The sequence below is a fragment of the Tuber melanosporum genome (assembly GCF_000151645.1).
Source record: "Tuber melanosporum whole genome shotgun sequence assembly, scaffold_36, strain Mel28".
Classification (NCBI taxonomy): Eukaryota; Fungi; Ascomycota; class Pezizomycetes; order Pezizales; family Tuberaceae; genus Tuber; species Tuber melanosporum.
The window spans coordinates 674,991-785,297 of record NW_003299041.1 but is presented as its reverse complement, the minus strand read 5'-3'; the positions used below and the strand labels follow the sequence as shown (position 1 = coordinate 785,297).

The 110,307-nt window shown below is 46.7% G+C and overlaps 21 protein-coding genes; 9 read left to right on the top strand and 12 right to left on the bottom strand.

The window, feature by feature from the left end:
- Positions 1-3,057: 3,057 nt before the first annotated feature.
- Positions 3,058-4,519, top strand: GSTUM_00007534001 (uncharacterized protein). XM_002839496.2 has 5 exons: positions 3,058-3,428; positions 3,495-3,598; positions 3,662-3,813; positions 3,871-3,999; positions 4,059-4,519. Exons 1-5 carry the CDS (start codon positions 3,174-3,176, stop codon positions 4,127-4,129), a joined length of 711 nt encoding a protein of 236 aa, XP_002839542.1. The 5' UTR covers positions 3,058-3,173; the 3' UTR covers positions 4,130-4,519.
- A 1,017-nt stretch (positions 4,520-5,536) lies between these two features.
- On the bottom strand, positions 5,537-8,934 carry GSTUM_00007533001 (uncharacterized protein; the record flags this gene model as incomplete). The annotated part of the gene is made up of 4 exons (XM_002839495.1): positions 5,537-5,997; positions 6,064-6,442; positions 6,492-7,299; positions 7,346-8,934. 4 exons carry the CDS (start codon positions 8,932-8,934, stop codon positions 5,537-5,539), a joined length of 3,237 nt encoding a protein of 1,078 aa, XP_002839541.1.
- Positions 8,935-9,432: 498 nt separating this feature from the next.
- Positions 9,433-12,409, top strand: GSTUM_00007532001 (uncharacterized protein). XM_002839494.2 has 3 exons: positions 9,433-10,222; positions 10,280-10,389; positions 10,458-12,409. Exons 1-3 carry the CDS (start codon positions 9,739-9,741, stop codon positions 11,691-11,693), a joined length of 1,830 nt encoding a protein of 609 aa, XP_002839540.1. The 5' UTR covers positions 9,433-9,738; the 3' UTR covers positions 11,694-12,409.
- Positions 12,410-12,496: 87 nt separating this feature from the next.
- Positions 12,497-13,917, bottom strand: GSTUM_00007531001 (uncharacterized protein). XM_002839493.2 has 4 exons: positions 13,684-13,917; positions 13,548-13,624; positions 13,190-13,490; positions 12,497-13,123 (listed from the first exon to the last, which is right to left on the bottom strand). The coding sequence occupies exons 1-4, from the start codon at positions 13,730-13,732 to the stop codon at positions 12,930-12,932; spliced, it is 621 nt and encodes a 206-aa protein (XP_002839539.1). The 5' UTR covers positions 13,733-13,917; the 3' UTR covers positions 12,497-12,929.
- A 949-nt stretch (positions 13,918-14,866) lies between these two features.
- Positions 14,867-16,164, bottom strand: GSTUM_00007530001 (uncharacterized protein). XM_002839492.2 has 3 exons: positions 15,942-16,164; positions 15,500-15,846; positions 14,867-15,426 (listed from the first exon to the last, which is right to left on the bottom strand). Exons 2-3 carry the CDS (start codon positions 15,817-15,819, stop codon positions 15,015-15,017), a joined length of 732 nt encoding a protein of 243 aa, XP_002839538.1. The 5' UTR covers positions 15,820-15,846; positions 15,942-16,164; the 3' UTR covers positions 14,867-15,014.
- Positions 16,165-16,912: 748 nt separating this feature from the next.
- On the bottom strand, positions 16,913-18,724 carry GSTUM_00007529001 (uncharacterized protein). XM_002839491.2 has 3 exons: positions 18,323-18,724; positions 17,865-18,256; positions 16,913-17,803 (listed from the first exon to the last, which is right to left on the bottom strand). Exons 1-3 carry the CDS (start codon positions 18,687-18,689, stop codon positions 17,186-17,188), a joined length of 1,377 nt encoding a protein of 458 aa, XP_002839537.1. The 5' UTR covers positions 18,690-18,724; the 3' UTR covers positions 16,913-17,185.
- Positions 18,725-19,566: 842 nt separating this feature from the next.
- Positions 19,567-22,632, bottom strand: GSTUM_00007528001 (uncharacterized protein). XM_002839490.2 has 6 exons: positions 22,339-22,632; positions 22,185-22,269; positions 21,902-22,134; positions 21,191-21,842; positions 20,254-21,138; positions 19,567-20,191 (listed from the first exon to the last, which is right to left on the bottom strand). Exons 1-6 carry the CDS (start codon positions 22,366-22,368, stop codon positions 20,022-20,024), a joined length of 2,055 nt encoding a protein of 684 aa, XP_002839536.1. The 5' UTR covers positions 22,369-22,632; the 3' UTR covers positions 19,567-20,021.
- Positions 22,633-27,597: 4,965 nt separating this feature from the next.
- On the bottom strand, positions 27,598-28,764 carry GSTUM_00007527001 (uncharacterized protein). XM_002839489.2 has 2 exons: positions 28,412-28,764; positions 27,598-28,350 (listed from the first exon to the last, which is right to left on the bottom strand). Exons 1-2 carry the CDS (start codon positions 28,509-28,511, stop codon positions 28,247-28,249), a joined length of 204 nt encoding a protein of 67 aa, XP_002839535.1. The 5' UTR covers positions 28,512-28,764; the 3' UTR covers positions 27,598-28,246.
- Positions 28,765-31,489: 2,725 nt separating this feature from the next.
- On the bottom strand, positions 31,490-34,205 carry GSTUM_00007526001 (uncharacterized protein; the record flags this gene model as incomplete). XM_002839488.2 has 9 exons in its annotated part: positions 33,978-34,205; positions 33,671-33,930; positions 33,301-33,610; positions 33,187-33,236; positions 33,025-33,137; positions 32,697-32,964; positions 32,056-32,624; positions 31,745-31,989; positions 31,490-31,648 (listed from the first exon to the last, which is right to left on the bottom strand). Exons 3-9 carry the CDS (start codon positions 33,583-33,585, stop codon positions 31,490-31,492), a joined length of 1,689 nt encoding a protein of 562 aa, XP_002839534.1. The 5' UTR covers positions 33,586-33,610; positions 33,671-33,930; positions 33,978-34,205.
- A 961-nt stretch (positions 34,206-35,166) lies between these two features.
- On the top strand, positions 35,167-36,528 carry GSTUM_00007524001 (uncharacterized protein; the record flags this gene model as incomplete). XM_002839487.2 has 3 exons in its annotated part: positions 35,167-35,327; positions 35,555-36,051; positions 36,140-36,528. 3 exons carry the CDS (start codon positions 35,167-35,169, stop codon positions 36,181-36,183), a joined length of 702 nt encoding a protein of 233 aa, XP_002839533.1. The 3' UTR covers positions 36,184-36,528.
- A 14,224-nt stretch (positions 36,529-50,752) lies between these two features.
- On the top strand, positions 50,753-51,713 carry GSTUM_00007523001 (uncharacterized protein). XM_002839486.2 has 3 exons: positions 50,753-51,271; positions 51,351-51,427; positions 51,487-51,713. The coding sequence occupies exons 1-3, from the start codon at positions 50,843-50,845 to the stop codon at positions 51,602-51,604; spliced, it is 624 nt and encodes a 207-aa protein (XP_002839532.1). The 5' UTR covers positions 50,753-50,842; the 3' UTR covers positions 51,605-51,713.
- Positions 51,714-52,593: 880 nt separating this feature from the next.
- Positions 52,594-54,334, bottom strand: GSTUM_00007522001 (uncharacterized protein; the record flags this gene model as incomplete). XM_002839485.2 has 1 exon in its annotated part: positions 52,594-54,334. One exon carries the CDS (start codon positions 54,332-54,334, stop codon positions 52,799-52,801), a length of 1,536 nt encoding a protein of 511 aa, XP_002839531.1. The 3' UTR covers positions 52,594-52,798.
- A 606-nt stretch (positions 54,335-54,940) lies between these two features.
- Positions 54,941-56,367, bottom strand: GSTUM_00007521001 (uncharacterized protein). XM_002839484.2 has 3 exons: positions 56,175-56,367; positions 56,001-56,118; positions 54,941-55,917 (listed from the first exon to the last, which is right to left on the bottom strand). The coding sequence occupies exons 1-3, from the start codon at positions 56,266-56,268 to the stop codon at positions 55,086-55,088; spliced, it is 1,044 nt and encodes a 347-aa protein (XP_002839530.1). The 5' UTR covers positions 56,269-56,367; the 3' UTR covers positions 54,941-55,085.
- Positions 56,368-56,779: 412 nt separating this feature from the next.
- GSTUM_00007520001 (uncharacterized protein) lies at positions 56,780-57,640 on the top strand. XM_002839483.2 has 2 exons: positions 56,780-57,042; positions 57,098-57,640. The coding sequence occupies exons 1-2, from the start codon at positions 56,812-56,814 to the stop codon at positions 57,515-57,517; spliced, it is 651 nt and encodes a 216-aa protein (XP_002839529.1). The 5' UTR covers positions 56,780-56,811; the 3' UTR covers positions 57,518-57,640.
- Positions 57,641-58,625: 985 nt separating this feature from the next.
- Positions 58,626-60,172, top strand: GSTUM_00007519001 (uncharacterized protein). XM_002839482.2 has 4 exons: positions 58,626-58,979; positions 59,041-59,080; positions 59,150-59,458; positions 59,511-60,172. The coding sequence occupies exons 1-4, from the start codon at positions 58,871-58,873 to the stop codon at positions 59,902-59,904; spliced, it is 852 nt and encodes a 283-aa protein (XP_002839528.1). The 5' UTR covers positions 58,626-58,870; the 3' UTR covers positions 59,905-60,172.
- Positions 60,173-60,650: 478 nt separating this feature from the next.
- Positions 60,651-64,171, top strand: GSTUM_00007518001 (uncharacterized protein; the record flags this gene model as incomplete). XM_002839481.2 has 7 exons in its annotated part: positions 60,651-60,737; positions 60,811-62,619; positions 62,669-62,888; positions 62,938-63,425; positions 63,492-63,600; positions 63,655-63,936; positions 64,004-64,171. 7 exons carry the CDS (start codon positions 60,651-60,653, stop codon positions 64,024-64,026), a joined length of 3,018 nt encoding a protein of 1,005 aa, XP_002839527.1. The 3' UTR covers positions 64,027-64,171.
- Positions 64,172-64,767: 596 nt separating this feature from the next.
- On the top strand, positions 64,768-66,024 carry GSTUM_00007517001 (uncharacterized protein). XM_002839480.2 has 3 exons: positions 64,768-64,977; positions 65,042-65,186; positions 65,257-66,024. The coding sequence occupies exons 1-3, from the start codon at positions 64,848-64,850 to the stop codon at positions 65,807-65,809; spliced, it is 828 nt and encodes a 275-aa protein (XP_002839526.1). The 5' UTR covers positions 64,768-64,847; the 3' UTR covers positions 65,810-66,024.
- A 1,302-nt stretch (positions 66,025-67,326) lies between these two features.
- Positions 67,327-70,944, bottom strand: GSTUM_00007516001 (uncharacterized protein). XM_002839479.2 has 5 exons: positions 70,708-70,944; positions 70,310-70,616; positions 70,118-70,230; positions 69,378-70,040; positions 67,327-69,298 (listed from the first exon to the last, which is right to left on the bottom strand). The coding sequence occupies exons 1-5, from the start codon at positions 70,819-70,821 to the stop codon at positions 67,733-67,735; spliced, it is 2,763 nt and encodes a 920-aa protein (XP_002839525.1). The 5' UTR covers positions 70,822-70,944; the 3' UTR covers positions 67,327-67,732.
- A 10,374-nt stretch (positions 70,945-81,318) lies between these two features.
- On the bottom strand, positions 81,319-84,168 carry GSTUM_00007515001 (uncharacterized protein). XM_002839478.2 has 8 exons: positions 83,943-84,168; positions 83,758-83,845; positions 83,581-83,656; positions 83,231-83,524; positions 82,859-83,131; positions 82,393-82,789; positions 81,865-82,337; positions 81,319-81,746 (listed from the first exon to the last, which is right to left on the bottom strand). The coding sequence occupies exons 1-8, from the start codon at positions 84,010-84,012 to the stop codon at positions 81,543-81,545; spliced, it is 1,875 nt and encodes a 624-aa protein (XP_002839524.1). The 5' UTR covers positions 84,013-84,168; the 3' UTR covers positions 81,319-81,542.
- A 1,083-nt stretch (positions 84,169-85,251) lies between these two features.
- On the top strand, positions 85,252-87,651 carry GSTUM_00007514001 (uncharacterized protein). XM_002839477.2 has 6 exons: positions 85,252-85,460; positions 85,521-85,599; positions 85,667-85,943; positions 86,012-86,375; positions 86,436-87,276; positions 87,360-87,651. The coding sequence occupies exons 3-6, from the start codon at positions 85,702-85,704 to the stop codon at positions 87,476-87,478; spliced, it is 1,566 nt and encodes a 521-aa protein (XP_002839523.1). The 5' UTR covers positions 85,252-85,460; positions 85,521-85,599; positions 85,667-85,701; the 3' UTR covers positions 87,479-87,651.
- A 31-nt stretch (positions 87,652-87,682) lies between these two features.
- On the bottom strand, positions 87,683-90,883 carry GSTUM_00007513001 (uncharacterized protein). XM_002839476.2 has 9 exons: positions 90,245-90,883; positions 90,064-90,166; positions 89,931-89,994; positions 89,469-89,855; positions 89,374-89,418; positions 89,233-89,308; positions 88,867-89,184; positions 88,627-88,796; positions 87,683-88,333 (listed from the first exon to the last, which is right to left on the bottom strand). The coding sequence occupies exons 1-9, from the start codon at positions 90,301-90,303 to the stop codon at positions 88,308-88,310; spliced, it is 1,248 nt and encodes a 415-aa protein (XP_002839522.1). The 5' UTR covers positions 90,304-90,883; the 3' UTR covers positions 87,683-88,307.
- Positions 90,884-110,307: the final 19,424 nt, after the last annotated feature.

The window sequence follows — 110,307 nt, the reverse complement described above, 5'->3', positions numbered from 1 at the left end:
ACCAAAGAAGCCAACGAACTTTACGGAGTGTTGCAACAGGGTTTCGGAATACGTCGTAGTCATGGGGTGATTCCCAATACTGCGATAGTTACTGAAACCTACTACCCAGGGAGCAACCAAGGGTTGCCGACTGAGGGATTAATTACCAATCTGGTGGAATAGCTGCCTGCGAGTTAATAGAAAATCATTCAGAGAAAATCTATCGGTTGAGTATGGAGTTATAAAGGATCGGAGTCAGGCGACCTACGACGGTTGTAATAATGACCACCTTTGCTAATTTAGTCGTGGATAAAACTGATCATTTTATCAATGGCGAAGACAATTGAAGCCAACTCAGTTCGACTTAAGAACTAAGTCTATAAGTCTAAAGACTCTACTAATCGGGATATTACTATTGGGGGCAGTACATTTCCTCAAAAGAAATATCGTAATTATCGAAGAGGGTGTGATGGTTTTCAGGGTTCACAGGTGTTCGCACCTTGGAAGAAAACTCGACGTTGCGAATTACGATTGAAGAAGTACATAGTAGTATGTTAAATAGATGTAGTCCGTGAACACTCAGACGCGGAATATAAATATCGAAGTGCCTCCCAAGCTTTAGACATCATCAAGCAACGGAGAAGAGACTTTAACAATATAATATTGTTTTTACGATTCTACCCTACTTTACCTACTTTACTTCGCTCCTAGTAGTCATAAACGAAACAAGCCAAGTTCGAGCCTTCCTAGACAATCTCCGTCTACAAAAACGAATCTCAATTGGCCTAGATAATCTTGAAGTCTACTAAGTTGTCTCCGCCTAACATTATCCTCAATATTAGACAACAACCAAAGCCCTATTATCTAGAACAATCAGGAGGTGCCAATCAAGAAAATATCTACCAATCCAGTAGAATTGCTTCCTGTGAATTAGTTGGGGGTTATTCAGAGGATATGTGTAAATTAAATCAGGAGTCGTAGAGATTTAAAGATGGCAACTTAGGAAGGTTGCATCTATGACTTCTCCTGTAGACACAACCCGCCGATGAAACTGATCATTTCATCAATCGGAGAGACAATTGGGTTCAATACAGTTTACTTTAAGAACTAGACCATATGTCACGAATGTGAATTGGCACGGAAAAGGTTTTCACATGACTCATGATTATGAGTCATAGGTATGTTATTGTTTCATACATATGACTCATTTGGGTCATATGACTTATTATGTTATGATTTGTTATATTTTGCACATGACTTGATTATGAGTCATGAGATGTGCACTTGGCAAGTATGCCTTGTGAGTGTACCTTGCGGGTATGCCTTACACATATGATTTATGTTTTGCACATGACCTCATTATGAGGTCATAGGTTTCATGCATATGACTCAGTCAAGTCATATGACTTGTTTATTGCGTTATAATTGGTTTATGAGTTTTCGCACATGACCTTGCTATGAGGTCATAGATTTTGAGTGTGTGACTGCTTTGGTCACATGACTAGTTTGTTATGATTTGGTTTCGCACATATGACCACTTTGGGTCACATGACTACAGGCGAGAAGAACACTATATCAGGAGGCCGATGTGGCTGAGGAGAATAGGTTCTTCATGCTTTGTTCTAAGTCCTTTTCCTACTTATTACTTTAATGAATACAAAATACCTTGACAATCTTTATCTTTATTGCAACATTTATAGTTACACCAAGGAAAGCTCTTCATGGAGAAGAGTTAGAGAAAGCTTACGATAGGCATTCCCAATAGAAGATAGAGGTCTTGTACTATCGGTAACGTAAGCAGAGGCCTAGTGCTATTATAAGACTAAGGAAGGAGACAGTAGAAGAAGAGAAGTATCGTTCCCCGTCGCCAAGAACTAACTATCCGAGGAGGGATCATTACACTATAAGTCTAATAACTTCAAAGATCAGATAATTACTATTGGAGACAGTACAGTTCCCGATTGGCAAAATAGTAATTACTAAAGAGGATGTGATAGTTTTCAGGTTCTCTTAGTATTTGTACTTCAGGTGAACACCCAACATTGCAAGTTATAATTAGAGAGATACATAATTGGTATGAGAGATAGATATAGTCCACGAACACTCAGATATGGAATATAAATATTGAAGTCCATCTCAAGCTTTTAGACATCATCAAGTAACAAAGAAGAGACCTTAATAATATAATATTGTATAATATTGTTCATACAATTATATTGTACTTTACTTTACTCTTAGTAGTTATAATCGAAACAAGCAACTCTTTGATCCTTCCTAGTCAAATCTCCATCTACAAAACGAATCTCAATTGGCCTAATCAAGTCTGATTCTATACAGATTGTCTCTGCCTAACTTATAAACCTGCTAAGAAAATACCAATTCATAATATTATATAATAATCTATCATAATATAAGAAACTAATTAGGAAATAAAAATAAAAATATAATATAATATATATATTATAATATTATTATTATAAATATACATGTATTATAAGTTAAACTAAATTCTGAATATTATTAGGTAAGAAAAATAACATATATAAAGTTATATGAATCAGAATCAGATTATTTTATGTGCCATACAACTTAAATACTAGGTCATAGTTCTGACATATCATAGATGGAAGGAGCAGGTTTTTAGGATGTTTTACAAACAGGACTTACGGCACTAGGTTGATATTTCTCACTTATGATATGTTTATATCATAATATCATACTCTCACTTCACCCTTATGCGAAGCACAGCCTCTAAAAGGTACGGTGAAAATTGGGAAAACAAATACAGTAAGTCACGACATGGTATTCATGCCTTCAGCGTACTCTGCCGGGGGTATCATAGTAGGTATGATAATATATAAGAAAGGTTGGGAAAAAATGAGAACGCTGAACCCTACGCATTGAGCAATGAACTGTGCGCTCTGGCAGCCCAAAGAGTCACCTACCGGTACCCTATCATTGGGTTGGGTTTTAGTGGTGGTTGCCTTTTGGGTGAATGCCAAGAGCGCACCCTGGCAAATATTTGGTGTTGCTTGTGTCGACCCCACTATGCCCCCTCTTGCTGTGGCCTTCCTTCGTCCATCCCCCTTATTCACATCCTTTTTTTCCATCCGCCATCCTACGTCTACGTACCAGAATTTCCATCTTTTTCCTCACAAAAAAGCGCACTCTCTTGTTTTGCTCGATAGAATATCATGACACACACTACCGATACCAGTCCTGCCCCTCAGGAGGAAACACCTGTTGAAACCCCCGCGGCCGCCACCGAGCCTACAACAACCGAGGAAAAGAAAGTTGAAGGCGAGAAGGAAGGCGACAAGCAACTTATTTTCGGCTCTGATGTTTATACCTCTGCCAATGTTTTTTCTATGTTCGGCGGAGGATCTAAGCCAAAGAGAGAGGAGAAGGACGATGAAGAAGATGAGCCTAAGGAAAAAAAGGATGGCGATGTTTGTTCCCCGAAAGCCCACGGTTTGAGCTTTATGCAGATTTACTAACATATTTTAATCATTAAGGAGGAAGCACCTGAGTCCCCCGACGTCCACTTCGAACCTGTTGTTTCTCTTGAAAAAGTGGAAGTTAAAAGCAACGAGGAGTCTGAGGAGGAAGTCTTCAAGATGTATGAACTCTTGTATAATTCTCCTTTTTGAAACGGCTCTTGCTAATTTGGTGTTTGCGTAAGGCGTGCTAAACTCTTCAAGTTTGATAAAGATTCCCGCGAGTGGAAAGAGCGTGGAACTGGTGATGTCAAACTTCTTAAGCACCGGGAAAATGGCAAGACTAGGCTTGTTATGCGAAGAGACAAGACTCACAAAGTCTGCGCCAACCACTACAGTAGGCCCCCGCACTTGGCAAATTACACGTTCAATATGCTCATCCACTTCTCTCTAGTTGTCCCTGATATGAAGCTCTCCCCCAATGTCGGAAGTGATAGAAGTTGGGTATGGAACACATCTGCCGATGTTAGTGAGGGCGAACCTGAGGCCCAAACTCTTGCCATTCGCTTTGCCAATCCCGAGAGTAAGACGAACATAGTCCCTAACTTCTAAGAGAAAACTGACCCTTTCTACCCTATCTAGATGCCAATCTGTTTAAGAAGGCCTTTATGACTGCCCAACAGGAGAACGAGGCTCTCATTGGTAAGGAATAAAGGGGCCGCGCTTAATGAAATATGATTACTTTCTGCGGTGTTCTGGGGAGGGGATGGAATCCATCAATGTTTCATGTGTTGTACCTAAGCTCTAAACTCCCGTCTTTTTATTTCTCGGAACGAAGCTTAAATGTTGCATTTTCCTTGCTTCTTTTTTCTCCATAAGCTTGACCTGTTTCTGGTCATATCTTTAGTTACACCCTGTTCCCTAATCCTTTCGGGAGGGTGGGTTTTCTTCTCATGACGTGGGGAGTTGGGGGTGAGCTCACGTTTGTGGGTAGAGGCAAGCTTTGCCTTGTTTTTGTAGCGACTCTTGAATGCCTTATGATAAAGTGAGCACGCGGGTAATTGGAAATGGTTTCTCATTCGACCCATATTTGATTCTAGGCATTTTAGCTTCCTCCCTCCGACCCCATCATAAAATTAGAATGCTTGTATAGCTGATCCCAAATGCATGACTAGTCACTCGCCATAAATATTTCTTGGGCCCCGTTCGGTGCGTCACGATATAAATATATCACATAAAACCTCATATATTCCAAGATAAATATATGGCATATTTTCTCTACATAATTGTAAGGGAAATTGAAGAATACCGCAATATTTTTGTGCGCACCGAACACACCCCCAAATAAGAAGTTTGAGTTTGCAAAATTTATAGCATAAAAGCCACTTTTATGCCATTTTTTTGAACAGGTCCTAAAATAAACGAGCTCTTTCTCCCACTGACAACCTTGAAAACTAATCGCCAAAAAAATGCCTACAATAGCCCCCATCTACTCACGACAAGAAGAAACTTTTGAATGATATGCTAGCCACCAATCAATCAATCCCATATACAGTGGGGTGCAAAACGACAACGCCGAAACTAATTGCGCCTTGCAAAAGTTTCCGGAAATGTGGAGATTAGGCTTAACACCTTTTAGCTGGAGATCCTGCCCGGATTTGCGCCAAGCTAACCCCCACATTTCCGGAAACTTTTGCAACGTGCAAGTATACCAGTATGTTATACAGAGACATGCAGAGAGGATATAATGATCATTATAATGGTGATGATAGCCTGAATGGAGGTGGGGTTCAAGTATAGTGAGTAAGCGTGATGAAAGGAGTAAAAAGAAAGTGTAGAAAACAGGAAGGAAATATATATATATCATAATATAACTCTTAATTCCCTATTCCCAGTTTTATTTTTGAATGATATGATGCCCGGATCACCATCGGCCAACTGACTGGTTGAATGAATAACATCACTTGAACCGTGCTGACCTGGCATTATTCCTTTTTTAGACCTTCTGCGCTTTTGCGTTTGCGTGGAAAACTTCACTAGTCCTTGTTGAGGTGAAAAGAAAAAGTAGCAAACTCCTGAGCCGGTAAAAGGGAAGAATTATTAAGGAGAATAGGGGGGTACTAGATAGTCCTCGCTTCCTCAATAACCTCATACGTCTGAATCGTGTCACCGGGCTGGAAGTCTCCCCACCCTTTAAACCCGAGCCCGCACTCACCCCCCTTCTTCACTTCGGTGGCCTCCTTGGTGAAAATTTTCATGGACTCGAACTCCCCATCGTAGATGATTTTCCCGTCCCTTAGCACCCGGACCTTATCGTGCTTGTAGAGATTCCCGTTCTTCACCTGGGATCCTGCAACTGGTGTGGTCTTTCGCCGCCTCACGTTGATGGAGAAGATTTGGAGGATCTCTGCTTCGGCCTTGACAGAGTGCTTTATCAGTGGGGCAAGCTTTTCAGAGAGCTTCGCGGAGACTTCGTCTACTAGGCGATAGATGACGTTGTGGGTCATTATGGTCACACCTTTGTTTCGGGCGTATTGGATGATTTCAGATTCGACCGAGAGGTTGAAGCAGAGGACGTAGCCTGCTTGTTCTATCAGATTATGCGAAAGATAGACGGAGGAGGGGTGAGAGAATGTGTGAAACTCACCTTCGGCTGCAGCAGCATGATCTATGTCGAATTCAGTCACAGCTCCGAAAGAGGACCTGATGACTCGTGCCCTGACTTCTTCGTTGCCGAGCGGTGAGACGGCTTCCACCACTGCCTCTACGGACCCGGCGACATCGCCTTTCACAATGAAGTTGACAACCTCGTACTTCTTCCGGCTCTCTGCTGCAAGCTTTTCACTAGCAGCGACAGCGGCGTCGGGATCTTGGTTATTTGCTAAGGCTCGTTCCCGAATCTCTTTCTCGGCTGCTTCTTTCTCACGTTGCGCGCGGCGTTGGTTGTTGATAGCTTCTATGTCTGCGGCTTGTCGGAGGCGCTCTGCCTTTTCCATGCGAAAGTTGATAGCTGTCTTTGCTTTGTCCTGCGGATGGCATGAGTAACTGGAAGCCTGTGGGGAGATAAGGACATACCTCGGAAACTGCCTGTATTACAAAGTCACCAGCCAATGGCTGGTCTCTCCATCCATCAACTTTAACAGGGGTTCCTGGCGCAGCAAATTCAACTCCAACGCCGTGCTCGTTGATCAAGCTCCGCACTCTGGCCCAAGTCTGTCCGGCGACAATGATGTCACCTGGCCTTAATGTCCCCCGGTTTACCAAAACTGTGGCAACTCTTCCTCTCTTCTCTGTTCCTGCTTCTAACACCCATCCTTCACATGGCCCGTCTGTCTCTGCCCTCATATCCAAAACTTCGCTCAACGTGACGGTAGCCTCCTCGAGTTCCCCCATTCCTTGTCCCGTCTTTCCAGAAACAAGCACAACCTGAGTGTCACCACCAAAGTCTTCAATATCCACTCCATTCTTTGCGAGATCATGCTTGACACCATCGATATCTGAGCCCTCTTTGTCAACCTTGTTGATAGCCACGATTATGGGTACGTTCGCAGCCTTTGCGTGTTTGATTGCTTCTATAGTTTGGGGTTTGACCGAATCGTCGGCTGCGACGACAAGAATCACGATGTCGGTAACGTTGGCACCTCGCTCCCTCATAGACAGGAACGCAGAGTGACCAGGAGTGTCTAGGAAGGTAATGATCCTTCCTGAGGGCATTGTTACCGAGAAAGCGCCGATATGTTGGGTGATACCGCCATGCTCGGTGGCAACAATCGATGATTTCCGCAACCAATCAAGAAGGGTTGTTTTCCCATGATCGACGTGCCCCATAATTGTGACAATTGGAGGGCGGGGTTGGAGAACAGACCTATCCTCAGGCGGAGGGCTATAGAGTATTAGATCTGTCCAGAGAAATGGGATATCAAACATACCGTGGGAGGAGATCCTTTTCCTCGCTGATATCCGCTATTGGCTCATAACCATACTCCATGGCAATAAGCCCTGCGACTTCAGCGTTCATCACATGATCATAACTGACATCTTCAAAGCCCATATTTTGCATTTGAACTATAAACTCATCCAACCTCATCTTCACCGCCCTTGCCAAGTTTGCGACGCTGATGTACTCAGGAAGATAAAGGGGAACCATGGCCGGCGCCGCCTCAACTTGCTTTTCCCTCTTCTTTGCCTTCTTTGCCTTCTTTGCAGCTTTACCAGTCAGTGGCCCTCCGTCCTCTCCTAAGATAGCAGATTCTCCGTTACCAAACCCAGGTCTGCGAGACCTCCCACGAGCCTTGGCTGACTGCCGCCTTTCGTATTCTAGCTCAGCTGGAGTAAGCGGCTGGGTTCGGAGTTCCCTTGCCACATTGTCGGATGTAAATCCCGTTATTCCCGCCTCTCCCTCCTGAGCATTCCTTTGTTCAGCATCTTGTTCTTTAGTCTTGATTGGCACATAAGTAGCTGATATCTCCTCTATCATGCGGTTCATTTCTTGAGTACGCGAGAAACACTCCACACTTCCCGATACTTTCTGTGAGTGGTATCTGAATGTCTTGATGTCATCAGGCGCATTGGGAGTATACGTACGATAGATTGGCGATTCCCTGTCAGTCGCAGTGGATCGCCCAAGCCCACTATGGGCAGTTTTAACTGGTAGTGATTCGGATTGGCTGCCCTTACCGACTCCTGTATCAAACCTAGGCCCGACTTGACCGACCCCGCGTGTGTAGCCGATTGGTCCCTCTTGTGACCCACCCGGCCGAAATCTGTCCGATACTTCGGGCCCGCTGTGGTCTATAGTTCGGCCACCCCCAGACGCACGAATAGGTGAGATGTCGCTAGGTTGCTTCGTCCGCTGGTAAGGCCGCTGTGGTGGAGGGTCATTCCACCTTGGTCTTGAACTGAATGGACCAGATGATGGGCCTGGATTTCCACGCTCTGGCGTGTCGGGTTTCGTCCTAGAATTGGCCCATGATAGAGTAGGACCCGATGGAGGTGGAGGTCGTGTGTCGTGAGCACCACCTTCAGCAGCTGCAGGCTTGGGGGCGGGACGAGAGCTCCATGAAGGCCTTGAGCCAAATTTATGATCCGGATCACCCCCAGCTGCTGCTCGTCCAGTATTATCCCGCCGAGAAGGCGGACCATAGGAGCTCTGCTGGTTCACCCAATGCCGACCTATCGGTGCTGAGCTTGGAGCGGGCCTTGCACTATCAGAAGCCCCTCCACTTGACCATCTTGGGGATGGCCCATTTCTCATCCCGTTATCTGCTGAGCCATGCGCATTCGAGGGTGGTACGGACCATCTTGCCTCAGGTCTCCGAATTGAATAAGCACCTTGTTTCCGGAACGACTTAAAACTATCACTAGTAGTATAAGAGGGCTCCTCATCATCCTCGGCTACCGCAGTAGAACCTGACGCGTCGCTCTCTGATGCAGAATGAAGGAGTCTCGTATACAATCGGTAAGGGTTTCCAGCCGCGTACAACAAAGACAATGGCAGACTAGAAGACTTTTTCCACATTAAATTTTTCGAAATTTCATTTCATAATTAGCCTAGCTTCTTAGATAGAAATAAGATACCAATAAGGTACAATAAGGCAACTAGATGGAAGGAATTATACCACTGAGCATCGCAAGGTCCTCAGCATATTTACGGGGGGGAGACCTATCGTCCACAGCGAAGGCGAGGAGCTGTCATGCAATGAAAGATCCCAGTGTTTTCCAAAAGAATTTCGGGTGCTCGGCCTTATCTGTTAGGCCACACCGTTATCATCAAGAATCTAATCAGCAAAGTGGCTAACAATTGGATTATAAATTTAGGTCTTAGCCCCTCTCTCACCAGCTTATCAGATATTATCTAATCGATACCTGTGCCAGTACCGGTATCATATCACAACCCTATGAAAAGAAAACAAAGACATTGTTAGGGCAACCATCAAGGACCACCGCCGCTTCCAGTTGGCATTTCCCCCGCCTGTCAAGTATCAGGCAACGGTATACCGTGTGATACGAGGCTCCAATAAAATTTGCCCTGTCCGAGAGAAGCGTCGCAGACCAGAGCTCTCCTCCAGCGCGCTTTCACGAGGGAATACGAAGCACTGCTCTGCGCATACCACACCGAGTCCGTAGCTGTTTTCTCCCCGGCAAGACCGTTCTCAATTCTCCTTGCGTTCCCAGATTCACGAAGGACCACAAAGTACGCCTTCTGCGGGGAAGAATTGAGCAGGAAGCAAGCAGCAAGCACACCTCAAGGCCGCCAAAAGGGCCAGACTCACCCACACACCCCGCAATCTCAGATCTGCAGCAGCCGTGAGCAATATTCATCATGGCTGATCAAACTGCTACAGATCACCAACGAGCTATGCAACATCAACAGCAACAACAACACCAGCAAACCCGAGACTCCCTTTCTTCTTCACCATCACGACACTCTTCGACTAATTCAGCGCTTGAAAATCCTGACGCTCAGGTCCTTCCACCTCCAAACCCAAATCCTGTCCTTCATCCCCGCTCAGTCTATTTACGGGATCATGTTTCCATTGCAACTGTGCACCCGGTTATGCACACCTCACAGATTCCGGCCTCGCTGATAGCCTTCCTTTGGACTGAGGTCAATAACGAAATTGAGCGAGGCAACACCTATCCTCTAGAGGAGCCGATGTCATTAGAGAAATTTACTAGCTACTGGTTCGGTACTTTCGGGGCTGTCATGTTGCTCGGTGGGAAAGAGGAGCAAACGGATCTCCTAGTTGAGCGAGATTGGAGCACACAGTGCCTTGGGACCTTTTACGTGAAGCCTAATTATCCTGGTGAGACTGCGGAATTATCTATTAACGGAGAAATCAGAAATGCTGATTCTCACTAAGGCCGCAGCTCACACATTTGCAGTGCGGGATTTCTAACGACATTCGCAGCTCGAGGGAAAGGCTGTGGTAAACATCTTGGAGAGGCTTATCTCGATTATGCTCCGAAACTTGTGAGCAACCCCGCACCCGCACTCGAACCCGACCGACCGCCAGAGAATCAAGCTTACCTCTCATTTAGGGATATACCTACTCGATGTTCAATCTCGTTTACGAGACCAACATCGCATCCTGCAAAATCTGGGACAGCTTGGGGTTTAAACGAATTGGAAAGGTCAAGGGAGCCGGCCGTCTTCGTTCATCAAACTACTTGGTCGATGCCATTATCTTTGGACGAGATCTTAACGATGATGAAGACTATGTCTCTGATGAACGCTTTGATAAGATCAGATTCTACCTTGAAAAGGGCAAATATCCACCCACCGCAGACCGTTCCGAAAAATCTCGACTTCGATCTGCGGCAACCCATTATAAGCTCGAAAATGGCAAACTAATGCTCAAGGATAAGGAAGTAGTATCCGACGGTCAAATGCAATACGAGATTGCGAGGTCAATTCACTGCCAGTCCCACGGTGGTATTAACAAGACCACTGCTAGTATCGCGGAGAAGTTTCATTGGGTTCGGATTAAGGAAACAGTTTCTCAGGTCATTCGCAACTGCGCCGAATGTAAGGAGCATGCGAAGGCTCCTGTGGTCAAAGGAGATCGGTTCAATGGTTCTCCAGTCAATTCCACCCCACCGCAACCCCAGCAGCAGCAGCAACAACCTCAGCAACCAGGACAGCAGCACCCGCACCCGCACCCGCACCCGCACCCGCAACAGCAACAGCAACAACAACAGCAATTACCACTTTCACTCACACTACCGCAGCAGCAGCTCCAACAACCTCAATTGCAGCAAATCTCTCCAAACACCCAGGCCCTGCTCATCCAGCGTCAGCAGCAGCAACAGGCAGCAGCAGCCCGCGCCGCTGCCGCACAAATGGACATCCCCGTCGACCCCGCTATGATGGAAGATGTCCAGCACACACACCACATTCCCCAGCAATTCGCCCCAGTTGCAAACATGCGCATGGACGCCGCCCCTCCCCCACATGGTCCCGACAACACAGCCACTGCTGCGGTTACCATCAATGTCAACCAGACCATGGGTGGTACATCCGCCCAGGCTTCCCACCAACAGCGCGCCGCCGCGGTAGCCGCCGCGAGAGCTGCGCTGAGTGAAGGTGACGTATTGACGGAGGAGGATAGGACCATGCGCGACCAGCACCTGATGGATAGGCTTATGGCTGAAATGAAGAGGGAGCCCGGCCAGGATATGACTGTTCCATTCCAAGGAGCTGTCGGTGTTGGAGTCGAGGACGATGATACCGCGGTTGCTAGGCAGCTCAGAGAAGATATGGAGATCGAACGGTAAGGTGGATTCTACCGAATTATTGATCACCTCTTTTTCCCCTGATTCCCTCCCTCTACTGTTGTTTCTTTATCATCACTAGCGCTACAAACACTGCTTTTTTAACATTCTCTTTGTTTTATGATCGCTTTTACACGACGTATGCATTGGGAACCAGCCATACAGGGCGGGTGAGAATTGGCGGCTGTTATATCGGTTCTACTGACACTCCTCGCGGGGGCGGGGAGGGAAAAAAAAGACGGTATTTTGGAGAAAACTTAGAGGCAGCATTTATTTTCATCTTTCCTTTCCTTTTCCTACTCCTTTCCCCCCTCCTTTCCCTCTCATCCCCTTTTCCACCACTCTTTAGCAGAACAATAGGATAGTTTGATTTGATAGGATTGGATCCCCCGGAGTGCGTTCTTATTGTGTCTCCACTTACTCAGTTACTCATTGCTTATGTTATTCATCGGGCTGGTCGGCGGTTAAGTTGATTTCTGTTTTGTTCCGCTTGTTTTAGCGGCGGTGGTCCTGATCGATTGATAGCGGGTGTTATTGTGCATTTGCATCGTACACTACATACCGCTTTTCTTTCCCCTTTTCTTTTCTGAGGATGCCGCATTCGAGACATTATGACAGGGCCAAATGAACGGGGGATATACAGCACGACATGGTAGCATGTTATTTAGGTTAGGTTAGGTTGAGATATGGAATTGATATGATATGATATGATATGATAATATTGTACAATTTAACAGTCTGGTTAGATCAGGTGCGGGTCATTGTTTATCACTCACGGGCTACCATGGCAGAGGAATGTTTAATTTAGCGAGGTTAGGATACCGTAATAATATTATAGTAACAAGTCGGTCCGCAGCGGTATCCACTGGCGGCAGGGGGGGGTCTATAATTATGTAAGGGCGGAGACGTATTGTATTGGCCGCACCAGGAAAGTTGTTGGCGGGATTAGTGGTGGTGGCCCATCTGTGTGTTTCAAAGTACGACCCGCGAAGACGGTGGCTTTGGTAAGGTGTGATACCGCTACTCCATGATGAGAGTTATTTGATCGAGTACCGGTATCGCACTCCCCCAAGATATCTATGATGGAACACACTGGGAGTATACCGACCCCACACACTTACACGGCAGATGCAGTACCAGAAGAGTGTAATAAATAAAAAGTAACGAAAAGAAAAAGAAAGTTTGGAAAGCACAAGCCGAATGACCCCTCATCCCTATCTTCCACCCCCAAAAGTACTACTACTTCTTCCTCCCACTGGCCGCAGCCTTCGCCTCAGCAGCAGCCTTCCTCTCCTCCAACTCTGCCTTCCGCTGCCTCGCCTTCTCCTCCCTCTCCTTCCTAATAACCGCCAACCTGGCAAGGTCGGCCCTCGCCTGATCAGTCTTGCCAGCCTCCTGCAATTTCCAAAACTTCTCCTTAGCAGCGGCAGCCTCTATCGCTTCCCGCTCCCTCCTCGTCAGCCCCCTGCCCCCTCCTCCTCCCCCACCTCCACCTCCACCTCCATCGGAGCTACCGGGAGCGTTGGGATTCGCCGTTGCGATAACACTCCTCCTAGCCTTTTCAACGGCGGGGGTGGTGATCTCTTCGTCTTCATCCCCAGAAGAAGGGAGGGAGGATTGACCGACGGTACCGGTGGATTTGGCGCGAGCGGCTTCTTTACGGGCTTGTTTTGCCGCGCGGCGTTCTTCACGGGTTAGTTCGGGCTTGTCCGCGTCTTCTCCTTCTCCTTCCTCTCCTTCCTCTTCCTCCTCATCTTCGTCCTCGGAGGAGGGGATTTCGGGTTTCGGGTCGCGAGGTTCCTGTGCTCTGTTAGAGTAATGGTGGAGTATGTAGAAAAGGAAGGGAGGGGAACGTACGCCCCACATTCCCTCTGGAATACTCTCGCCATCGTCGTTATCTAGGGGTGCTAGATTTCTCGAGAAGTGCTTGCCGCCTATGGAAAAGTATCGTTAGCATAGTGGATGATTATAAGGAAGGAAGGAAAGAACAGACCACCACGAGTAGGCTTGCCGAACTTTCCACCTCTACCGCGCGGTGCCATAATATTTATGCTTGGAGAAGTTGCTGTTATGGCCGTCGCTCGGTCGTTGCTGTTGTCGAGCTTGCACGAAAATACCGTGGGAGAAGACGAAGAGCTATACGGAGGCAGGTAGGTACCGGTAGGTAAGTAGGCAGCTACTATAGCAGGCACGATATGATATGATAGGTACGTATGATACCGGTATGAAACGCACAATAACTTATACAGCCAGACCGACCAATACAAACAAGTCAACAATCAAACAAATACAAGTATGATAGTAAAAGAATAATAATAATAAACAGAAAACCTCATCAAGAAAAAAAAAGAAAAAAGAGAGAGGAGGGGTAAAAACCCCACTCAGCCCCCTGACAGAAAAGAAAAAAAAGAAAAATAATCATCCACAAGGCTATTGTGTCAATATTTCGCCAACCCCGGTACCATCTACGAAAGAAGAAAAGAATTTCCCAAACTTATAAATACCAACCATCCCCCCTGGTTACCGGTACTCTCCTTTCCTTCTTTCCACCAAAAAAACGTTACAAAATAACCAACCCTTCATATTCACTCCGACTTGCCATTTCCATTCCCAGGAAAGTTGGAGGGGAAAGTGGAGGGGAGAATGATTCACCCTGGTTTCCATCCTTTTCGGGTGTAATAGGGGGCGTCGATTTTACTCATGTTCGATAGGTTCCTGTGCGTGTGGGCTATTGGACAACGATTTGACGGGACATTTATTTATTTATTTTACGGTTGTCCGGGTACACGGCGGGGTGGGGTAGTCAGTTGTACTCGAGTACTCGTACTCGAGTGTGCTCCCGGAGAGAGCTGGCTGTGCTCGAGTATCATAGATTCCGAGGGAATGTGAGGGTTCAGTTTGCTCGATGATGGACGCTGAGTGGGCAGGTTTCAACATCATGCAGGGTCACAAAGACACGATGGATGAGATGAGCAGAGGAAAACATCGCATCGTTGCCATACCGGTACCGTACCGTGGTATCCGCCAATTGACCCAAACAAAAACGATAGTACCAGTAGAAACATTCACCACTCCTCTCATCAGCATAAAGTGCTCCAAGTATCCAGTCCTGCAAAGCCAACTGCAAAACCAACTACGATAGCTCAAAAAAAAAAAAAAAAAAAAAAGAGGCCATGCCCACCCCCCCCCAATTCCCCTCTCAAGGGAAAAAGGAAAAAAGGAAAAAAGCATATCTATGCAGCGTTCACCATCACTACATCTAGCTATAACCTCTACGAGACACAAGAAAGTATAAAATAAAATAAAAAGCAACGCATTCTAAGTCTATTCCTCCTCCCCCTCATCCAAATCATCTTCATCCTCCTCCTCCTCCCCTTCTACCGCAAGCAAACCTCTATACTCCTCCCACGTGACGCTCGCCTTAGTCCCGCGATAAGTGACAACGTCCAATTGAACCTTATTCCAATCATCCTTCTTCCCGGTCCATCCCGCCTTGCGCATAAGACTAACCAAAGTCTCCTCCTTAGTCCAACCCTGCTCCTTGGCTACGTCGGGGAGATAAGTAGCTCCCATGCGTCTGCCATGGTACACAAAGTTAATCCTAAGCCCGTGAGTGCCAATTTCCCAAGCCATGGGACCCTCGGCGGGTTCGAAGTCAGTCAGGATGGTAACTGCGCATTCGAGCTTCGGAAGCTCTTTGAGAGTGATGGGATTGAAACGGGTATCTTCCAACGCACTACTTGTTCGTAAGCGCCACATCATCAACCAACAGGAGCAGGTGCAGGGGTGAGGAGGTGAGGGGAACAAACGAAGTGAGGGCATAGGTCTTAAGTCCGTAGTCCAACAGCTGAGCTTCAAAAGTCCCAATACACCCACGAAGGTACTTGGGACCGGACTTGGGGAACCTATTCCAGGTGACAAACAGCGGGGCCGAATGAATACCGCTGGCATGGCCATTTGCATGCCCGTTCGCGTGACCATTTGTGTGCCCGTTCGTAGCAGCCGCAGCAGAGGAAGCCTTGTGTTTGTGGTAGATTTCCTCGATTTTAGCCAACGGACGAGAATGGCGTTTCTCGAAGTTCGCTGAGAGGACTTCGAAGCAGTAGAATGCGTGAGCTGGAGAGGCCATTTTTTCTTTCTTCGATTTGTTTATCGTCTGTTTTATTTGTTATTGACTTGAAGGGCTTGAGGGAGGAGTGAGGAGGGGAGGGAAGGGGGGGGGCGGAAGGCATAATACGGTAGGTGACTTACAAGTTATGATACGTGGGCAGTTTAGTGGCGGCGGTAGCAGTGGAAGTAACCGTAGCGTTGGCGGGGTAGCTACAACAGATTGCGAGTGAAGGCGAGGGGGGGCGCACAAGAGCAGAAGGAGAAGAAGAGGGAGGATATATAGAGGTGGAAGGAGGAGCGAAAGGATGAGATACTCGTCATAAGCTACCGTACTGACTCCGCTCCACCCCACTCTAGACCGCTCGTGTCTCGAGGTGAGGGGAGGGAGAGGAGGGGGGGGATTTCCCCCGTGCTAAGAGGTCAAGTTACTGTAATTGTCAGCATTCTCCTCCATCCATCCATCCACCCGCACACGGGATGTATGTCCGAGATGTGGGTTACGATACCGTAAGTCTCGACAAGATACGCCTCTGTCCCGAGCCAGCGTGATCGTTCAAAGGGAAAGCTGAAATGATATGGCACCATACCGTCATCTCGTGAAGAGCCGCCTCTTTGTTTGTTTTTCTTGGTGTAACTGGAGATTTGTTGTGTCTTGGGGGGGGGGGGAGGGGTACCATACAGTAAGTAAGGTGCATAGTTACCGGTGCTGCGAGTACTGTACTGTACTCGAGTACAAAAGAGCTTGGTTTCTTCTTCGACCTTATGATACTGGCAAGTGTGAATAAGGATCGATGGGATAAATAACAAAGGGTGGGGAATCTTTATTCCCTTCCCGCGTAAAGCTCCCCTTGTTTGTTTCGTTTACCTTATCATACCCATACATAAAAGGGATACCGGTACTGTACTGTATCATAAGACGGTGGTTGGCCGGAAAATCCCGAAACTCCCTCCATAGTGCATCATAATTATGGTATCTTAGCCATAGACTATCGTGAGTGTCGGCCCGGAGCAATACTCGAGTAGTGACCTGTGCTAAATTTATTCCTTCGCCAGCTACCGATGCATAACATCACGATCCGCGCCGATCACCCACTCACAGCACTAGCATCAAGTTTAGACAAGGAACTACCAATATCATTCATACTCCCCCAGTCCCACGCCTAGACTACACGAGAATATAATTGGTAGAATAAGCTTATTTAAGAAGAAAAAATATCTGACATCAAGAATGACTCTAATCGCCAAATTACGATAATACTACAAACCCCTACCTCTTCATTATCAACGGAGTGTAACACACTTTTGTTTTAATTACCAGGGCCCCCTTCCCCTAGAAAGGAGAGGGAGAAAAGGATGAAAGAAAAGGGAGAAAAGAGATCACGCCGTCAAGAAATAAAGCTCCTCCCAAACTTCGAAACAATCTCCGCACTCTTCCTAGTATCGATAAACAGTTCTTCGCACTCCTGTACATCCGCAACCTGAATCTTCGTTCTCCCGGCGACCTTCGCAAGGATGGACGCAGGAGTGAGTAATTGCAGGGCATAGCGAAGACTAGTATCCACGCCCCTGTGCGCAAGCTTCTCCACAGCTGCGTCCTCGAGATCCAGGGACTCCGTCTTTGTGCGGATCCTGATGATCACTCTAATGTCGTCCAAGTCGTATGGGTACGTCGGGACAATGAGCAGTCGGCCGAGGAGATCGGTGGGGATCCCATGGGCAGACATGATGTCTTCGGTTCCGCGGATCGTGCATACACCGCGGTTAGAAGCCAGGATCACGATAGGCGAAATTTTGGACTCGAGGGCACGGTTGAGGAAGGTGAAGCACTCAATGTCCAGCATGTGGACCTCGTCAATGAAGAGGACGCCTGGAACTAGCTCCGCTACGCCCTGGTCGATGTACTTTTCTACCACTTTGTTGATTTCTGTGCGGAGTTTGTCGGTGATTTCCGTCTTTTTGGGTTTCATCAGTTGACCCATCATCGACATTATGTCTTGGCCGCCCTTGAAGCCTCATCATTAGTATCCATCATCCCTTCGAGCAAAACGGAGGGGGTGAACAAACCTGTGGTTTCGCATTGGCAACATCAAGATCATGCAATGTAACATCCTGCACAATCTCCTTCTTCTTGTGAACATCTCCCTTGGGAATTGGCACATATTCTTCCGCTTCGAGATCAAACTCGGTGGCATAAGCATCACTTCTGCCAACCCTCTTGACAGCACCAGTATTCGCTTCAATGTAGATGACGTCTCCGACCGCAACACGCTCCTTCTGTATGCTCTCGTAGATACTAGGATCAAGACGCAGCTTCTTGGTACCCTTTCCAGACTTCAACCCAACAATAACATGCGAGATAGTCTTTCCATAGCCCCCCAGCGGATTCTCCGCCTCCTCGGGAGTAAGATCCGTAACCTCCCCCTCATAAACCTCCTTCGTTTCCTTAATTCTCAAACCTACACCACCACCCCCCCCCTCCGGTCAGTTTAAGCACTACAAGATGAAGAAGAAGAAAAACAAACCAATAGCCCTCCTAAAATTCTCCATCAAAGCCTCCGTCTTCTTGACCTCCGCAGAGTAGATCTCGCTACCGACGATCGGGCGGAAGGGAACCTTAGTTCCCAGCTCCTGCGAAACCGCCAGCGCGAGCGCCGTCTTCCCCGTCCCCGGTCCCCCAGCCAGCAACACGGCCCGGCCGGACATCTTCTTCGCCTTGATCAGGTCGACGACGATGCCGCAAGCTTCCCTCGCGCTCTCCTGCCCCACGAAACCCGCTGCGACTTTCTCAGCCGTTCCGTCCGCGCGGAGGCCTAGTCCCTTGATGTGTGTGTGGGCCGCTGTGCGGTTCTCCCGCGAGTTGCCGGATTTGACTTCGCTGATTGTTACCATCACTACTTCTGTTTTCGCTGCTGCTGTACAGGCTCGATCGATCGGTTGGTTGATTGATTGATTGATCGATGGATGGATGGATGGATGGATGGGGGGCAGAATAATTGGAAATTGTTTTGTTGATTTTGGGAAGGCCAAAGGCTCACGTGTGGGGTGGTATCACACTGTACAAAACGCCAAGACTTCTGGGGTTGGTGATGATTGGTTCGGGGGCGTGCATCATAGATCATCACCCGAATTAGGAGCTAGAGGTTCGTTCAGTAACTACCACCCAAACCACCCGGGTACCGTAGTGTGGAGTGTGGACCATCCTTCCCTCAAGGTATCGTGTTTCCTACCAAGACCCAGGGTTCCGTATGAGCCCTTGACGAACTCCCGAAATAAATATATAGTGTATGCCACTTCTCTTTTTCTTTTTCCAAAGCCAAGTTCCAAAATATCTATCTATGAAGATATAACGACTCGAAAACCCGTAATTCTGGTGTGTCCCAGCCTCTGTCCGGCTACCAAGCGGTCTCAATTGGGCTCCGAGGACTAATCACCTAGGTGTCCCGACTTCTCCAAAAAAAGCCCTTTCCTCCCACAAGCCTGAAACTACTCGTAGCATATACTACCGGTGCTCCCCACCTCCGCAGGAAGCTCCATCGGGCTCGCGGGAATAAGCACGGCATAAGCGTTCTCAAGACATACTTCCAGGTGCAAGAAACAGTGAACAAGTGAAATCAAGAACCTCCGCAATACGGCTCACGAGTTCACAGCTCCATCATTCGCACAACCACTACCACCACCGCTGCCGCCGCACTCAAATTGTTACAGGTGACCAAGTTCGGGGATTATCATACCCTTCCAGTGCTTGAACACAATAGAGCCATATGTTGACCACCGTACCGTTTTTTTCGGTATGTTAATAGCGCAAGACCCATGCCGTAGTTAGTTATCGCTAGCCGTGAACATCTCTGGTGCTCAAGACCTAGCACCCTCCAACACCCCACACCCATCTGGGAAAGAAACCTCCAACCAACCCATACAACAGGTCCATGAGCAATAATGTATAAGGCAGGAGTAGGCGACGTCTTAATATTCTATCTACAATAACTCAACCTAACCGTCTGCCTATCATGATGATACCCGAGGAAGAGAAGAAGAAAAAACCAGAAGGAAAACAAATAGGAGAAGCAAAAAACAAAAAACACCATTATAAGAACCGGGATCGCCGGCAAATAGACTTTTCACCTCTTTTGCTGCGCCCAAATAACACGCAATGTAAAAACTTGATACGGAAAGGGTAAGGCAAAGGTAAATTACAAACAAGAAACATGAACAGTGCTTGTTCTACTCCTCATCTGTATCCGTGTCTGTGTCTGTCTCACTCTGGTCATCCGCCTCCTCGCCATCTGTGTCGCTCTCTTCGGATGAATCGTCATCATCAGCGTTGCTACTTCGCTTCTTGGACTTCTTTACCGGGCCGCCTCTCATAGCGTTCATCTGACCTGCGAGAGAATCTAGTTCAAACAGATCCATTAGTAATCGCTTTGCGATAATATCTATAGGGAGCAATGTATACCTTCTTCTGGTTCACTGATTTCTTCATCTTCCTTGATCTGCTCAACCTTGCTAGGGTCGCTGATAACAAGAGTCACATTTTGCTTTTTATCAACTCCCAGGTAGGAGTCACTAACGCAATGCATGACAAAGGTGTATTCTCCAGGTTGCGGTGGTGCTTGGAATTGTAGCTTGAACGTTTGTACGGCAAAATTATCGGTGCTCTTTTCCCAACGAGTAATTGGCTGCGGAAGAACAATCATTTTCCCCTGTTTTTCGTCCGCCAGGAAGATGTGCCAAGTAGGAGAGTAGTCCCGGGGAAAGTAAGGTGCATGTGCAAGAGGAGTCATCGACTGGTCGCCAGCTTTTCCTTGAGACTTGCCGTCGCGGCCCAATAAAGCTTCGACATCGGTCTCATCGGGGTCCTCGTCCAAAAGATCCTTGGCATCGACTGCTGGCGGTGTAGATCCAGGGGGAACAACTCGCATTTTGACAACAAAATTAACCAGGCTAGCCGGGGTGATATATTTCTCTCCCATAACTTTGAAGAAAGCAGATTCAATACTCAATGCCGGGAGCGCTTTAGCAAAGTTGATGGCTTGTTCGTATTGTTCATCATTCAGGAGTCCCTTGCCAACACACAACTTTTTGCGCTTCTCCGCGGGGCAAGCTATAAAACGTTGGACGGTCCAGTGGTTCTTTCCACCATCCTGCTCGATAGCAGCCACGGTCTTATTTGTGAAGTGGGGGAGTTGGAGCAGAGGAGAGGCATGCGGAGGAACCGCTTGAACAAGGCATTGGTTCAAGCGCATGGAGGCCATAACTGGTTGGGTGTTGGAATAGGCGAGGGCAATTGCGTGGAAGCTCTTGTTGAGAGCAATTGCAGCAGGCGCGACATCCAATTTAGCTGGAAATTTTTAGTAATCTCAGGATCGAGCGACAGGGTTTAGGAGATATACCGTTGCTCAGCTTCTCACTTCCCAGATCCACACGGTAGATATAAGCCCAGAGTAGGCCGAGTGCCCTCCTCCTCCAGCCGTCGAGCTCCTCAATGACTTTCATTTGTTTGTCCGCAAGACCAGCAGCCTTGATCTTTCTCTCGATGGTAGCCTCCTCACTTCCGATCCATTCCTTTTCTCTAGCACCGCCGGTAATGAGCTTCATCTCTTCACCGGTAGTTAGGATTTCCACAAGTTTCTTCTCATCAATGTTCTCGTCATAGGCTCTGAAGAGACTTCCGGCGCTCTCCGTCATGACTCCTTCTTTCGTGTGCTTCTTGGTTCCATACCACCATCGACCAACATAATATGGCAACAAGATTCCAAACAACAATCCATAAACGGCAAGTACGTAATAGTTGTTTCCCTCAGAGACGATCCATGTTGGGAGGGCAATACCAATCGAGAAGGATTGCTTTCCGTCGGGGTGACCATACTGGATAAAGTTGTTACGGATATCTTCGTCGGTCAGCGCCTTGTAAGCTTTGGTAAGCTCGACAAAGTGATTGTTGAGATCTTCGAGAGTTTGGTTGGCGGTTGGGCGGATCTTATCCGGGTGGTATTTCAAGGACAATTTCTTATAATGGGACTTGATAGCTTTTTCATCCGTAGTCTGGGGGTATATATGGTCAGCGAAGTTCTAAGTGGCAATTTCTCCCAACGCAAACCTACCATGCTGATACCCAAGATTTCGTATGGATCCCAGATCTTGCCATCGGCATTTGCTGTCACAGCGATAAGGTATGCCATGTATGCGAACAGCGCCCACCCGATGACGATCGAAGTGAATCTCTTAAGCCGTCTCTCCTTCCTCTTCTGCCTGCGGCGCGCCGCCTCGATTGCCTCATTGCCAGGCGGTTTATAGTTATTTTCCTTTATTAAAGGTGTTTTCGAAATGCCCGGTTCTACGTAAGATTAGGATTCGCCAGCAAACGACGCGAGCTAGAAGTCATACGTTTACTGGGCGCAAAGGTTGAGTATGTCAAGGGGCACAAAATTAAACCAAGTATGGTCAGTACAAAGTAGGGAAAAAACTGCCCCTGTGGGTTTTTTTAAGAGAACACAGTTAGCAAAGATCCATCAACAGCTCCATTAGCGAATAATGATACCTTGTCGTCATAGTTATAGTCTGTCGACATGGTTGCAACAGCGATTCACCTGCTGCTATATGTGGTTTATAGCTCTCGTTTAATAAGCTCCCTCGGGGGGTATGATGTCGTGGAAAGGAGCGACAGGGAGAACTGCCCCAAATGCTTCTAAAAGAAAAGAGAAAAATTTGAAGGAAGTTGAAAAGAAAAAAGAAAGAAGAGAGAGAGAAGGAGGAGAGCTTTCGTCGTAGGAGAAGGGGGGGAGAAAGAGGGAGATATAGGTAGAAAAATTAATTATTTGATGTGGGATGGGGGGGGAGGTGAGTTGAGCATCGTGTCCTCTTCAACTGAACAGAAGACAGATAGAAAAATAAGAAAGAGTGGGTTCCCCTGGCATAGCTGACTAAGCTGCTCTCGGGTTGCGACAGAACCTAGTTCTTGAGGCCTCTTGGATCTCCGAGCGCAACGGCGGGCACGCAGCTGCAGCAGCCACCAGACGTTCAGCCGGACCGGTAAGTTAGAGCCACCCCTGCCACACTCGGTGGCATAATTAAAAGCCATAAATTTAAACCAAAGGTCTTCGGAAACACTCGCAACTAAGACTGGCTACCAAGTATGATATCCCGGGGACAACAATGTCATGATGTTTCTTTCCAGACAACATAATTGCCCCACCAAATAATCTCTCCTCGAGCACATTGCCACCCCCTCTACCGGTGGTTCCTAATTTTTAATAAACTCCCGAGTATAAATTATGCTTGTGCGCATACTTACACTGTACCGTACCGGTACGGTGACATCTACCGGTATCGAGGTCAAACTGTAGAGCGTGGTTGAGTGACTTCTAGGATTGGCGGCGGGTGTATTACCCCCTCATTTGTGTATATATATATACGAGTATATGCACCCGTGCATTTCTTTCCCTAAAAGCATGCTGTGTGATATTTGCTAAGATGACCCTTGGCCATTGTTCTCCCTCGATCACAACGCCTCCATCCGGCTTTCAGTATGATATGACAAGTGATCTAGGGTGGCTCAGTGGTAACTTGCTTTCTAAAATACGGGACTTAGACGCGCCATTACACCGTCCCCAATCAGAAGCAATTTACTTCCTGTCTAGAAGATATTTCCAATCGTATACCCTGGTCTCCAGATCCCTTCTTACGTTTCCACCCAACTTCGTGGTCTCAGCTGGGTGCCATGGATTTGGAAAATTTTACCTACCCCTTTCGTTGGTCGACCTTTTATGATACCTAGAGTCGTTCCTAATTTTTTTCATTCTAAGGCCTTTCATACAAGTTCTCACCCTGCGGCCAGTCGGTCCTTGCCACCCCGCCCCCCCGGGTGGCGCACGGGTCTTGCTCATATCATAAAACTGATTCTTTAGAAGTTGTTTGGGGATCCCTAGTACCGGTATGATAGCGTGTCTAAGCAGTGGTAGTCTGGACTTTTCGTCGCCATGATGTGCGAGTTTTGCTTTTTTCACTGCAGTCCTCCGTCCTATTACCGCTTCATAATACAACCCAGGGACAAGTACATGTACTATAGGTAGTTTCTAGTGGTCTTCAAATGAAGCGAATTCAATCATTCCCATCCTATCGGGTGATAATGTGTGCTCACTTGCCCGTGATCCCCTGTCCATTTGACCCCACAGATTTGGCCTCGATCAAACAATTCCCCCCTCCATTCCCCCACCTTTAGAGGGATTCTATCGACTTGCCCTCGCCAAACACAACCACTAAAGGCACCTCAATCTCCCAACCGCTTGATTAAAATACAGTATTCATGTGCCTAGGAGTATCAACCCGATAAAAGGCTTAAGTATTGTGAACAGAGGCCGACCTTTCCTCATCTAGCGTTGATAGGCCAAAATCTGAAGAGTTTGTGTGTTCTCCCGTAAGCACTAACAAATCCATCAAATAGGATGTGTTGCCTGTGGAATGTGAGAATATGCTTGAGGGAACGCTAGTCTCAGTAAAACTTTCCAGCTCGAAATCATTAGATGCGTTTGTGCTGTAATTGTTTTCTGACATAGCTTTTCTTGCCTCAAACCCTTTTCTTTTCCCATTAGCTTCCGAAGGGAGTCTATCAGGAGAATTGTATCTTGGTCCTCCGCCCAAGGGATCTGACAGTGCTTTTCTCCTTCTATCCCGACCAGATAGTGGGACGAGAGGCTTGGAGAAAGAAAGATCGTTGTTTCCCGAGTTTTGCTTCCTTCTAACAGTGCTGTCCAAACCTTTATCCCCATTCCTAGTGGCTAGCCGGATAGCGAGCCCCGCCGGAAGCTCGCTCTCTATTTCCAGTTCTTCGCTATCCAGAGACCCCCCGGAAAAGGGGCTTTGTAGTTCACTCTCGAAGACTCTTCTAGGGCTGTCGTTCCCGTTTCCCCTCCGACGCCTGTAATGGGATATATCCTTTTCGTCGAATATTGATGATCTTAACAGAGGTTTAAGGACATCTTCCATAGTAACTATCCCCAAAGGCTGTTCCCTAGACACTCTATATATCGACGAGTCTGTCCAATATTTTGGGGCATGGGTCACTGGCTGCTGGTGATCCCCCTCTTTCCGTATAAACTTTAGATTCTTGCGGATTGCCTCCCATACACCTCTCCAGTCCCAATTCGAAGCAGGGTTATTAACTGGTGTATCTTCCAGCGGTTTCGGCTCAACGCGGGTTACTTTCTCGACAACTGCTATGCTGTGATGTAATTCAATTAGGGGCTCAAGGTCCGATGTGAGGTATAAGGAAACCTACTGCGAGAGCCCCTCCTGATGATGGTCAGTATAGTATAGGAGGGGTATAAGTTATTGCGGAGATTTGTGATCAAAGTTACACGATACCTGAAATAAGTGCAGAAGATCCCAAAGTGGATAGTCTTCAGGTACTATTGGTAATGCATGGATTGGAACACTTCTTAGAGTCGTGACTTCTCCTGGGTCCGGCGACATCATATCCTGGATAGCAATTAGCAAGTGCCTTCAACGGGTAGAACCGCGAGCCCCACAAAACAATGTAAATAACCCCATATCTTAATTGGACAGTCTTGATACGGTGAACGTGCTGTCGGACCTTCTTCTACTGAGGAGTAAACCGGGATTCTACTGTACCCCCAGTTAATGACCTCTTTCCAACGGTGAATATTCATCCTGTCTTTAACGTCAAGCATCTTGACATCCGAGATGGGTTTCATGATGTCTCCCACGACTCTGTTCTCCAGGTCGAGAGCTCCCAGCATAACCCTATAGCCACCGGTAATCAATCGAATTATTAGGTTGCCAGAAACGGATCAGCAGCAGACGAGGCATTGCACACCTCACACTATCCACAGAAAGTTTCCCCGCTTTACCCTTTTGTCGAGGATGTAGATCTACCAAGGCACTCAATTGTTTCGTATTGTGAATTATCCTTCGTTCCCTAGGCCCATGGTCAACCGTATAATGAAGGATGAGAACCAATATTCCCGCTGGGATTGCATAGAGAGCCAATATTATGTAGATGAACCTATGTATTTGAGCTTAGAATCGCTAGAAATCCGGAAACCACTTACCACATCATGTTCCCAAGAATAGCCACCGGATACCTGGGAAAGATAATCTGAGGCAGAACCTCGCCGACCGATATCAAAAGGCCTGCTGATAACAAAAGGCCCCAGAGGTGGTTATCAAGTAGGCAAGCAGATATTAAAGGAAGAGAAAGATTGATAGTAACACTGCACATCAACAGACAACCTGGATCCAGGGCCGTGAGCGGGGTCATATATTTAAATGGGTGTTATACTGAATGCATACTGATAACCCAAGAAGTGTAATAAGTCTTCAACCACAAAATCTTTTCCAATAGTCTCCTATTTGAGATGAGAAAAGATCAAAAAAGTGCTGACGATCACGGGCTTACTTATTAGTCCTCGTTTCCTCCATCGTATAGATGCTTAACTCTGCACTACACCTTCTCAGCCATTACTCCAACCAAGCGAAGGGGCCAAGCTCACCTATCCAGCGCTACATCAATTGGTTAGTGCCGCTGGCAAAAAAGATTCTGGGGGCGAGAACAAACAAGTAAACGCCGCCGTACACCCTGTTATCATCCCAGATACCAAGATCAAAAACCCTAGTAGAAGTCCCAACGCCCAATCAGGAATTATCCCCAATCCTGGTAAGCAAGCAGTGGGGATTATCTCATTGCAAGCCAGCGTCCCGTCACACAACAGGTCTCCAGTGCAAGCCGGAACCCCCTCATCATTGAGCCAAGAGCCGGTGCATATCAAGGGTCCGTTACAACTTGTAGCCCCTTTGCACACAGTTTGTCCTTCACAAACATACGTTTCCTCCCCGGCTGCAGGGTCCGCAGTTATGGTGCCGTTGCACCACAAGGGCCCCTTGAGCTTGTGAGGCCTAGGCAGTCCTGCCGAGTCCTCAGGCTCGTGTGTCGGGCTAGGTTCAATGAGGTGGAGGTAGTTCCGGCTGCGGAGGTATGGGTATGCTGTTGAAGATGTAGTGGTCCATAGGAGGAAGTAGAGGAGCGGGATGGCCACTGAGAGCCATCTCGCGTATATGATTCTTCGTGGATTCATGGCGGACATTTGAGGTGAAAGGGAAGATCTATATTGAAGCAGGATAACGAGAGTTTGAGCATGCACACGCGGCCATACTAGTCGACACCTTATCACGGGCACTCACTCGGTTATGTTTTTGCCACTCTCTGGGCTTTAGCAGCTGACTAAGAGAAATTAGACAAATTTAGTAATAGTATGACGCCGACATAGAGAGCAAGCGAAAAGCTCCTCTGGTCTATCATAGATTGAGGAGGTCTTATCCTTTTTTAGGGGGACTAGTATGATAGCGGAATATTTTCCGTTAATAGAAGCCCTACAAAAACCCACTGGTATCATAGCAATTTCATATCTTTTGCTGATCGTCAATATAGTCCAGGAGCCATCGCCCAGCCAATTGATTTTGAGTTCATCACAGTGAGTCACTCGCCGGAGCCAAAACTATCCTTAACCATCCACCCTGCAGCCCATCTTTTCGCAACTTAACTTGAGCAGGTGCCTAACCTGTCCAAAACCTCTAACCATAACATCGATTCCAGATCCCACTTATCCTACCTCATCCACGTCCCAATCCCTTGATCCGGTCCAAAGTTACTCGTGATCAGCAAAAAGGGGAGCCGCAACCCCTGTGACACAACAGCAAGCCGAATTCCAACCTAAAACCAGGTTTTTCATGCAAAACAGAAAGGGTATCGCATTTGAGACACAAGCATAGACGACCCCTCGGATGAGATTACCGTATATATTTTGTATCGAGTCGATCAAGTATTTGGGTTAATTATACTAGTTTACGACCCCGACACAAAAGACCACAACACAACCCACCAAAAAAAAAATCCCAATTTAATCCCATAATTTCCGCATGACCAAGCCGAACAAAGGGATGCAAAGAAGCGAAAAAACGAGAATAAAAAAGGTAGCGAAAGTCATCAAGACCCCAAAAGAAAGAAATATTTCCCAATCCACCACTAGCAAATCCCCACACTGGTGCCTTCCTCTACTATCGAGTACTCATGCCCATGCTGAATTGCCCCGTACAACAAAGGAAAAAGAAGAAGAAAAAAGAAGCCGAAAAATCATAATCTAGAAGAGTAGAAAGAAAAGAAAACCGTGCGTCACCCGTTCTCGAAATTGGTCTTTGGAGGCGGGTTGGCAAGTTATTGGGATAAAAAGTCGTCAAAAAAAATTTACACCCGGGAAGGTAGAGGAAAGGAGGTGCAGAATTTGAATTGAGAGAGAGAAGAAATGCATGAACGATACGATTTGTTTTCAGACGAGACGAGAGATGGCGAGCAAGTTCTGGGACATGGCATGAGATGGTTGGAGAAGTGATATTGTACATTTATAGCATGTCCCGAGAGTGCGCACTGAGCCGCTTTATTGGGCCCCGGAGACACCCTTTGCGGTGCCTGGGACAACCGGGACAACTTGGCCGGAGCCGTCGGTCTTTGATGGGACGCCGTCGTCACCGTACTGGTTGGCTAGAATGAATCGTTAGTCTACCTTTTATTTTTATTTTCTTGTGGGCGTGAAATGACTTACTGCCTACGGGTGTAATCTGGCGCTCAACGACGACCGGGGCCGCGATGGCGAGGGCAGCAAAGAAGAGAGTGAAAACAGTGAGGATGCTGATGTTCTGCATATTGACTTGATTTATCTTTTTTTTTTCCTTCTTTTCTTTTCTTTTCCGATACGATTTTTCGGTTCTTAAATCCTTTTCGGGTATGGAGCAAGGATGACACGAGAGAAAAAAGGAACTTGTGTATGGGAGAGACGTAAGGTGGAAAAGGAAGGGAAAAACAGCAAGAAGAGAAAGGTCTGGTGGTCGAACCGGTCGACTTGAAAATGCGAAAGAATGGGAACAGGAGAAAGGATTAGATTAAAACGGGAGTGGGCGACACTGTGGTGGTGAGAGGAAGAAGAGGAAAACTGGGCGGAAGGGAGTAACGATATAAATATACATCCAAGGGACCGGGGGTGTTTAGCGGTGCACAAGCTACAGCTGAGCGAGTGATTCCTGATACACTGGCTGTAACGGGAACATTCTGGGAAAAAAGGCTTACCGGTTCGATAACTCTTTGGTGATGTTGCTGCTATTGACATCCCTCTCCCCCCCCTCCGTCTATAGTTAATCCCCCCACCAACAGGAGGGGCCAATTAGTGGGTTCGCGTGGGGCCCTGCAGAACCGGGTCGTCTAGCATTGAACATAAGGGGTTGGAAACATGTTCAACAGTCAGGGACTAGCGGTTAACTATTCGTAGCCAAAACGGGTTGGTAGGTGAGTGCAGGGGTTACAATGTGCGACCCAACGAAACTTTGTTGCGACGTTTGAGATCAGATGGGCTTCCCCTATGAATCCTTCCTCTCCAAAATAGCCTCTGGATTTTTCTACTCCTCTTAAGCCACTCCCAACACATCCACCAAGGTTTATAATAACTAATGCGAAGAGAAAAGAAAAAAAAATATACAATTCCACGGCGCATTATGATAGTGCTGTGCGATACGGTACAGTACTCCCCAGAATCAAAAGTCTGTCCCCGACCGTTAAACCTATGCACAGACGACCGCTCACCACAACCTGCTCTTGAGAACCGCACCCTCCTCTCATAGCCTCTCAGCACTACAAGTACTTACTGGACTACCAACAGAATTCCCCTACCGCGAAGGCTGCCAAAAGGGAGTAATTGCGGTGATGCCACCGGCGGCTAAATTTTTCTCTCGGGGACAGACTTTTGATTGGGCGAGTACAGTAATGTGCCTGCAGTCTTTCCCCCTGCGCCTTCCTGTTCTGGCCTTGCTCATCAGGGAACATTCACACAATGACATTGTAATAAGTGCTGTGAACCTATCCCAAAGCTGTTGGTACAAAGTGAGGTCTCACCGTTGGCCCCGCCCGTTGTTCGAAACATGCTCGCTCTCGTTCTCTTTCCATATCTGTTTAGTCAAAACAAATCTTGGCATTCCACTTATCTCGACCCCACAACCAAACTAGCATGGCGGTAAGAAGGGGTGTGTACTGTACTGTACGAGTACAGTACTCTACTCTACTCGTACTCTGCTCGAGTAGTCAAATCCACCGTACTCGCGCCCTATCCACCACCGCCAGGAACCTTCTCCTCCCCCTACCGGTAGAGCACGGAATGTTACATTCGCCTTCAAACCTCGTAGTGACGGGAGGACTCTATAAATCCATGCTTAACGAATACCGGTATGATAGTGCCACCGAATCCAACCAGCCCCCCTGAGGCTAGGGCTGTTCACCAACTCATTCCTCCTCGTACCGTACGTGGAGAGCCTAATCCGCCCAGTTTCATCACCAGCCCGGGCATTCCAGCCAGGAGCCGGCTGTCGAGGGGCTTGACGCGGACGTCAATACTCGAGTACCGGTATCACATGAATTTAGATACCGCAGCCCGTAACTGTCGACAACTCGTGCTGAAGCAAGGCAGGAAGTATCCGAAAATAACAGGTCGTGAGTTTGTGTGGGGCGCTCAGGTACTTTACGCACGGACCTTTACTACTATGCATTTTTGAGAATCCCCTCCCTGTGTCTTGGTGCTCCTTGCCTGTTGCGAGTACTGTATCATAACGGCACGAGTACATAATCCCCAGACTTTTTAACCTCACATAACCCTCTCTCTCTCTCCCCATCACTAGACGGCACAAGTATGACAGTACGGTACTCGAGCACTATATTACAAGTACGGTATACTTGCAAATAACTGAGTAATCACCCCGAGCCATCTCCATCCCGCCATGTTGTTATCGTTAGGGTTTGTCCACTATCGGTCAGGGGTCAGTTTTGCATCATGAAATATTTTTTTCTGCGCAATCCCGGTCTGATATAGCTAACCCTTGGCCATAAGATAAGGCTCCCTGTGGGCCACTGTATGATACACGCAAGTGAACCCCCTTCTCATACAAGTACGACAATGGGGCATTGATCTTTTGCCTGCTTGCACAGCGCAAGTACGGTAACTTGGGTACGAAGAAGCTAATCCGCATGAACCAGACCAGGGCCGGCGCTGCCCTCGAGTACTCGTATGGCAGCAAAGGAAGCTACTCGTGGCAGGCAGGGAGTATCCAGAAACATATATAGCAAAAGATCCGTGTGTGATATATAGACTCTAGAACTCGTATTATCGAATATATCTTGCCCGCTACGAGTAGTTCGGTTGGCTCGTCATGACTAAACAAGCACCCTTGCTACCAAGACTGGTGGGCCGACTAAAACATCTTGCGACTACGGTAGGAATTGCCTTGTGAAGCTACAAAACAGGGCTATGAGTACTGTTCGGGCGGTGCAATTTCGCTTGCTATGAAAGAAGTGATACATGGTTTCTGACCTATGATACTCAAGTAGGCACTCACCTTTTCTTTTTTGTTCTTGAATATTCGAGTGAGATTGTGTGGATAGAAATCCCCAAAGCTGCTATACTGTACCTGTGTGCCGTACTAGCACCACAGTTGAGTGAGCACATCGCATGCTCCAATGTGGGTTTAATAATAATTATACAGCTAGCTTCCCGGTGGGTGGATGAGCGAAGAGCTTTCTTCTTCTTCACATTCTATCTTACAAAACCAAGTCTAGCCAAAAAGTAGAGATGGCGCCATTCATCCTAAACTGCTGAATAAACAGCAGTATTTCCTTGACCACAGGAGATCCTCTGCTCAAACTCCACCGCCCTTCCCGAAATATTGGCTTTTTTCCTTGGGGTGATTTGGAATCTATGCACCTGGTCCTTTCGCGTGGACATGCCGCCCCCGACGTCATCGCCCTTTCCACCTATGATGCCGCTCTTCCTTCTCAAGTCTCCTTGAGTTGAGGAGCCTGTCATGCCGCTGGCCTTGTCCGGGGCCATATCTTCTGGAACGGGATCGAGGGGCGGAATATACACGGGCACGCACGAATTTGCGCGCTTACCTGTTCCGAGTTGATAATACTCGTTACTACCCCACCAAAGGACATCGGCGCCATAGTTGACATCATATACAGGCGAGTTCGGAGAAGAGGAAGCGTCTACTTTCGTGAGGTTATTCATTATTGCAGAGGTATGGGTTGCGCCAACCGAAAGGTATTTTGGCCTTATAGGTATAACCTTATTAACCCTTTCATCGTCTATAGATCACGGTGGGTTAATTAACAATCGGCTGTTCTAAAGGATTTGGGGATTGGGAAATTAACATTCAGAAAGTCCGCTCAACGATTTGACCTTGATTGGCGACCCTTGGACATGAGTCCACTTCCCATTTCCCAGGTTTCCGAAAATCCCAGTCCCGCAAGCGAGTAAATCTGAAGTAACTTTTGCTTTCTGAATATCCTCAACATTCACCACAAAGTAGCTGTTTGCCCCACCGGCAGCCAAGGTCTTTACGGTCACCGTCAGATTTGTCCCTGGATACTGGGACTTTAATGGTAAGGGTCTAGGAGTCGGAACAATATCGTTTTCGGTGTCATAGTCAAACCCAAGTTGGCCGTTCGTATTTTCCCCAAATGAGAGTACCTGACCCTTGTTGTCACGAACTAGAGAGTGGTAATCACCAGCTGCAATTTTCGTGATCCTGTGTCCATTGAGACCGGTAATTTCGTGACATGTGTCGTAGGGTTTGTCCTTCGGACGGGTAGCATAGGTTAACCCTGGAATGCCTGTCTGCCCCCTCACTGGAAACGAAGAAGAAGCAGCTGCCGAAAATACACGCCCCTGAGAAGTGAGGAGAAGGATATGATCAAAACCAGAAGCGATGTCCACAACGCTGGAAAACAGTCAGTATTGTGTAAACTGGAAAGTGGTGGATGCTCGAACTTGCCTCTCAAAGTATCTTAACTCCGGCTTTAGTGTCCTGTAATGGATATTGGCCTCTGAAGTTAAACCGGGAATCCAAGAGGCTTCAGAGGGTTTTGCGCCGGAGAGTTGATATTTTTTAGCCATTGGGAGACTGTAAACTGTGCCATCTTTTGAGAGGGCAAAGACCCTATCTTGCGAGAGTTGAACTCTCAGGATATTCTTTCCTTTCAAAGTGATTTCTGGTGTTCCGACGCCATCTGCATAGGCTATACCCCACTGGAGCAGATCTCCCCTTTCCGTGACGGCCACTGAGTATCACGTATTAGCCTATCAATCCATGTGAACTGGAGAAAGAATGGTTACCTTACCCCCGATGTTGCGGCCCAAATTGAGATCTCGAAGCAGCATATTATCAAAGAAGGGAAGACGGCGGGGTGACTTTATGAGAGTGTTGTCCGAATCAGGGGCTACTACTCGGCCACTTCTGCAAGTTAGCTACTTTCTGCATTTGCTGGGAGCGGGATATATACACATTGTTTCCCCATGCGTAGACGCCCGGGTTTTGCAGACTATTCTCTACCTAAATTACAGACGCCATCAGAATGCTGGTGTCTGGGATTCCCTCCAGAGATTCTTCAGCAAACCTGGATGTGCTGTACGCTTAACTCCCTTTTAAGGCCCCCGGTAGAAATTACAGGAGGGGCTTCGGCATGCACTTCCATCCCAAATGCCCATTGGCAAATAGCAAGGCCACCCAACAACCCTAAGGTAGTAGTAATAGTCTTTCGATTTCTGGTGGAGAGATTGGATGAAGTGTGATTGTAAGGGCTTGTAGATGTGTTCCGACAATAAACAAACCGGCCCCCTAGCTTTGCGTGCCTCGAAAGTAGGAACCGAAGACTCGAAGTGGTACCAATAGGCTTGAACATTGTTCTAGACGTTGATAATAGGGCGCTTTCTTGCTTCTGTCAGGAAAGAGAATATGTGTGTAATTAATAGAGATTGGAGTCTTACACAAGCGGACTTTTTCGAAAGCCTTTGCTCTTTGGGCTGGCGGAGAAAGAACCGCGTTGCCAGTAAATGTTTGCTGCTTTATGGTAAATGACATCAAGATCTTCTACAAATACCCAGTAACATACGGTATCATACTGAAACAACAACCGCCTTCTTTTGCACAAGGCGCCACAGCAGGGTAACTGAAGGGCCACCAACACCCCGCCAGCGCCCCTTCTGCGGCTGTGCGTTCGACGGTGGATACGCGCAATCTGGCTAGACTACCGTATGGTAAGTTAATGGATCTTTGGAGGAGTTGGTGGAGTACCGGTATCGTTTCCACTTCATTCAAGGCTCACAACTTATCGACAAGCTTGGGAACCTCACCAACGCCGATCAAAAAACCAGTCCTGGAGTCATCAATTGCATATTCCATGTTTGAAGATCACTGGTACCATTCCTTATCGCAGCCAGAATTCTCGAGTCTGCGCCGGCAGGAGTCGGTGAGAAGACGATCTCCCGTAAGGTCCTCTCCGATACCTCTACTTGGAAATTCCAGCAATTCGGATTAGTAGTTATGCAATGAGGTATTTGGATAACTAAAATACTGACGCACACAATCATACAGGAGCAAAAGTCTCAGAAGAAGGTCACCGAGGGGAGGAAGACACCTCCGGGACCCCCGGAAGTTAATATTCCGAGACAACCGAAATCCTACACCGATCTAAGAGCTTTGGGATGGCAGGTAAATACTTCACTTATACCCGGGGGTAACTGGGAAGTTTGGAATGGCATTTCCAAGGAGCTTCCATCAAGACCAAAGTGTCATCCGAATCTATCTAACATTTAGTCTAAGCATCTCTAATCAGAATCACAAAAACCGGTTGGGGGCAGGCAGTGAAAGGGAAGCGATTAATGGCCATCCTAGGAGATATATTGATAAAAGGCATGGAGCTGGTTATACTCGGAGTGATCAACGTTTGATAGGTGAGGTGGTGGATAGTTGAGCGGGAAGGAAAGGTTTAGGTTACAGTACGAGTGCCGCCGATTAATATATTCGTCACGTGGAGTGGATTAAACCGGCATGTTGCAACCCCTTATTGGTCTGAGGCGCTGGGAGCTGGGGGGGTATCTGGTTGTTGATCTGAGTTGTCAAGTAGCGCACAGCGATTTTCATCTTTTCTTACATTACCTTTAATGGTCTTTTTTTTTTCATTAATTTTGATCCACAGATACCTTCTCATACTATTTGTGCATTTATTCCTTTTTGTTTTATTCGATTTGGTTGAGAACTACGGTACTCGAGTAGTGGGGCTATTGCTACTTTTGTAGTTGTCCCGTTACGGTATCGTAAAGGTTGCAAGATGCTTGGTGGGGTAGTTAGGGTTAGCCCCACTTTAAACCCAGACCTTCGACATCGCTGGCGAAATTTCTCTTCCCTCCCACTCCATTATTGACTCCCATCTCCATCTCACCAAATTCTATCCAACCCACCAAAACTCACACCAATTGCCAAGATGACATTCGATACCTCCACCCGACCGGAGCATATACAGGGGATCTTGTCTAGTCTCGATCGTTACAACCCGGAAACCGTCACGATTTTTCAAGACTACGTACAGCAACAATGTGAGAACAGGACCTATGACAGCCTCGCAAATTTGGCTCTTCTGAAACTGTGAGTATTCTATATTTTAACTTTCATGTTTCCTCTTTTTTTGTTACTGTGATGAGTATATCGTCAACGTTTCCTATTACCCGAGAAGAGAATGAACCCTCTTCAACTGAGAGAAATTTGTCATTTTCTGATAAACCGCAACCTCTCCCTGCCATCGCATATTCTTCCCCCCTCCTTCATTCCGGAGTAAAAGGAAGCTAACGAGAATACCCTACAAAAAAAAAAAGCTACCAGTTCAACCCCCACCTCACCCGCGACGAGACAATTACCAACATCCTCGTTAAGGCCCTCACTGTCTTCCCATCCGCCGACTTCGGCCTCTGCCTGCATCTCCTTCCCGCCAACGCCCTGACCGAACCGCCGATCGACCCCTTTGCGGAAGCTGTGCTAAAGCTATTCTCCCTTTCCCGCCTCTTGGAAGCCTGCGAATATAGGGAATTCTGGATGACGCTCGAGTCCGATGACTTGTACGCCGACCTGATCACTGACTGTGCCGGCTTCGAGGAGCTGATCAGGCTCCGCATCGCCAGCACCACAGCCCAGTCCAATCGTGAGATTAACAGGGAGCTGTTGGAGGGCTGGTTGAATCTCACCGCTGATGGGTTCGAGAGCTTTATTAAGGGGAGCTGTGGATGGGCCATTGAGGGGGATGTAGTCAAGATTCCGCTGAACAAGGAAAATGAGGCGAAGACTACAGTTACTAGGGAGAATGTGAAGTTCGATCGTGAGCTTGCCCCTTCCTTCCTTCTTTACCCGTTTGCTGGCTGGCTGGTGGGCTGGGAAGGTGTCTAATGTTTGGTGGGAAAATGTAGAATTTCAAAGGGTTATCAAACGTGCGTATGAGCAGCCGGCTTAGGGGGTAGGGTGAGGGCTGGTGCGGGTGCCTGGAGCGATCTTCTCGAAATCGGCTTAAAACAAAAATATACCATAACCGGGTCCGGGACACTTTGAGTTTGCGGAGTCAGAAGTCTGAGAAAGTCTTTTATTTTTATTTTTATTCTACTTTATTTTTAGATTTTCCTTTCTTTAGTTCTAAATCGGTTGTTTCATTCGTTGCTAGCTCTTGCACATTTTTTCCCTTCTCTTTCCCTTACCAGGCCCGGCTCACGTTTTATGGTGGGGAATGCCGTGATCCATCAGTTTGCGGGGTCGGCACTCTCAGAATCCACAATGTGTCGCCTGGCGACTTCCGCGTCCTAAACGTGATGCAGCTACCGGTATAGCCAAATCCAGGTCAGGTGCGATATCCACAAACAAGCCAAACCATCCCAATTCACACTCCGTCAATCTTACCAACTCCTAGCCCCCTCGGCAACCCCCTTCAACCCCACCACCGCCCTTCCTGGCCTCCCCAGCCTACCAGTCTCCAAACCAACCTTCCCGGTGCCCATAGCATCAAACGGATTCCCACTAAAGCGCAAAACCCGCCGGGCTCTCCTCCCTTCCCAATTGCTTCAACAGGCATCTCTACGTCTCTGGATTAGGCTTAAACCTCTTGGCATCGTCGACACCAATGAACCTCACACCCCCCAGCACTTGCGAACTCACGATGGTAAGGGAGAGCGTGGGGTAACACCCGCCCGGGGAGTGGGGTCTTGGGCCAGTGTTGATAATGTCTTTTCCACCTCCGGGAAGGGGGGGCAAGAGTATTGTAAGTGGCTAGGGGTGAGGTTGTTGTGCTTGAGCAGGGGTAGTAGCTGTCTATATGTACCAGGAATGAATGAGAAGGAGGAGGTAACGCTTAGCCACCATGTGTATTCTAGGTGGTGGCATCGCCGGTCTGTGGTGATTTTCTGGGAGAGAGCTGCGTCTTGGAAGTCGACTTCTAGGTGATTAGCGAGGGCGCTAGAGATAGGAGTCATAGTGCTATGGTGCCACTTGTATGGTATCTGTGGGGGACTTTTGTGGTGGAAGGGGAGTCGGAGGGAATGCATCACTATCGTATGATGTTATGGATGGTGGGTGGGTTCTCGGTCGGAGTCATATTGGGGATAATCCCGATATCAATACTTTTATCGGCGCCTTGGGGCCCAGGGGCTTTATAGCTGGGACGTAGATTTCCTTACGCACACGACTGCTGGGCCCGGAGGGGACGGGGCAGGTTTCCTTACTGGTTATGTTTCCTAATGTACACGACTATTGGGCACGTAGGTGACGGGATAGGTTTCTTTTGTGGTGGGACTTTCTTCAGTACACGAACAGCGGGCAGGGGGTGCAGGGCTGCGTTTCTTTTGTGGGGGATTTATTTTATGTTTGAGGGGCGGGCTGAAGGGGGGAGGGGGAGTTTTCTTTGTGTGCGACGCCGCGCCGCGGGGGAAGGGAGGAGGTTTTTCTTTCAAAGCGGGGGGCGCTTGGCTGGGGGGAGTATCTCATGGCGGATAGCTACGGAGGTACAGTCCATAAGTTTTGTATGTTCCACAGGCAGAGAGTGCGACACTCTAGGCTTGTGGAACATACAAAAACTTATGCGCCTGTACCTCCGTAGATCCCTTTAGTTAGGTGAAATGGGCAGTGCCAGGGCTACGGTAGGTATGATAGAATGAAAATTAGGCTTTAGTACCGGTGTCAAGGGGGGGGGGTTTCTTTCCCTTTTCCTGGATGGTGGTTTGACTACGCACTGTGTCCTACCCACTAACTCACTTTACCTTCACGATATACCAGAAAGTAATTGCCTGATAATCGGAACTGGTGAGCAGTTACCAATTTCACAAATAACGCAGAGGAATTAAAGAAAGAAATGTAGACTCAGTTCAGTAGAGATGAAAAGTTCTATTTCCCGGTGGTGGGTGTGTGTGTGTTCTCATTGTTGCTAAGAGAAAAAAAACAAAAAAAGCTATAAGAAGAAAATCCTGCATGCCAAGCCCCCTCTTACACATGAAAAATATCCAGAGCCTCCTCCCCATCAAATATATGAAAGGCACCTTCAAATCAAGCAATTCTCCACAAGAGCCCCCTCCCCTCTTCTGCCTTCGCCCCTAAAGGCTAAACAAACCACAAATCTAGCTAGGTTTTAGCGAAATATCTAACTGTACTTCCTCCCCTTCCCTTCCTCGTAAACAGCTGAGTGACTAAATGTAACGATCCTTTTCTAGATAGTTAGTTCTTGGCGACGGGGAATGATACTTATCTTTCTGTCTTCTTCTTTCCTTGTCTTACGATAGCTCTAGACCTCTGCCTACGTTACCGATAGTACAAGACCTTTGTCTTCTATCGGGAACGCCTATCGTAAGCTTTCTCTAACTTGTCTTCTTGAAGGACTTTTCTGGGCGTAATAATATCGTTGTAATAAAGATAAAGATCGTAAAGATGTTTTATATTCGTTAAAGTAATAAGTAGGAAAAGTACTTAGAAGTCAATCTAATTTTATTTAAACTCGTACCACCAACACTGGCATATGACGAGCCCCCACCGGCACAGGGATACCGCTAACCGGCATACCACTAATCCTAGGCTAACTAAGTCTACGGTCCCGCACCTGCCATCCCCGAGTCATGCCCGCACGGAAACTAATTACAAGACCATCAAACAACCCAGCGCCCTTCCCAGTCCAAGTCCGTAGCCCCTCTGGTATGAAGCCAACCAGCACCAAGCGTAGCCGAAGCCGAGCAAGAGACCGACCCAACCAGGTTCCTCGTCCAATAAAATTAAAACCACTACCACCCGGTCTAAATACCGTCCCGCAACACCTCCACCACAGTAGAAAACCAACAACAAACCAAAATATAAACTACAGGCGACACAATGGCAGAGAGGAGGTGACCAACATGTCCGCCTCTCGCATCCGCATGCCAGGCCGTCGACCCTATAAACCCACTTTGCCAAGTGCCTCCGAGGAGCGTAATGGTGAGGAGGACCTGTACCCACTGCCTGTCCCCCAAAACAAACTAATAAACAAAGGAAATACATAGAGGTGGTGACAGACCAAAAAAGTCAGTGGGGCCTATTTCCCACCCTTGGTGCCTTGCCCCTGCCAGCCGTGCCTATTGCCAAACCAAAGAAACCAAACAAACTTCCACAACACCCAGCACGCAGAACCCAAACAAGTCCAACCAGGTGGTCGCAACCCACTATCCGCACAGGTGGCCATCAGTCCAGCGGTCCGCCGGGGAGCTTTACAGCACTCAGCAGCTTCGCCCAGCAGCCCAAACCGGTCCGGAAACACTTAATTAGACATCGCCCAACCTGACGCATGCCCGACCGGTGCTCGCAGGTGCCTCTCCCCCCCCAATCAGCCCCCCCCAAGCCCCACACACCAGACGCCACAGAGCCCATCCAGCCCCCCCAGCCCCCCCAGCCCCTCAGACAGATTAACCATCCGACGGCCATAGGACAGCTTATACCCAGCCCCGCCAGGCAGCCATTGATCTTGGCCACACGTTCAGAGCCCCAACCCCCAGCACCATATAGCCGAGGGGAGCCTACCAGCCACAGCCGGGAGCCACAAAGGAGGCAGCACCAACACCCGAAGGTGGCGGCACCAGCCACACCATCCAGCCCAGCCGAACTGAAATCCAACCGAGTCGGGAAAGAGTAAGCAGAGCCAGCCAAAGCCAGCCCCACAGGTCTGGCAACAGGCACGGATGCCGAACATGACAGGCAAGAGGCATCCCCAACTGACGCGACAAGAGGGGAAGGGCGAATCGAACAGAAGTAGACAAACGGAAGGTAGGCCCCACTTGCAATGGGTGAAGCCGCCAACCACAGACCACAACTGAAGCACCCAGACGCACAGACAACGCGAGTGCCTGGCAGCCAATTGTCCCACACCACCCCAGGCAGCAAAGAAAAACCACTCCAGGGGGTAAGGTTTTTCAGGGTCAAAGCCATCCCCACCGTAGCTAGGAGGTGACACCTGACTGAACCACCGTATATGCCGCAAGGACAAAACTTTCAAGGGAACGGTGATAAACAACATCGTAGGATTCCGACCGTAGAAACATAAAGTAACGAGGCAGGGAGGGGCCGGCGAGGCCCCCTCCCTTAAGGAAATGATGCGGCCGGTATGACGAGTTGATACTTGAGAAGGTCATTAGTCTAACCCAAGGGCGTTTTGTATCGCGAGAACTAAGGACTCCGTTAAAACCCAACAAAAGACATGAGCTGGCCCAAAGAACGACACGGGTGATCCCCCCAAACACAATGTTCAATCCCCCCAATCGAACGCGAAACCTGCGAGTAGACGATAGACAGGAAGCCGTAGACTTTTTACTGAAAGGGGCACGTATGCGACCGTGATGAGTGCTCGAAGTGCTAGTATCGTGAGATAACCAGTCCAACGAAACGAGACGCAAACAAGTTATCCGCCACGCAACGCCTAGCAGACCTCAACACCAAAGACCCCAGGAACTACTGAGCGAACTCAGATATCTCCCCCAGAATCAAAGGCATCAAGGCCCACCATGAGGGCGAAAGAAACGCTCGGGGCGAAGCGACGGCAAGGACCAGGAAAAGTACTTAGAACAAAGCGTGAAGAACCTATCTTCCTCGGCCGCATCGACCTCCTTATATAGTATTCTTCCCGCCTTTAGTCATGTGACCTAAAGTGGTCACATGTACGAAACCAAATCATAACAAACTAGTCATGTGACTAAAGTGATCACATGCTCAAAACCCATGACCTCATAGTGAGGTCATGTACAAAACTCATAAACTAATCATAACACAATAAACAAGTCATATGACTCGACTGAGTCATATGCGCGAAGCTCATGACCTCATAATGAGGTCATGTGCGAAACATAAATCATATGCGCAAGGCCTATCCGCAAGGCACCCTCGCAAGGCATACTCGTCAGGCGCACGTCCCATGACTCATACTTGAGCCATGTGCGAAAGCATCACAAATCCCACACATAACAAATTATATAACCTGAATTGGTCATATGCGCAAAGCAATAACATACCTGTGACTCATAACCATGTGTCACGTGAAAACCTTTTTCATGCTAAGCCACGTTCGTGACACTAAACATGATTTCCTCCAAACCTGGCTTATCCCACTCTTGGGGCATCCTCTATCCACTCCAGATATCTCTGACTTCCACCTTGCTCTGCCTTTCTATCTACCCCATAGATATCCATCACCTTCCCCAATAAACTCCTCCATTCATACTCCAATATATCTACTAATTCCACACCTGCTTCCTTCTCTCCTCTTCATAAATACACCTTAAGATCATTAAGATGCACCCACTCCTGCAATGCACCCTTCTTCACCTGAACTAACTCTCCCATATTGATATCCCAAAGTCTGCCACTCTCTCCATGCCATGCTAATTCTGACAAGATGTATAGGCCTTCCCATCTCGCTTCTAGTTTGCTCCCCTGACGTTGGTCTAAGAGAAACCTCCTTAATAGGACTAGGTCTCCTTCCTTTGGTAGTTCGTAGTATATCGGTGGTTGATTGTGTCCTTGTCTTTCCGCTTGCTGAACCATCTCTCTTGCAGCTTCCTCGTGAATGTGGTCCAACCATATGAGCCTTTCCAATTGCCTTTCTCCAAGCCCTTCCTCACTATTTCAGGGATCTCCACCTCGATCCACTACTATAGAAAGGACTGACACTGCTCGCTCAGTATCTGGTATGACGTCCTAACCAGTTCTATTTGGATTAAACCCTAACAACAACTGTGCTAGGCTAAAGCTGTAAAACATAAGAATTCTAGTATTGACAGCATGGACCACAGAATCAACTACCAAGTCCCACTGCTGTTGCGGTAGTGTTTACCCTATAATTGTAACTTTAATCCCATCGACAAGAAGCTTGACATACCACTCTGCCAGTCCGACTAACAGAGGATGTGATTTTGATACTGGTAGATTGACTACCGAAAGGCTCTTTAATACTTTTGCAAATTCTCCCGAAATGAAATGCGTACCGTTGTCGGTATATACGGCTCTCGGCCATCCATATCCTTTGACTACTTCTATCAACTGTGACACTGCTGACTTGCCGGTATTATCTGGAACTGCTTTGCCGAAGAGAAACCGAGTAAAGTAATCCATGCCAATAATGATGTATTTGTTACTGTGCGGAGTCTCAGGAAATCAGCCAACAAAATTGAAACCCATCATGTCTAGCGGTTGGAGATGGACAATTGACATTTGACTAACTGAGGGTTTCAAGGGCCCGATCATTGGGCAGCTTGGACACGATACGCAGTAGAGGCATATATCCTTTGTCTAAGTAGGCCAATAGTATCTTCCTATCGTAGTGTGCATCAAGACTCCTGAGGTAAAGTGACCATAACAATCATACAAATGGTAGAGAATCATCTCTACCTCCTCTGCCTGGACACAAAATGCTTCCTTGCCATTTCTCTCGACGAACACCAATCAATTTCCAAGCTCTGTAGTGTAATGGCAAGCCCCTGGAACTCTGCTTCCCATAACAGTCACTTTGGTACTTCTGATATCTGATGGCTGATGGTCTAACAAGCTGTAGGGTTTTGATTTCTGACGAATCATACGTCTTCGATTCTTTTAAAGGAGTTTTCCGTCTTCATTGCGATAGCTCTCTAGCTCTCCAAACAACTTATAGTGTACTACTTCCCTATACCACTCATCCTCCAACCATTCTTTCCAAGCCTCTATTTGGTGTTCTCTTTCTAAGACTAATACTACTTCCACCTCTTCTTTATCTCCTTTTTCCCTACCCTCACATACTAGTCTCAACCTGCTCAACCCATTGGCCAGTACATTTTCTTTCCCCAGGATATGAATATACTCCATATCGTATTCCGCTAATTTTACTTGCCACCACACAATTCTGCCATGGGCATCATCCTTCCGGAGTAAGCTGAATAACTGTTAGGAATACCAGAATCTGATACCTAGGAACCACTCTAAGTAGGGTAACCCCACTTGGAATCGGAATCTCTGGTCTCCAACACCCCCCTCCAGCTCCCTTACGGGGCCTGCAAGTCATCATATATATCAATCTCAGTTGCGTCCTGTGACTATATTACCACAGAATTGAAGGTGTTAGAATAACACCGTATATGTCACTGACGTCTGTCTGACTGGATCCTGTACACAAAGTATATGAGAGGGGACCTTCGGCTAGGTCTGGGAAGTAGGACGGAGTGATTCCGTCAACTACTCAGAGAGTTACTTGGCTCTAAAGACATAATACCTATGGCATGAGCTGTAAGTAACGGAACGGTTTCGCACAAAGAGATGGTATCAAATGGTAAAGGATCTCTACAGGAGACCAATACATTTACATCTACCAGAAGAATCTAGAACTCCAAAAGGACACTACCAAAGAAGCCAACGAACTTCATGGAGTATTGCAACTAGGTTTCGGAACACGTCGTAGTCATGGGGTGATTCCCAATACTACGATAGTTACTGAAACCTACTACCCAGAGAGCAACCAAGGGTGGTCAACTGAGGGATTAATTACCAATCTGGTGGATTAGCTTCCTGCGAGTTGATAGGAAGTCATCCAGAGAAAATCTATCAGTTGGATATGAAGTTACAAAGGATCGGAGTCAGGCAACCTACGATAGTTGTAATAACGACCACCTTTGCAGATATAGCCATGGATAAAACTGATCATTTTATCAATGACGAAGACAATTGGAGCCAACTCAGTTCGACTTAAGAACTAGGCCATAAGTCTAAAGACTCGGCTAATTGGTATATTACTATTGGGGATAGTACATTTCCTAAGAAGAAATATTGTAATTACCGAAGAGGGTGTGATGGTTTTCAGGGTCCACAGGTGTTCGCACCTTGGAAGAAAACCCAACGTTGTGAATTACGATTGAAGAAGTACATAGTTGTATGATAGATAGATGTAGTCCGCGAACATCCAGATGCGGAATATAAATATCGAAGTGCCTCCCAAGCTTTAGACATCATCAAGCAACTGAGAAGAGACCTTAACAATATAATATTGTTTTTACAATTCTACCCTACTTTACCTACTTTACTTTACTCCAAGTAGTCATAAACGAAACGAGCCAAGTCCGAGCCTTCCTAGACAATCTCCATCTATAAAAACGAATCTCAGTTTGCCTAGACAATCTTAAAGTCAATCAAGTTGTCTCCACCTAAGAGCAACGCTTGGTGGTCTGTATAGACCTTCGTAGGAAATGGCGATCCCAATAGTAGCCAGTGTACTTCCTCTAGACATCTTAATATTGCCAATGCTTCTCTTTCTGTTGTAGAATCATGTATCTCTACTGGTAGGAATCGCTTCGAAATGAACATCACAATTTTCATTTCCGATCTTGTTGATGCATTTAAGACTATACCTGCTGATAGGTTCAGTAACTAAAATAGAACACTGCCAAGCGCATGACTTGAGGCATCAGTCATTAGGTAGTATTGCTTGCTTTCGTCCTCTCCGAAGACTACGTTCTCAATAATAGCATTTTTGATTTGCTGGAAGGCTTCCGCTTGCTTCTCGCCCCATTCAAAGCCACAAACAACTTTTACTGATTTGCCTCGCTGAGTAGTCTGGCCGGACTTACTTCTCTCTTGCTCCGTCAAAGTTCAGTAGACAATTGCTTCCTTCAGGATATGTGTATACTCCACACGGCCGGGAATAAACTTTCGGACATCCATAGTCATATAGATGAATGCTTCTACTTCAGTCGCACAAGTGGGGTGTGGGTAGTCCCGTATGACTTGGACTTTATTCAAAGAAGGCCTCAATCCGCTCCCATCGCTTGAAAATCCCAATGGATCTATCTTATCTACAAAAAATCTGCACTTGCTTCCCTTGAGTGTAATCTGAGCCCATACCAATCGAGGAAAGTAGTAATCGTGTAAAAAGTTAAACTGCGTGCGGAAACTCGGAAATGCGCCTAAGTCATCATCGACAAAACACTCAAATGCTCCTATTAAACATTTATACAAACACTTCTCTGCATTTGGTTCCAGAATATACCCGCTGAAGATATTCTTCAATCTGCTATACGTATGTGGTACACCTCCTAGGCCTTGATCCATCCTGAGGTACTGCTATTGACCATCATGAGAGGAGAAAGCAGTCCGATACGCATGAGGCAGATACATCCGAACTGCCCAATAGCCATTGGCCGCATCTGCCTGGAAATAGCTGGTAAAACATGCCCTCATCAAATTGTTGACCACTGGCTCAATTCGCTTTATTGGGTAATTCTAGAGAATGGTGGTCTGATTTATTGGATAAAAGACGTGGACCATTCGTAGACCACCATCCTTTTTCCGTACAAATTTTATGCACTGTGACCATGGAGATTCTGATCGTGCAATAATTCCTGCCTTCTCTAGTAAGGATAGATATTTGTCTAACCAATCACGTTCTTCTCACGTATAAATCTTGCCTTGCGCACACTTCGGCTGTTGGTTAGGATAAACTGGAATTCGATGTATGATCAAATCAGTGCAGGGCATATCCTCGAGTTTACTTGTGAAGAGATCCTTCTATGTATATATCAGCCGTATTGCCTCCTCTCTTTCTTTCCTTTTCAACTTCTTCTCTAACTTTATTCCAGAGGTCTCAAACCACATGGGAATCCCAGTTGCTGAATTACTTAGTTCCCTCCGATAACTCACTGGCCTCCTTACCATTGGGAACTCCAATACATGCCCATATGCCTCCATTTCCGCCAATTCCCTCTCATCCGTAGCACTTCCCATGTCCGCCCAATTTGTCTTCCCAAATTTGTCATACTTTTCAGGAACCTCCAATCCCTCCACGATATCAACGACTTGCTCCTCCACATGATCCTCCACTTCAGCCCCTTGCTGCCTTCTACCTGCACTGCTGTCTCTGCGTAATTCCAATGTATTCACCATATATGAATCTCATCCGCTCTCTTTCCAACATCCTATTTCTCCATACAAGTAAACATTATCCCGTCCAAATCCTTCAATCTCATCTTCAATCGATTCAGTAACTTCAGAATCCGTAGTACATCTAGTGCTATCAACAGTAATCAGCTTCCCAAACAATTCACTACTATCATCATCTATCCCTATCCTATTATCATTCAAGCTATCGAAATTCAACAAATCGAAACCATTCAAATCTGCCGTATCTATTTTCTCCACAACACCAGCTAATTGGCCTGAACTATCAACTAGTGTAGCTAGTTTTCCGACTCCGCAGATAGCTCACCCACTTTACTTTCTCCCTCATCTTCCATCTGCTTCTCTGCTTGCCGCTTGATGAATCCAATCAATTCCTCAAAGAAATTTCCTCCTCTTTTCTCCTGTAATTCAAGCTCCTCTTCTACTTCCGGTGATAGGCCATGCCTACCACCTTTCTTATCTCTTAAGACAATTGGTACACGGGGTTTGCGCCTTTCCAAACTTTCTCTCCTAACATTCTTATAGCGTTCATCACCTGGTATTTGTACTCGAGCACCTTGACTGCCCATGATATAATACTTGCCAGTCGCATAATCAACCTTGGCCTTAACTGCTTGAAGACATCGCTTACTCAACAATAGCAGGTATGTTGGCTTGTATTCCTCTGAAAGAGCGTAAATACGCAGATTGCATGGGACGCTCGCAATCGTGATCCGAATATCTGCACAACCGGCAATCTTTACCAGGACATTCATCGCTGTTCAAATAACCATCCCTCCAGCTTTCTTCATCTTTGTGCCAATCAACCGTAATAGATGAATCAACATGAGGTTAACAACTAAGCCCGCATCAACTAAGATTCTAGAAATGCGATAACTGCCTTTCTCTGTCTTGATAATTCCCTTTGTGTAGAAATTCATGACATCTTCCAAGTCACGATCTGTGGCTACAGCCAGTGCTTCTTCCTCTCTAGGCAATTCTTTTGCTCCTGCTTGTAAGTTCATTATAACTTTCTTTTCCTTGACTTTGCCCTTAGCCCGCTGAAAGCCTCTCGCTCACTCTTGAACTAACAAATGACAAATATCCTTCTTGACCGAGGGTGCAAGATCAAAGAATGAACTTCAATTCAGTCCAATTATTAGAGCATCCCGAAAGGCACCAACAATGTCAAATTTCTCTGGACCTGCCATCATCCAAATTGGCCTGCGTACACCCTTTGATATAGGACCCTAAACCTTCTGTTTTCCTGTAGTCAATTCTACAACCTCATCATCTTCAGTATCTCTTTGTTGTCATTGGCTTGCAGGTCCGGCCTCCGCATCAAACTCGAGTGGTAATTTGCTAAAACGACGGACTCACTCTCCAGCCATTACCAGCGCTCCATCTTCTTCATATACATCATTATCATCATCATCCTCACTGTCTTGCACCTTGCAAAGAAATTCTGTCAAATCTGAAGGCTCTACTTCAGTTCCAGTTACATCACGAACCTTCATACTATCTAGCGCGGAGGATCGAGTAGCAACCTCTACTACACTAACTGGCTTGTCACCTTGGGCTAACGGTCTTTCCCTTAATATAGAGGAGCGATTTGGATGTTCTGATACAACAGATGCTGACCTCGGTGCAGATTGATACCCTCGTAATCTTGGATACTGCAGGCATAACTAGCCTTCTTCTTAACATTAGTAACATACCCACTGGCGAGCTGGATAGTATAACAACCCATTAGGTCCCACAATAGGCTGAGGTTCAGAACTCTCCAGAGATGCAGGTCCCGCTTGATAAGGCTCTGGCAGTTCGATTATATGTTGTGGGACAAACCCATGTCCTGGCTGTCTAATGTAATCTGAAAAGTGAAGACTATCCATTGGCCTTCCACGTCTGAGCTCTGTTGGTATACCATTGAAAAATGCCTGACCTCCTTGAGGCACTCGGCTATAGTTCTCCATCTGTGGTACTTGATTTCGTCGATTTGAATAATAGTTACCTTGACCACTTCGATAGCTGGTACTCTGAGATCCTCGCAAGTACCCTCCTCCCTGAGGGTATTGCCTATAGCCATCTGCAACAGCATAACTGTCAAGCGGAATGATTTCTGTCTCCTGCCGAGTGGCTACTGCACATTCGGTATCTGCTGCCATACCTTTCTGCAGTTTCAACAAATCCCACATCATCTCCTGTAACTCTTGAACCTTTCCTCATACAGTATCCTCCTCGTCCTCAATCCCTTTACTGCTCTTGCCATTTCTGTACTGTGTTTGGCATCCTTTCTTGCTACTTGCCTTCTTTGCCTTCACAGCTTTTTTAGGGCCTTTTCACTTCTTCGAATAATGACGATACTTGTCACGAATGTGGCTTAGCGAGGATAGGGTTTTTACATGACGCATAGTTATGAGTCACAGGTACGTTATTGTTTCACACATATGACTCATTAGGGTCATATGATTTGTTATGTGTGGGATTTGTGATGCTTTCGCACATGGCTCAAGTATGAGTCATGGGACATGCGCCTGACAAGTATGCCTTGCGAGTATGCCTTGTGGGTAAGCCTTGCGCATATGATTTATGTTTCGCACATGACCTCATTATGAGGTCATGGGTTTTGTGCATATGACTCAGTCGAGTCATATGACTTGTTTATTGCGTTATGATTGGTTTATGAGTTTTGCACATGACCTCGTTATAAGGTCATGGGTTTTGAGCATGTGATCACTTTGGTCACATAATTAGTTTGTTATGATTTGGTTTCGCACATGTGACCACTTTAGGTCACATGACTATGGGCGGGAAGAATACTATATAAGGAGGCCGATGCGGCCGAGGAAGATAGGTTCTTCACGCTTTGTTCTAAGTACTTTTCCTACTTATTACTTTAACGAATATAAAACACCTTTACGATCTTTGTCGTTATTGCAACGTTGTCATTACGCCAAGAAGTGCTCGTCACGAAGACGAGTTAGAGAAAGCTTACAATAGGCGTTTCTGATAGAAGACAAGGGTCTTGTACTATCGGTAACGTAGGCAGAGGCCTAGAGCTATCGTAAGACAAAGAAAGAAGGAGACAGAAAAGATAAGTATCGTTCCCCGTCACCAAGAACTAACTATCTAAAAGGGGATCGTTACAATACTCCTCGAACTCAGAGTCTGAATCACTTGCTGAGTCATCTGAGAAACCAAATCTGTCCTCATCACTCGTATCCTCATTCTCCTGATTGCTAGACTTGTCGTAGCCTTTGATCTTAAGCTGCCATGCCAGCCGCATGACTCCTTTCACAGCCTGATATAGGGTTTCTGGTGATCTTGCTCTGCAGAAGCTCACTGTTGCCATTTCACGCAACCGTTGACTTTTGAGACCATCGATGTAGTAACCAATCAAGACGTCATCCAACTGCGGGACATCCGATAGCTTTCTTTGAAGAAGCTTGAGAACCCTTCGTGAATAGGAGAATACGTCCCATTCTCCTTGTCTAACATTGCTCATAATTGAAAGGATCTCTCCATAAGCTTGATCATCCAAGTATGTATCTTGTAATTGCTCCACCAATGCCTTCGTGAATGCAGCCTCATTCTATAAAACCTCATTTGGAAGCTGTCTCAAAAAGCGCCCTGCAGGAGATTTCATCGGGCAAGCTATATGAATTTGGGCTACACAGAGCCATTTTGACTGCGTCGTACTACTATTGAACTCTGGTTCCAATGTCGCAAGCCAAGATTCCATTCAACTCAGAAAGGCTTCAACACTAATCGAATCATCATCTCCAGTGAACTCCATACCAGGTGATCTTGGATAGTAATTCATTATCGATGAGACTACTGGGAAATACTCTGAATAATAATCTGAACTGCTTAACAGTGATGAAAATAAATTCTCTAGATCGGTCGGAGGAAAAAAGTCTTGCCCGAAACAGAATTGCAAGTCACAGTCATCCTTTCCCTCTACCACTTCTTCGGATAATGCCTCCATTGTGTCTCTTGTTCCGATATCCAGCAAATGAATGATGCTTAGCAGGTAAGGTATGGCGAAGGGGTCAAAGTGTGCCACCAATCCGTTTCAGAGCACCACTTTGTCAGGGGGGGAGTTTCTTTCCCTTTTCCTGGATGGTGGTTTGACTACACACTGTGCCCTACCCGCTAACTCACTTTACCTTCACGATATACCAGAAAGTAATTGCCTGATAATCAGGACTGGTGAGCAGTGATCAATTTCAAAAATAACGCAGAGGAATCAAAGAAAGAAATGTAGGCTCAGTTCAGTAGAGATGAAAAGTTCTATTTCCCGGTAGTGGGTGTGTGTGTGTTCTCATTGTTGCTAAGAGAAAAAAAAGAAAGCTATAAGAAGAAAATCCTGCATGCCAAGCCCCCTCTTACACATGAAAAATATCCAGAGCCTCCTCCCCATCAAATACATGAAAGGCACCTCCAAATCAAGCAATTCTCCACACCGGTACTCAACTGTATGCCAAGAGTGGGTGGTGTGCTGCAAGTGACAGTTACTGTAAGGCCTGCACCAAATGCCAGCCGCAGACAACAGCATTCCCTGAACAGAACCTTGATATATTCTAGCCTACCGGTAGTACAAGTATCATACAGTATTAGAGTAATCGCTGTATTCCAAAAATCTATGATATAATTCTCCCCCCCGCCCTCTCTAAAGCTTTAACAAATACCCCGACCCACTCCCCCTCCACCCAATCAAACACAGCCCAATGGAAACAAACTACGCCCTCCTCCGCGAGTCCCTCACCCCAGCCATTCTCCAAAAATCCATCCTTTCTCCAAACCCCGCCACGGACCTAGAAGACCTCAGCGACTTCCTAGACTACCTAACCCAAGAACTCTACACCTTCCTCCCACCACCCCTCCAAACCGCCACACCCCTCTCCACCACCACCCTATACCACCCCCTAATCCCCCCGCTCTCCACCCTCCCCCCATCAATCACGGAATCGCTGACAAACTACGACATAGTCCCCGACACCGACGACGTCGAGAAACTGATCTCGCGCGTGCTGTCAGAGTACATCGACGCGGCGTGCACGCCGCCGCCGGAGTGGACGGGAGCGGGGAGTAGGAACGATGCGTGTGAGATTTGCGAGAGGGTCGGAGTGGGGATTACGTATCATCATTTGATTCCGGTATGTTTTTTTTCTTTTCCCTTTTGCTTTCGCTTCTAGGGGGGAAGAAGGGTTGACTTGTGGATTGATGGTACTGTAGAAATCTACGCACGCAAAAGTAATCAAGAGGAAGTGGCATCCGGAGGTTATGCTTGATAGCGTTGCATGGCTTTGTCGGTTAGTTGTGTAAACTCTTTTTTTTTTTTCTTTCATGGGAGGGGGTTGATGTTCGATAGACCGTGTCATTCGACTGTTCATCGTTGCGCTTCCAATGAAGTTCTTGCCCGGGAGTATTATACCGTTGCCCTGTTGCTTGAGAGGGAGGATATACAGAGGGGGCTTAAGAATCGGTAGGATGGTTGGTGGTGGTACTGTACAATACCGGGACAAAAGCGATCGTCACTTGCTCTTTTCACACCAAAAGTGGCTGTTCTTGCAACAATGCCATGTCAACTTCAATTGATTCTATATTAGTTTCAGGTGACAGGCCCTGGTATGGACTTCACAATACCTCAATTTCAGCGGGATCAGATCTGTCTTGCATTGTTAGTTAGGCTATGAAAATGGGAATTTTCAAAAACAAGTACATTTTTCTATGGGCCTCCATACAAATTTCGAAGCTTGGCACAAATATTTAGGCACCCTGAGCCTCTCTTGCTTGTGGAATGGCCAATTCACAATTAATCGCAGTTAAAAAGACATGAATTAAATCACCTGGTTACTGGCTACTTACATCTATATTTTGGTAATAATTGGTATTGGGGTTCCTGAATCAGTGAGGACTTAGTTGGGGTTAAATTTCGCTAATTTTGGTGTGTTTTCAGTTGGTATCATAATACTTTACCCGCCTGACGATGACTTATGTCCAAGAACTTTATGATAGGATGGCGGGCGTCGTGTCATGTACTCGTACGGTACGAGGGGAATGGAATTGTAGAGGGGTTTTGGTGCTGCTGGTTATGATATGATACATGCCTGCATACCATTCGCCGAGGTGGATCATATTTTGGCTGCATTGATGGATAATTGTTAGGGAGTTTCGGGCACACTCCAGGCATGGGATATCACTCGCGGATGGGACTCTGGACTCGGCGGTCGGGAAATGGGCAGTCTCCTAACAGGGTTCGCGATTCTACTTGTAGGTATGATACCATATCATAATTAAATAGTAATTTGGGGGGGGGGCAACGAACAGGGGGGAACAGCGATGCACCAAAAAATCTGGCGCAAAACGCCAAATCTGGCAGGGCCGATTGTTGTACCCTTTCTGTTTGTTTTCTCCCCTGCCATGTCAGTGGCTGACGGACAGACGGCTCATCGCGAAATTTAGTGAAGCGGAGAAATTCAATGTAACCCTTAACAGAGGCCCAAGTGAACTACCGTACAAGCAAGCTTCCCAGAAGTAAAAATATAGGAAAAAAAAATCAAAAAAAATCAACGGCAGTAGCCAGCGAAAAGTATATCCATGTGTGAAATTTCATGCAAGGGAAAAGTGAAAAAGAAAAAATATATATATATATATATCTTCCGTCCTTCTCCCCGATCGATTTACTCCGCAGCGATCATCCTCCTATCCCCCATCCCTAGATTCCCCAACTTCTCGTTGACAAATCCAACCATGGCCTTAAACATCAAACCCCCACCCTGACACGCGCTAGACTCAACATGCTGGGCCAAAGCGCTGAGTGTGGCGAAGCTCTTCTGCTTCTTGCTCTTCGTGCCAGGCGGCAGTACGATGCCAAGCAACGCCGGATCCGGGCAATGGTAAATATTCGGCATGTGCGCGATGGGCGAGAGCATGTGAGTCTGCAGCGCCGCGAGCAACCTAAACCGCTTCCTGGAGCCTAATGGGCATAAGGGACATTCATACTCCCCGCCCGGGAGGAGGTACGGATGTGCGGGGATGGTTGAAGGCGTAGCGATTCCGGATTCGGAGGATGCGCTGCTGATGGGTAGGTCGTGGGGGTCTGTGAAGTTGAGGTTATTGTTGAGTTGGGGATGGGCGGTTGGGGATCGCATGTGCGCCCGCAGTTCAGCGAATGTTAGGAAGGATGGCTTTGTGGTGGTGGGGTCGGGGGGGTCGGGACAGTTTGGACATTCGAAGGTTCCGTCTGGGAGGAGCCAGGAGCGGAGTTGGTCTATGGTTGGCTCCGCCACAGGTTGGTTTGATGCGATGGAGCTGGTGGATGGGGTGTAGGGGTTGCCTGTCGTGGAGAAGCTTGCTGCTGAGAAGGATGGGGAGTTGATGAGTATTCCACCGCCACCGCTAACGCCTGCGATTGGGGTTGCGGTTCCAGTACTACTACCCCTCGGGGTATAGACTCCACTGCCGGCCGAGGAGGAGAAGGCTTCGTTTGAGAATCCGCCCGGAGTGAGCAACACCCCGCCAGCGGGATCGTATCTTGGAAGACCGTCGAAGGTTTCCGATTGTGCGGAGGTGCTTGCAGCATCGCTCAAGTCGTCCGGAGTATCAAAGACTGGGCCGCCACAAATGCTCGAGATGTCGCTATTCGTCAAGGAGAGGTTCCTAGTCTGCCGGGCGAGAACGGCGTCCAGGTCGGTGATAACGTTTGTTTTGTCCTCTGCGATGATGGCTCTATCAAGCTTGTCCCTCGTGATACCGGACTTGCAGACCCCGGACTCGAGATGGGCCAGCAAGCTGGATGGCGCATCAAACGTCTTCTTGCACCCCCCAACACAATCCACCTTCCTGGCTAGGAGGGGTTTATGTACTCGGGCGTGCTCACGGTGAGACTTCAAACCTGTACTCGTCTCGAAGCTCTTCCTGCATTCCCCACAATAGTGTATTCCCCGTCGATCTGGCGGCGGTTCCCTGGGATTAGAGTGGCTCCAGGCAAGATGACTATCGAGCGCCCTTGCGCTGCGGAATTCCAGGTCACAATCGAGGCAGCGGAATTCACTGACTGCACGAGCGCCGCAACTCGATGTAGGATCCGCCCTATGCCTTCTGAAGGCGGACTTGCTATAAAATGTCACTCGGCAGGTCGGGCAGCCCGTAGGGATCCCCATCCGATGTTGGTCTTGGACATGGGAGATCCAGCAATGTGTGCAAGATATTGGCATTCTGGTAGGTGTGGACTGATCAGTAGGTGGTGGTGTACAGTACTTTTTTTTTCGTTGCAGCCTCGTCCAGATATATGCGGACCTAAGAATTAGGCCTCCCACCCTACCCTACCCACCGGTAGGCCACCACCCAACGACTGGCACAGCTGCAACGACATTTACGATATCATACCACCGCACAAACAATGTACCGTAGAGTACCGGTACTCTACTGCGCTGTACCCGCATACTAGGCACACAGCATACTGCGTGAAGCTAAATGTAGTGTCAGGTTGAATCCAATGAAGCAATTGACAGCGCTGTTCCAGTGCTTGTACGGCATTGCGCTATCCGCGTAGTAATAGATAATGAGGCGGCCTGAGGGAGCCATCATTCAGCGGTTGCCTGGACCCCGTGTTATTGGCGGGTTCTACCGTAGGCAACCAACATTTGTCTCACAAATACCTACTCGTAGAGTACTGATTGTAGTTACTGTGTTGGCAGATAAGGTGATAAATCGAGGGGGCTGGGGGTTTCCTTTGTTCAATAGGCTTTTCTGATACCGGTGTGGTAGAGGTACCTTTCCAGCGAGAAGTGGGATTCATAAGCCGTCACTGGGGCTCTTGGTAATATCATACCCGTTGACTTTATGGATTGAATATACAAATGTTCGAGCGCCATGAGAAAACAATCAGACAACTACCCTTATCGTACAGCTTTTTGATATTTTTAAAACCGACCAAGGAAATTGGAATTTCATCATTTTGTTCCATCATGCACTTTGCCCTCCAGATGCTGAAATATTCTTTGAAGACAAGAATGCCGTATAAGTTCTGGGATACTTCTGGCTCGAATGTTTGATGGAAGGCTCTTTGTCCTCACCGACTCTGGCTGAGTTAAAAATGCTTTTATCCCGATCAAGATCATCCTCTTCACCGCTATAGGCGGCCTCATCGGAATCAGAATCCACCTTGCTCGCCTTTATGACCTTTGTGGGTTTAGGATTGGTGAATTCTCTCGACTGTAAAGCCTTTTGCCTCAAGTACTCGTGATATCTCTCCCCGTCTTCCTCACTCGAGGAAGGCATCTCATACGACCTGCTTTGAGATTCCATGGGTTCTTCAGTGGCCTCCCGGCTACCGGGGGCGGACACGGAAGCGAGATTGGAATTGCCTCCCATCCAAGGATCTTCGCCTCCTTCACGGCTCTCTTTGTATTCCTTGTCGAGTTTGTCCAACCACTCGGCCTCAGCGCTCTTGACGTCGTTGGCGTCAGCGCACGCGGCATACTTCTCCAAGAGCTCTCCATTGATTTCCAGGAAGCTCCCCCCGTAGGGGAATGGTTCCAAAATCTGTTCGGCCCAATCGGTATGACCCCCGATAACAAAGCAAGCAGCAAGCGCTTCCGCGCAATTCAGCCTCCACGGTTTCCCATAGTTGACGGTGTTGGCGGCGATAAGGTACGGTAGTAGCCGTTCGCATTTCCCACCGATTTTGTGGAAGGGAACGTCTGCTAGCCGGGCCCATGAACATTCGACCACCGCCGCACCATACTTCTCCATGAGTTCTTTGTCGGCTGGAGATACTACTGTTTTACCAACAGGCCTGGAGGGAACGTGAGAATTTCTTTCCTTTCACCCCCCATTAAGGTAGTTGCCACTTGGACGGGAGAGGAAGCAGAAACTTACGTGATGACAACACCATTAAACTTTTTGTCAAGAGGCATAGATCGAATCAAGCCCTCTCGCATTAATTTTTGCCCCGAACATCTCTTTCGGTCGCAGTGGCCGAGATCCCAACAACGAGCTATGAGACTTATGAGTAAGGTTTGTAGATAGCGGGGGAAAAGAGATAGAAGAAACCTTTGAATGGAAGCTTTTGGGTTTCCCGCTCTCCCTGTCCACGATTCTCGCGGCGCTCGCGTCCCTGGTATCGTTGGCCCTTCTTCTTAGCCATGTTTGCTTGGGGCGATTGAGGAGATGGAGACTAGAAAGGTTGTGTGTGCGTGCACGTGTTTTTGCGTGGGGGAGAGGGGGGTCGAAGAGCGAAAGGTACAGAACAGTAGTGGGAGGCAAGGAAGGGTGGTCCACTAGAGAAACCTACTCGAGTACTCGAGCACAGCCTACGACGACCGATCGGACCGTTCCGACTACCGATGTTTAGAGGCGAAAGACCACTCTATCACAATCGACCGAGGTAAGGTGCCGGTAGTTTAACCCTTAGTCTATTGGGCAATCTGGATAGGCCACAAAATCTCAGTGTGAGATCGCAAAAGCTTTGAAGTTTCAATTCACAGCCACAGTACCGGTATTCTTACAGTAAGGTACTGTACTTGTAGGTACAAGTATAATATCCTCAGTGTAGAAAAACATGAGATAATCCAAGAGTCAGCTTAATCTTGGCGTAAGCAACCCTCTGATCCACTTAAACTTTCACTCCACAATTCTCCAACCCGCAACGCGTCAACCTCAACGACATAGCTCACAGCTCAAAGTAATCATGGTCCTTCTAACCCTCACATCGCAGCTCACGGCTGCGATAGAGGTCTACAACAAGGAGAACCCATCCTCCGCGATCTCACTTCCTACGACACATCTCGATCACCGCCAAATCCGCATCATCTCCCAAACCCTCCTTAACACCTCCGAAGATAAATCCCAATACCGCCTGAGCACTCTCCTACAAGGATGCAACCTTTATCACCCCCCACCTCCGCCAAAGCCCGAGCCAGTATTGTCTCCGCTGTCACCCTCCTCTCGCCCTCAGTAAGCTAACAAAATACCAGACTCAGGAATATAAATACCTGATGGCACGCCTCCGCCAGCAAGAAGAAGAGCGGATTTACAACGCCCTAACAAACAAACCTCAAGACATCTACGAAGAAGAGGACGAATATACTTTCCAAGACCTTAAATCGCAGCTATCAATAATCGCTAATGTATTACTGTCGACGATAGCTACTTCTGTGGCTGTATGGATGGTTGCCAGTGGCTGGGATGTCCCGCAGAGATTCGCCTTGGCGTTTGCGTCTAGCATTGTTGTCTGCGTAGCGGAGGTGGTGGTTTTCAATGGGTACTTGAGAAAGGTGGACAAAAGCAGGAGGTTGGAAAAGATTAAGGCCCAAAATGAGGTTAAGGAGGTTGTCAATGTCTGGGAGATTGGTGGGGTTGCTAGAGCGCTGGATGGGGTTAAAAAAAGGAGATGAACTCATTCATAGGGCTCCTCTGGCGCGTTTTGTATAGATGCTGTACGATATTCGGACCCGGATTGTACTGTAGATAGAGGCCCGAGTTCTATTTTGTTTGGGTAATGTTTATTCATCACTCTACTCGTGCTTAAGACACGGTCGATTATGGTACATGCCTGAGCATTTTAATCCCGACACTTCCCATTATTATGTCTAGGGATAGCACTTACCGCGGGGGGCCACGGGGGCCTCGGATCATGACCCAAGAATTAAGAGGCACGGTAGTGTGGTCAAGGCTAGGACCACAGCAAATAGGGCTCCTATCCTCGGGATAGATAGAGTAATACATACCTTTATAACAGCAGCATTGTTACGTGCTTTCGGGACTCCGGAGGCGTTCCCGAGAAGGATCTTCGGGCTGATCAATGTGGCCATCAAACACCCCGGAAATAATAAGCCATTAGAGCATCTCAAAGACATCTAGATTATGGTAGCCTACCGGTATCCCCCATCACCAATGGAGCTTCCCCTCATGGTTACAAAAAATGATCACCGAGCCAGCTCCGTAAAAATTTCTGTCGGTGAGTCCATGACAAAACACAACCATGCTGCATATGTACCATATCATACTTGGATATTTCATGATGGGTGCTGAATGCAGAGCAGGCTCACGTGACGGAGAAAGGACCCTGACGGGTAGGGCAGAAATCACTTTAGCCTACTGATATAGGCCCAACAAACAAGAAAAGTCCATCATGCCACCTATCGCACCGGTCGAGGCCCTGTATGAAGGCCAGGTATGGGTGGCGATAAACAGTTTGTTTGTATAGAATTGACGAATTAAGATATTATCATAGTAAAATATAAGTAAAAGGTTAAGAAGGAGTGAAGGAAGGTGAAAAAACTCGTGCATCAAGATCTCTGGGAAGAGGCAGGGAGGAGGGTTTATGGGTTGGCTAGTGGTGCTTTTGCGGTTGGAACAACCTTTCTGATTCATTCCTAGGGTGCGTTCCCACCGTCGTTGTGACCCTTTCCTAGCCAACACCTAGTCTATTGTAGTTCCGTGGGGCGACAAGTACGACACAGCAATTGGGGCGGCACACCCCTTGTCACTCACTCTCTTAACGCGTCGACCAAAACATTCGCCCAATTCGCATCCTTCTACCTCTAACCCTCCTTCCTCTGTGCTAGTCAGTCACTTCTCCTCTCCCTTCCACCTTTCCCCCTTCATCCCCCCCATCCTTTCCGTCCCCTATTTCCACCTCCACTCCATCTTCCGTTTTCCTCTCCTCCTACTATTCCCCCCATCCTTCTCTCAACTTTCATCCCATCCTGACAGGTTGAAGTTCTCCACCAGTCAATATATAAAACATGTCTGTTGTTTCACTGCTTAACGTTAATGTCCTCAACAACCCTGCTCGCTTCGCCGACAAGTATCAGTTTGAGATTACCTTTGAATGTCTCGAACCTTTGACTAAAGGTAATCTTGTTCATTAGTCCCTTTTGCAATTTCTATCCTTACTGACCCGTTTTTTCTGCAGATCTTGAGTGGAAGCTTACCTATGTCGGTTCCGCTAACTCGTAAGCTATATCCCATCAGAATTCATCGCTTTCCATCTCCAATCTCTTATTTGCTAACATTCCCAACAGCACTGAGCACGATCAGGAGCTCGACTCCCTCCTTGTCGGCCCCATCCCCGTTGGTGTCAACAAGTTCGTTTTCGAGGCCGAACCCCCTGCACTTGCCAAACTTCCCTCATCCGAGATCTTGGGAGTTACCGTCGTTCTCCTCACATGCTCTTATGATGGCCGCGAATTCGTTCGTGTTGGTTACTACGTGAGCAACGAATACGATTCCGAGGAACTCAACAACGAACCCCCTAAACAGGTTCAGACCGATAGAATTGTGAGGAACGTTCTCGCCGAGAAGCCCCGTGTCACCAGATTTGCCATCAAGTGGTATGTACACGATTTCCATCCTTCCAATACCGCTTTTCTTACGCTTTTCAAGGGACTCTGAGGAATCCGCCCCTTCCGAATTCCCCCCCGATCAGCCTGAGGCCGATGAGGCTGAGGATGATGCCGACAATTACGGAGCCGAAGAGGAGGAAGGGCTCGAGGGCGAAGAAGAAGCTGGGGCCGCTCCTGCCGATGAAGACGTTGAGATGGGCGGAGCAGATGACACCGCGGGCCCTGCCGCTAGCAAGGAAACCGATGAAGTCTCTGATGACGGTTCCGAGGACTTGGAGGCTGAGAGCAGTGGTGAAGACGACGAGGAGGAAGAAGAAGGTGAGGGCGAGGCGGAAGAAGACGATGCCATGGTCGATGATTCTGCTGCAGGCAAGTCTGCTGAAGCCAGCTCCTCCGCTCAGCCAACCACTGCTCAACCAGTTGTTCCCAAATAACCAACCACCTATTCTGTACGAAACGCCTCGGATAAGAGGGTTCCTATCACCAAAGTATTTACTTGTACGGCTGGAATGTTGTCATGGGTTATGGTTCAATCTTCTATTATAAAGTAGGGTCTCTTTGTTTAAAATCAGGTGTTGGAATGTTTCTTTGTATGGGGCTGTCAACGATGGCTGTGATACATAGATGTTTTTCCTAATGGCAGGCTTGAATTATACTCAGCATGATTAACCTTGAGGGGTTTTTTTTTCTTGCTTCGACTAATATTTGTTTCTTTCGCGGAGCCTTTATGTAGCGATAGACCATCCACTCAAAGGGACTTGTGGCTGCTGATTTATTTGAAGGGATTTTTACACGAGTGACCAGCTGTGATGTAACATTGCCGCAGTATGGGGGGTTAATCGGGGAAACGGTACTAGAATTGTGTTGCTTCGTAGCTGGCCAGGGAAATTCGGTAATCAATCATCCACTTACTTGCATAGCTTGAATATAAATTATAAATCACGGAAAACCTGTCAATGGCCCTGCTGTCACGTCCACCTCGAGCTGGTATATTAATTTACGATAGTTGGAGAGTATTATCTATGAATGTTTCGGCGGTGTTGCGACGTCACTGCCAAGAACGTTATTGCTGAGGTTGGCCCCACAATTCCGCAACCTAGTATAATCTCCGAGCATTGGCACTCTTGGGCTCCTTTCTGAATCGCTTCTCTCTGCAACCCTTTTACAACCCAAACCTGTGATGGATTTCCTACGGTCAAAGCAGGCTGGGATCCAGCACGACTTTACGGGAGCTCTTGCAGCTCCAGATCTATTTGTTCTAGATGAAGTTTGTATCTTCAGCTCACTCCCCCAACGAGCTCCCCCAACAAGCTCCCCAAACTGACATTTTCCACCGCAAGGTTGAGAAATACGGAATCGAATCCTCCGTGTCTGTCCTTGCCTACGACCCAATCCAATCACTTTTCGCCGTCGGAACAAATGAAACGGCGACCACTCCCGGAAAGGTCTATGTATTTGGTCAGAAGCGAGTGCAGGTTACATTCACATTGACACGCAAGGCCGGCGTCAAGTTTTTGAAGCTATGCGATAATAGGATTGTCGTCGTGGACACCAAGAGCGAGCTCTCAGTTTTCGACATGACCGACCTCGAAGCTCAGCCTGCCAGATACTCACCTCCGGGAATTGTGAGCGCGGTTTTGACGGATCCATCGTTGGATTGGGTATTCATGGGCTTGCAGAATGGAGAGGTGGTCGCGTACGACCTTGACCGGCGGCTCAGGTCGCCATTCCTGGTGCCGAATTTATGGAGGGAACGGTCGCCGAAGGCCAGGGTTTTGCCAATCGTATCGCTTGCGCTGCATCCGCGGGATCTCGGAACACTCTTGATCGGATATCTAGAGGGGTGTGTTGTTTTCTCTTTGAAGCAGCATGCGCCAACGCTTCACCTTCAGTTTGAGATACCGCCTGGTGCGCCTGGAGCTGATCCGGAACGGAGCATGCTAAATTCTGTGCGGAGGCCGAGGCTTTGCGAGGCACTGTGGCATCCTACCGGGACGTTTATCTGTACTACACACGAAGACTCTTGTCTTGTGATTTGGGATTCACGAGATGGCAGGGTCGTACAAGCTAGGACTCTGCAGGATACAAATGTCAACATTCCGTGCGGTCCGCAGCCAAGTATGCTTAGCGAGACTGAGGGAACAATAATTGTCAGACAGCCACTGTTTAAAGTGTCTTGGTGCTGTACGGATAACCCCGATGACACCAGCATCTTGGTAGCGGGTGGAAATCTGTCTGTGATGCCCAATAAGGGCCTCACACTTCTGGATCTTGGACCCACTCCGAATATGCTCACTTCATCAATTCAATTCGTCTCGGATCACTTTGCGTCACCTAGAAGGCAGCGTGTTTTGCCGACTCCAGCTGATCTCGATGTTGTTGATTTCTGTTTGCTTCCCCGAACCAGCCCTCATTACGCTGGGAGCCATGACCCCGTTGCTGTCATTGCTTTGTTAGCTTCCGGGGAGCTAGTGACGCTGAGCTTTCCGGATGGCCAACCTATCTCCCCGGCCTTGGTGTTCCATCCTTCCTTGTCATTGATTCATCCTCGTGTGACAACCGCTAATCTCTCGCCTATAAATCGCCAGCGGTGGCTAGGCATGATCGAGAGCCGTGATGGCCCAAAGGAAGTAATCATTGGCGGGGTGGAACATGTCAAACCTCTGAGACGATACGAGAGTCGAACCGTGCTACAAATGGCTCACTTGGATGGGACAGTAAAGATCTGGGATTTGGGACTCGCAGACGAAATCGAAAACGAGAAAATAATGGAGGTTGACTTAGGGCAGGTTTTAGAGCGTGGCGTCGATCTGAAGATCGAGTGTGTTTCCATGGCAGGTTTTACCGGAGAGTTAGCTGTGGGAATGGAGACCGGAGAGGTCGTGCTATTCAGGTGGGGCAAGAATAAAGGCTACGGAAGGACTAGAGAAGACGAGGCTCTGCAGTCCATGAGCAGGTCTGAGCCGGGCAGTCCTACTGGGGCAATTAGAGATGCAAAGTCGAAGTCAAATCCTACCCTTAAGGAGGGCCTTTTGCCGCTTTGTGTTCTTGAGCAGCATTGTGGGAGTGTTTTGCATCTTGCCTGCAGTGATGTGGGATTTGTTGCTATTGCTTATCAGACCGGTCATGTATCTGTTGTTGATTTGAGGGTATGTTTGGGAGATGCCTCGAGGTTTCCCCATGCTGATTTCTCCCTAGGGGCCTGCCGTTATATTTCACCAAAGTTTGACTTCCTTGACAAAGGAGGCTAAGAGGTCTAGTGTTAGAAAGAGCCACGACAAGCCTATGGAGGGAGAGAAAGCTACTTGTTTGGAATTCGGAGTTCTCACACTCGAGGGCGATGGCAAGCAATTGATTACGAATACTCTAGAGCATCTACTAACAGTGAATCACAGAGTTCTCAAGCATTGCACTGTTCGTCGGAACCAGCCACGGTAGAATTGCGACCTTCAAACTACTTCCTCAAGGCCCCGGCTTTGTCTGCAATTTCGTGAACATAACCCACATGGAAGGCCCAGTTATAAAAATAATTCCATTAAACTCCGATTCCGGCAAGCGTGTATATGCCACACAGCAAGCCGTAGCAAACCTCAGAGACGGTATAAAAGTGCCCGGAGTTCTACTGGGCGTGACAAAGTCCGAATCGAGGATATTCCGACCGCCGACTGCGAAGGGCGCGCATAAGAGCTGGGAGGACTCTGACTGTCTGTCTGCAAATGTGGTAGAGCTAGAAACTCACGGTGTCTGTCTCAGCTGTGTTATGGGTAATGGTGTTGTGAAGAGTTATTCAATCCCTGGGCTGAAGGAGATTAGTGAGGTCAAGATTGGACAGTGGTTTGAGAAGAGCAGATTGGCGGACATAATTGTTACTGGAGCTGGATATATTTTCGGGTGGACTTCTGAGGCGGAGTGTTCGCTGTTGCATATGTGGGGGAAGGGTGATAGTTGGCGAGTTGTATGATTTCCGGGTTTGTTGACTATAAGGCTGATGGGTAATTATTCCAGCGCGGATACGCCAAAGGACACCCTTTACAATCCAAATACCCCCGTCCCCGCCCGCCCTACAATATCTAACTTTCAATGGATCTCCGGAACACAATATGTCACAGTCGAGGATGTAGACCTACTAAGTATGCTCCTTGTTTCCCCTTCTCCCACGCATAGCCTATCTAACAGAACTCCAGTCGGTGGCCCCGAAAGACCCATGTCCCGCAAAATGATAGAACAAATGCGCGCGGAAAAACGCCAGGCAGAAATAGACGCACGTACCGGTAGCGCTGCTGCTGCTGCTGGCGCGTCAAACCAGGACGGGGTATTCGCAAATATGGCGAAGCAGATACAAGAGCGGACCGAGAAGTTGAACATCATGGGTGATAGCATGGATAGGCTCGGCGAGAGCTCGGCGAATTTCGCGGAGGACGTGGGTAAGTTCGTTAATCAGCAGAAGAGGAAGGCATTGCTCGGCGGTGAGTAGTTCCCTTTGTGATCTACAATTTGAAGGCAAGGTGATTAATGGTGCTGCTGGTGGCACAGGTCTTACTGGAAAATGGTTTTAAACCAGTATCCATGCTACTATTCATGGGCCTTCCTTTCTTTTGTTTTCTCTCTTGAGCGTTTCTTTGTGTACCTTCAAGTTGTGTTGGGAATCATGAGCACATTTGTACTGGTTGTGGTCAATATCATGGTTATTATTTATTCCAATGATGCCCTATCTGACGTGCACTTGGCGGAATGAAGCTTTTGCGCCCGGGAAGGTCTTATTATACGGTATCATACCGGTACCTGTATTATGGGAATAAATTTAAGCCGAAGCAATGGTATGCTCCCCTTGTGAACTCTGGCTGAAGAAGAAAACGTCGCGTTACTCGTACTGGTTGAGTACTTGTATTGAGGCTGAGCACAGGGTTTCACCTGTATTTCTTCTGTCGGAGATCGACACTGGCGCATGCATCCGTTCGCAAATGGAAAGCCAGACAGCAAGGCACCATACCGAGCCATCCTCGTATATCTCCTCATATTTACCGGTATTGTGCGTGAAGGCTGTGGCGAGGTAGCGAATGGATGAGACCCAATGAAATGGTGTGATGACCCAAGTTATTATAAGCTCCGCACGTGTGGACGAATTGGAAGTGGTGAATGGGGGGATTGTAGTCTGTGATACAATACTGGGAAGAAGAGAGGGGGGCTGTAATGCCGATATCCGCTTGCTATATTACTACTCGAGTATACACGTTCTTGCTCGCTTGCATCTTCTTCATCTCCTTCTCGTCTTTCTAGCTCAACTCTCTCGCCGGAGTGTTGATACAAACCATAATCTACTCGAGTACGTTCTCACATCACCAAACAAGCGAATGATGCAAGAAGAAAAATTAGACAAATGACCCCCCGCGCAAACCTCTCCCTCTCGGAAGTAATTCTGGGCGCACTTTTCCTGTCCCTAACGGCATACAACATATCCCGAACACCACGGGAGACGGGATGGTGGTACATTGCCGTTTTCTGCCTCTGTATGTCTGTCCTCTTGGCAAGCCGGTCAAGTTACACGTGCAAGCTGACAAGTGCCATAACCAGTCAGAATAGTCGGCAGCGCCCTCCTACTAACCATCACGCTCGAGCAAGCAGATACAAATAAATCACTCGTCATCCCCGCGACCGTGTTCTCCGGAATCGCGGTGTCGCCGTTACTAGCCGCCTGTCTAGGGTTTTTGAATTCCTGGTCGGTAGCATGAAAAACCAGTACAATTCATTGCAAGTATCATATTTTAGACGCTAACTCTTGAGAAAAGCACCCAGCATTTGTCAACGATCTACCATCCCATCCTCCGACTACTGACCCTGATACATTTACTCGTGCTCGTGGCACTAGTGCTTAATGCCGTCGGCGGGGTGTTGGTCCCCCTCCATTCCACCCCCTCACCCTCTCCGTCGGCGATCACTTCCCTGAACCAGGCAATCACATACGCCCGTGCGTCATCGCTTCTCTTCCTCACGGCCTGGACGTTCATCCTCCTATCCTTGATCATTCTGTACCGCCATTGGCGGGCCTTCGCGTGGACCGCTAGAGTGTTTTATGTAGCGGTGTTGAGTGGTATGCCATGTTTGCTCGTCAGGATTTTGTATGCGGTCCTGGCGGCGTGGGATTTGGGGAAGGGGGGTGTGGTGACGCCTGGGGGAGGGAGTCGGTATGGGGTTTTGAAGGGGGATGTGGGCGTGTTGGTTGGCATGAGGGTTTGTATGGAGTTTTTGGTGGTTGCGGAGTGGGTAGCTGCGGGGGCTCTAGAGTGGTGGTGGGGAGAGGTGATGAGGGAGGAGGAGAGTGGGGGGGCGAAGGCGGTTTGAGAAGGGGGGGAACTGTGGGGGGGGTTGATCTCATTCCGTTCGTGATATGATTGCCTTTGGGATCATTGGATAGATTCGGCGCCCTGGGAGTTTTTTTTTTTTTTTTGATACCCCTTTCTCAAGGGATAACTATAACTACAATATCATGGGGATTATTAGATGAGGAAGCCAAATAAGTATCATACGTACAGTACTAGTACAAAAACCTACCACACACAATGTGGACATCAAAACCCACTACCAATCCTAAAACCCCGAGCACTATACCCTGGCAAGCCCCGTTCTATCATATCATACATATCATATCATACATCCACCAGAAGGGGGATTCCCGAACCCGGCGATCCATCGCCTGTTGTAACACCCAATCCCCCAGCTCCGCCATTCACCACAGGAACACAATTCACAAGAGTACATGACAAAATAACTCGATATCTCACACGTGGTCCAGCCTACTTACCCCCCCCCCTTCCTCCTCCGCAGAAGGAATCACTTCTCACTGGGGAAATATGACTGGCAAATTCGACCTAACAAGGTAGCAAGCTCGGCTGGTCTAGTGGTATGATTCTCGCTTAGGGTTCACCCTGAGCTTGTTTGCGAGAGGTCCCCGGTTCAAACCCGGGGTCGAGCCATGCCTTTTTTTCATTTTTTTCCCTTTCAAGTGCTGGACGGCAGGCAGGCAGCTGGTGGATTATGGTACCGTATGGCAGACAGTAGTAGGCCACCGGTATCATACGGCGATTGAATGAATTGCTGAAAGAGAAATCGGCAGGCTTGGTTTCGATGTACTCGAGTACAGTAGCATGCGGGGGGGGAGAGGGGTTTCTCCAAACTATGATACCTTATCAATTCCGAAAACCTAGCCAAGCTTTGTATGATATTATGATAATAATTTTAGGATATGATATCGTACAAGTTAGATTTTCACCCATCTCTCTCTCTCTCCACTGTACTCGTACCGTAGCTTCCATCCTCCCCCACCTGCAGGGGGGGGGGTTAAAATTGGCGAGTATGATATCATACTTTAAATAAAACCGTCGGCGACCCTACGATAAAGCTAATCTCCCATGTCCTTTTCGAGGAATATGATTTTGGAACGAAAAGTGATGGCATAGATACCATACCGTGTTTTACAGTAATTTATGATATGTTCGCCACTTCTATTATTCCTTACCTTTTAGGGCAACTATGAGGTGTGTGATTCGAAACCTCTGCACCGAAAATCGTCCCTTTAAAAGGCGTTTTAACTAGGCCCCTATAGACCACCGCTCTCCGAAAACTGTCCAGGTATGGTATATACCGGTATGACGCGTAAAGATTATCCTCCAGATGTTTAGACTACAGAGCATTCTGACACTTCTGACACTTCTCCATCATCAAAGATTGGGGCATTAGACTATTGTAACATGTTGCTAGGGCAATTGGCTCAGTGAATTAGGGGTAATGATGACTTTTAAGCGAGGGTAGAACTCTACAAGGTTTTGTGTGTGTGGGTCCTTCAGTTGGTACTGTACTCGTACTGGGTAGACTATACCTCAAATTAATTACGAAATGACTTTAAACCAGGAAGTTGGGAAAAAGGAGATCCAGGTTTCGATGGGATTCCAACAATTGAAAAAGTAAGGCCCCTGCCGGTCTTCGCTGCGAAAAAGGGGCAATCACCAAGACTTTTTTTCCCAACCGCTGTATCATACTTACTGGGGCATCATCACCATCATACGATACTCGCGCCCATCCACAAAAACAGTTTGAGAAAAAAAGTTGAAAACCCTGACAAGAATAGAAGAAGAAGAAAAAAATCCATAGGTACAAGAAATAGAAAACTAGAGACTATGGCTCAGGCCGTAACAGACCCGGGACAAGCAAGGAGGCAAAAAGACAAATCTTAGTAACCCAAACCCAAAAAGATAAAACACCACCCTTCTAACCATCGTTGGGCTCAAGAGCTTTCCCGCCAGCTTTAAGCACAATCATGGAAGCCTTGATTCCAGAGACGATAATGGCTTCCGCCATGTCGCCGAGGCACTTTCTCGTCTCGTTACCCGCGCCGGAGGGGACGCCTAAGGAGGCTAGGACAGAGACAAGCTCGCGTCTGATGTCGGGCTGGACGTCGGGCTGGCAACGCCCCACAATGATCAAGTCTCCAGCATTCTTTGATTGGCCAACTTCCCCCTTCGCCCTGGAAATGACATAGTGGATGGGTTGGGCTGTTTCGACGGTTTCGAAGAGGACACGCTGGGAAATGGCGGCGGGGACAGAGTCGGCCATTGACTGGAAGAAAGCGTCTACGGCGTCGGGGACCGCAGGGTCACCGGCGGTGGCTGGGGATTGGGTCGTGGAATCCTTGGCTGTATCCTCGCGGGAGAGTGTTGGCACGTTAGACATAGAGAGGCTTCTTGGGAGGTCGGGGCGGTGGATGTTAGCCGGTGCGGGGAGGTCCAAAGGTTCTTCCACGACGCCGGCTTTGTAGGCAACACGGACAATCGTGGCCGTAACGTTGGTGTTGGTGGCCAGTTGCAAGACAAATCTCATGGCAATGGTATCATCCGGGCCGCCAAAGAAGGGGAAGAAGATATGATGCGAAGGGTCAGCAACTGGAGGAACAGGAGGAGCGGAGTCAGCGTTCTTGCGAGACCGGACACTGATTTGACTGATGGCACGAGAAAGAGTTCGTTCCATCAAAGGACCTCCAAACCCTCGATTAACCATGATAGCAGCGGTACAGGCAGCAGTATCAAGCGCTTTATTGATGAACAGGTTATGCTGCTGAGTAGTAAAACGATTCTCGGTATTCGCATACTGTGCGTCCTGGGCGTCGCTCATGGCGCCGGTCTCACTCCATGGAATCAAGAGAAGGTCGGAAGAGCGATCAGCAGCCTTACCGACCAAGGTCTCGGCGAAGGAAGCCTCGGGCGTTATGAACAATACAGCAGAGACGGCCATGTTCAAGAACTTGCCGAAGGAACGGAAGACATTGACAACCGGATCCCTGTCCTGCAATTCGTCGACTTCGGACACTTGCATGACGGTTGATGTACGCTGAGTGAGTTCGACGAGGCGGACCCCATGCACCTCCAAAGGACGTTTGCTAATATCGGAGCGGGACGAGAGTGGATCTTCCTCGGGAATCGCTGCTTTTGATTTGTGAACTTTGGGAGCAGGTCGCACTCGTTCTCCAGCCAACAAGTTAACAAAGGTGAGAATGCTCGGCATGCTCTCAAGACGAAGCAGCACTGTGATCTTGGAAAACCTGGTAACGACCGCCTTCTGGCCTCCAAGAGTTCCCTGGGAGCTATCATCGTCGCCAAATTGAATTGGGTTTCCATCCCGGTCGGCTTTGCCCTTTCTCCAGGCATCCATCTTCTTCTGGTAGTCCGGAGGGTACAAATACGTTACCAATGGGGTGGTAGCAAAGGTGGTAACCAAAGCCATGATCACGAATATCGTGAACACCCTTACGCCTAAAATCCCTGCTTGAAGACCAATGTTCTTCAAAACACCGCAAAATTAACATGATGGCCCTTTCATGCTTGGCTCCAGCTCCTGCCGAATCACCGAAATAACTTACCAGCACGATCAATTCAACCAAACCCTTACAACTCATAAGGACACCAATCGTCAAACTCTCTCTCCACACCAGGCCGTTGAGCCTTGCCGCCACGGTTCCACCGGTAATCTTGGCCAAGAAAGCTATAGTAAGGACGCCAACGACATAGCCCCACGCGACGGCCCCGTTGAGCAATCCAATATCCGTTCTCAATCCGGAAAGAGTGAAGTAAAGGGGAAGGAACAGGACAGACACGAGATCCTCAATCTTTTCCGTAAGTCGAACGGCGAAACCGCCCTCGTGAGGACAAATCAATCCTATCAGGAATCCACCAAAAATCGCGTGTACACCAATGATGTTAGTGAAGAATGCCGATGCGAGAACCATTAGCATTGTGAGCGCCACCATAGACTGGGTCGGCCCGTTCTCCAAGGAGCCATCACGGCGCAAGAACCATATGAAGACAGGTCGGACGGCGTAAACCAAGAACAAAATCCAGGCGATCGATAATAGTAGGACATAGAGCGCCGTGAGCCCAGTTCCCGCATTGACCAATGCGACCGTCAGGGCAAGCAAGATCCACCCGACAACGTCATTACCCACACCAGCTGACAAGACGATGGTTCCAACGGATGTGCCCAGAAGCTCGAGCTCGGTCAAAATCCTAGCGAGCACCGGAAAGGCCTACCAAACACGAACACAGTCAGCATTCCAAAGCAGTGCAACCTGGATGGGCTCAGGATGTTGGCTGCAGCACGCACTGTGATCGCCATTGCAACACCAATAAAAAGCAAGTAGACTGCGAAGGATATATTGTTGTTGACATCACTGTCATTCTTAAATTGATGGTAAAGGCCGTAAGCGATGGCCGCGCCTAAATTGATACAAAGGAAACGCCAGGTCAGCCGTGCGTGTCCAGGAACCAGGGCCAGGATTAGTTTGGTTTCACACACCAAATCCGAAGGGCAGTACCATTCCCGCCGCACTGACACTCACTGCAACCTTCCAGTTCACAAGCAGCAATCGCATGTCCACTTCCAGTCCGACAAGGAACAAAAAGATTACAAGTCCGAGATTGGCAACCAGAGAAAGCAACGGCATGGAGGTCTTGGGAAATATGGCATCCCTAAAGCCAGGGATTCTGCCCATGACAGTAGGACCCAAAATGATGCCCCCGACGACTTCCGCAATAACACGGGGCTGCCGTAACTTTGAGAGAGGCCAGTGCAAAAGACGGCAAACGACGATAATAAGGGTGACCTATCGCGCACGCCCTGTCAGAACAAATGGTTCCCCCCCCCACACCGCCCCCGCCCGAAGTTTAGCTATTGGGACGAGCAAAAAAACCAACCTGAATGATGAACAGTGTAAGAGGATCGTTAGGATTGTAATGCGAAGGATTCATCCCCTCCAATACCCCCGCTTGGTTGGCGGGACCCGTGGAGTTTCCACTCCCTCCGGCCATGCTGGGCGGATCTTGATGAAAGAAACCGGAAAATTAAGTATTCTAAGCACCACCGGGTACAGAAATCAGCAGAAGGTTGTCGATTCCACAGCCACTCCACGAACGTAGAGGAAGAGAAGGCGATGAAGAGGGGAACGAGGAGAAATAAGAAGAGAGGAGAGAAGAAGTAGCAAGAAAGCGGAGGGGGGGGACTTTAAGGGGGTGGGGGGTCCAAAAAAAAGCAGACCTGGCCCGCTCAGCGGGGGGGTGCAAGATAGGGTCCCGATAACAAAGAGTGCGGGCACAGCACTGCAGTAACCTACTCGAGAATGATATGATAGCAAAACTATGCAGCTAGCAGCAAGATATCATAGCTTCAACTATCAAGGTCTTGGCTTAAAGTGGAACACCCCAGGCCCTCGCTTGTCCCCGTCAATATTGCGCTTGTTATATGATATGATACTCGAGCGTGCAAGCGCAAGTGGATTCACCATGTCGCAGCAATTTCAAACGATACAATCCCATTTTTGTTTATGGCAACTTCTACTACTGGTATATTTGAATTTTCATAGTGAACGGTAGAGTACTATTATATGAGGGCGCATACAAAATTTCAGTTTCTCGGATACTGGGTACAGTACCGGTACCAGTTCTCAGCCGTATCAAAAACCCCTTGGTTTAGGTCTGTACGGCACTCGTATCATATTATGATACTGGAGTTGAGTATCGGACCCTGCTATCATACCTATCCACAGCACGACAATTCTCCTCTTGCCCAGAGACGGCAGGAGGCTCAAATTTCAATCGTCCTGACCGACAACCTCAATTCCCGCGTTCGCCAGGCGACGACGGCGATCAGGGAGTCGGAAGTACCACCCCGTATGCAGTTCGCAGTCACCCGTCACGTATGAAATTGCAAAGAGAAAGGAGCTCTAAGCCCAGAACCTCTGACAAAGAGTTATTGACGAAAATGGCCTCATTCATGAGGGACAGACGAGACTGGCAAAGGTTACCCATGCCATAGCATAACAACAGCAAAAAAGCCGCGAAATAGCGGTAGACTACCATAAGAATACTTGGTATCGTACGTACAAATATCATAGCCCGAGGAAGGTGACATTCGCACAGATACGCGGTAGCGCTGCCGTACCCGGAACACCTTGGTTGGTTGGTGCCGTATTGGTCCAGGAAATAGTCCCACAGTAGACTTGCGATTGCGGAGTGCGGCGCTGTATGATAGCTATATCTCCTCGAGTACCGTAGGGTGGTGAAATTATCAAGAAAGAAAGGACGAGCTGCTGCACTTTCCCACCCACACACACACCCTCACATACCGCACTCAACACTCTGAGACCTTTCTTTCCTTCCTTCTCTCTTGCCCACTAAGAAAAAAGCAAGTACTTGCCGAACAAAACCTCACCCGGATAAGCAAGGCAAGCGAACACACTTTCCTCCGCTGGCCCTCGAGTAACCGCACCGGCTGCACCATCCCACGCACATCCCCTCCATCCCAATTCATATGCAAGTGAAGAAACCTAAAAGTCACACACAGCAGTTCATCCTAGTTCCACCCTATGATACCTTTCCATTTCCCCACATTCCTTCTCCTCCTCCTCAGCCCCCACTTGGGCAGGAGGAGAAGTGAGAGTGACCTACCGTACTCGAGTACTGATAAAATACCGGTAAGTTGCTGTCGATAATCCCTGTTCCAAAGCAACCTCACGTGGGTTCTCTTTTTTTTTTCCTTTTCCCTCCAGGCGCCCGGATGCAGCCGCATGAATCCGGTCCGCTATCCATGTCTGGCTTAGACGGTACAAATATCTCCTTCCCTGATTCTGAAGTTGTGGCGGGGGGGGGGTATGGCAGATTTTGTCACCGCCCTCTGACCACCACCATTTCTTGGGACCGTAGGCCAAATCGTGCGTATGATACGGTCATTATCTATTTCTAATAACGGTGCAGGATTGCTTGGCTTAATTGGCCTGATGACCGGTTTTTTCGACTTGTCTTTCATCGCCATGGAAGTTTTGGAGACATGGAAGGAGGCTTCGGGGTCAGCAATTGTGGCCCCTGGGATCCTTTAGAAAAAAAAGGCACGGGTCGTCATGGGTTGACTGGGAAGTCCCGGATGGACAGACAGAATTCACAACATGGATACCGGTACGGTACGAGTAGTCGAGCACCAGGACCGTATGCATACCGCCGAGGGATGCAGCAGCGAAACATAAATTCAACCCCCACCAAAAATGCCAGGCATGATAGCGCAGGATCGGTGTGTAAGTTAAAACCTCACAAAATTTTGGAGATGCAAGACCGAGACGGGATGCCAAGGTAGCCCGAAGACAAATGGAAGATAACCTGGGACCTGACCGACCCAAATTGTCGTACAAGTACTGCAGATATAATACCGGTAATAGTATTTATCCAGGAAGAATTGTGGATAGAAATAGTCCGGACCGGTAGTTTAGCTTACTGGTACGTTACTCGAGTACGCTGCAGCATAGATTTCGCCTTATCCATTGATTACATCTTGACATTCCTTGCAAGGATATTTAACTGCCATCATTGGGTCCCCTACCCCCTTACCACCCACCAGTGGGCTGTAGCCTGTAGGGAGGGGTGTTGGCACCCTCCATGTCAACCACGATAGCTACGGTATGATACAAGTCGAGTCCCTCTCTCTCTTCCAGGTTTTGTCGGCCTCCACCAACCACCACCTATGATACTATCCCCATGGGGCCCACCTTTTTCGGACTTGACAATACGTGAAACCCTAACCCCCCCCCCTAACTCCCCCCATTAAGCAAGTCTGCTCGAGCAGCCATCCACTTGACACTTTGAAAGTGAGAAAGTGCGAGTAAAGTGGTCCTCTGATGGAGCACGTCATACGGGTATAGTATCACGCTCACACCATTCATGCCGCCTATACCTAGTCTATATCAGTCACGTGTCTCTTCTCAACAAAATGAGGCTCATCAAATATCGCCTATCAGATTGGTTCACGTGACTAATTTACTATCTATCGGCTGTACCCGCAGCGGCGCCGTGCTACCGCAACTCCACTCACCGCCCAATGCTCGAGCGTGTCGGCCAAGCCGAGCCAAGAGAGAAAAGCAAAACCCGCGACAAGCTATCATCGCAGGAAGGACTCAGCATCACCGATTCACCTAAACGCACCCACACCGTGCCGCCACAGTACAAGTACTCGTACAGTACCGTACTGTACGATTGCTGTACGAATATGGTACTTCCTTCCCACCCCATCTTACTTTATCCCTACTATCCTATCAGAGCAACAAAATAAGGATAGCCTTAACGGCACCCAACAGTGGAGCACCAACTGTGCTCCACTGTTGCCTATCGAGCCAAGCACAACTCAGCGCAGAATATTATCGAGGTCCCTGCATAGTACCGTAATGAGGGAATACATACCACGTGACCAGAAAACCCTCCGCCGTTACTGTACGAGTACGGCATCCTGCTCTAATCTGGTAGCGGGCGTTCCTGGAGGGAAGGAGGAAGGAAGGAAGGAGGGAAGGAGGGAAGGAGGGAAAGCAATTAGCTTGGGCGATACGGTAACTACCGCCGTGCAGTGTCCGTGCAAAGTCTGTGCAGAGTCTGGGCAAGTCAGTGCAGAACCAGGGCCCTTATTGGCTGTAAGAATGTATGAAGTACTTAAGCAAGGGAAGGAAGCAAGATTTCCGGCATCTGATACCAGGTAACAGCTAGAATGGACGACCTTACCTATAAACAACAATGCACGATTCATGCCTTGAGGTTCACAGCTGGGTGGACACTTCAACAAATCGTGGACAATTAGGGAGTACTGGTATTGACAGTTTCCCAGATATGCAGCCAGCTAATGACACCGCAAAAGAAATTCCAGGTTGGCTGAAAGCTCAAGCTCAACATCCTACAGAGACGAGTACTGGTATCATTAGCTACCTCAGATGCAGAACACTGTCGGATGTCTGGTTGATATCGCCTAAGAGCTATGCATTGAGGCTAGTGAGACAGCACTATGAAATGCCTTTACTAAGGAGGGCTACCATTGATGTTCCGCCCGCCGCAAGCCTTATCTGGACGACATCAAGCGTGCAAAGCACCTTACATTTGCCCAAAGACATAGTCATTGGAGTATACAGGAGTGGAGGCATGAAATATGGACGGATGAATATTATGTTTGGTTGGGTGGATTGCAAGACAAGGTGTATGTGATAAGGGTAGCAGGAGAGGAGTGATAAGAGAATTGTTTGGTTCCGAGATTTCAGAAGAAGGATTTGATCATGATTTGGGAGGGTATATTGGGGGACGGTGGAAAGAAGATTCTGGTCATTTGGGAGCGTGATGATTGTGGTACTATCTCTGCCAAAATCTATGTTGATCACATCTTGGTCCCTACAATTTGGCCATTTTGGTATCATGAAAGTTGGCGTGTGGGTTCTTCTCTTTGGCTAATGGAGGATGGAGCATCCTCCCACCAGACCCGCCTTACTCAATCCTATCGCGATCTCTACAGAATCCCTTTCCTCAGATGGCTACTAGCATCACCAAATCTTAACCCTATAGAAAATATATAAAACCTCATCAAGACTTGTGTCAACCAGTGCCAGCCACGACTCAGAGGCCTTACCTAAGTCAAAGAAGCCGTAATTGATGAATAGAACAAGATCACAATAGAGGAAATTGTGAAAATAGTAGATATTATGCCTGAAAGGATTCAAGCAGTCCTCAGTGCCAATAGGGGACATACCCGGTAGTGAGTTGTGAGTGTGCACGGCAGTGGTGATTCTCCTGTAATTTAAAGTTTAATTAGAAATTCTGATATCTCTTACCCCCCAGTCTGCTCTCTTGTCAATCCCACCTGTTTTCCAATTTTTTCTACCAGGGGCTATATACTGTAGCCCACTTGCGTATGCTCATAGAGGTTGGGAAACTTGCAGTGGAAAGAGCAGGGATTATGCTAATAAATCAATAATAAACAAAATACCATGAAAAAAAAAAAAAACATGAGTATTGTGGAAGTCAGAAACCTAGACCAGTCACATTGCTGCTTTATACTTTCTTCCAGGGATGAGAATACTCAGGGTCACTATTATGATAGTAATTCACATGGAAGTGGTCTGTACGGTACTGCACCGAACCCAATTCCATGATTTCTTAACTTCACACTTCGTGGGACCTCCTCCTCCTGTTTGTTTGTTAGATAACTTATCTAGTATCTGCTCTGGATTGCTCATGTCAACCAGGCAATACTTCTTTTTCTTTTTCTTCTTTTTTTCCGCTAGTATTGACAAACCACTCACTACCTCATGGGATCTTGCTATTCCCCCTTTTCTTCCCCGCCCCTGGCTGGCCCTTTATTACCATGTTGTGAGTACCCATACTCGTATGGTGAGAATTATGATCATCATATATACATAAGCTTTGACTACTCAACACCTAATCATAAACAATTACTCATTATCTTCGATATCTTGGCTTGCTTCACACATTTGGGATGACAAACCCATATTTTATGTTTGACACTGTACAGTGTCATACCCACATATATGGTAGCATACTTGACACCTTCCATCTATCCAACTTATACATAAATCCTACATAGCCAGTAAAGCTATGATGATATAATAAAAAGTAAAACACTCCTGCAAGAGTCCCAGGTTGAGTTAAATTTGACTACGATAACAATTGTACGAGTACAGTACAGTACAATCATATCTCTAATCATACCCCTGTGAATCTGTCAATCTATGCTAGTGACTGGTGGATATCCAGCGATAACCTCATCTGGCATATAACGTAAATTACCAGTTTCCAGGACAATACAGGGAACCGGGATGGGATTCAAGTGAAGTATATTGACAACCAATTCAATTGTAACTTTACGAGAAAAAAGCATAAAATCATTCCAAAACTAGCCTAAAAAAGAGAGAACATAGGAGAAAATGCCATGGTAGGAGGGAGAAGGTGGAAGGAAAACTGGATTTTTAAACAAATTAGTTAGGCAGGAAAGCAGCAAGATAAATAGAGAAGGGAAACAATTCAAAAAAAAAAAAAAAAAAAAAAGGTAAAACCTAGTGCTTTGAACACAGCTTCATGTGGAGTGGGCAGTCTGGCATATGGGTGTGGGTAATGAGGGGTCAGAAGGGAGTATCAGAGATACGATGGTAATAAGAAGTACGAGTATTTTGACAAGAATTCTATAACGCATCTGAGATCACCTCAAGAGCATCCTCTGAAGTAGTAGCTAGAGTTATTGCAATAACTTTAGGAGTTAAAGCAATCTGAACATGTCGAGACTCATGCTGGCATGGAGGTTCAGGATATAGAGTACTTGGATGGGTGATAGGAGTTGTATTTTTTCTCTTTTGTTGCGGTGACTTTTTTGAATGGTGGTCAAGCTCATTATGGGCTTTTTGCAATACAATAAGCTCTTTGCCTGTCAGAATACGGGCCTTAGAGAGCTGTTTCCTGTCTGGCTTAGTGTTGTAGGTTTTTTTCTACTATAAGCCATCATAGATCTTTTCCCTGATTTCCTTCTCTGCCATTGAGAATAGGACAGCATGGCTAAATTCTTTGCGAATTCCCTTGAATTTTTTAACCAAAGCACCATTGTCAATAAGATGGTTTGCAGCTTGTAGTTGACTGCATATATCTCTGGAGCATTTTGGTATATGAAAGATCTTAGAAGGGAGTGTAGAGTTGGTTGGTGTTAGGAATACCGAGATCCGATACCTAGGAACCACCCTAGGTAGGGTAACCTCTCCCGAAATCGAAATCCGTCTCCAACACCCCCCCTCTAGCCCCCTTACGGGGCCCACACGTCATCATACATATCGATCTAAGTTGCGTCCTGTGAGTATTATATCACAGAATCGAAGATGTTAAAATAGCACCGTATACGTCGCCGCCGTCCGTCCGACCGGATCCTGTTCGCAGGATATATAAGATGGGACCTTCGGCTAGGTCTGGGAAGTATAACGGAGTGAATCCGTCAACTACCCAAAAAGTTACTAGGCTTCAAGAACGAGATATCTTCGGCATAGGCCGTAAGTAACGGGATGTTTTCGCGCAAAAAGATGATGATGAATAGTAAAGGATCTTAATGAAAGACCAATACATTCACATCTACCCTACGATAACCAGAAAAGTCTGGAACTCCTGAGAATACTACCATCGAACCCAATGAAGTTCGAGGAGTGTTACAACTAGGTTCTGGTACATACTGCAACCGAAGGGGTGACTCCCAAACCGGTAACAGTAACCAGAATCCTATTACTCACGGCAACCAAGGGTTACCGACCGAGGGATTATCTACCAATCCTAGGGAAAGGCTTCCTGCAGGCAAGTAGGAAGTCCTCCGGAAAAGACCTATCGGTTGGGTATGGAGTTATGAAGAGTTGAAGTTAGATGACCTAGAAAGTCGGTAATAACAACTATCTTCGCAGATGCAACCCGCAGACGAAACTGATCATTTCGTCGACAAGGGAGACGATTGGAGCCAACACAGTTCGACTTGAGAATTGGGCCATTTGTCTAAAAAGACTCTCACCATCGGATAATTACTCGATTGGAAACAGCATGACTTCCAAATAGTCATATTATAATTATCAAAGAGGGTGTGATGATTTTCAGGGTCTTCAGGTGTTCGCACCTTGGAAGAAAACCCGACGTTGCGAGTTATATTGGAAAAGGGTACATGGTTGTATGTTAGTCAGATGTAGTCCGCGAATACTCAGACGCGGAATATAAATATCGAAGTGCCTCCCAAGCTTTAGACATCATCAAGCAACAGAGAAGAGACCTTAACAATATAATATTGTTCTTACGATTTTACTTTACTTTACGCTACTTTACTTCGCTCTTAGTAGTCATAAACGAAACGAGTGAAGTCCGAGCCTTTCTAGACAATCTCCGTCTATAAAAACGAATCTCGATCGGGCTAGACAACTCTGAAGTCTATCAGGTTGTCTCCGCCTAACAGTTGGAAAAGGATTACAGTTGTTGTTTTCAGGCTTTAGCTTGTTGTTAACTCGGCGAAGATTAAATGGTATAATATCAGTAGTAGTAAAAGCCTAGTTGATGTTGCGCTTGGTGATAGCTGTAATACGTGCATTATGTAGAAGGGGAATAAAAACTGACTTCTTAATCCCTTCCTCACTATGATGGTTGTACTTGCCAACCCCCCGGCCATAGGCATTCTGTAACGGGCTAAAGATACCCACATCCAGGGACTAGAGGAGATTTGTTAAATGCAAGGAAAGACAGAATAGAATAATGTTTTTTTTTTTGACAAAAGGTGACAAACTTCCAAGTTATATGAGAGCCATGTCTGTCTAGTAGGAGTAGTTATGGGAAGGGGGCAATGGAGGCTGTACATGGCTTAAATAATTCTGTGATCCATTTCAAAGTAACTGCATTGTCTGTCCAGCTATTTAGAGAGAATGAAAGGCAGTAGTTAGCCATGGTAGCTGTTAAATTCGTGTACTAGCCCTTGTATTGAGCTCTGCCCTTGTTAATCACTATGGACGGAAAGGCATAACCAGTAACACAAATTGTTTCAACTACGGTAACCATTTCTCAAGTGCCTTCATGAGTGACACAGGGGTTTTTGCACTTCCAGTGACAGAGGATCTTTACTTGTGCTGAAATCCCCATTAGGAATCCTTTCTAGTCTATATTGAAGATCTGGAAGGGCTTTAGATTATGTTGATGAATGATTTGTGAGAGTATGGAAAAATAGTCTTACAATAGGCGGGGACAACTCACATGAGCTCTCTGATGGTCTAACTTTGTGCTGAACTTGGTCACCATATTGGGATGATGGTCTAGAAATCTTGTAATCCAATTTTTTCCTAAACTCTTTTGCTTATCTTCCATTTTCTTTTCGTACGAAAAAAGTACCATGCTTTTCACCATATCCAATCATGGTGGAAAACCCCGGTTATCCTGCTCCTTACACCAAGCCACAATTACTTTCTCTTCCAGATCTGATATTAACTGGTTATTCACCTGTGCAAGATGGCGACTGGTTCTCTTCCCTGTATACTAGTAATAAAGAGTAGACTTTGGAATATCAAAAGCCTCAGTGGCTGCCCGAATGCTTTCCTGCATACCTTCTTTCAAAGCCTGGATTGCAGCAGTAATGCGTATCTCACAACCTGTAGTATCATTGGGCTTCTTAACTTTCGGCATTGTTGTGTTTTGGTCATAGTTGTTTGTTTTTTAAGCTGGGTAACTATGTTTGGAGGATGTTTCATTTTAGCGAGATTGCGCCATTCCGCTTCAGGGTGATGTTCCGGATCCACGTGATTTACGTTATAGGACATCTCTTTTTTTTCTTTCTTTTTTCTTTTTTCCGCCGTAGTACCTGTATCAATTCATAGGTGATTATGTGGAATTGATCGATTGCCCTCTCCCTCTCTCCAATGCTGGGTGACCGCTGACCTACTGCTCGAATTCTTTCCCAATTCATCATGGTCCAGTTCATCGGGATCCCGGTAAATCCTATCTCCCCTCTCTAGATCTACAAACTCGCCCGAAAAACTTTATAGATGGTCTCGGCTAGTCCGTACGTCCCTCCTTCCATATTCTCGAGAGAATGGCAAATAAGGAAAGCGTTAGTATGTACTGTACTAGTATAGCATGCTATTCTTACCGGTATGATAAATAATAATGGAAAAAAAAAAAAAAAAAAAAAAACCTCCCCCCCCAGATCCTGTTCCTACCTAATTAAATTTTTATGATATCTACCTGCCCAACGAAAACAGCATAAACGCAAACGACGGAAAGTTACCAGTCGTCGACCCCGAAGGTCCGAGTAGTATTCATATTATACAAAGTATTATTATTATTATTATTATTATTATTATTATTAAATTTTGTCACCTTAGACTAAATTACCTGCAGGTACTGTACTACTTACTATTACAACCACCCTCGCGCGCGGTGATTATTCCAAAGTGCGTGTGAACTGGCATTGGCATACTATCTAAATATCATAGCTGAAAATACGAAAACGATTGGTATAATACGTACTAGGGAGTTATCAAGTTATGATACCCCGTTCACAATATTTTTTGGACAGATTAGTTAGTATATTATAAAATAATTGTTGGGTGGATGGATGGATTAGATTGGGGTCTTGTTATGATGTCCTCATCTGTAAAGATTACCGGTATATTTCTTGGGGATCATTCCAGGGTTGGGTTTCTTGGGTGCATCTATACTGTACTGTACAGCACTTGTGTCTATGATACCGTAATGCAGTATCATACTAGCACCCATCACAGGTCCTTGAGCACCATATCCCATCCCATCCGCGCCAGACCATCGCGTGGGCGGTGATAGGGAACGGCATCCAACTCAGACTACGGTACCATGCACCACCCAAACTACCGGCACCATGCTAGCAGGGTGACCGGGACAAACTTGGACTGCATACCCAACAACCTACGATTACAGTAGAAACACTACACCGCATCATACCGCACCAATCACGGAGGAAAGCTTTAATAAACAACAATAGAATATAATAAACAAGTGCACAATGGAAAGGAGAGAAAAGAGAGAGAGAGAGAATTACGACTAGATTGTTGTTATGACAGGTTCGCCCCCTCTTTCTTTCACTCCTGATTTGTGGGGGGGGGGGAATTAAAAAAAAAAAAAAAATCAAGAAATACATTCGCTCTTTTTGTTTTTTCATGTGTAAATGACAAAGATAGGATGAATGAATGGATTTATGAAACCGGTAAGCCTTCGATGACTCCTTGTTCCTCGTTCAATGGTCCCATCCCGACCCTATAAGACACCTTCCACCGCATCTTGACATTCCCGCCGCCACCTCTCGGGACTCCCGAGACTCGGATGATCTGTGCTACTCCTGCCCTCTGACGGGCTTCGAGATGCCTGCTGCTCTGTGGTTCCATCCTGAGAGCCAATGCCTGCGAGAACTTATAGTGTCAGTTAATTCCCTTTACTCTCCTCTCAATCCCTTTCTCCGAAGAGCCAAGACCAGGCTCCTAGGTTGGACAGGAGAGGACTGATGTGATCTTAACGCACCTTTGTGACTGCCATCTGAAAAGTCAGATCCTCGATTGGTTGGCTTGCGTTGTTGGAAAACTTGGCCTTTACTAATATCGGGCCGTTGGGCATAGTGACAGGTCTATGTATATCCAACAGGATATGCAGGTTCGAATTGAGGATCACAAGTTCATTCTGTGAGACCGGCAGCGGTGCAGGTTGTTCCGGCGGCAGCGAGGAGGTGAACGCCCAATCATCTTCATCATCGCCGGCACTGTTTCCATTGTTTCGTTGGACAGCAGGAGCTGGTGTTTGTTGTATTGGCGGAGAAACAAAGCCGCCTGGAGCCATCGGCTGGGGTGGGGGGGTAGATACATTCTGAAAGTAATTGGGGAGGGCTGGGGGCTGTCGTACAACTTGAGGTGCGGGTGAAGTGGAGGGTGTAATACGCTGTTGTTGACCGGCAGTGTTCGCTTCAACCGTCGAGGATAATAAAGGCGGGCCAGGGATACCTGATGTCTCACGCATTTTAGCACTATGGAAGTCAACCACGACATCACCGCTCACCTGTATTGGCTCCAAACCCAAGCGCAATCCCACCGCCTTGCCCGAACGAACTGCTTCCACTGTCTTGGAAGGATAGCCCCAACAAGTCTTCTTCTAATGAGGCCGGCTTTCCGCTCGCCGATGCCGATGGACCACCATTCGCGCTGTCCTCTAGATCTATAAGCGAAAGCTCCACGGCTGGAGGGGGTGGAACCGCTGATGGGGACGCGCCAGCCATAAGCGGTAGTGCTTTTGCGGAATTCAGGTCACCCCGCTTGACAAAGTTATATCTCTCAACCGTGGTATTGATAACGTCATTAAGCTCCAATAGTTTCACAACAGCATCGGGATCTTCACCCTCCTCCTCTATTATCTTCTGGATCTTCGGTTGAGCGGTTTTTAAGGCACTTGCTAATTCCTAAAACTCCCGTGTCTCATTAGCAGCATGCAATAAAAAAAACGCACTCGCGTCAAACGAAGGACACACCTCAAAAGTATCTTGCTGACCGATAGTTTCCCCCTTGTGAACCTTCCCAAGCATCTCCTCTAATAACCTTGCCTTCTCACGGAGCTTCCCAATCTCTTCCGCGGCCTTTGCCCGGTAATCAGTCCTCGAGGTTTGATCGTACCCGGCCATGATTTTCATCAAACGGTTGGCCTCCTGCAGGTCCACCGGCGTGCCTCTTCGAATCAATTCCTGGAGCTTTGCAGACTGGGCGGCTCTCTCCTCTTCCTCCATTTCTTCGGCGGATTTCAGCGTCTAAAACCGAGCACTCGTTAGCGATTCCAACCTCTCGTAGCCAATGATTCCATAGCATGATATTCCGCAGAGCCGTAGAATGGAGAAAATGTGACGTACTTCGCTCGGGTTCAGAACCGCTGCATCCTCTCTTCTAACCTCCGGAAATACATATCCCTTGTAGCTCAACAGCCTATGCATATCCCGAATGAAACCCAAGTCGTCCTTATAGCGGCTTGTCTGACATATTGTTCCCCTCCATTCTTCAATCGCCTCGAGAATCTTTAGGTGGACCTTACCCGGCCTTGCAGGTGGCCTTTCGGGAAACCGACGAACGAGCTCATTCAGGAAGTCCTTGGTGGAAATTTGCAAGTGAAATGGGTAACCGCAATTCTTGACACATATATCGAGGAGCTATGCCATATTAACCTTCCTCCCAACAAAAACCGGGGGGTCGAAAGCTTCCCTACATTAAGAGCTAGAAGTGAAACGTTAGGATTCCGATGATTGATATAGTTTACGATGGCAACAGCAGCCTCACGGGGCCTAGATGAAGGATAAAACAAGTTAGTTTTGACATCCCACTCATCCATCCGCCCCCCCACCCCTCCCCGCAACCCTCCCCCCTCTCAAAGGAAATAACCCACGCGTTCCCCTTCCTCTTATTGATCTCGTCGGCAATCTCCAAATTCAACGCAAGATTAGGCTCATAATTTACCGGATCGCAAGCACTCTCTATAAAGGCTCAAAAACTGTCAGCAAAACCCCCGCCAAAAAAAAAACACAATCCTCCCATCCGGCAAAGCATCTCCGGGGGGCGGTAGTGACATACGTATAAACCGCTGGAGCTTGGAACCATTCGGCTCCTGTGGGAAAGCGCCGAATCGATCCCTCGCGGCCATCCTAGCGGTTGCGTACTCCAGCTTTGGAGGAGGGGGGGAAAGGAGCTTGAAAAAGCTGAAGTGAACCCGGAATTTATATAGACTTATGCGTTACCCGGTTGTGTGGCTCGGTCGGGGGGATTCCTGCGATTCTTCTTATTTTTCCAAAAGTGTGATGTGAGGGGCGGAGGAGGGGTTTCTGGAACTTGTTAATTTAGAGGAACAGACTAAATTAGCTGACGAAGCCCGGGGTTACCGCGGTTAGTCAGCGCTCGGGTTAGCTGCACGTGATTCTTGGCCGTTATTTACCCGAGTGATGGTCTGTGCTCGGATTTGTTTATGAGTCTCCTTAGATCATCGTGTGTATGTATCATAGCTCGGGGGGGGATAAGTATTTATGGAGAAAGTGGACAGTTGGCTAAAACATTCAATAGATATCATAAGCGGAGAACAAAATATCATACCAAGCATTCCATTCGGTATCTCAACTCCCAGCGCCAAACAAACAGCGTTTTCTTGTCTCGAAAGACCACCAGCTGTCCACGAAGCTCATTCGACAAACTATGTGAAGACTAATTTACCACCCGGTTTCCACCCCGAACAGGCCTAGGAGAATGTTTGGAACAGCGTTTATGGAGGATACCCAACCGGATCATAGTGGCGTCAGGACTCGAGTGTGTGCTGCGTAGACGAGAACCACCTACCGGCACTTCGGGAAAAGGTGCGAGTATATATACACAGCGGAGAAAATGATAATAAAATAAAACACCAGCTCCCGCCAGAGGAGGCAACCCCAACAACATAAATCTGGCACTCGCGCGGGTTATCAGAGCCTTTTTTTCTCCACCTCATTCTACTCGGGTATAAGCGAAGACCACGAGTCTATTGCCACGGTTCCTGAAGCGAAGCGTGCGCGGAAACCCCCCCCATCGATCAAGCCACGACACAACTCTCGTGGGCCTCTATAATAATCTCTAAAGTAGCCAGCTTCAATGACGCGAGTGATCAAACGTGATTGTCGACAGAGACGATTTATCCAGGCAGTCTGCTTTTTCTCTCTCCTGTGGCAACCCATTTCTATTATGATACTACTGGCTGAAAAGACCCGGCCCGCTAAATACTAAGAACCACAGAATGGAGCCGGGGGGTATCAATAGTTGTCGCACGCGGTAGCACAAATGTTAGTAAGTAAAAGACAGCTAGAAATCCGATTGCGGGTTCATACAAAGGCTGAAGCCTTGACACCCCCACCGATAGACTGCGACCTCCCCCATTCACCGAAGCGAACGACTAAGTTACCTGCAACTGGACAAGATAAGATCGGCCCCACAATACTCTACTCGAGCTTACCTACCCTCTCTCACGCTGCTGTTCTTACCGGTTGCGGTACGGTATCGACTGTTTGACTGGAACCACTTACTATGGAATCGATAGAAAATCTAGCGGAGCAGTGGCTCGCTATGGATAATGTAACTCGCTCTCTATCCCCAGCTGCCGCGGTCCCCACATGAAACTGATTATTCCACCAGAATGACCGGACCAGGTCTGAGATCAGAATCCTCTTGCAGGAAAAGAACACTCAGGAACTGGAAAAACGCCTAAGAACCAGTACCTACTCACCCATTCCCGTACCAATCTCTGAGTATACGCAAGGGCTGATTGGTGAAAATTTAAGGAATCGAGTTCGGCACGGCGGGCCTCCGAGCTCGCATGGAAGCTGGGTTCTCTCGAATGAACGATGTGACGGTGATTCAGGCTTCTCAAGGACTAGCAAGTTATTTGATTTCTGAATGCCCACAACCGGGCGTGGTGATTGGCTATGACCACAGACACAACAGTGAGCGGTTCGCAAAACTGACCGCTGCGGCCATGATACGATGTGGAATTAAGGCAAGCTTCGGTGGAGCTCCGGCAGAAGGATACACGGGTGCTAAAATTACCGGATGCTATAGGTATACTACTACGACTCACTGGTTCACACACCACTTGTTCCCTTCGGTGTCGACTACTTCAAGGCGAGTGCCGGGGTGATGATCACGGCGTCGCATAACCCGGCGCAGGATAACGGATATAAAGTCTATTGGGGGAACGGCTGCCAGATAATCCCGCCACACGACAAGAACATAGCTCAGCGTATTGAAGAGAACCTTGAGCCCAAGTGCTGGGACGTGGGGTTGGTGGATAGGGATGGGGGTGTTGTCCGGCCGGTGAAGCAGGTGACGGACGCGTATTTCGCTGCCCTGAGGGAATTGGAAGTAGGGCTTGGGTGTAGAGAGGATCGTCGGCTGCAATTTGTATATACACCTATGCATGGCGTTGGGCTGTCTTTCATGTGGAGGATCGCTACTGAGATGGGGTTGGGGGATTATATGATGCCTGTCTCGGTACAGGTGAGCCTTTTTCCTGATTTCCTGGAGCATCACCACACTGACCCTTGCGGGTAGGCAACACCGGACCCTAACTTCCCCACTGTCAAATTCCCAAACCCGGAGGAGAAGGGAGCCCTAGACTTGGCGATAGCTACTGCGGAGCGCAAGGGGATCCATCTTGTTCTAGCGAGCGACCCTGACGCTGATCGGTTTGCTGCTGCTGAAAAACTGCCGTCTGGAAAATGGCACGTATTCACCGGGAACCAATTGGGTGTACTGTTTGCAGCACATGTCATCAGTGTATATCGAAAGGAGGGGAAGGATATCTCGAAGCTTTCCATGCTAGCATCAACTGTGTCCACGCAGATGTTGCGCGCCATGGCCGATACAGAGGGCTTCCATTATAATGAGACACTCACGGGATTCAAATGGCTCGGAAATCGTGCCATAACTCTGGAGAAAAATGGTTATGATGTTGCCTACGCGTTTGAGGAAGCAATTGGTTATATGTTCTCGCCCATCGTCCATGACAAAGACGGTATTGCTGCCGCGAGTGTGTTCCTCACGATGGCACGGCAATGGGCAAAAGAGGGGTTCACCGTGTGTCAAAAACTGGAACAACTCTACCAGAAATATGGATACTTTGAGGCTGCCAACTCGTATTTTGCTTCCCCCGACCCGCTCGTGACGAAAGAGGTATTTGCTGCCATTCGTAAGCTAGGGGATCCGCACCCAGCGAAAATCGGTAATCGGGATATAATCAAGTGGAGGGATTTGACCGTGGGATACGATTCTTCCACCCAAAATAGGGAACCCGAACTGCCTGTCAGTAAAAATTCGGAAATGATCACCGTCGAGTTGGAAAATGGGGTTCGATTCACTGTTCGAGCCTCCGGAACTGAACCCAAAATTAAGAGTAAGATAACACTACATCCTGTCAAAAATCACATGTCTTGTCTTAGAGTGCTTGACCCTCGAACCGCTAACAATGATATCTAGTGTATATCGAATGCAGTGCATCAAGTTCAGGAAAAGCTAAGGCAGGAGCGCAAGAAGTATCAGAGGCTTTGACCAAAGAGTGGTTTAGGCCGGCGCAAACTGGACTTAAACTACCTTAGCTAGAAGACCAATTGGGTGGCCCAGGTACAAATTTGCACAGCGAGGATGCTATTTAGGGTTGGAGCGGGCGAGTGAGGCGGGGCTTGGACTGCGGGTGAATTTTTTTTTTTTTTGCTTTATATGGTAAACGGAGCCCTATCCCCTTCCAGAAAATCGAAAAGTGGTAAAGAAACCGAAAGCGGAGAGAAAAAGCAAGTCAACAGCAGAGGTGAAAAAGCAAAGTTAAACAAAAAGAGAATACCTTGGATTGAAACTCCGTCCTGGAACACGATGGAGACCAGAGAACCAAATAAAAGAAATACGCTTCCGGAAGCACCGCCTTTTTCCATGCCTCACTTTGGTTTCATATCACCTTACCAAAAATGAAATGAGGAAGGAAAAACATGAATGAACCCCCGCATCACCAACATCATAGCATTCATATGACGTCCACCTGTGAGGGCCATTGTGGCAAGTGAGTTCCGAAAGAATGCAAGAGAAGAGACAGAGAGGGCTAGGGAAAAGAGGGAAGAAAGAAACCCATTTGATATCTTCCGTTCACATAAAACTCCACACAAAAAACACGTAGAAAGTATCACTTTTGGAGATATATATCTGATGCTGACCCCGAAATCCGAAACTTGAAATGACGAAGAGATCAACCGTAATGAATGAATGAACCACCGTAAATCCCTCCCCCTCCGTTCCTCCCTTTGCATCCGCGGGATGTGAGGGTGGGATGGAAGGTGAAATCATACGTACCAAGTATCAAACCGTAACCACTAAGCCGTGCCGTAAAGGATGAGAGGAGGGGGTGCGGAGGTTCCATGGATCGAAATTTTCTGGCGCCTACATAACGTAGAGCAACCTCGTATCTAAAGTGACCCAACGTACGTTAAAATTTTCGTCCTAGACGCCAACAGTAGAGCTCGTAAAATCGAAAGCCAAAAAGATTAAAAAAAAACATGTGAAGTACAAGGAGATTCCGACCAAAGCAGAAGTAAAAATAAAGAAAGGAAGGAAAACGAGAAGGAAATCTTAAAAATACAAAGTAATGCCGTTATTGATAACCCTGGAAGTGTATGGAAGACATGAGATGAAAAGGAGAAGTTGAAAACCTAAAACTTAAACTCCATCTGCGAAGAATCAAGGGGATAACCGTCTGTACCTAGTGGATGGCTACAGCTAAGCTGGGGTTTCTGGGAGTATTTCCCTTGCAATTCTTCCCGAATGCTGTTGAGAAGTTGCTGGTAAGATTGCTGCGAGTTCTTGCTGAGAGCTCTGATGAATGCATAACTCATGGCACCAGTAGCTTCTCCGCCCTCAGTAGCATCGGCACTGCAATTTCCCCTACGTTAGATGTCTCAAGGATTCGATGATTTCATGTGAAACATAAAGAGGTTCGTACGATGTCTGACTGTCCTTCGAGCCCGACCATTGAATGACATCTGCAGCAGACGTCTTGGTCCTCTTTGCCCTTTCCTCGGCCCCTCTTCCAGTGGTAGCTCTCTTGAAGATTCCCATAGCCGACTGTGCAACACTTCCAAGATCTCCTCTTGAGTAGGCGCTCATAGCATCGAAAAGACCAGTAGCAGCCTCCTTCGCAATGTTGGGCTCCTTCTCGACACCGCGAGTGGAGTAGAGGTATGGAAGGTCCAATGCAGAACCGGAGTGGCAGGAATCGAAGATTGCGGTCAATCGAACGCCAGGCTTGAGAGGAGCAACCCTACATGTTGTCAACAACGATTCCGATAATACTGGGGAGCTTTCTTACATAATTCTGTGCATGTCATCATCAACAATATGGCCGTTATATCTGAAGTCAACTGGATAGATGGTTTCATCGTACCCTAGGAAGTGTTAGCGCACATCATCACTGCCACGGCGGGGGTTCTTTTTTCCCAGTGCTACTAACCATCGCCTTCATCACCATCGAGATCCTTGGTTTGTCCGCCATGGCCTGATTCGGGGGTTAGCAATCAATAGACTTTATCATATCGCAAGAAATACCTGAGTAGTGGAAGAATAATGAGTCATTGGGTTGTGCATCTTTGACCAGCCAGTGCATAGCCTGCAAAATGTTCTGTTTTGTAGGCTGACTTCGGGGGTTCTGTTGATCGTCGGTCAAGATTACCATATCCTCGCGCTTGTAGCTGAATCGGTCGTGTAAAAATGTTGACATGTTCTTCACATCGTTGATGCACCCCCTCAATTGCCCCCGTTGACCAAAATAATTGATACCGATCAGAAGTGCCTTACGTTTCCCAGTGCAGTTGCTGAATTCATAGCCAATCTGAGGAGCTCCGGGTACATGGAACGACTGCACACCTTGAGGAGGGAGATTCGGGGCTCCTGCTGGTGGAGGATGACTGTACATATACTGCCCAGTTGGCATATCTAATAAGGTTGAAATGTGGTTAGCACTACTGCATGATGACGGATACTCGGCTGAATGTATCAGGGAGGACAAACGATTTCCTTGGGGTGGAATAGCGCCATGGTATTGCGAAGTAGGCTGTGGAGTCCACTGTGGCTGCTTTTCAACATATCAGTCACATATCCGATCACAAGGAGCAGAGAAACAAAATATCTGGAGTAAGCTTACCTGTGGCTGGGCGGGGTATCCAAAACCCTGTTGTGGCGGCGGTGGGTAGTAGCCCGCTGGCGGTTGAGGGGAAGGGGGTGGATAGTATGGCTGCTGCTGTTGGCTATTTCCGAGCGCAAAAAAAAAGGTATCAGCAAACACCGTTCGAAAGGCCACGAGGATTCAGACTGAGGCAACGTACTCTCCATACTGTTGACCAGGATAAGGATTATATCCCGGGTATTGGTTGTAACCAGACATACTAGGTTAAAGTTCTCAAAGAAGCAGCAGTCCAAGTTTCTGGTGGGAAAGAAGGCAGAGAACGAAATGGGTCAAGTTGAAAGTTGTATTCGTATGTCCACGGCAGAAGTCCAGGAAGCCTCTCAAGTTCCAAGGATGACTGTCTAGCGAGTGATGTAGATCCAAGAGGCTTTGAGGGGTGGAATCTTGAAGGTCTTTATACAAGACCGAGAGCGGTCCCTTTGAAGACAGGATAGGGCAGGGGATGAGAAGAGAGAGGAGGTGTGTTAGGAGGAGGTGAAGAGGGGCGAGGTAGTGCAGGGACCAGGATGGAGATAATGATAAAGTGAAAATCAAACAAGTTTAGCGGAGGATGAGGAGGAGGCAGAGAGCAAGCGGTAGGGTAGGTGGGTGAATGACAAGAGAGCGAGAAAGTAACCGCGGCGGCGTGAGTTCTCAGGCACCTGAACTAGATGGAGATGTGCAAGATTCAGTGTCTCTCATCAATTTCTCAGTAGTGGGGAGGTCAGAATAGGAATCGCGTCGTTTCTCTGCACCACCACTAACACCACTAACTTACCGCTCCCATACTCGAGTACGGTACTCGAGTAGTCAGACAGTGTGAAAAACCAATCTACTCGTAACCTTTCCTGCCGAGCCCTTATCGATGCTTGTCCGCCGCGCTGTGCAACGCCCTAAAGCTAGAGAAAGGAAAAAAACAAGACAACCAACCCAACGGCCGCCTCGAGCGGACAGTCTATCACATCCACTCCACTTTTCTATCTCTCACTACCTACTCGAGTACAGAATGCGATAATAGTTACGGTAATAAACTCATTTCGCCCAAGCATATCCAAGAATGTATAGCAATAATTGGGGGAAAAAATTATCCTCCACTCTTTCTCCCCTCTCCACACCCTTCATTCCAATACTCCTCTGTACCTTCACTTTCCCATAGGAGAGAACATGCTCCCTTCAACTTGCGTGCATATCGAACGTTTTTCCCCATTTCTGCTGAGACACCCCCACCGATCAAGTCCAATGAATCTGATGCCCGTCATCATAGCTCTGTATTGTCTCGGTGGTGTCTGGTACGAGTAGACGCTGCACACCTACTCGAGTACACTTTTCCACCAAAAGGGTTTAGGCCCACATCATGTACTCCCACTCTGTTGAGTCCCTTCAGCTGGAGACGGGCGTGAATTCTCGAGTGCCCTTGCCTTTAATGGTTAATCCTTCTCAGCCGCAGTCCACTCGAACCATCCAACACCGCCCCAAATCTATCCAGCGGAGAGCCACACTACCTAGAAACAAGAAAGAGAGGGGTGCGTTCTACAGTAATTCCCCCCACCAAGTCCAATTTCGTACGATAGCCTCGGAGGAGAAGGCGAAGCTGAATCTGCGCATCTGCACATCTGCGAGATCCGATCTGGTTGGAAACGCTTACGGGAAGAAGTTTTTGGCGACATCATCGGTTCCAGGTAGGCGGGAGGATCCTCTCACCCTCACCTCCTTCCTCTTCTCTCTTCCCTCACGCCTAGCCCTGTAACCCAGATGGTCAGAGGGATCCTTCGCTTCGTCCCAGATGCGCAGGGAGGGGTGAGGACGAAAATATCTTTGCCCTCTCTTGATACCCGCTTTGCTTATTCCCCAGGTCTAGTTGTATGATAGTTTAGCCTACTATGATACTGTGCCGAGTATGATACTGTATTCTCCCAGTAAACTCGTCAGCTCTCCACTGTCGAGATATCCGAATTACAACATGTTCTGACGTTCAAATCAGCTTCAGCTACTGTATGCCATTGTTCCCATGTCTTGGGCTTCCATAGCACAGAGGCACGTTACCCCCAATCATTGATGTCCACAAGATCGCACGGGAGTTCCTCTGTTCCATGGGCTAGATACCGAATGAGGGTGACCGGTTCGAAAATGGACTTCTTAGACATGAATGTTCCCTTGATTGTACAACCCGCAGTGCCTACCTAAGCTGAACATATCCCCGTGCAGCCCAGCTGGTAAGTTAACAATTCCCCTACTACCAAGCTTTCTCGGGGTGGCGTTCCTACCACATACCGGCAGTGGTAGATGTCACCGTTTGCGAACTCGAATTCGCTGAGGGGTCAGACGCCAGCAGCGAATTAAATCACAACCGTAGCAATGAGAGAGGACACTCGCCTGAAGGATGCTGTGGACTCCTGATCCAGTATGAAACAAAGGTGGGGTTTTTCTCCCTTCGGGATGAACGCCCTGTTCTCCTGGCTAGAACCTCAAAGAAATAATCCAATTTATAATCTGCACAAATGCCTTCATGGCCGCAGAATCAGTTCGGCACCTGTAAATCCCGTAAACCCAAGACCTGATATATCACCGGTGCACGAATGGCGGCAATTCTTCCCCTGAAGATCACAGAGACACTGAATCAGTCACTGTGGGGCCCCCAACCAACGAGAAGATCGGATAATAAAGTGGCTCTCAAACATGACAAAAGCTGGTTCGCACGATCTTGCGCACTGCGGGCATAATTTCCGGGAACCTACCAATTGGTGACCCCAACCACCCCAGTGAGCTTCTTTTAGAGTTACCGGGATGCTCACCATGTTCGATACAATATCCTTTCTCTCGATGAGATCTTTTTCCTCAATTGTCTTAGACACCGAATGTCACTGTTGATGGTCCGGCAGATATTCCTTTTCGCCTCCCTCATCTCTTGTGTAGCATTGCATTTATTCGCACCCATGTTTCCTTCTTGGTGCAGATGCATATATACTGGCACTTGCACATGCTGCCATGCTCGAGTACCACCAGTGAGGTGTGTTTTTTTTCTTTTTCCTTTTCTTTTATTCTGTTCTATCTAATATTTCTTGTACCCTTCTATCTACCAATTTTTGCCCAATCCCCTGACTTCCCCTCGAACTGGGGTTGAATTTCATTTCTGCATTCCCTTGATTCACACAATGCCACGCATAAGGGGCAGAAAAGAGCAATACCCTCAGCTCTTTCCCCACCAATTTACTCCGTAAAACTATCATAGCATATCATACCTACCATGATTGAGGCGACCCTCTCCAGGTCATTTGACCTGTAGGATTCATCCCCTACCATCCCTTTTCTTTCCCTCTTTCATTCTTTCTTTAGGTTTGTACCCATATCTCCTCTAGCTCGCCTTGAGAGTGACCAAAGTTCCCCCCACCCCCCCCTCTTCCTCTGATACATTCGGTTGGTGAAGCGGCTAACAAAGGTTTCCGTGGTCCCAACAAAGTTCCACAAGGCGCACTTAGCCCATTTGCCACCGCGCTGGCGAGATACCCATCTCCGCCAACTTGTAGCAAACCATGCGCAATACGAGTGATTCCCGGTGAGCCTTGGCCTAGAGCAATTGGTGTTCCCTGTATCAGGCTGCGGCTGTAGGCTCGGGCTCTCTCCCACCAAAATCGCACATGGACAACACACAGCGCATCACGGTACGATAGTCGCATGCCCAAGGAAATGACTTTCTTTTCTTCTATCTTATGCCTCCTCGGCTTTATTGAGACCAACCTATAACTCAAAGCATGGGCCCGCCCTGAGAGCGATATTATTTTTTCCCCCCTTGGGCTTCGATTCCGGGGTTCTTTTGGTCTGTGGATGGGGCCATGGACTCGACTGCGCCGCCGCCCCAAGGTACAAGTATCGCGATAAGAGATCTGAACCAGAAGGCTGGGACGATCCAATCCCATCGCACTCAACCAATCGGACCGATAACTTCTTCCGGCAATGGCTCTCCGAGGTGGATGGGGCTGGGGCGGATGCCGTTTTCTGTCATGCTTTCTTCGGTTGGTACCGGGAGGGTGGGTAGTCGCTTTACTCGAGTACACTACCTGCGGTAGGCTACCGAGTATGGTAGTGTTTACAAGTCTGGTACGGTATTAGTGATGTGCAAAGGGGGAAAAAGGTTTCCATATTGAAAACAAAGAAATCCTGTCCACCCACATACTGTACCGTAATGGTTAGCGGTTCACTATGTCACTCTGCAGAAACTCTGGAAAAGTGGGAGCAGCCGTGCTTTGACGCACGGATACTGCAGGCTATACACCCGAGCACAGCAGATTGCAACAATTAATTCTCCATTTATCGAGATGAGTTTTTCTCCGGCCCGGTCGACCGTATATATGTATCTTACAAAAGGCGATCAGGATATTTAGATATTCAGAATGGTATAATAGCACAACCTTGAAATCCGCTTGCCGGTGAAACAGCTGAATTGGGTGCAAACACAGGCTTCCTCAAACCTCACGAGGTCACTGGAACAACCGAGGCAGGTCGCCCTCCCCGATAATGAACAATATGGGCGGATATGATGTCAAAGTACCCGTACGGTGCTGCGCAGCATAACAATGTACCGTACCGTAGTACTGTCTACTGTGTGATTTACTGTACTGTACTGACAACATGGACACTCGTGTCTAATAAGTTTCTGTACCCCTGTGTGGCAACGGCCAAATTCACGATCACCGGAACAACCCCTCACTACCATGGCCCCACCACACTCCTGCCGTGTCAGAGAAGACAGAAATCAAGAAATTTATGCCCTGTATAAACATACAGATATGGGGTATAATAAAATTTCCAAGCTTCTGAAACTTTCCAAGTCAACTGTTTCCATAGTAATAAAAAAGGCTGAAAACCATGATGGCAACACTCATGATACTCCCAGAGCTGGCAGACCAACAAAGATAACTGATGCCAAAAAGAAGATCCTAGTTGATATTATTGATGCTGAACCTCATATAGCACTAAGTGATATTATCCAAAAGGATAATGTTGGTCTTGGAAAAGATACTATCAATAAGATCTCTGGTGAAGCTGGTTTTAAGTTTAAAATACGAAGGAAAAAGCCTTTTTGGAGAAAAGGACAGAAGGAGAAGAGAAAGCTGTTTGCTAGGCAGATGAGGAATTGGACAAGAGTTTGGAAGTGGGTAGTTTTTGTTGATGAGGCCACTATTGAGTATGATTCAAATCCAGTAGGAAGAGAGGTCAGACTGAAAGTGGATGAGGAGCTGGAGAGAAAAAACTTAAAGCCAAGCTTTAAGTCAGAGAGGACTAATATTGGTGTCTATGCTGCAATAATGCATAGAAGGAAGACTGAATTAATTCTTGTCAGGAGGAGAAGTGAGGAGGAAAGAACTAGTAAGTTAGATAGGCTTGGCTTGAATGCATGTTAGTATGTGTTAGGTGGAGAGAACCTGATAGACTGCAGAATTATCTAGGCCAACTAAGATTCGTTTCTGTAGACGGAGATTGTCTAGGAAGGCTTGGATTATACTCGTTTTATTTATGACTACTAAGAGTGAAGTAAAGAAGGTAAAGTAGAATAGAATTGTGAAAACAATATTATATTTTTAAGATCTCTTCTCTGTTGTTTGATGATGTCTAAAAGCTTGGGAGATACTTTGATATTTATGTTCCATGTCTGAGTGTTTGTGGACTACATCTATCGATTATACAACTACGTACCTCTCTGATTATATCTCACGACATCGGGTATTCATCAAAGGTGCGTACACCTAGAGACCATGAAAATCACCACACCCAGTTTGGTAATTGTGATATAGTTAACTTGTAATCATACTGTTCCCAATAACAATTAGCTGATTGTCAGAGTCTTTAGACTTATGGTTTAGTTCTCAAGTCAATCTGAGTTGGCCCTAATTGTCTCAGTCATTGATGAAATGATCAGTTTTATCTGCTGGTTGTATCTGCGAAGGTAGTCATAATTGCAACCTTCCTAGATCGCTTGACTTAAAACCTTCATAACTCTATATTCAACGATCAGATATTTTCTGGAAGACTTCCTACTAATTCACAGGAAGTTATTCTACTGGATTGATAGATATTCCCATGGTCAGCAACTCTTGGTTACTCTGAGTACTAGGGTTTCAATCACCATTCTAGAATTGGGAATTATTCCAGCAACTACCACGTATTCCTAGACCTAGTTGTAACACTCTGTAAAGTCAATTAACCTTCGTGGTAGTATTCCTCAGAGTTCTGGACTCTTCTAAATATTATAGTGTGAGTGCAAATGTATTAGATTCTTATTGAAATCCTTGACTATTTGATACTGTCTCTTTATGCAAAAAGGTCCTGTTACCTATGGCTCATAGCAAAGATGTCACATTTTGAAGCCTAGTAACTCTCTAGGTTGTTGACAGATAAACTCCATCCTACTTCCCAAATCTAGCCAAAGGCCTCTTCCCATATATTCGGTGAACAAAATCTGGTCGGACAGAGGGCTGTGACGTATATGGTGTTATTCATACGCCTTCAATTCTGTGGCATTATAGTGACAGGACACAATTGAGATTTGATATATATGATGACATGCAGGCCCTGTAAGGGGGCCAGAGGGGGGTGTTGGAGACCCAGGATTCTGATTCCAAGTGGGATTACCCTACTTAGGGTGGTTCCTAGGTGTAACGATCCCTCTTTGGATAGTTAGTTCTTGGTGACGGAGAATGATACTTCTCTTCTTCTGTTTCTTTCTTTAGTCTTATGATAGCACTAGGCCTCTGCCTACGTTACCGATAGTATATGTAAAGTGTTCGCTAGGTGCTAATCACGTTATCGGTAAAGGTACGATAGTTGGCAGGTGGCCTGCTCTTCCAGAGAGGAGGCGAGAGCTGAGAACTAAAGGAGGCTTCGAGGGTGTACTGAGGAACAAAGAAGTAACCGTTCAACCAAGTATATTGAAATACTGTCTATCGAAGTCTGCCCTTTCTATCGTAGAAACAGGCGGTCTTTAAATACACAAATCTGTTCATGTCTTAACATGAACGAAACTAATCAAAGGTATCAATCGATACACTTTGGTAAAACTCTTTAAGTGTCAAAGCGATACTTAAAACAAAATATAAAACAAAACCAAGTATCAAACGATACTTAAAACAAATCAAGTATCAAAGCGATACTTAAAACAAAACATAAAACAAAACCAAGTATCAAACGATACTTAAAACAAACCAAGTATCAAAGCGATACTTAAAACAAAACATAAAACAAAACCAATAACCAAGTACCCATACCGGTTACATTCCCCAAAACAAAACAACTGTTTAAACAAACAAAACCTAATAATCATCAAAAGCAGAGTCTGAGAAACTAAAGGCTTCAGTTTCCGCTAAAAACTCTTCATCGTAAGTGTCACACCAGGGACAAGAGGAAACTCTAAGGAAGCACTTAGACTCGAAGAAGTCTAAGTCACAGTAGTCACGAATACCAGATTCGTGCTGTACATCAACCCAAGCATGATCGCAATCAGGACAGTAGTCAATCCAGAGGATTTCGAAACAGTCTTCAAGTTGGATAGTATCGCGGTTCAACAACAGTCCAACAACCTGTTGTCGCTGCCTCACATTGAGTTCCACATAGTTTGACATCGTTATAGTATTCGGATGGTGATTGGTGACTAGATAAAGTTGTCGAGGGCCTGCTCCATAGCTTGATTCTCCTCATCGCTGCTTTCGAACTCCGATTCAAAGTGTGGTGCCCAAAATCCATCTCTAGCTTCGAGTTCTGCGTGCCATCGCTCAGTTTCTGGCATTGTAGGTGTCCAGCACATGGTGATATAATTGATTATTGGGGGGAGGAATTCATTTGGCATGTTGTCTTTCGCACCCATCCGTTCACCATATCCATAGCGTGCTCTAGTCCTTCCAGTGGTTCCCAACTGTTTTCGCTCGTCGGATATCCTTTCCATTTGACTAGGAACTGATCATTTCCATTCCAAAGGCGGTGGTCTCTGATTTCTTCAACTTTCCATTCATGTTTCTTATCGATGATGACAGGTACAGGCCGAGAGTGGGTTCTTCCAGGAAACTTGGAGTCGTCATTTGGATGGAATCGCTTGACAGCTGAGGCGTGAAAGACTGCAGTATTGCGGCGGTACATGCGTCCATCCATCTGGACAGTGTAGTTCTCTGTATGCTTGTCAAAGGATATGACTTTGAAGGGTCCGCGCCATCGGGATTGCAGTTTCTTGCTGCGTCCGACATTGGTAATAAACATGTTACCATGTACCATGAGCATGTCTCCTGGTGAGATGGGGACATGTTTGCGTTGTCGTTTCTGGGCAGTAGTCGTGCTTCGGAATCGGGCAGCCTTAACAGCTTGGAAGGCATCGTTCCGAATTGCTTAGTGGCGGTTTAGAAGGTCATCAGAGGCAGGGACTGACGAGTTCTTAAATAGTGTTGTAGGTAGGAGGGGGTATTGACGGCCAAAGACTGCCTTGTATGGTGACATCCCCAAGGTATCTGAAAATTCGGTGTTGATATATGCAGCAAGCTCAACAAGGGCTGGTTCCCAGTTGGTTTGTCGTTCATTGATCATATTCCTAATTCCGGTCTTAACTTCGTGGATTTTTCTTTCTGCTTGGCCATTTGTCTCATGATGTCCAGGGGCAGCCATAATGTGGTTTATTCTGAGAGAGGTCAAGGTTTGCTTCCAGAATCTGGCGGTAAAGTGGGGATCAGCATCACTGACAATAGATAAGGGGTACCCATGGGGGGTAAACAGGTATCGTTGGAGGTTATTCCAGGTGTCTTTGGAGGAATCGGTAAGCTTCATTGGTATGAGCCATGTGTACCCAGAGAATCGGTCCACAGCTACCAAGATGGTGTCATATCCAGCGGATTTATTGAATGGTCCTGCAAAATCGATGGCATAGGATTCAAATATTTCACATGGCAGTTGGAGGGTCTGTACTTTTCCTTCAAGTAGTTGTGTTTGCTCTTTGTTTGCCTGGCAGAGTTCACATTGTTTGACGAAATCGCGGAAATCCTTGCGCATCTCAGGCCAGTAAACATATTCTGACGCATATTGAAGGTTGCGGTCCGCACTGTGGTGTCCTTTGTTGTGAATCTCGGATATGACATATTCTCTAATAGTCATTCCGTTGAACATATAGCCCTTTGGTATGTATAGGCAAGGTTCACCATAACGGGTGCTGGTATAGACCATTCCGTTTGATATGTTGTATGGGGCGAGGTCTCCATGCCTGGAGCTATCCATGGCTTTGAAGTAAATCGGGTCATGGCGGTATCCTGCTATCATTTGGCTTCGGAAAGAGGAGGTTAATTCTTCTGTGGTTGATCTAATATCTCGTTCATCCTCGATTAGGGATCCTCTTGTTGGTTCGATAGGGGCTTCCTCATCCTCAAAGGTTTCGTAGAGTTGACGCCGATGCTCGGGAATAGTAGGGGGTATGACCGAGACAATGGTTTCATTGTTGCATACTCGTAAGGGTCCACCATATAGTGGTCGTGAATCGATTATGGGAGGAGAGGATGGCGGGGCTGACTGTAGGGGGTGTAAACAGGATATTGCATCCACGTAGGCTGCTGCTTGTTCGAGTTCTTCAAGACCATGGTATCGTGTTGGAACAGGATTAAGGGTATGAGGAGGTTGGGTCGAATCATCTTCATTGATCATCTCTTCTGCTCCTTCTACGGTGTCGAAGCTGGTGTCTTTGGAATCGTCAGCAGGCATATAGTACGGTCGCTGGTATCTGTTGCCGAACTTGATCTCAGTCTGGTGAAAAGGGTAGGTGTCGTGATAACAGTGGGACCAATGGAGTCTGCTTTGTTCAAGTTAGTGAGGAGGTGTGCTGCGGAGCGTGCAATTGTCTTTCCATTCTTCATCAATATCCTTTCCTCGTTCTGTTCCGGCAGCACTGTACATGGTGTAAGAGAAATGATTGGAGGGAGTGGCAGAGCTGGCGGTAGCCATCAATGGTTCTTGTTCATAAGAAGTGTCATCAGGGCTGTCCTCGCTTTGTCTTGTATGGTCGTGAACGAGAGGGGGGTCTGCGATGTCTTGATTCTCATATAGGCGGGAGAGAGCATCAGCTAAATAGTTCGTTCTTCCAGGGGTATAGATGATTTTTGCATCGTATTTGCTGATCTCGCCTATCCATCTTGTTCTTCTTCTTCCAGGTATCCTTTCTGTTTTAAGATTAGTGAGAGGTTGGTGGTCGATAACAATAGTGAAGGTATTGCCCATCAAGATGTGGTTGAAAGCGGTGAGAGCATCAATCACAGCAAGGGCTTCCTTGTCTGTTGTTCCATAGTTCATCTGCGAGTTAGTGAACTTCCTGCTGTATAATGCCGCTGGTCTTGCCGTTTCATGGAAGGCCCCTTGTCCAACCCATGCTCCAACTCCAACATCACGATGCATCAGTAATCAGCCATATCGGTTCTGGTTTTCTATAGTCGATAGGTTGAATAATGTTGGCATTTTTAATCAATTCCTTGATGTTGGTAAATGCTTGGTCATGAGTGTGGGTCCAGACAAATTCTGCATTGCCAGTAAGGTCTGTGAGCAGCGAAGTCACAGTGGCGTGGTGTGGGAGGAACTGGGAAATATAGTTGACTAGTCCTAGGAATCGCATGAGTTCCTTTTGATTGCGGGGTGTTGACCATTCCGTTAAACAGGCTATTTTTCCAGGGGCTGTGTGTATTCCTTCATCATCTATAACATGTCCTAGGATATCGAGTTTATCGGCAAACAGAATTGATTTGTTTCTGCTAGCGTAGAATTTAGCTTCCTTTAGTTTGGTACAAACCAATCCTATATGGTAGGCATGTTCTATTTCGGTGTTCGAGAAGATGAGAATATCATCAATGTAAACCCAAACAAAATGGTGGAGGTATTCACTTAGGAGGTTTTCCATAATTCGCATAAAGGTGGCGGGCGCATTCATATCACCTTGTAACATAACTCGGCTAATGAAACTTCCGAAGGGTGTTTTGACACTGTTGTAGCGTTCGCTTTCTGGATCTAACCTTGTTTGGAAGTAGGCATCGCTTAGGTCAATCTTACTTCGGAATCTAGCCCGTCCAACTGCATTTAGGATCTGGGTTTGGTTTGGGATAGCGGAGCTCTCCATAACCGTGTTTTCGTTTCGTAGCTTGAGATCAACCAAGGGGCGGATTCTTTTGCCGTCTGCTTTGGGTTGAACAAACATAGGAGTGGCACCTGGGGCTTCTGCTCGGTAGATGACTCTTCTTCTTTGTTGTTGGTTGATCCAATCACAAAGTGGGCATTTGTATGCGTCGGGAATGGAGTAAGTGGGTTGGTTCTTGAGATTGGCGGGGTCTCGGAGGCAGATGTGGTGGTTCACCTCTCTCATAGGTGGTAGTTCTTCTGGTATTTGATCAGGGAAAACATCAGAGTACTCATCCAATAGTCGTAGGGCAGTTGCTTCACAGACTACGGCTTGGTATTCTCCGCTTGTTGGCTTGCATGAGACTCTAACCTTCTGTTCTGGGAAATCGATAGTTGATTCCACACACCTGATTATAGCTTTGTGGCGATTCATGAATGGCATGCCTATTAGGGCATCGTATTTGGCTAAATTTCCAATCAGCATTTCCTGGGGGGGTAGGACTGCAGAACCAAGTCGAATGGTCGCACTACAGGTTTTATGGCTTGTGGATCGTGATCCTTTTACTGCCATATTGACTGGTATGGGTTGGTTAAGGTCTCGGGTTGGGAGTCCATGGACAGAGACAAAGGCATTACTGATCATATCTCTTCCGATTGTGCCAGTGTTGAATAGGACTCGAGCCCTTTTGCTATTGATCAGGATAGTACCTTCTAGAGCGGTGTGTGCTTTGAATGTAGCCGGAGGCCGAACACTGTTACATTCCACATCGATATATCCGATATGGATCTCTTCATATTCACTGGATTGGGCGTTATCGCTTTCAACATTGTTGGCCGACGCCTCTTGCTTAATTGCCTTTCCTTTTCCTTTCTTCGTAGGGCAGTTCTTTGCTATGTGTCCTGTTTTTCCACATTCAAAACATTCTCCTTTTTGCTGTCTCGATTCTTTGGAGGATTTTGTTTTCTTCTTAAAAGCCCGTGGGGTATCATCTTCAGAGTTGCTGAAGGCTTTGTGTCGTGGCTGACTGTTCCTACCAGAGGATGTCTGTGTTTTGTAGGCCTTAGTCTCATGGAGAATGGCGTCCTTTCGTTCTGCTCTTGCAATTATTACTGCAATATCATCGCCATCTTCCTCGAGTGGTTCTACTTCTTGCCAGAGGGTAGGGTGCATGGTGTCGTAGAATCGTCGCTTCAGGATGTATTTGGAGATACTTCCTCTCTCCATCCGGTCCTTATACATTATTAGGTCCGTAGCCACATCGGTGATTCGCTTGACATGTGTTCCGTTAACTTGCTGGAGCTGGTTGAATTTGTTGTATAGGAGGTTGTTGGTTATAGAGGATTGGAATCGTCCTTTCAGGTAATCGAGAACTGTAGATCCTCTTAATCTTACATTCCCGCCGAAATCCTTATAGCATTGATGGTATGCGTCGGTTGCCTTTCCTTCACAGAATGATCCAATGATAAGTCCGGTTGTAGGATCTTCCACATCTTTTCCTTGTAAGAGTAGGAAGTGTGAGAGTTCTGTTGCCCATCGTTCAAAGGCTTCGGGTTTGAGGCCTTTTCCTTCTCCTGTGAACTTCGCTGGGAGGTGGAGTTTAAACTTAGGGGGTTCAAATGCTGCGGGTACCTCCTCTTCTTCAGGCCTTGCCCGAGATTTCCCTCCTCCAGAGGGTCCTCCTCCTGTGCTAGCCATATCTGATTCGCTACTAGATTCGGGGTCGCTTGGAGGATCAAAGGAAGGCTTCTTTGCCGGGGTAGAGGGAATTCTCCTGGAGGTTGTGTATCTTCCGTGTTTGCAGGGTTGCCCGGCTCTTTAGCAGAGCGCCGGGGTTGTTTCTTTCTTGTGAGGTCTTGCCATGGGATTTGCTTCCCACTCCTGGTCGTTAAAGACTCTATCTTGGGTTTGAGATGAAGCCGAATGTGCTGTGATTCTGCCGCTTCTCTCCGCTAGCGTTCTGAGGTGGATATCGATAGGTTGATCAGGCCTAAATTCAGGGACAGGTTCTTAACCACTTGCTGAGGTTAAAAAAATGTAACGTGTTCGCTAGGTGCTAATCATGTTATCGGTAAAGGTACGATAGTTGGCAGGTGGCCTGCTCTTCCAGAGAGGAGGTGAGAGCTGAGAACTAAAGGAGGCTTCGAGGGTGTACTGAGGAACAAAGAAGTAACCGTTCAACCAAGTATATTGAAATACTGTCTGTCGAAGTCTGCCCTTTCTATTGTAGAAACAGGCGGTCTTTAAATACACAAATCTGTTCATGTCTTAACATGAACAAAACTAATCAAAGGTATCAATCGATACACTTTGGTAAAACTCTTTAAGTGTCAAAGTGATACTTAAAACAAAACATAAAACAAAACCAAGTATCAAACGATACTTAAAACAAACCAAGTATCAAAGCGATACTTAAAACAAAACATAAAACAAAACCAAGTATCAAACGATACTTAAAACAAACCAAGTATCAAAGCGATACTTAAAACAAAACATAAAACAAAACCAAGTATCAAACGATACTTAAAACAAACCAAGTATCAAAGCGATACTTAAAACAAAACATAAAACAAAACCAAGTATCAAACGATACTTAAAACAAACCAAGTATCAAAGCGATACTTAAAACAAAACATAAAACAAAACCAATAACCAAGTACCCGTACCGGTTACAGTATAAGACCCTTGTCTTCTCTCGGGAACGCCTATCATAATCTTTCTCTAACTCTTCTTTATGAAGAGCTTTCCTTGGCATAACGATAACATTGTAATAAAGATAAAGATTGTAAATGTGTTTTATATTCGTTAAAGTAATAAGTAGAAAAAGTACTTAGAAAAAAGCATGAAGAACCTATCCTCCTTGGCCACATCAGCCTCCTTATATAGTGTTCTTCCCGCCCTTAGTCATGTGACCCAAAGTGGTCACATGTGCAAAACCAAATCATAACAAACTAGTCATATGACCAAAGTGGTCACATGCTCAAAACCCATGACCTCATAGTGAGGTCATGTGCAAAAACTCATAAACCAATCATAACATAATAAACAAGTCATATGACTCGACTGAGTCATATGCATAAATCTCATGACCTCATAACAAGGTCATGTACGAAACATAAATCATATGCACAAGGCATACCCGCAAGGCACACTGGCAAGGCATACTCGTTAGGTGCACGTCTCATTACTCATATTTGAGCCATGTGCGAAAGCATTACAAATCCCACACATTACAAATAATATGACTCGAAGGAGTCATATGTGTGAAACAATAACATACCTGTGACTCATAACCATGTGTTACGTGAAAACCTTTTCCTCGCCAAGCTACATTCATGACACTAGGTATCAGATCCTGGTATTTATAATATGAGCTCCAGCCTTTTAAGAGTTCCCCTCAAATGCCTTTTTGGATACATATAAAACAAATTTAAAAATTAAATTAAACAACTAATTATTAAAATCTTAAACATTCACTCCTTTAGAACCTAATGAGAACAGGGTGAAAAACCTTATATGTTTGCTTGGTCACTGTAGGAAAACCTTTTCCTCATCGTCCTTCTTCTGCCCGCTGTAGCATTTCTGGATTATCATGATAGAACTCTTCCACCAGTTCCCTCGCATTATCCATGCCTGTAGCAGGTTCTCAGGTGCTCTTGTCTTTAGAATAACTTTGCCATTTAACAAAGTACTGCAGTTCGCATATCTCTTGATAGCGACCACGTACTTTCTTTTTGTAAGAGTGAATCTTACTTCTTACAATTTTTTCTATTTCTTATTGTAAGTTACCTTCAATATCCTCAGGCTCCATGGGAGGTTGTTGTTAGTCAGCACATACTGACTCCCTGTAAGGTTCTAACAGGAACAAGTGGAAGACTAGGTGTATATTCAATTGATCTGAAATATTAAGTTTGCAGGTGCAGTTTCCTCATTTTTCTAAGATTACAAATGGTCTATATAATTTTGGACTAAGCCTCAGTGACTCTTAGTGTATGTGAATATTTTTTATGCTTAACATTATTTTATTGTTGATTTTGAAGTCCGGTTATTGCTTGGTTTCTCTATCATAATATTTGGTGATAGATTCTCATATCTGTTCATGTCATAAATGTGGCTTGGTATGGAAAGGGTTTTCACATGACACATAATTATAAGTCATAGGTCTGGTATGGTTTTGCGTATATGACTCATTCGGGTCATATGAGTTGTTATGATTTATTAGGTTTTGCACATGACTCGGGTATGAGTCATGGGATGTGGGCCTGGTAAGTATGCCTTGCAAGTGTGCCTTGAGGGTATGCCTTGCGTATATGATTTATGTTTAGCACATGTAACTCATTTGAGTCATATGACTTATTTATTGCGTTATTATTGGTGTATGAGTTTTTGCATATGATCTTGCTACGAGGCTATGAGATTAGAACATGTGACCACTTTGGTCATATGATTAGTTTATTATGATTTGATTTCGCGCATGTGACTACTTTAGGTCACATGACTACAGGCGGGAAGAATATTATATAAGGAGGCTGGTATGGCTGAGGAGGATAGGTACTTCAGGTGTTGTTCTAAGTACTTTTCCTACTTATTACTATAATGAATATAAAACATCTTTAGATTCTTTATCATTATCATAACCTTTATTATTGTTATGTCAAAGAAAACTCTTCACAAAGAAGAGTTAGAGAAAGTTTACGATAGGCATTCCCGATAGAAGACAAAGGTCTTGTACTATCGGTAATGTAGGCATAAGCCTAGAGCTATCGTAAGACTAAAAAGAAGAAGAAGAGAAGTATCGTTCCCTGTAACCGGTACGGGTACTTGGTTATTGGTTTTGTTTTATGTTTTGTTTTAAGTATCGCTTTGATACTTGGTTTGCTTTAAGTATCGTTTGATACTTGGTTTTGTTTTATGTTTTGTTTTAAGTATCGCTTTGATACTTAAGGAGTTTTACCAAACGGTATCGATTGATACCTTTGATTAGTTTCGTTCATGCTAGACATGAACAGATTTGTGTATTTAAAGACCGCCTGTTTCTACGATAGAAAAGGCAGACTTCGACAGACAGTATTTCAATATACTTGGTTGAACGGTTACTTCTTTGTTTCTCAGTACGCCCTTGATGCCTCCTTTAGTTCTCAGCTCTCGCCTCCTCTCCGGAAGAGCAGGCCACCTGCCAACTATCGTATTCCTTACCGATAACGTGATTAGCACCTTGCGAACACGTTACATTCCCCGTTGCCAAGAACTAAACATCTGAGGAGGGATTGTTACAGTTCATGTAATTGCATTGCCTGCTCATGGATCATTTTTCTCCAGTTTGCATAATGTAGGACTCCTGGATTATGTACTTCGTGTTTTTTTATTTATTTAGTTAGGGGATGAAATCCATAGTTTGTGTAAAAAGGGGTTATTCTGTGTGCATTGGTTACCGAGTTATTGTAGGCATATTCAACTAGAGGTAGCAGTTGGTACCAGTCGTCCTGATTATAGTTGACGAAACTGTACAGGTAACCTTCCAGAACTTGGTTGAATCACTCAGTTTGTGTTAGGAATACTAGGATCTGATACTTAGAAACTACCCTAAGTAGGATAACCCCTCTCAGAGTTGGAATCCCTGGTCTCCAACACCCTGCTCTGGCCCCCTTATGGAGCCTGCATGTTATTATACATATCAACCTCAGTTGTGTCCTATGACTGTAATATCACAGAGTTGAAGGTGTAAGAATAAGACTATATATATCGCCACTATCTATCCAACTGGATTCGGTTTACAGAATATATAATAAAGGACCTTCGGTTAGGTCTGAGAAATGGAGTAGAGAAAAATCCGCCAACTACTTAGGAGGTTACTAGGCTTCAAAGATGTGATATCTTTGGCATGAGCCAGAGGTAACAGGACTTTTTTATATGAAGAGAGGACATTGAATAATAAAGGATCTCAACAGGAATTCAATACATTCACACACACCCTATAATAATTAGAAGAGTCTAGAACTCCCAGGAACTCTATCACAGAAGCCAATAGACTTCACAAAATGTTACAACTGGGTTTCAGAATACATTGTAGCTGCAGGAATAATTCTCAATACTAGAACAGTAATTGAAACCCTGTTACCCAGAGTAACCAAAGGTTGCCGACTGCAGGATTATCTCTCAATCCAGTAGAATAACTTCTTGCAAATTAGTAGGAAGTCCTTCGGAAGATATTTGTAGATTGAGTAGAGCATTATAAAGATTTCAAGATAGGTAACTAAAAAGGATTATGATTACGACTACCTTTGCAGATACAACCTGCAGAAGAAACTGATCATTTCACTGATAACTGTGACAGTTGGGGCCAACTCGGTTCTAGTTGAGGATTGGGCCATAAGTTTAAAGACTCTAGCAATCAGATAATTACTATTAGGAATAGCATGATTCCCAGTAAGCTATATTGCAATTACTAATGAGGATGTAGTAATTTTCAGGGTCTCTGGGTGTTCACACCTTGAAGAATACCGGACGTCGTGAGTTGTAATCAGAGAGGTACATACTTGTATACTAGATAGAGGTTGTAACCGGTATGGGTACTCAGTTATTAGTTTTGTTTTATGTTTTGTTTTAAGTATCGTTTGATACTTAGTTTTGTTTTATGTTTTGTTTTAAGTATCGCTTTGATACTTGGTTTGTTTTAAGTATCGTTTGATACTTAGTTTATTTTAAGTATCGTTTAATACTTAGTTTTGTTTTATGTTTTGTTTTAAGTATCGCTTTGATGCTTGGTTTGTTTTAAGTATTGTTTGATACTTAGTTTTGTAGTGTGTTTTGTTTTAAGTATCGTTTTGATACTTGGTTTGTTTTACCAAAGAGTATTGCTTGATACCTTTAATTAGTTTTGTTCATGCTAGACATGAACAGATTTGTGTATTTAAAGACCGCCTGATTCTATGATGGAAAAGGCAGACTTCGACAGACAGTATTTCAATATATTTGGCTGAAAGGTTACTTCTTAGTTCCTCAGTACACCTTCGAAATCTTCCTAAGTTTTCAGCTCTCACCTCCTCTCTGGTAGAGCAGGCCACCTGCCAACTATCGTACCTTTTACTGATAACATAACTAGCATCTTGGAAACACATTACATTTTTTTAACCTCAGCATGTGGTTACGAACCTGTCTCCGGATTTATCCCTGATCAATCTATCGACATTCACCTCAGAATGTTAGTGGAGAGAAGCGGCAGAATCACAGCCCATTCAGCTTTGTCTTAAAACAAACATAGAGTGATTGATGACTAGTATTGGGAAGCAAATCCCACGGCATGACCTTACAAGAAAGAAAAAACTCTGGTACTCTGCTAAGGAGCCGGGAGAACCTGCAAATACGGAAGACACACAACCTCCAAGAGAATTGCCTTCTACTCCAGCAAAGAAGCCTTCCTTTGAACCTCTAATTGACCCTGAATCTAGTAGTGAATCAGATATGGCTAGTAAAGAAGGAGGGCCTTCAGGAGGAGGAAAGTCTCGCGCTTAGCCTGAAGAAGAGGAAGTATTTGGAGTATTTGAACCTCCTAGGTTCAAACTCCACCTCCCAGTGAAGTTTACAGGAGAAGGAAAAGCCCTTAAACTAGAAGACTTTGATTGATGGGCGACTGAACTCACACACTACCTTCTCCTACAAGGGAAGGATGTGGAAGACCCTTCAGTTGGACTATACATTGGATCATTCTGCGAAGGAATGGCAACCGACATATACCACTAATGCTATAAGGAATACAGTGGAAATGTAAGATTAAGAGGATCCACTGTTCTCGATTACCTGAAAGGCTGATTCCAATGCTCTATTACCAACGACCTCCTATACAAGAAACTCAACCAGCTCCACCAAGTCAACAGAATACATGTCAAGAGAATTACAGACATAGCTACAGATCTAAGGATGTGTAAGGACCAAATGAAGAAAGGAAGCATTTCTGGCTACATCTTTAAGCGAAGATTCTATGATGCTGTGTACTCTATCCTCTGGTGAGAAGTAGAACCACTTGAGGAAGATGACGATGATATGGCTGTAATAATCGCAAGCGCAGAACGGAAGGATTCTATCCTTTACGAAACCAAGGCATACAAGACACACACACCCTCTAGCAGCAACAGGCAACTACGACACAAGCCCTCCAATAACTCTAATGAAGATACCCAATGGGTTTTCAAAAAGAAATCAAAATCCTTCAAAGAATCAAGACAACAGAAAGGAGAATGCTTTGAATGTGGAAAAACAGGACACATGGCAAAGAACTGTACTACGAAGAAAGGGAAAGGAAAGGCGATTAAGTCAGAGGCATTGGCCCACAATATTGAGACTGAGAGTGATGATGTTGAATCCAGTGAATATGAGGAGATCCATATTGGATATATTGATGTAGAATGCAACAGTGTCTGACCTCCTGCTACTTTTAAAGGACACAATGCCGTAGAAGGTACTATTCTGATCAATAGCAAGAAGGCTCAAGTTCTTTTCGACACTGGCGCGATTGAAAGAGACATGATCAGCAATACCTTTATCTCTGTCTATGGACTCCCAACTCAAGACCTTAACCAGCCCATACTGGTCAATATGGTAGTAAAAGGTTCACAATCTACAAGCCAGAAAACTTGTAGTGTAACTATTCAGCTTGGCTCCGCTGTCCTACCCCCTCAGGAAATGCTCGTTGGAAACCTAGCTAAATATGATGCCTTAATAGGGATGCCATTCCTGAACCTCCATAAAGTTATAATCAGATGTGGGGAATCAACCATCGATTTCCCAGATCAGAAGGTCAGAGTCTCATGTAAACCAACAAGCGGAAAGTACCGCGCTGCAGTCTATGAAGTAACTGCCCAATGCCTATTGGATGAGTTCTCTGATGTTTTCCCTGATCAGATTCCCAAAGAACTACCGCCTATGAGGGAAGTAAACCACCACATTTATCTTAGAGACCCCTCTAATCTTAAGAATCAACCTACTTACTCCATCCCTGACGTATACAAAAACCCACTATGTGACTGGATAAACCAACAACAAAGAAGAGGAGTAATCTACCGAGTGGAAGCACCAGGTGCCGGACCTATGTTTCTCCAACCTAAAGCAGA

What these genes read in the sequence shown, in the direction of transcription:
- GSTUM_00007523001 (XM_002839486.2), top strand. Translation starts at nt 50,843, where the DNA reads ATGGAAACAAACTACGCCCTCCTCCGCGAGTCCCTCACCCCAGCCATT. An exon ending in CGTATCATCATTTGATTCCG is followed by an intron (nt 51,272 to 51,350) that starts GTATGTTTTTTT and finishes ATGGTACTGTAG; the next exon opens with AAATCTACGCACGCAAAAGT. An exon ending in AGCGTTGCATGGCTTTGTCG is followed by an intron (nt 51,428 to 51,486) that starts GTTAGTTGTGTA and finishes GATGTTCGATAG; the next exon opens with ACCGTGTCATTCGACTGTTC.
- GSTUM_00007534001 (XM_002839496.2), top strand. Translation starts at nt 3,174, where the DNA reads ATGACACACACTACCGATACCAGTCCTGCCCCTCAGGAGGAAACACCT. An exon ending in AGGAAAAAAAGGATGGCGAT is followed by an intron (nt 3,429 to 3,494) that starts GTTTGTTCCCCG and finishes TTAATCATTAAG; the next exon opens with GAGGAAGCACCTGAGTCCCC. An exon ending in GAGGAGGAAGTCTTCAAGAT is followed by an intron (nt 3,599 to 3,661) that starts GTATGAACTCTT and finishes TGTTTGCGTAAG; the next exon opens with GCGTGCTAAACTCTTCAAGT.
- GSTUM_00007517001 (XM_002839480.2), top strand. Translation starts at nt 64,848, where the DNA reads ATGACCCCCCGCGCAAACCTCTCCCTCTCGGAAGTAATTCTGGGCGCA. An exon ending in CATTGCCGTTTTCTGCCTCT is followed by an intron (nt 64,978 to 65,041) that starts GTATGTCTGTCC and finishes TGCCATAACCAG; the next exon opens with TCAGAATAGTCGGCAGCGCC. An exon ending in CTAGGGTTTTTGAATTCCTG is followed by an intron (nt 65,187 to 65,256) that starts GTCGGTAGCATG and finishes TCTTGAGAAAAG; the next exon opens with CACCCAGCATTTGTCAACGA.
- GSTUM_00007519001 (XM_002839482.2), top strand. Translation starts at nt 58,871, where the DNA reads ATGTCTGTTGTTTCACTGCTTAACGTTAATGTCCTCAACAACCCTGCT. An exon ending in TCTCGAACCTTTGACTAAAG is followed by an intron (nt 58,980 to 59,040) that starts GTAATCTTGTTC and finishes TTTTTTCTGCAG; the next exon opens with ATCTTGAGTGGAAGCTTACC. An exon ending in ACCAGATTTGCCATCAAGTG is followed by an intron (nt 59,459 to 59,510) that starts GTATGTACACGA and finishes ACGCTTTTCAAG; the next exon opens with GGACTCTGAGGAATCCGCCC.
- GSTUM_00007530001 (XM_002839492.2), bottom strand. Translation starts at nt 15,819, where the DNA reads ATGGCCTCTCCAGCTCACGCATTCTACTGCTTCGAAGTCCTCTCAGCG. An exon ending in AAGACCTATGCCCTCACTTC is followed by an intron (nt 15,427 to 15,499) that starts GTTTGTTCCCCT and finishes ACGAACAAGTAG; the next exon opens with TGCGTTGGAAGATACCCGTT.
- GSTUM_00007521001 (XM_002839484.2), bottom strand. Translation starts at nt 56,268, where the DNA reads ATGGCTAAGAAGAAGGGCCAACGATACCAGGGACGCGAGCGCCGCGAG. An exon ending in CCAAAAGCTTCCATTCAAAG is followed by an intron (nt 56,119 to 56,174) that starts GTTTCTTCTATC and finishes TAAGTCTCATAG; the next exon opens with CTCGTTGTTGGGATCTCGGC. An exon ending in TTTAATGGTGTTGTCATCAC is followed by an intron (nt 55,918 to 56,000) that starts GTAAGTTTCTGC and finishes CGTTCCCTCCAG; the next exon opens with GCCTGTTGGTAAAACAGTAG.
- GSTUM_00007532001 (XM_002839494.2), top strand. Translation starts at nt 9,739, where the DNA reads ATGGCTGATCAAACTGCTACAGATCACCAACGAGCTATGCAACATCAA. An exon ending in CGTGAAGCCTAATTATCCTG is followed by an intron (nt 10,223 to 10,279) that starts GTGAGACTGCGG and finishes ATTCTCACTAAG; the next exon opens with GCCGCAGCTCACACATTTGC. An exon ending in TCGATTATGCTCCGAAACTT is followed by an intron (nt 10,390 to 10,457) that starts GTGAGCAACCCC and finishes CCTCTCATTTAG; the next exon opens with GGATATACCTACTCGATGTT.
- GSTUM_00007513001 (XM_002839476.2), bottom strand. Translation starts at nt 90,303, where the DNA reads ATGTCTGGTTACAACCAATACCCGGGATATAATCCTTATCCTGGTCAA. An exon ending in TCGAAGGACAGTCAGACATC is followed by an intron (nt 88,797 to 88,866) that starts GTACGAACCTCT and finishes GGGAAATTGCAG; the next exon opens with TGCCGATGCTACTGAGGGCG. An exon ending in TAGCTGTAGCCATCCACTAG is followed by an intron (nt 88,334 to 88,626) that starts GTACAGACGGTT and finishes GGGTCACTTTAG; the next exon opens with ATACGAGGTTGCTCTACGTT.
- GSTUM_00007528001 (XM_002839490.2), bottom strand. Translation starts at nt 22,368, where the DNA reads ATGTCGACAGACTATAACTATGACGACAAG. An exon ending in AAATCTTGGGTATCAGCATG is followed by an intron (nt 21,843 to 21,901) that starts GTAGGTTTGCGT and finishes ATATACCCCCAG; the next exon opens with ACTACGGATGAAAAAGCTAT. An exon ending in AATCAGTGAACCAGAAGAAG is followed by an intron (nt 20,192 to 20,253) that starts GTATACATTGCT and finishes TGTTTGAACTAG; the next exon opens with ATTCTCTCGCAGGTCAGATG.
- GSTUM_00007531001 (XM_002839493.2), bottom strand. Translation starts at nt 13,732, where the DNA reads ATGGCACCGCGCGGTAGAGGTGGAAAGTTCGGCAAGCCTACTCGTGGT. An exon ending in TTCCAGAGGGAATGTGGGGC is followed by an intron (nt 13,491 to 13,547) that starts GTACGTTCCCCT and finishes AACAGAGCACAG; the next exon opens with GAACCTCGCGACCCGAAACC. An exon ending in TCCCGGTAGCTCCGATGGAG is followed by an intron (nt 13,124 to 13,189) that starts GTGGAGGTGGAG and finishes GGGAAGCGATAG; the next exon opens with AGGCTGCCGCTGCTAAGGAG.
- GSTUM_00007529001 (XM_002839491.2), bottom strand. Translation starts at nt 18,689, where the DNA reads ATGGTAACAATCAGCGAAGTCAAATCCGGCAACTCGCGGGAGAACCGC. An exon ending in GAATTTTAGGAGGGCTATTG is followed by an intron (nt 18,257 to 18,322) that starts GTTTGTTTTTCT and finishes GTGGTGGTGTAG; the next exon opens with GTTTGAGAATTAAGGAAACG. An exon ending in TTGCCAATGCGAAACCACAG is followed by an intron (nt 17,804 to 17,864) that starts GTTTGTTCACCC and finishes TGAGGCTTCAAG; the next exon opens with GGCGGCCAAGACATAATGTC.
- GSTUM_00007520001 (XM_002839483.2), top strand. Translation starts at nt 56,812, where the DNA reads ATGGTCCTTCTAACCCTCACATCGCAGCTCACGGCTGCGATAGAGGTC. An exon ending in CTCCGCCAAAGCCCGAGCCA is followed by an intron (nt 57,043 to 57,097) that starts GTATTGTCTCCG and finishes ACAAAATACCAG; the next exon opens with ACTCAGGAATATAAATACCT.
- GSTUM_00007514001 (XM_002839477.2), top strand. Translation starts at nt 85,702, where the DNA reads ATGGAAGCTGGGTTCTCTCGAATGAACGATGTGACGGTGATTCAGGCT. An exon ending in AAAATTACCGGATGCTATAG is followed by an intron (nt 85,944 to 86,011) that starts GTATACTACTAC and finishes CTTCAAGGCGAG; the next exon opens with TGCCGGGGTGATGATCACGG. An exon ending in ATTATATGATGCCTGTCTCG is followed by an intron (nt 86,376 to 86,435) that starts GTACAGGTGAGC and finishes CCTTGCGGGTAG; the next exon opens with GCAACACCGGACCCTAACTT.
- GSTUM_00007515001 (XM_002839478.2), bottom strand. Translation starts at nt 84,012, where the DNA reads ATGGCCGCGAGGGATCGATTCGGCGCTTTCCCACAGGAGCCGAATGGT. An exon ending in CGGTTCTGAACCCGAGCGAA is followed by an intron (nt 83,132 to 83,230) that starts GTACGTCACATT and finishes GCTCGGTTTTAG; the next exon opens with ACGCTGAAATCCGCCGAAGA. An exon ending in TGGGTTTGGAGCCAATACAG is followed by an intron (nt 82,338 to 82,392) that starts GTGAGCGGTGAT and finishes GTGAGACATCAG; the next exon opens with GTATCCCTGGCCCGCCTTTA.
- GSTUM_00007516001 (XM_002839479.2), bottom strand. Translation starts at nt 70,821, where the DNA reads ATGGCCGGAGGGAGTGGAAACTCCACGGGTCCCGCCAACCAAGCGGGG. An exon ending in GGTACTGCCCTTCGGATTTG is followed by an intron (nt 70,231 to 70,309) that starts GTGTGTGAAACC and finishes GTATCAATTTAG; the next exon opens with GCGCGGCCATCGCTTACGGC. An exon ending in TGGTTGAATTGATCGTGCTG is followed by an intron (nt 69,299 to 69,377) that starts GTAAGTTATTTC and finishes GGTGTTTTGAAG; the next exon opens with AACATTGGTCTTCAAGCAGG.
- GSTUM_00007527001 (XM_002839489.2), bottom strand. Translation starts at nt 28,511, where the DNA reads ATGCAGAACATCAGCATCCTCACTGTTTTCACTCTCTTCTTTGCTGCC. An exon ending in CCAGATTACACCCGTAGGCA is followed by an intron (nt 28,351 to 28,411) that starts GTAAGTCATTTC and finishes GATTCATTCTAG; the next exon opens with CCAACCAGTACGGTGACGAC.